Genomic DNA, 126186 nt, shown 5'->3' on the forward strand with positions numbered 1-126186 from the left:
GCTTTTTTTTTTCCCTTCTGGCTTTTGGAGAAAAGGCAGCATTTCTCTTCACAAACAAGTTCTTTGACACCTGCTTTCGCTTAGGTTAATGTTGTCTAGTTCCCCGGACCAGGAAAACTGACCCAGGACTGGTATGACATTGACCTTCTGATGGGCGGGCAGCCCAGTTGCTGTTGGTCCAGTAGATGTGAACTTTCACTGTAATGTGTGGGCCAGGTTTGTTGTTACCCTGTGCTCACACTGTAAATAGAAATGAAAAGGTGTTGTGGCTATTGAACATCATATGCTACTCTGAAGTTTGCCAGGTTCTTCATAAAAAAAAAAAAAGACAACTGGAAAGAGCTGTAGGCATGAATTAAGGATTACTCTAATGCAACAAGCTATGTGTTTCCATTAAGTTAAATGAAGAAGTGTTAAAAGGCGATGAGATCGCAGTGTGTGAATACCTGCAGAAGATGGGGGGATTTCTGTTAATAGAGTGGTCTCTAAGATGCAGGGGTATCAAGATCTAATGAGTACCATATGAAGTGAGCTATATTCAAACTGGAATTGAGAGAGAGATTTGTTACAGAGCGTTGATTGGAATAAGTGTGTGAGCTCTTTGAACGGAGACTTTCTGGACAGCTTTCTGAAAGAGGCAGCTTTGCATGATTCCAGGTCAAGATCGTGATGTAGAGGCTGCTAAATGAATTTCTGTGGCCTTTGTATACAGCCAGGAAGGCTAGATCAAGCTAAGTCCTTTCAAATTTAAGCTCTGTTAATGTATTTAGCTCTGGCTGCAGACTTATGTAGTCTTGAGCAAGACATTTGTCTGTCTCGGACTCCTGTCCATCGAATGAGATGTGGAAAGAGAGAGGAGCTGTTTTCTATCTGACAGTTTAGCTGAAAGTCCCTCAGGACAGGGACTGCCCTTTGCAGGTATTGAGTGATGTTGAGGTAGGGAGACTTGGCTTTCAGTTGAGGTTCTCTTTGATAAATGATAAATGTTGTATACAGGTTAATAAAAAAAATTGTGTATTTTCAAAAAACAGAGAAAATGAAAGGCTGATGTCCTTTGCAGGGCAAAGTTAAGACTGTCAGTGTCATAGTTAGGTGGTTCCATATTTCTTTTCACTATGTTTTATTACATTTCAATGTTTTTGTCGCTGTTTGAAGTCTTGCCTTCTGAAAGGGCTGTCACTGAAGATGACAAAGTTTCTGTGAGGCTTCCCATCCTCTCTGTATCCCCTCTCAGCCTTCACAGAACTCTCCCCTCTGCCTGGGGATATCCCCAGCGGTTGCATCTCCTTCCAAAGAGGTGGATGCTAGCGATGGAGGGTGCCGCTGGAGTTTACACAGGCATGGTGGCTGAACTGGGCTATCAACATCATGGTTGCAAGAAGCACAGTGGGATCTCTAGTGACCACAAGCGGTCGTGTCTGTGGTTTTATGTTGGATCCAAGCGGGAAAGTATGTGACAACGTACGGCCCCGTAGCTACATGCTCCAACCTTGCTCAGTAATGACTCAGAGGACAATATTCTTCCCTTCTGCAACACCCAGGATTTTTCCCTGACTTTTCCCAGCCTTAGCTCTGCCTGGTGTGCATGAGAGGCTGAAACTAGAACTTGCTGTGTTTTACAAGACTGTTTTACTTCTGCAGGCTTTTCTGTGTCCATCCAGCTGGTGCCTTTTTTTTTTTTTGCAGTGATGGAAGCAGCTTCATGGAACTACCGTAAGCTGCCTCTTAGTAATGACCTATTAGTGAAGCCAACAATAACAGCACTGTCTAGACCATCTGAACACAGCTAAATTATTCCTTTGTCCCTTCTTCATTTGCTTTCTCTCTTGACTGTGGAATTGTTTTGGGTGGTCCGTGTTGACCTTCAGGCTCATTCTTTCTCCCTTGCTTTTTTTCCTTCTGGTTCAGCATTGAGCCTGCCGTACTGAGGCTGAAACTCCAGGTTCCTCTCTCCTGCACGCATGCTGGAGCCAAAGTCATGTGCAATGCTGGAAATGTCTATCTGAAGGGCAGAGAGAAGGGTCATCTTATGGCTTTTTGATTTCACTTCGTCGTGGATTTTGCCAAGTACTGAATACCCTAGCTTCACCTTGGTAGTGCCTGGGACCTGTGAGTCTTAACGTCTTAACTGAAAACTTGATGAGAGAAGGAGATATTCTGGTTTTGATATTAGATCCTGCTGAAACGGATCAGTGTACTTTAATAACAGTATAAAACCAACCTTCCCATGTCCACTGTAGCGCCTCTGGTCATTGCTTCCTGGGAGTGCCTCTTGGCTGCTTCTGTGTGTTCCTTTTGTCTATGTGGCTATGGATATTTCCCCCTGCTTGCAAACCTTTGGGAAATGAATATCTTTGAGACCTCTATTATATTTGGTTGGAAGTTGTCCTTGGTTGGATGGGCTGGCAGCGTGATCAAATGAGTGTTGTCACTGGAAGCTGATTTTAAAAAGCACAAAATTATGGTGTGGGTGGGAAGTAGGGGAGAAAGAAATGAGTTTCCTACTAAGGGAAATAGCTGAAAATAAAGAAAGAGCTGAGGATGGAAGAAGAGACACCAGGGACAAAGGGACAGTGCTAAACACAATCTAGTTTTACATTTCACTTTTGCTGTCTGTGTAATCAGCTTTTCTTTGTCCTGGTCTTCCATCATAGAGATATTCCTGTTTACCTGTTGTGCTGGGGAGAGAGCAGGCTTCGTTGCACAATTCATCCTGTCAATCTACAGTACCTTAAGTGAGTTGGTACAACATGGTGCGAGGGTGAAGCTGGGCTAGAAGGTTGTTCAGGAACAAGAACCTGTCACGTTGTGCAAAGGCAGTGGTATCCATGAGTCCATCTGAGCTCTGTGGGTACTTCACTGGTGTTGTGCAACTTGCAGCTGGTTTGTTCTGGAGCTGTGGCAAAGCCTGGGAAGATGTTTGCTGTGTAGTCTCAAAGCTGCTTCCTCACAAGGCTGAAGCGTGCTTGTGTGCTGCCAGTGTTAGATCAGGAGAACCCGACCTTGCAATGTCCCTTGGGCGTGGGATTCCTGTTGATTCCCCAGCGTTTTCTCCTGGGGAGAGCCATCCGTCCTGCACCCTCTGCTCACTCAAACCAAGCCAAACAGAGCGAGCAGCCTGTGACGCCCCTTTCGCTGGAGAGGCTTGTGAGTGGCATTTGGATTTAATTACCCAGTAAGCTTCAGTGCTTGTTTGAATTTTGACTGAACTGGCTGAGCTGGCTGCTTGTTTCCATGGAACAGTTCTCCACCCTTCTTGGGAGTCAGCTTGGAGACCCCAAGAGCAGTAATTAGGATGGGCAAGAGGCTTAGTCTGGAAAGCATCAGTCCCTGTGCAAAGCTGTCATGGAGAGGACTGGGAAGTGTCAGTTTTGCAACCGATGATGCAAATTGTGCTCCTGCTCTGAAGTTGCTTCAGAGCATGGTGTGGGGGTTTTTTTCCCTTTGTTTTGAACAGTTGAGGCTTTGGTCATAGTCCCTCTGAAACTGCAGTTCGCTTGGACTAGAAACACACTGTTAAAAGTAGTTTAAAAGCTCCTTAAGCACACAGAAGTACATTACTTCACGGAAATAATGTATTTCTGCTTGTGCTTAAGTCATGTTCTGTCATGCTCCAGCAGCAGAAAACAACCTTTCCTGCTCGTATAAGAAGAAGTTTTCTTGTTATGTAGGAGTGCTGGCATGGGTGTGCATTTTGGGTTTTTTTGACAAGTAACACTCATTTTGTAATAATTTCTCAAATGCTCTTCAGAATGCTCTTTGGCATCAGCTTTTTAGGAGATGGTGGAACAAAGATGATGAGTTGACAGCCTAAATACAAGAAATATCTTCTGTCCTTTTTTTATTTTATTTTTTTTTATTCTAGTACCTAATTCAGGACAGCTAGAGCCCAGTTTTACACCACTGATTCTAGGGTGATTGAGTTGATGGTTGGATATTTCTGAAAACATCTGAAATTTAAGCACTTACTGGACGTGAATGGATGCTTTTTGCTTTGCTGTGTTTGTGTGGGGGAGAGAAGCAAAAAGACGCTTCTGGCAGAGATGTGTAGCCTGGCTTTCTAAGGAAATGAGGCTTTCGTAATTATGCAGGTGAGGTTGCGGCACGAGATATTTTTAAACCTATGTTTGACGGACTCAGAAGACTGTGTTGCAAAAAGTTTTGACAAAATTGATGGGTAAGTAGAGGAGGAAGTCTCAGTTACTGCTTTGAGGGCAATGTAATATAACCCCAGCTTGTCCTGGACATTGGAAACCGCTTGGTTTTTCAGGAGAAGACAGAAATCCATGGGAAATTGGCCTTCCTGGCTTTGTCAATCAGTGAACAAATTGTCTTAAGTTCATTTGAATACCCTGACTTGGTGGCCAGCATAAGCCCCATGTGCTAGGGTAGGCAGCAAGGACATCCAGGTATTCTCTACACCCTGCAGAGGTGATTTCCAACCTCAGTCTGCCTTTTGCAGGGTTACTCACTTCCAGCTTCCTTCTAGCAGGATGACTGTGACTGCTGTCCATGTGAGTGACAAAGTAACCTACGCCATAGGAATAACACTGTCACAGTGACCCTGAATACTCATCTGTAGTGGTAATAATGATAGGATCCGCTTCAGCTCAAAGATCTCTCTGTTTTGATCTCTTCAGTGGTGCCATGTGCTCGTCAGACATCCTAGCAAGAGCGTGGTTCATGCTATTGCTCTTGCTGCTTCATTAATCCTCACGCCTACCCATGGGATGTGGTCTGTGCGGGGCTTGGGCCAGCTCTCAGGGGCTGCCAGGTCTTTCTCTTGGGAGGAACAGAGGGAGCAGCTTACAGTCCCTCCAGAAAACTTTGAAGTTACTCTGTCCCTGTTTGTTGGGTTATTACTACTTTTTATTATTATTACTAGTGACCTCCAGCAAACCCTGTTGTCCCTCCTCGGAAGAGGCAGTGAAATCTTCTAAGTTCTGGAATATCCCTGCAGGTTAACCAGAGGTGCATCTCCTCGAAGATGCTGCCAGGCATGGACAAGGAGGTTGGGCGCTAGGAGAGCCACGGTGAACTCGGTGGTTTTGCTGACGAAAGCCCGGCTCTGCCACTGCCTGTGGAAGCCCTGTTCCCCTGTGACATTACGGCCTGCGTTTTGTGTCAGAGAGTTCAGGAAACTTTTGTTGTCACTCAGGTTGGAAAAAAGAAAGGGGTGAGGGGCACTGCAGAGATTATACCTTTGGTGGAAAATTCCTGGAGGGTGTTGTGGGTGGTTTTTGGTTTTGTGGGGTTTTTTTAACTTGTCCCTCCCCTCCTTTCCCTTCCCCCTCCACAAAAAAGCGCGTTTTTTTCCTTCTTTTTTGTGTTCTTTTTCCTACTACAAAACCTATCTGGAAAACTATACTTGTCCCCAGAGGTCCCTCTTAACAAAAAAAAAAAAACCCAAACCCCAAACTATGGGAACATGTGTGTTTTTTGGGGGTGGTTTTAGTTTTGGTTGGTTTGTTTGTTTTTCTTCCTGAAGTAGGACTGTGAGTTATCTTTTTCTTGACTGTTTCCTTGTAGCATTTTGTGTTATGCTCCCTGCCACCCCTCTGGAAAAACAAGTGTATGTTTTTAGTGGGTAGGGAAATGTGGAGGGGAAGAGCAATTACACTTTAATGTACTTTGATATGACTTTAAAAAAATTATTAATTAAATATTTAATATTGAGATATATATATATGTTTATATTTTATTTTAAATATATATCCACACATTGCCTACAGGAGAATGTAGGCATTTTCCTAATGCTTGGTATAGGCATTAAAGCTCATTTCTGAGCTCTGAAATAAAAGCGACACTGGATTGTAAACATTTTGCCCTATTTTTCACCTTATTTCTTTTACAAGATGGCTCTGGGTGCACAGCATGCATGAGAATTCTTTCTCCTTTCTTTTTTTTTTTTTTGGCTTTCATAACTCCAGTCCTGTTACAACCCAACAGGAGGAGTGGGAAAAGAGGAGATGATGTTGTATCTGAGCATGAGGATCCAGCACACATACCTGGGGAAAGAACCTCGCTATTTGGGTTCAGTCCTGTCTGATTCCGTACATTTTTTGTTATCTTTCACATCTTTGCTGACTTTGAGTTAAATCTGCAGGCTGGCTCGGTGTAGGGGTGGCTCTGTCCCTGGAGATGCTCAGTTTTACACAGAGGGTGGTAGCTGCTGTCATTTTTGAAAACTGTTGCTGTAAATGCTGCAGATACTTGTATTTTTACAGTAATAGCTGCATGTGCCTAATATCCGCCTGTCTTGACTGGATCACGAACACAGAGCGTGCGACAGGGTCCTGAAAGGTTTCTGTCCTGTAGGGCACCACCTTATACCTCACAAACTGGATCCAGTCCCCTGGACAGTGCATCTGGCTGATGGGTCCCTCTCCAAAGGGCCCCCACGGGCAGCAGACATGGGCTGTGAGCTGGAGGAGCAGTGGTCACCCACACTCAGCCACTGGCTTTTCTGAGGATCTGTCTCATCTCTGATGAAGAAACCTTTATTTCCAAGACACAGTGGGCTGGGAGGGACTGCGGCGTGGTCTTTGAATGCCTCACTTAACAGGAAGGCTAAGCATTGTGTCTTTTGACTCATTTGGGTTGAAAGATTGTATTTGCAATGCTGTGTTTTTACACTGCACTTCCAGGGGTGAGGTTGCCTTCCATGCTTCAGTTGTCTCTCCTTCTTTTGCAGACGAAGAAGAAGCTCTGAACTCTATTATGAAGGATTTGGCAGCGTTGGGCAAATGTGGGGGGCTGCTGGACAACAACAGGAATAAAAACAGTGTCCACTCCAGCAAACAGGTAAGGCATTGCTCGAGTCCGCCCCAAACTCCAGTAGACCAAAGAGGTGGGCGTGGTGCTTACCATGCTGGGAGAACAGTTTAGATGCGAGAACTGCATTTAACAAGTACTGCAGGAGCTCAGCACATTGGAAATAACATAATTTTACCAGGCATAAGCTTTAGGACCTCTTTTTGAAGAGCTGAAAAGAAGCTACAGGCATCCCCATGTCACAGGAGCAATGGAGGAGCAGAGGAGAGCAGCGTTACCCCAAATCTTTCACAAATACAGCAACAGAGCCTGAGACTGGCTTTAAATCTCAAATCCCACCCCAAGACACTTCTTTCTCTTGCTTAACACTGGAAGTATACAGGCTATACAGCTTTAAGATTTGGATTTGTCAAATGTTTTCTATTGACAGCGTTGATGAAATACAGTATTTGTCATGTGTGGATTTTGCTTCAGATATTTGAAAGACAGACTGCCAACTTTGAGCTGTAGACACCCAGGCTCTTTTGGGAGGAATAATGTCATTCTTATATAAAGTGTTTAGATATTAATTACTGGTGTTTATCTTTATGCTCCCAAAACCAAACATTTTGGCCCTGTTGTGCTTTCAGAGCTCATTTGGTGAGCAAAAATGTTGTCCCTTGAGCAATGTCAGAAATTATTCGCTGACATTAATATAATAGCAAAAGTGGAATAATAGCCTGTTTGTGTATGGAACAAATATCATGCAAACAGAAAAGTTGTGAAGAAAGCGTTCAGTTGTCAAAATAGCAAGAAGAAAAGGAGCAGAAAATAATTAGGAGGACCGGGAAGCTGCTGGAGAAGCATGCAAGCAAATCCACTTTGAATTCCACTTCTAGTGCTGTGGCTTAGAATAAGCTTGCGATTAACTTTGCAACTGCTGAATGCCTAGCAAGGGAGAAAACAAGTTGTCATTTACTGTCGTCATGCATATTTTAATGGCACTTGTGCTACTAACGAAGATCTCTGGATGCAGAGGGGGAAAAAATCCTTTCCCGAATCCCTCTAGACTTCCTAGACACATGCAGACAAAAACACGTGCGCACATAGCGAGTCTGTTTTAAAGTGTGTCCTGGCGGTAGCAGCTGTCCAAGTTGAATCACTGGATTTGTGTTCAGCTTATGCTGAAATAAGTCCAAGATGTTTACAAAACTGACTGGAGAAATTCAGAGCTGGCGCTCTGCAGCTGCAGGCGAAGCAGGCAATCCGGCGTGGCTTTGGATAGCTCCGAGGGCAGCATTTTCTGCAAGTTGGTGGGTGGGGACCGTACCAAGCCATCTCAGGTTCCTTTCAGGATAGCAAAGGTTTTTAGACTTCTCTTCAATAGCAGTTGTTTTCTCATAGTGGGGAAAAATCCCCTGCTGTCCTTTTTGAAAACTGTTGCTGTAAATGCTGCAGATACAGTTAACCAGATAATTAGTTGAAAATAAGGGAAAATAATAGTTTTCATTGGCTGAATTCTTATTGAGAAAGGTTTCATAAAGTTGGCATCTTGCAGTCAAATTTGTATCCACAGCCCATCCACTGTGTAATTTCAGTTACAAATCACCAATCGAGTTAATGTTGTGCTCTGATACCAGCTTTAGAATTGTTGCCTGCCACTTGCATTTAATTTTATATTAGGAATCAAACTTTTCTTCCCAGTTACAACACTGATGCTTGGAAAAACATTGCCTCCTTTATGACTTTTTTTTCTTTTTAATCCATAAGTGGACCAGCCGTAGCTGTGTGGTCATTGTTACTCAGAGTTCTCTGATGGAGGAGATGCCAGCAGTCAGCATCCCGCTCTCCTCACACATCCGGCGTTGAGGATTCAGACCAACAGGCCCCACGAGATGAAGGGCGTTGGAGTATGTTGAATTGTTGCTTCACTAAATTGGACTAGCTGGAACAAGTCTGGCTCGTGGGACAGCGAGAGTCTAGTCTGTGAGGTGGGGAGTGGCCAAAGTAGGTGGAATTAGTGGGGACTTGGTTCATTTTTTGCAGCTCAGAACTTTTAATCAACTTGTTTGGGTCACTTTTAGGTTTTTTTCATTGATTTTTTTAGCACAGAAATTGATGGGGGAGGTGGAGAGATTGCTTTGGAAATGCTGTTGTCATGTCTGTGATTTGTTGTTCCTTTGGTACTTGGTGTTCCCTCTTTTTTTTTCTTTTTTTCTTCCTTTTTTTTTTTTTTTTGTCTTCTGTGGTCAGGTTGGCTGGCTGGGCTGAAGGAGGCACTGCACAGTCTGCTTTCTGGGAGAGGGAGAGTAAGGCACGGGGCATTTAGATGTTAAGTTTTCCTCTTGGGAGTCTCATTGTAGTTGTCTCTTCCGAGGCTCTGCAGCAACATACTCGCAGTGAAACACTTGGGTCTGGATGTTCAGTTGTTAGATTAAGAAAAATAGAATTTTTTTTTTCAGTGAAAAAATGCATTTCTGAGGCATGGGAATCCTTTAGTCAGTGTTCCAAATTTCCACTGAAAAAACACTTTAAACAAGAATGTGTTGACTAACTAGCCTGTCCCTTTGTGGCTTGCAGTAGTGTTTTGGTCCACAGAGGAACACAACCAAAGAGCTATCTCAGCTCTGTCTCCTGGAGGGATTCCTTAGTGCTCTCTTGACAGAAGTTGAAATTTGGAGCCTGCCAGATAGAATTCCTGGTAGGCCTGGGCCACACAAGAAAGTGTTTTGTGCTGGCTATGCAGTATTTCTTCCCAAAAATATTGACAGTTTTGCTTCAGATGATATTATGAAATGAACAACCTTTGGCAAATCGTGTGGCTTTAGGACTGAGGCTCAGTTTCTGGATGTCTAATGCCTCATGGCAGAGCAAGCTGAAAATGAGAACAGCAATATTTGATGCATGGTGCAGGTGAGTTTCCTCCTTTAGATTGTCCAGGCAGCTGGCAGCAGATGTGATGGCTGAGCTTGAATCTCCAGAGTCCTGGTCAGGTGTGTGTCAGCCACTACGTTGCACAGCCTTTCTGCCTTGTGGGAAAATAAGGTAGGGGGATAGAGATGGACACCCTTTTCCTTCTGCATGTGAGTCACAGTCTTTAAGAGGGAGATGCTCTTTGGGAACAGAGGGATCATCCTGACTTTATTTCTAGTGCATCCTCTGCACTATTTATTCCCTTTATACTCCAGTATTCCTCGTGCATCCTCTGGCGTGACTGGAAGGAGTCCTTTCAGGCAGTCTGTTGGACTGAACAAAGGAGTTTGTTTATAGCAGTGGCTCTGAAGAGGGGAAGGAGGAAACAGCAGAGTAAAGATCTGCATTGTGATCGCTAAGGAAGATTGAGTGGGATAAGAAGGGAAGCCACAAAGAATTAGGAATCCCAAACAAAAGTGTGGAGGAGAAAGGAGCAATTATATTAACATTTCTTTTGCATCTGTCTGTTTATGTGCACATCCATTTATTTACATAAGTAGCGCTCGGCAACTCGCAGTATGAAGTTGGTTGTCAGTGCTGTGCTTTGGTCTAATGACAAGGCATTGGTGTGGGCCTCTCTCACAGCTGATGACAGCTAGCAATTCCTCTGCCACATTAGTTTTGATTGCAAGTTCTCCCACAGCAATAAAGTCCAATATTTGTGAGGAACGTTTTCCCATGCACAACAAATGTCAGACTGACCTAAAAGTTGTTCTTTTAGTAAATTGCCTCTGGATTCTCTTTTCTTTGGCAAGTTGGATGCAGGACAAGCCTTCCTTATAACTAGAATAAAATACAGCTCATGTTCTAGGGCTCTCTGTAGGTCTTTAAGCAGCCTAAAAGGAGTTTGGCTTTGGCACCTCTGTTTTACCATTGGAGAATATCATGGTGATCCATAAATATCACTTTGAAGGTGGGAGTCTATGAGAAGATCTGCAGGGATTGCCCCACCTTAGGGGCAGAGGCAAAGGACCAAGAGGAGAGCAGCACCAGCTGGGAAAGCTTTGGCTGGAGATAGCAAAGTCAGTGGAGTCCCAGGGATCTGGGGAAGAGACTTTCCCTTGTCTCTTTGTGGAGCTAACTTGGGTGCTAAGAGGGTAGTACTAAGGAGAAATGAGGCTGGAAAAAAGCAATTCACTGCCAGGTAGGTGGTTTTGGATAAACATTTCAAAGCCTGTGATTTTTCTGCTGCTGTGTAAACCAAAAATATCTATAACAGGGAGCAGTGAACCCTCTACACATCATCTTTCCACTGGCCTCTGAGCGGCTCTCATGCTGGGCTTGCCTTTTCAGAGGAAAAGAGCTGCAAGGATCCAGGGGGACCAGGATATCTTGTAGCTTCCCCTCCCTGAGAGGAGAAGGGGGCAATCCCAGACAGACCCCTTTCTGTCTGATTGCTGAATAACCCAAAGCGCGTGGGGGTTCTGTGCAGATAATTCCTAATGACGCGGATTAGTCATCTCCTATTGCGGTTTAGGGACGCGGTCCAGCTGTCTGGCTTGTAACGAACGTCCTGTTGCTAAAAGCAGGGGCGAGCGCAGGACTAATGCAAACAATGTGCACGTCGGGGAGGTGCAGAAGTCCCCTCAGCCTGGCCCGGCGGTGCTGATTTCTCTTGGCCGAAGCCAGAAGTTGAGGAGAAATCCCACCGCTTTGTGGCTTTGTACAAGGGAGTAACTAGAGCACTAAGGCTTGAACGCCGCACTGCTTAGCGGGGTTTTCTCGTTGCTTCCTAATCCAACAAGTAGAAAATGAGAAGTGAATATAATCCCTCTGCTTACCCTCCAGCGTGCAGAAATGGGTCTCCCTCACTGCCACTATTTTACCCAGGCAAAGTAAATGCCCAAGGTCTCATGGGCGTATAACAGCAAAGCTGGAATGAGCCCCTCTTGGTGCAGCACTGAAGGGAAGGGGAGGCCTCTTGTGATGATTTTTCCTGCCTTTCTTGACTTCAGAAGGGTTAACGCTGGAGTCAGAGGCTTTGTCACACGCAGGTGGCTTGTGAGGCAACCATGGATTTGGGTGGAAGGAGTGATCCAAAGGCCCTGTCCCTGTGGTGCCTCAGCATGGGCAAAGCTGCCTTCTGGGTAGGTTTGACAAGGGCAGCTTTAAAAGCAAACCACAGAGGTGGAGTCTGCCCAGAACGCTGTTTCTGACGGCGGCTAAATTTGGGAGGAAGAGAGGACGTGATGGGGGCAGTCTTTGAGCTTGGCGCTCATCGGATTTTACGGTGTGGCAGTTTTAGGTGCTTCAGCTCTCGGTGCCACGCTACTGCACGGGCAGATGTGGAGGTGCTGGGCTGTCGGGTCCCTGCCTGCAGTTAGTGGCACTGAGGCGATGCAGTGAGGGTGTCCCTGTGCCATCGGACACCCTTCTCAAAGGACATGGCATTGCTCAGCTTGGACTCGTACCCTGATTTGATTGACCCTCTTGGGTGTTCGTCAGTGAGGGTGCTCAACACCTTCTGTTCCTCCGAAGCTGCTTCCATTTTAGGCCTAACAGCATGTTTTCCTGCTCTCAATGTGTGCTTTTATTACAAACAGCAGTCAGCTCTTCAGGGATCTCTGTATAACATCATGATTCACCTCGTTTGGAAACACTTTCCATTTTTTTCCAACGTTTTCCTTAATCTAAACCAGTGCTCAGGGCTGCTTGCTCCAGCTCAGGGGGCCGAGCTTGGCCGAGTCCACCGGGGTGCATGGTCCCCAACCATGTGGGCAGAAGCGGTTGCCCCCTTCCCCCTGCCGACTCCCGTCAGCGCTTCCTCTGAAGCTCAGCCGTTGTGATCTGTTTGTGAAATTAGAAGTTTTGAGGAAGGAGCTAAAAATACCTCGAGAAAAGCCTGGAAAGATGGTGATGGGTTTGTGGCTGCTGCGGTGGCTTTGCTTTTTCCTTTTGTGAGGCGGATGGCAAGAAAGAGTAAAATACCATTTGTTAGCAGGGCTGGAGGAAATGCCGGTACAAGTATCTTGGAGAAGAAATTATTCCAGAAACGAAGGGAATTACTGTGGTATTTCCTGTCAGAGTTGTCGCTTGTTTTGTTTGTGTCGCAGCAGGGCCTAGAGGCGCCAGCCAAGATGCGGGCTCCTCCGTGCCCCATGTCACATGGAAACGCACGTGGAGAGGCAAGGTTGCTCAGTACATACAACCTAGGAGGTTAAACATCTAAATTTTGTGTTTGGCTCTGCCACTCTGCTTCACAGAATGAATCACAGAATGGTTTGGTTTGGAACGACCTTTAAAGACTAGATAGGTTGGACCTGTCTAGTCCAACCCCCTGCCATGGGCAGGGACACCTTCCATTAGACCAGGTTGCTCCCAGCCCCATCCAGCCTGGCCTTGAGCACTGCCAGGGAGGGGGCAGCCACAGCTTCTCTGGGCAACCTGTGCCAGTGTATCACCAACCTTATCATAAAAAATTTCTTCCTTATATCCAACCTAAATCTGGCCTCTTGTGGTTTAAAACTGTTGCCCCTTGTCCTGTCACTACAGGACCTGGGAAAAAGTCTCTCTCCATCTTATAAAGCCCCCTTTACATATTGAAAGGCTGCAATAAAGTTTCCCTGGAGCCTTCTCTTCCCCAGGCTGGGCTTTTGCTTCACACCGTTAGGCAAAGCACCTTGTGCCCTTGTGCCTCAGTTTCCCCTGCTTGCTCTGTTACCTGCCTCAGCTTTTACAGGGCTCCATGAAACCGCCAATGAAATCCTCTGCCAGAGCTCAGTGTTGAAGGCTGGTGCCTTGCGACATGGCCTTACCTCTCTCCTCCACCGTATTTAAGACGTCCTTCTTGGATGTTTCAGCTTGTTCTCCTACACCAACTAGTGACCTCTTGATTTTGAGGAGAACAAGGCTGCCATTAACCTCATTTGACATCTGATGGGAGGGAGGGTAAATAGCATGACTTGGATTGTGCAAGGAGTCGCTGTTCTCTTCACAAAATTGCAGAAGTGAGTAGGACCCGGCAGCCTCCACCACCCACACCTCTTCCATGACCTGCCCTTAGGCATTTGCACATTGTGTTGAGGTCCTTACGGAGAAGATGCTGATCCTGCTTTCCCCTTGGATCCTGTGTTTGAGATGCTGGGTGCAGACTTGTGTGAGATTTTTTTTTTTTGCTCCAGCACTTGGCAGTGCCCCAGGCTCCCTGTGTAATCTCAAACCAGTTGCTCCAAACCAGATTTCCATGGGTGTAAAAAATCACAGCCTGCTCCGGCATTTAGGAAGTGCTTTGCATCCCCTGGGACTTCCTAGTGCTTTGGGCACGGCCCACTTTTTTTTTTTTTTTTTGAAGGAAAAAAGTATTTGTTGCTGATAGCAGTGATGAATTCAGCTTTAGCTGTGGATCAAAAACATGAGCAAGCCAAGGGAAGACTGGAAAAATAAAACTGTAACCAACTTCTCAGACTATAAATACCTATTTATCCCTCTTTCAAATGCTCGTGAGCTTAAGATCTTAGTTTCTTTGAGAGAGGTGAGAGGTTGGTGTGTTTTATATCAGAAAAAAAAGAAAATCTAATTAACAAATGAAGTGGGTTTTCACTCCTCTGTTGCAGCTGGTGTGTTTGCTCCGCTCAGAAGCCGAGCAGAGCAGTGTGGGGCAGCTGGCTTACTTCTGTTGGCTTCGGGCCACAGCACATCAGCCCTGTTGTTGATGTAGAAGAAAAGGATGCAGCAGGGTCGTGGCTCATTTTTTTTCCCTTTTCTTCTCTCTCTAGAGCTTTATACAAGTGTTTTGACATTTTCCAGCCACAAGCTGTTTTTCAAAACTTATTTGTCTGCGAAATTTGTGTTGCTCAGCATAACCAGGCAGTGTGTGCTACGACCCAGCTCGGTGCAGCGTTCGGGTCTGTGCTGAAAGTGAAACCTCTGTTTTGAAAGGTTTCCTGCAGCGAGGCCGGAGCTGCGTGAGCTTTTCCCCTCACACGTCCTGCTCCTTTGTAAGGAGAAACCTCGAAAGTTCCTTGCTCTTTTTTTTTTTTTTTCCTTAGAGAAGGGCTTTGTAGAGCTACATGCAGTGAATCCACACCAACTGATTTACTGTCAGCATCCAGGAGAGATGAACCAGCCAGGCTCTGTTCAGAGGGGCATGCAAATAAAAATTGGCATTAAAGAGCCAATATCTTTTTTTCCTTTTCCAACAGAGATAATCCAAGGTGGCAGTCCCACCCGTATTTGCCTGTCTCTAGAATGAACTGGACTTTCAGCACTAGGTTGGTTATGGTCATCTCTTCTCCTTTTGAATTTTGGACTGTTTGGTAGTTACTTTGGTATCTTTATGAGTTGGGCCTGGTTCTAGAAGCGAACCTGGAGTTTGTCCAAATGCTGTGGGTCTGGAGAACTGGCTGTAGACATCAAGGTGATGTAAGTGCCTGTTTAGCACAGGCCTGTAACACTGCTGGAGTGCCCCATTTGGTGACTGTCCCAGCACCGGTTCTTGCCAGCCTTTCTGGAAACACAGAAAATGCCACGAGCAGAGGTAAAAAAAAAATGTGTTTTGGATCATCCAACATATTTACCCTGAATCTGATGGGGTTTTTTAAGCCTTTCAAGGAATTGCCTCCAGCCTTGACTTCCTGAACTTCAGTGGGTATTTGCAGAACTTGAGGAGCTGTCAGTTTAAAAATAAACCTAAGGATGCCCGTCCAGCTCATTTTCCTCATTAGAGACAAAGCTGTTTCACTGTGCTTCTGCTTTCCCTCTGAGAGGATGGAAAGTGTGCCTTCACGCGCTGGCAATCCAGGGTTAGAGATAAGGTGCTTGCTCAGGAAGGGCTGTCACCCACCCATTTGGGGATTATCCCTGTGAGATGCAGGCAGCGCAGGACCAAGCCCTCCCTGGTGTTACACCACAGAGGGAGGGGACAACCACTTTTTTTTTTTCTCCATGGGAAGAAAACTACTATTTGAGGAGTCTTGTGTGCACTAATGGCTGCAGAGCCCTGGTTAACTAAACTTGGTCTGAGAAGTAAAGAGGGTTTTGATCTGCTTTGGAGATGATCTGTAAGTCCTGGAATGAGCCAAGGGATGCTGGAGGGATGCTTGGTTCAGGCTCGGTCTGAGAAGCTGAATGAATGAAAAGGCTCCTTGTGGTCTTGATCGCTGCTAAATATGCACAAATAGAGGATGGGAGAAGTGGCTTTTACTAGTCCCTGCACGGTTGTGTGCCCAGTCTGCCTGTGACCCCGCTGGCTCTTCTTTGGGCAAATTTAATGATTTCTCCTGAGGTGAATAACAGGTCAGTTCAGGGCAGGCATTTACTGTGTATAGTCTAGTGATGCCTGATACACTTCGCGTACTGTAGGTCCTGAGAAAATAAGTCACCACCACCCCTGCACTATTGGCTTTTAAAATCCAAGACTGTCTTTCTACTTCCATTATAGGATGTTTGCTTTTACTACTTATTTCTGTGCCCCAAATATTCCTGTGTTGTATTAAACATACTCTGAGCTTTGCTTTTTGGGTTTCCAACAGGAAAATACTGGGGTAAAACCATGGGAAGCGCTGAAGATGGACAGACATTGGACACTTTAGCATGTTTGCCTCTGATAATAGTGCCTTGTTCCCAACTGAGTTCAGAGCATTTGTATTTTTCCACTTTTATTAATGCATTTTATTCAAACTAACAGTTATAGATGTGAGTGTCCTCTTGTTTACAGAAGACCTTGTTTTTTGACAAGCATGTTTATCAGCAACGTGGAGTTTCCCAAAGTTTGCGACCAGCAGGCAGCTTGGCCATAAGTAGAGCAGATACCCACTGGAGTTAGGGGAGCCTTCCTGAGAACTCCTGTCAGCTTTGGGTCTGTGAGTCAATCTGGGCTGCAGTTTGGGACCTAACCATATTCTGCTTTTTCTTTCAGCAGCGAAATGTCAGGATCAAGTTTGAATATGAAGGAGAGAAAAGGTATGTACCCAACCCAGTCCCCGACATGTATAAGGACAAACTGCCATTTTTGCCCAAAATCGTCCTACTGACTTCAGCCAGCTGCAGATGAGCTCACAGCAGGATTCATTCCCCTAAAATCAACTACAGTTTTATATGCAAGAGCCTTGCCTCGTCATCCTGTTTGCCACAAGTACCTCCTGGGATTTGCACGCAGGCAAAGTGGTTCCAAGCTGCAAGTCATTAAATGGCTCTTACCGAGGACATAGGGTGCACGCTTGGATCCTTTTTTTTCTTTTTTAATTCTTGAGTCCTGCTGAACCACAGCTGAGCTGCAACTCTACAGAAATGTGTCCTTTGATTAGCAGCCTATGACACTTACTTAAGATAACCAGATTTTGGGCATGGGTCCCATAAAAATAGAGCTGGGAGTTAAAGCTTGCCCGCCCTTCCCTGCTTGACATTTTCATAGAATCACCTCTGCTTCGTGCTTAGTGACTGTGGCAGGGCAGGACACAGGCCTGGAAACTCACAGGCTGATGGTCCAAGTTGCATGTTAAAGGGAAAGAAAATTTAAGTAATGCCACCGTAGGGCTAGACTGTACCTGCTGATGTGTGCCTACAGAGCTCCTGTGTGTGATGGTGCAGGAGGGTCACAGGGTGCTGAACTGCATCGTTCTCTCTTCCATCCCTCCTCCCTGTTCAGAGCCACTTGTTGAATAGGGAGATGATAAATCACTGACCAGTGCCTCATCATGGGTCTTCTCCACTGAAGGGCTGCTGGGCTTTCTTCTTTTCTACCTGTACCTCACAGTAATGGGAGGAGCAGAGGAGCTGCACTAGGGTTTTTGGTAGATATTCTTGCAGGGTAGGTCAAGTCCCCTCTTGGTCATAGCAGACGAGCAGCATTTCTATGAGTGCAAAAGCAAAGAGCAAGCTTTACGCTGCTTGATAGAAGAATACAGGTCCTTTCTTCTGAATTGTCAGTCTAATCCCAAATTCTAGTATGCTTGTACTAAACTGAGACTACTGTTGTATTTGTCTCTGTATACAGGATTATCCAGTTTCCAAGACCAGTCAAATTCAAAGAAGTGGTGCAGAAAGTCACGGATGCTTTTGGACAGACAATGGACTTAGTCTGTGTGAACAATGAGGTACTTTTCTCCTTATTGCTTAGGGGAAGTTTTAGGGTGCCTGGTGCCCACTTCAGAATTGAGTGTTTTGTTCTTAAGGCCCTAATTTATTGCTGTACAAGGATGTGAAGGAAAATAATCTTATTTTGTGGTTCCTAGCTAGTGAGCATACAAGAGCTGTTGTCCGGACACGGCTCAGTTGGATTCTCAGAGTCCAAGCCAGGCTTTTCCTTTCTCAAAATTATTTCAATTAAGGCCTATTAAATGGTGACACGGGAACAAAAAAAAATCCCCCTAACTCAGGGGGAGGAGTTAAGTAATGGAGATGGTGGAGACATTGTCAGTTCAGCTGCACGGTCAGCAGCAGTAGATGTCTTTCCATTAGCACCCTTGGGGCAATAGGACCAACTTTCAGAGTCTGGCTGGCTGGTGAGAGCACACAGGGGGCAGAGAGGAGAGTGACTGTGGCCAAATGACTTTCCTGAGAGCCACATGAAGTGACTGTAGGCTACTGCATGTTTGAATTGGATGGGAAGACTTCCTATCTTGGGGGCAGTTGCAGGAGCATGGTGAAGTCCAGAGCATGAGGGACAGTGCTGCTAACACAGCGTACTTTTATCTAGCACTGAATTTTTTTCGCCCCAAAAGCCCAGAACCATGTGCATGGTCTTGTGGTTAGGTCTGCAGTGAAATGTGCATCACTGAAGGTTCCTCTAGCAGGTTCTGTGACTGGATACAAGCAGCCAAGAAACCCTCCTTCTGCAATCCTTGCATTTTAAGGCTTGAAGACCTTTCTTCTCCAACCTTTTTCATAATATAGGCCACTGTTTTTTCCAACTTCTTTGAGCCCAGCACTATCTGAAAGGAGGGTACTGATGAGAGCCTTTGCCTAGAAGGGGGCAGTCCTTGGCATCTTGCCATGAGCTAGGCAGGCATCTGGAGCCACAGGACTCTCAAGGTGGGGTTGTCTTTGGGAAGGAGGAGAGGGCCAGGTGACAAATAGGTGGGCTTTTAAACACCAATTCTTTTGGATCTGTCCTGACATCTTGCTTGTTCAAGTATTAATTGCGGATGACTAACAGACTTTCATTAAAGTATGAATGGAGAGAGAGGTCATGAAGAGAGCTTTCTCTCTTTTTTTTTTTTAATTTCTTTTTTTAGTTCCTTCTGTTTCAATGGAGATTTAATCCACACAAAAGTTTCTATTCTTTTATAATAGGTACTTCATGATACCAAAGTGTCTGCTGGGTTTTGAATGGCTTTGAATGCGGTCAGGTTTCTAATCTTGGGCATTCTCTGACAGCCCTCCCGGGAAAAGCCTGCCATTGAATTCTCCAGGAATGACTCACTTCATTCCAGGTTTCTTTCCACTGGAAGAGGAATTTTTTCCAACAACAGCAAACAGAAGCTTAAATAATGCATTTTGTCCCATGTTAGAGACTGTCTTCCTAGGCATGTGCACAGCACATAGCAGGACCATGAAGAGGCCTTTGGGTACTTCTAACTTCTTAAGGTTGAGGATGACTTTCAGTGTTTTGTTTTTCCATATGTAAAAACTCTTCGTTGTGAGAACCCGCACCTTTGGGAAGAGGTCTGAGCAGTAGTAACTCAGGGTTGTTATTGTGGAAACACTGAAAGCGGACTTCAAGGAGGTGGCCTACGTGTCCACATGGTGACATCCCAACATCTGGCTCCTAGAGCATTCTGGGTCAGGTTTTTGAGTCTCATGGCTGCAAGTTTCAGGTAGCCTGACCACAGACTCGTTACCATTTCACCCCTTCTTCATGCTGAAAGGGAACTGTGCAGTGATTCTTTGGTGCCATCAGATGTTTCTTTTGCAGTAGCACCTTGTAGACCAAAATTACACTGAGGTCAACAGGTCCCTACAAAAGCTCAGTAAGTGGCAGTCCCTGTCCTGGTGAAGCAGGAATCCTGAAGCTGAGATGAGCATGCCAGCTGGGTGGAGCAGGGGCACACATGAATCACATCCTGGTGGGACCATGGAATCAGCAGGCTTGGGCTGGTATAGATAAGAGCAGGGCCTGGCTGTGGGTGTACGCCATGGGGCATGTCTAGCATGTTAGTACTAGGCTGGGCTCATCTTTCTGATGAGTGGGACAGCAAATCGTGGCCTGGCCATGGACAGCACGGTGTGGTATTTGTTAGACAGTTGGCTGTGTTATGGGTTGAAAGACTGGCTTCTGTGGCAAATGCTCGGTCGGAATTTGATCTGTGTGCACTGCTAAACAGCTGCTCCAGCTGTGACTAAGTGTTACCTTGTCATTTGTCACATCTCCCTGACCAACTTGCGATGTGATGTGGGGCAGAACACTGAGCCTTGGTGCACCGCCAGCTTCCTTCTGACCTCCCTTTGCTTGTCTCCTCTGAGGCTGTCCCTCCGCATCATTTTGGTAGGTTAGGGAGAGTTAAAGCCTAGGGAAGTGGTAGAAGCTTCATTAGCAGGGGGAGGAGATAAAAGTCTATTTAACAAACATTTGTCGAGAATTGTTGATGCCAGTTGGTCCTGTACTGGGCAGGAAGATGAACTAATTGACCTCTCGGATTTTTCCCCAACCCTGTTTCCTGCTATTCTTTGGCTTTCTGCAGCGTCTTACAGAGGGAGGTCTAGCAATACTCTGGTAGTTGGTGAAAACTCACCCTTTGCACTCACTTTCTTAGATGGCAGTGTATTGACTACCAAGTCCCATACTAAAACATTAGGTTCCAGGGGAGCATACAATTTAAAAGGAAGAAGAAAATCTGATAAGCTCTATTTAGTCAAACTTCTGTGTAGGTAAACTTTGCTCTTCGTCATGGCTGCTCACTCTGTCGACAGAATAAACCCAGTCACTGGAAATGCACCCTGGCAATTACTTCTGTGCTTCTGCATGAGTCTGCACTTAGTTTCACGCCTGGTAGATCTGTTCCTGATATCCCTATGTGTCACAGCCAAATGGAGCAAAAATCCACTTGTCAGGTGTGGGTAATAGGTAAAGCCAAGCTAAATACTGGCTCCAGTCCCTTCTACAGGAGGGCAATTTCTGCCTGATGTTTTTGGCTCCTCTGAAGCAGGCATGCAAACGTGTTAATGTTGTGATATTGGAGTGAGATGGAGGGACCTGCAGAACATTCTGTTCAAAGCAGCAGCTGAGGGATTGCTCTGAATGCTTGTGAGGAGCTCAGTAAAGGGATGGGTGAGCAGTGGGACTGTACTTAGAGTTCAGAGTCAAATTCTGCTTGTTGCTGAGATGAGGGGGAGCAGCTCTCCACAGTTCTCATTTCTGTTTGCGTGAGTGTAGAAGAGAAGGCTTGTCTGCTTGATGCACCTGTGGAGCCCTTGTGACCTTCAAAAGGGTTAAGCAGTACACGAAGAGAATCTCTCTTCAGCTCTACTGCTTAAAGCAGCAGACTGTCTGAGAACAGCTGCACAGCATTTGGGAGACACATTCAATACCATCTTTGTCCGATATCTGCTGTGAACATGGGTGCTTCATTCAGACCCCAAAGTTTAACCGTGAACCATGGTCTAACCACTTACTCCATGGACCTACTGGGAGCCCTGAATAGTTGATATCTACTTGGTGAGTACTTTTCCTTTCATTCATGTCCAAGACCTGTCCCAAACTGGGAATCTGTTTCCAGCCTTGCTGGTGAGGCTCAGCCCAGACAAGACTGGTGTTGGTATTCTCTGTAAACCCCCCAGCTGGTTAGGTCCCTGGCTTGGGAGGTAAGGGACAACTTCCTGAAGTTTTCCCCATGTGGTTTGGTAGCCTGTAGGATATCCTAGGGCAAGGCTTTCTCAAGAGTTCCTCTTGGAATCTTTTTCCTACACACAAATAACTGAATAGTTTTCAGACAAAGGGTGCACAGCCTGATTATCCCTCTTCCTGGGTGAATGTGCTAAATGCTTTGCTCAAGGGTCTCTTTTTCTGTCTTTTTTTGTAGAAATTTCTCAACTACATTTCCATACCTTATACCAGAAGAGCGCTCCTAGCTCAACCTGGAGTTCATTGCTTAAATATCTTTTGAGACCTGGCCTTGCCTTTCCTCAGCAATTACACCTGGCAGCTTCCTCTTCTCACCTGTTAATCCCATTTCTGGATATTTAACTTTCCCACGCAAGCTATAGAGGTCCTGGGTATCTAATTTGGGACTATCTAATTTAATTCTGTAAACTCGGCAGAACAGCAAGTTGCATTAAACTCAGCTGTTGCAGTGACCCTTTGCAGACCTGTCTTTTAGTATCTCAAAGCTGGGTGCTTAAGGTAGGCATAAGCTCGGGACTACCTGCTATCCAGAGCTGCGGGAGCTTGGCTTTCTTGGTGGGATGTTTTGGGCCCCTCACTACAAGACATCGAGGTGCTGGACCGTGTCCAAAGAAGAACAACGAAGCTGGTGGAGGGTCTAGAGCACAAGTCTCATGAGGAGCGGCTGAGGGAACCGGGGTTGCTTAGCCTGGAGAAAAGGAGGCTGAGGGGAGACCTTATCGCTCTCTACAACTACCTAAAAGGAGGTTCTAGTGAGGTGGATGTTGATCTCTTTTTCCCAAGTAACAAGTGATAGGGTGAGAGGAAACTGCCTCAAGTTGTGCCAGGGGATGTTTAGATTGAACATTAGGAAAAATTTCTTTACCAAAAGCCTTGTCAAGCATTGGAACAGGCTGTCTAGGGAACTGGTTGAGTCAGCATCTCTGGAGGTATTTAAAAGATGTAGTAGTAGTGTAGATGTGGCACTTAGGGACATGGTTTAGTGGTGGACTTGTCAGTGTTAAGTTAATGGCTGGACTTGATGATCTTAAAGGTTCTTTTCCAACCTAAATGATTCCATGATGATGATGTTAAGCCTAATGTTTATCATATGAAATAGGGGGCCTGCATATGGCTTGGTTCTCTGTCTGCAAAATGGGGATGAAAGATAACCTTCGTGTCACCCAGGAGAGGAGAAACTCAATCCAAATCTTGAGGTGCTCACACTGTAGATATGGCAGGCATGCAGACGTCTAAGATGGAGCTTGGTGGACTCAGGCTGTGATCCTTGGGTGAAGGAGGTGACTATAGCAGCTTCCAGAGGTGAAACCTCATCCCAGGGCCCACAGTTTTCCTTGACCTGGTCATCCCCAAAATCCTAGCCTCAGTGCATGCAGTCTGAGGTGTATTTGCCTACAGGCCGAGAGCCAAACCCTTGGCAACGCCCTGGGATCAAAAAGGGAGACAGAGGCGGCTTTTGAGTGTCATCTTCTGTGGCGGTTGTTCTGAGGTGTGTTTGCTGTGGCTGGTGGCATGAACCCTGATCATTCAGAGGGCTGAGCTGCCTTTTAGGAGTTCTGGGCAGCTGTGGCTCCCAGTAAGACCAGTGAGAGCCTGCTGGGAGCTGTGGCTGCTCCGTCCCTTTGGTAGGTGGAACTGCTGTGTACTTTGGCACAGGAATGAGTATAACAAGTGCTATGTTGGCTGGATTCGGTGCCAATGCCCAAGGCAACCTACAGAGGCTGAGGCCTGGTTTTTATGGGATTAGGCAGCATACCCCTGAATGAGGGGCAAAAAGTGTTTTTAATCTTAGCCCAGGGCAGCAGAAGGCCACAGAGCCCCTCTGAAGTGCAGCTGTGTTGGGTGCTGGAAGCTTTGCAAGCTGTCTGCAGGACGTGGTAGACCACACAGCAATGTCAGCAGGGTCAAATTCCCTCTGGAGATACGAGGGCAATAGTCTGGCACTCACCAGAAAAACATCAAGACCTTTAGCTGTCTGATCTACACAGCACTGTTTAGCTCTCTGTTCTATTTACCTCGTAGAGAGTTTACTTATAAAGAGCAGAAGCTGAATTTGTCCTATTAGGAGTCAAAGAAATGGTGCTTGGAGGGAGAGCAATGCATACCTTTCACATCAAAAGGGAAGAGACCCTTATTTGTGAGATGTTCCCTGATTTCACCTGATGCCCAAACACTAGGGAGACCGTGTCTGTGCGGGAACACAGGTTGCAGTAGTAGGGAAGACCGCTGAGGATCTACCAGAGCAAATCCTTGGGTGCAGCTCTCTGCTTTCTTGGAGCACCATTGCAATGATGTGTCTTCCCAGAAAGAAATGCAGGAATAATGTGTGGGGCTGTTTTGGGGCTGAGTAGCAGCAGGTCTTGCCTACACACTCCCAAGATCAGAGCAGCCCCGGAACAGCAGGCAGCAAGCCTAAGGTTTTGTCTCAACCCTCTCCTCTTCCCACTAGCTAAATTGGTGATGTCACCTTTAAGCTCTCTCCTTGCAGATGTGTTTTGTTGTGATTTTTTGCGTCTGTTCCTTGGTAGATGAGAACTTGGACGAAAATGTTAGTGCTTGTCAAGCTGAGGGGCATGGGGGCTCTTGTTTTCCATCCGCCTTCTCGGATTCCTCCCTCATCCCCTGATTCCCAAGCTGCTCGCTGCAAGGATCTGGCCTCCTCTGTGTACCCAAAAGTGTGACACTACCGTGTTCCGGTGTTTGTTCAATCCTTTCCAGCTCCTGATCCCGCTGAAATCCCAGGAAGATTTGGACAAAGCGATGGAACAGTTGGAGCTGAGCCCTTCCCTGAAGAGCCTGCGGATCCTTGTGAGTGCTCCAAAGAAAGCGAATGTGAGTCCTTCACCTTCTCTGCTCTTTTGTGTCTGGAACGAGATGCCTTGTTATTGTGTTGGGGAGTGGAAACGAGTCTCCTGACGGTGAAGAGCAGAGGGCAAGCTGGTCATGAGGGGGGTCAGCCCTGCTCTGGCTCAGCTGCTTGGAAATCCTCCTATGGTGGTGGCCCAGAGACCGAGCGCAGCTCCCTGTAGCTCCTCCTGCAACCTGTGAAGGGTTAAATGCTGTACTGATCCTCAAACGAGGTTAAACCCCAAGAGAACCCCTTGTGCTTTCTGCCTCGGGATGCTGTCACCATTCCTCTGTAGCCTCTTCTCCATGCATAGGGTGATGCCCTCACCCTTGCCGTGCTGGATGGCAGCGTGGGGACCGTTCCCTCCGTGTGGTGCTGCAGTACTAAAGGACAGGAACAGCAAACTGGAGAATCCTTCAGTGTCGTGCAGGACTGGTTTTGGGTTTTTTCCATATTTATTTATTTGCTTTTCCTGAGCTCAGTGGTTTTGCAGTTAAGCCTGTTAGCTTGACCTCGTCTGCACAGAGTGTCTTGCCAAAGCACATGTCGTGCTGCCCCAAGCACAGACTGTAAAGCAAGGGATTTGCAGATGTTGCAACTCTGTTTCTTCCTTATATTTCCTAGAAGTACTGGAGAGACTGGGAGTCTTGAAACTCACGGTGCTTGTCCTCATGCTACCACTGGAGCTCGCAGCTCCAGGAACTTCTCTGCTCCTGAGAGGCTCTGAGGAAGTGCAGGGACCAGAGCCCTGGGTTAAAGCTGAGCCGTCAGTTGGGGTTTCATAAATCCCGGGCAGAAACGGGGCGATCTGCCCTAGCAGCTGTGGGAACATTGCAAGTCAGCTTCTCAGAGCAGGGAAGCCAGGTAGATTCACACATACCTTTGAGAGTAGGTCCATCTCTTCCTGAAGCATATAACCACGCTCCTGCATTAAGAACATACAGTTCCAAGGTCATACGTAAAATGATCACAAAATCACAGTGCAGTGTAGCATCTTATCGTAGTAAGACTTGGCCACTACCATTTCAGTTACCAGCTGGATATGCATTTCTTTGCTCTCCTCCTTACCTGTCTTCCCCAGCAGACCCTGATCCCGCACTCTTGGTTCCTCTGTTCTGTTACAGAGGAACCTCTGCAGTGCCTAGGCTGCCACTGAAGTCTAGGGAGCATGGAGGAGAGGCTCTGATTTTGGAATTGCAAACTTAGCTTAAGGCCAAGGATCAGTCTCTGCGTCTCTCTGGAAATAATGCCATGCAGCAACAGTCTTGTATGTCAAATACCTGTATTTACCATTATCAACTGGAGCTTAATCTTAGTCTTATTAGACTGTTTTAATAACAGATGTGAATTGTTTGTGAATGATTTTTGGATCACTCTGGATTATGTGCATATGTCTTTTTTTTTTTTTTTTTTAATTTAGTTCTTGGGTAATATGGCCACGCGGAGCCAAATACAGGGTTTCACATGGTGTGTCCACAAGGACCCTGGCTGAATCTGATCATTCCTTTTGTCTGATTACCAGCTTCTCCAGCCAAACAACAGCAAACAGCATGAAATGAGGATCTCCAGATCCATGGGTGATATCATGGGATCCCTGTACAAAGACTCCGAGAGGACGCGGAAGTATTCAACAGGTCAGTGAAATGCAACACTCTGTGGGGTGTTCTGTGCTATTACAAGCTGGCCACCATCCCCTTTCTCTTCTCTGTCACAACCCTGTACCTTCCACAGTCTGGATGACCACCCTGATGTCTCCCACCAGTAACTCAGTGCAGTTGCTGCTTATCCTCAGTCTGAGGAAGAGACTTGGAGAGCTGCACAGGTCGGACAAGGTTGTGCTGAGAGTCATGTTGGGCATGAAAGCTAAGAACGGGGGATCTGAGGTGTAATTTGAGGGGGGAAATGCAGTGACAAAAACCTCCAGTGATTTTGATGCTACTGAGTTTTATCGAAGTGAAGAGAGGATCTATAGAAAGCCAAGGCTTTCTGTGACCTTGACATACTTATTCCTTTAACCATCTGCTGTTATTCTCTCGGCATCTGTCCCCCTTTCCCACTTAGCAGAATAATGTAGCTGAATGGGCTTGGTTAGCTGCTGAGCTGGGACCAGCTTCACCGCATGAGGACCAGATATGTGTCTCTGTGCCACCAGTCTCTTCTTGTTGATGAAGTTAAGTCTGTGGTACCTGCTTTGTGGTTTCTCAGGAGAACAGATGTGCACAGTGTTTTGCAGTGGTTGCGTTTCAGATGAAGGGGAGTATCCCTCTCCCTCAGAGGTGCTGGGAAGCAGACACCTACCTCTGAAGCCAGGCTGGCAAATGCCTCGTCTTCTTGCAGCCCTGCAGGGACTGGAGTTTGTTCATAGCCTTGTGTGGTCTTTTCTTTGTTTTCCTGTGCTGGGGTTTATGCTTTTCTTGTTTTCTAAAATACTCTGAGCTTTTTGAAATTACAAGTACTCTTGATAAGCGCTCTGCAGGACCTTTTGTGTGAAGAACCTTGTAGGATTTTGTAGAAAGCAGGGTGCCAGAAAGCACCCTATAAGACTGGATAGCAGGGATATAACTTTCATATTATAACCTGTAGGCAGGATTAATGATTTTGTCATACAGTGAGTGTTCTCTGGCATGACTGAGGGTGCTGGTTACAGGGTAATTTCTACAGATCTCTATTGTTTTTGTACAATTATTCATCAGCTGTAGAAATGACAGCATCGGAGGCCTTGAATGAAGGGGGCCCTCCTATAGAAATGTACATGAAGATACACTTCATCCTCCAAAGATCCTCTGTACTTATATGGCAGTAAACTCTTCCAAACTCTTCCCTGTGCAACAAAGGAGTATTTTTCTCCAAGGATTTGCTCTTTCTCTGTCTCATCGCCTGTGCTGCCTTGATAACATATCCTGTCGTTTGCTGCATCCCAGACAATGATATATAGGAAATGTTCTTCTAGGGTAGGTCCAATATAGCTCCTCATGCAGCCATGCCCAGCTCTTGTTGAAGCCAGGGATGGGTGGCACATGTGCAAGAGCTCTGTTTGGGCCTGGTATTTGGATGTGCTAGGGTCGTCTTTTTCTATTATGTGGGGTTTTTTCTAGCTCACGTGGCTCTTGAGAGTTTGCCCAGAGTCTGGCAGAGTCACTAGATGACCCTGAATGAAATGCACACACAAATACAGGGTAAGGCACAAAGCCTTAGCAGAAGCTGTGCTTGGGCAAAACATCTCTGCTGCTCTCTTTTTGGCACTTGTTAGGCTGTTAATGTAAGCCAGCGAAGAGCTGTGGCACCGGGAGCTGTCACTGATGTGTGAACGGAGCGTGATGGGCAGAATTGATTCCATGTGTAGCTGTGCTAGCGAGAAGATTAGTTCTTGCAAAATTAGACTTTCCTACTGACTGTTATGCCATGCTTTGGCCTTTCCTTACTGTTTTGGAGCTGCTGTAATACCAAGAGAGTAGAGTCCCCAAGCAGATCCACACCACTGACTCTGAGGTGTCACTGACTTGAAGAGCATCCTGTAGATAAGACAAGGCAGACAAAGGAAGAGATATCAGCCCAGGGTGAGAGCCTGAGGTACTCGGATGGATTTTGAGGGGATGCCCGAATAGCAGAGTGGAGGAATGGGCATAACATGCTCGTTTAATCTAGGTAATGGAGGAGGAGGACTGGGCAGCACCAGGTGCAGGATGCAGAGTGTGCTGACGGTGGGATCTTCAGGAGGGTCTGCGTGCCAATTGCTAATGCACCAAAGCCAGTGTCCTCGGCGCTGTTACGTCGTTAGGTAGCAAAGGTAACCAACCCATGCTACAGTCATCCCTCTTTTTAATTTCCATGCAGACTGTTGGTCTTGCTCTTAGTCTGAAAAGAGGTTGCAACAAACCCTCTGGGTAATAACAGCTCATCAGACCTCTCTTTGGAGTTACCTGGGCTGTGTGTGAAGCTACTGCAGCTCTGCTTAGGAGGTGTTCGCCATCCAGCAGATTTTTTTGAACTCCGAAATCAGAAGCAGGTAATCTGTCAGCGGGGCAGAAACTGGTTCAGCGAGCTGAGAGGGAGCACAGTGTTTGAAATGGAGCATGAAACTGAACGTCAAGCAACAGACAAATAGAGGTGACCCTGTGTTGTGGTTCCCTGAACTGGGGATTTCGCTGAACTTTGAGGGCAGTCAAAAAGCAGCCTAAGAGGCTGGAATTTCTGTAGGAGAACGCTTGCAGTTGCAAGGTATTTCACAGTGTTTGCTTCTGCTGTCATCAAAGTGGTTGCTGTCAAGAGAGGATCTTAACTCAGTCCCGCTTTTCTCTTGAAACCAGATTTAAAAGGAGATTTAAAGTGACTTTATAAAAAAAGGTGGTTCTGGGTCATGTTCTCAGTGTTTCTGAGATGTCTCATGTTTTTCTGCTGACTCTGCCATGTTAGCAGCAGCGAAAAATAATAAAGCTGCATGTTGTTGGCACAAGCTCATTGGAAAGGGGGGTAGATGTTCTGGGGAAGATTTGGCTATTTTTGCTTCTGCTGGACAGAAAATGTACTTCACTCTGTGTCCCCAAAAAACCTTATGCAAAGTCAGTATTTTTCTTCCCCCCCCCTAAACTTTTTCAGTGGAAATTCCACCCCCCCCTTTTTTTTTTTTTTTTTTTTTTGGCGGGGGGAGGGGAGCGTAAAATATTCCAGTTTCTTGATGACCAGCATCTGCAAATGTTCAGCTGAGTACCAGGAAACTTTGCCTAAAAATCTGTTTGGGTTTTGGATTTTCAGATAACTGAGGGTTGTTTTTATTTACTTTGAGGAAATACATGTTTCGGACCATTATCCACATATTATTCAAGAGCCCCATTCCGGAATCACCATTTCGGTGGAAACATTTGCCAAAAGCTTTCTTTTTTTCTTTCTTTTTTTTTTTTTTTCCCCACGGTGGCCAACCAGGCTGCTGAGCTGTGGCATCGTGTGCCTGCCAGTGCTCTGCAGACCAGCTGGGTCTGTGCTGTCCAACATGGACCAGCCATGGGAACATTTTGCCTCGGAGAGTTGCCACCGCAGTGATGGTGCCCAGGTTTTCATGGGTGCCTGGACGTGCATGTAGCAGCATCTAACCCCTGCTGGCACGCTGGGAGGGTTTGAACGCAGATCTTGGGAGAAAAATGGTACAAAGGCTTTGCTGGTGCACAGGCTGGCCCCATGAATGAGAAACAAAGGCCTGGAGGTGATGCCTGGTCTGTTAAATTCACAGGGCCATGACATGAGCACTGGGTGGCTGTTGAGGTTGCTTAATCGTTAGCACATCTCCCTGGCCAACCCCGTACCAATGACTGCCATCCCAGCAGTGCCCAGGTACAAATTGGGGTAGCGTGGGCTATGGACCTGTTGCAGGAGGTGGGATGGATGAGATCCCCTCTCTTTTGAGAAGGGGCTTTAGGGCTAGAAAATGGGCTCTGTCCTGCTTATTAGTGTAGAAGAACCCTAGAGTTTGCCTTAAATCAAGATGCAGGAGTCTGTCCTCAGAGGATCAGCATGGAGAGGAGGGAGCTTGTAGGGGTCCTACTGAAAAAGACAAATCAAGGGAGACTTGGTCCATCTGCTCACACCTCCCCTCGGCAGTCAGAGTGAGAAATTTCTTGCAAGTTTAACTCTTTTTCATGTGCTGCTGTGTCCTGAGCCCTGTGTTTCTGCCAGGCCTCAGAGGAACGGCACATCTTGACGTCATGTCCCTCGTTCGGCTCTGCGGCGGCGTCATCCCAGGGCTGGGCTCTCTGCGGCTGCAGCTGTGAGCGTAGGCAGCTGCCAACAAACCCTCCCCAGTTCTGACTTTTAAGGGGCTTCTCTCTTCCATCAGGACACCTGCTTGATGCTGATTGGTGTTGGATGAAGTTTTGGGAAGGACCTGTCAGGGCAGGGAAAGGGTGAAGCCAGGGAACACGGAGGCAGAGGGAAGCCAAGATTGGCACAGGGGAGCTGGCTGTACGTGCAGCACCACAAACTCTGCACATACTTCATGAAAGACACTTCTTAAATAAAAATAGCAGAAGGGAACATGAAAGACCCCAACAGATGCCAACAGTGACTGTAAGTCTCCGTGCTGGCCTGGTTCACCCTGCTCAGGACATGCTGTGCTCTAGTCTCAAATATATGGCTCTACACTAGTGCATGTAACATAGAGCAGGAATCCCATCCCAAAGCACCTTGCTCCAAAGGATAACCAAGGTCAGATGCTCAACTGGTGCCAGTCTGCAGAGTTTCTCTGAGTTCAGGAATCCTGAATAGAGCAGCTGAGATCTGGCCAGCGTTCAGCTTATAAAGTGCCTCAGAGCCTGCCCTGTCCCCGCTGGGTCTTGAGGACTGGAGCTGACATGTAATCCTGTAGACCCCAGGAGGACAGTTCCTTGGGGGTCTCCTCTTCTGCCTGGTGCTGCTGCTGTTTCTTGAGTATTAGGTCAAGTGTGAAGAGCGTCTGTGATGTGTCAAACAGGCACATCTGGGCTTGTCTGTCTTTCTTCCTCTGCCTCTGGGTGGGTGAAGCAGCATTATCTAATATATCCAATATGCCTTGTGTAGCCCCCACTGTGAATTAAGCCTGCCATTGAGCACCACAGTTGCTGTCTGTCCCTGACCCCTATTTTCCATTCCCCCACCCGCCCACCAGCAGCCCTGACATTGCCTGAGGTTTTGCTAACAGGGCAGGATAGAGCTGGAGGGGGGCGGAATCAGCCTTGGGCTCTGGGGCTCTGCTCCCACCACCTCCTGGGCAGGTGGACAGGCATGGATGCGAAGCAGCAGCAACCAGTGCTCCTGGAGATGCGAAGCTGCACAAATTACTTTGAGCAGCTCTTCTACCCAAACAGCCTGGCTGACAGGGATCTGGTTCAATCCAGCAGTTTCCAGGCGTGCAAAAGCCTAAGCATTTTGTTTAAGTTCCTTGCCTGCTGGGAAATGGCTAGTGTCTTATCCCCTTTTACAGTTTTTGGCAGGAAATGTGACTCTGGAAGGTCAAACACAACTGACCTGGGAGTAGTTGTTGCAGGCAAAGGCTTAATGTGAGATCATGCAAAGTCTTTACACTTGTGATGAATCTCGTTTAACTCCCTGGGTTCAAAATCGAACAGGGCATGTACAGTTCTTTGTAAAATCAGAGTCAAAGACTTTCTGGGCAATGAGTGAGAGATCCCAGCACGAGCAGACCCACACCTCATCCTAGCAGTAACAGAAATGCTCAACAGAGCTAAGATACAGTGGCTACACCACACCAAATCCTCTAGCAGCTTTTTGGAGCAAGAGCCACCCAAATGTCCTTATGCTGCATTCTGGATTGGCATCTGCTAAGCAAATGAGGGGCTGATAATGCAGTGATTTATCCAGGGTGCCCGGACTGTTAAATGGTTAAACGTTTGTTTATTTATCCTCAAAGAGAGGATGCCGTACTTCCCAACTGGTTTTGTTTTTAGGGCTGGTGGAAAGCCAGTTCATTATGAGCGCCGCAGCACTCGAGAGATTCTCTCCCCTTGATCTTGGCGTTACTTCAGTTGGACTTTTTTTTTTTGCTGGGTTCTTATCCTGCAGGAAATCTGTGAAGAAGAAAATAGGAAGAAGAAAAAAAAAAAGTAACTCAAAGCTATATGACTTTTATTTTTACAATCCGAGCAAGGGGTCTGGGGGAAGATGTACCATGGGACACAGATATCTACGTATTTGGTATAAATCCAGCAAGCCTGATTTAGTGGTCTTTAGTGCTGGTGTGACACTGTTAACGTTAGAAGCTCCTGATGCATTTCAGCTGAAGTGAAAGGTGGGGACTCAAATTTGTTGTGTTGATCACGCTGATGGATTTACGCCAGAGATCAATCTGGCACAGTAACTGTGACGCAGAAGAGGCAGAAGTGTTGGGTTGATTGATTGGTGCTGACTTTTCACAACGGGATAGGCCCCTTCCCGGTACCTTTCTCTTGCAATATTGTACTTAGCCTGGGCATGTTGTTACCAAATGGCAGTAATGAACCAAAGAGTTGGCAAGAGTGACACAAAAATGGATAACAAAGCGTAAGTAAGTGCATCTCCGTGTGCTTTCTGACTCTTGGAGGATGTGTGCTTTTTAGAAGTCTGCTTGAAAACAAATCGTGTTGTGTGAAGGCTCACATTGCACAATACCGACCGGTTAAAGCTCCAGCATGGAGCAGCACGGACCTCTGTCAGCAATTCCTTGCCGTGAAGTGATGACAGCCCAGGGATGGAGGGGAGGGACTGCAGAAAGACAAGCAGAGCCAAGCCTGTGCATCTGGGCCAAGTGAGGGCAACGGTCCTTGAAACCTGAAAAGGCACAAGGAATTGGTTAGGGTGGATTTGGGGGAATAAGGGGGAGGAGTGGGATGTCTGCATAAGGCAGCTGTGGAGTTCTCTCCTAGGTGCAAACCAGAAACCTGCTTCTGCTCAATGAGCCCTGTGGAGGAGCCGGCAAAAGCCTTGCTGTCTGTGCCGAGGTGCACACGATGCGCTGCAGAGCCCAGGGTTTTCCCGGTGGCTCTGCCTGGTGTGGAGGCTCTGCCAGCGGCAGGCGTGGAGCCTTTGGGGCTACAGACAGGGGAGACAACCCTCCCTTGGCAGGAGATGGGACAAGCTGATCCCGTAGGTCGTTTCCTTCCCTGTGGTTCTTGGATTTGAGGGCTGGTTTTCCTTCCCCTTTGCTTTTGTCTAGGGAAGGGGGAGAGAAGAGGGGTATTTGGGTGCAAATTGTTTTCTATATAAGAAGCGTTTAAGTGGTGTTGCACCAAGTTCACCCGGGCTGTTTCCCAGATTGCTGAACAAGGCAGTGGCGTGATCCAGGGAGGAAATGCCTGGAGGTCAAGGAGGAGAGGTGGGTTTGGAGTTTGTGTTTTGCTTTGAGATTGACTGATTGTATCACAACAAAACTCTGGAGCCGTTTTCTTTCTGCTGTTGACAGAGCACCTGGATACAGCGCACAGCTCTTAGGATCCAGGGCAGATTGCAGACCAAGTCTGCTAGATTTCGTGTGGCCCCACAGTAGCAAACTGTCCCTGTTGCAAAAGCTTTGTGGGATGCCCATATTATATCTCTAGCTCCTCCATTCCCTTCCATGCAAGTTCAAACCCAGCAGCATCTCCAGGAGGTCTGCAGTCACTGGGAAGACTTGGATGTGGCAAGTCTTCTCCTTGACCCGTGCCTTTACTGTGTCCTAGGCTCTCTGCACACTGGCCGGAGCTCTCCGCCCCCAGGGAGCGTTCCTGAAGAGCAGCAGCAGATCGCTCGCCAGGGATCCTATACCAGCATCAACAGCGAGGGCGAGTTCATCCCTGAGACCATGGATCAGAACGTAAGTGGAGCCAGGGCACGTGGGTTAAGCCAGGACAGCGTTAGGCACGAGAGAGGCTGCGCTGTGAGTGCTGTTCCCACCACGAAATCCTCAGCGGGCCCTGTGCGTGGGGCTCAGGCCCGCTGCTTCCAGGAATGGGTGCCCCCGGGCTTAACATGCTCAAGAAACAGCTGGCCCGATTTCCAGGAATCCTAAAAGCCAGCTGCAGTGGTGATGGCAACGTGCTCAGGCACCTCAGGTAGCTCTGGAGGAGCGTAGATTCTGGGACACACGTGCATACCAGCTGACGGGCCCTTGCGGCTGCAGCCTTCCTGGATCCCGGGATCACGAGGGAGCGTGCCAAGCGACCGATTGCCTGCGATTGCAACAGCCTGGGGATGTCAGCAGCTCTCGCTGCTTCCCGTGTGCTGATTCTGCCTGAGCTCTGGTTACAGTTCTTGGCTCTGCCCGCAGCCCCTCTCTGGTTTTGTCCCTCTGCCCCTCCCCCACATATGTATTTTTTTTTTCCTCTCTTGATAAAGAGTTTGTATATTCCGATCCCTCAATAATAAAAGCGCAGCTAGTTCTTGAGCACAGTGATGGGCAGTACCTCTTCCTCCAGCCAATTTGGTACCTGTGATGGGGGAAACGCTGCAGTGTCAAGGGACCGGCGGGGGGAACAGCTCGTACTTCCCTCTCCATTTGTATCTCTGCTCAAGCTATATCTCTGAAGAGCTTCACATAGTTCCTGTGAAGTCAGCTGGGCTGTCTGGGCACACAGCTCATCCTCGCAAAGCTCTTGGAAGGGCAGGGCCAGGATCCACAATTTGCGGGAGGTCTGGCCGTGCAGGAGGGACATGGGGAGACACCCAGAAGGCACTAGGCTCGCTCCAGAAGGCTGCTGTGATGGCCCCCGAGGATCTTGCCTGGGGAGACGTGCGTTTCCTACACTCAGATAGCACCCGCTAGCTCCGCTTTTGTGTGCAGGCTGTGCCAGTGTTTCCATGGCAAAGTTGTGTTTTCAGTGGTTATACAGCCATTAATAAAATAAGAAGTCACTCCGGGTGAGTCTTGGCAGCGTCAGAGTACAGATGTATCTTGTGCTCCTTGCAGCCAAAAGTTGGCTTTCTATTGTTTTCACATGCCTTCCAAACACGTTTGGTAGGATTAAGACAAAGTGCGTGTGCGTGCAGGGGGAGGGTCCCCATGAACCCCCCTTGGGTGTAAATCAGCGCAGCTCCACTGGCTGTTAACGGAGCTCTGTCTGTGCTGACTGAGCTCTGAGCCTGCTCCTGATGAAGGTTCCCAGATGGTCTCCTCGCTTTTCCCCAGCATCACGCTGTGGGTGGCCTGCTGCCCTTCTCTGGTGAACTAAATGCAGGAAAAAGGGGATTTGGGGATGGGGTGTTTGGGGTTTTTTTTCCCCCTCTTCTCATTGAGCAGCCATGCTTCTCCCCATATGGGCTTTGCCCTCAGAATATGCTTGTGCTGCAGCTTCCACACGTGCCTTGTGGAAAACCACTTACAGGCTGGTGCTTGCTGCATTTTGGGGGTGCCCCTTGTGAGGTGACTGCAGTCTTTGCCTCGAGACCAGCTTGGCAGATTGAGTCTGGAGCCTGCTTGGAGTTCCAGTTTTATGCTTTTGAGAAACGAGTCTGTTTCAGCATTGTTTTAACTGCTGGCAGACACCTGACATGGCTGGCAGAGGTAGAGAGTGGGGTCTAGCAGAAATCTTGCTCCTCTTTAGCTAGTGCATTTTGAAGGATGAGGCTTTGGGGTAAAAACTGGGAAGCGGAGAAAAATTGCACTTTCCCGTTGGGACCATCCTGCCAAAACAATGTGAGCTGTTATGACAACCAGTTGAGGAGGTTTTTAACTCAGAAACGGAGCATGGAAAGGGAGGCCATTGAGGTACACGGGGAAGGAGGAGCGATGTGGGTCCAGGAGCCAGCGAAGGGTGGCTCCACGTGGTGTTTAACCCTCGTTGCTCAGCTTTCCTGGGAACAAGCTAGGCTTGGGGCTGGCTGTGGAGTCGGGGATAGCGAGTGTCTGCTGTGGGTCTGCAGCCAGGAGGAAGCATCGTACCGACCGCAGCACAGCGTGGCCCTCAGCAAGCTCTGCTCTGCTGGAACTGCACATAGCCCCTAGGTTTGCCACTCGATACAAAACCTCTATTGTTACTAACCAGCTATTAATAACCCCGTCCAGTACAATGTTTCATCCAGGAAGCGACACAAATGCAGCTTTTGACTCACTGAGCTAGTGAGAGCCAAGCCAGTTCCTCCAGCCAAAAGCCCTGATGATGCTTCGCTTATCACCAGAGAGGAAGGCTGGTCTTGTGTGCCAGAGGGCAGCTCGGGAAAGTCCAGGGCTGCCGTCCTGGCTGTGGCACACAATATCCACTTGGCCTTGGGCACATCATTTGTGCTCTGATTATTTCTTTTCTTTTTTTTTTAAATTATTATTATTTTTTCCTGAATACTTTGAGTCTCATTGATGTCTCAGCATGGTTTGACCATCAGGGTACAAATTTTGTTTCCCTTGGTTTCCCTACTAGCAAATAGCAGTTGGAAAGAACAGTAATGCAGAGGGGGCATCGTAAATGGATTTCCACTGGGAAGAAAACTTTTGTTAGATTGGATCTCTGTCTCTGCTGGGACTGGTGTCAGCTAGTGTAAATCAGCTGGCTTTGGTGGAGCCTTGGTGACCCTGCAGAGATCTGGTAGTGCTGGAGCTTGGAGAGCTACAGTGCGTGGTTTTATTGTTTTCTCCTTTCTTTCCCTGTCAGATGCTTGAAGCTTTCATCAGCCCCGATGAGTCGCTGTCTGGGAGCTGCCAGTCGCTGGACAGATCTGTGGACAGGTGAGTTGTGCGTGTCACCATGTTCACAAGCTGAGATGCAGCCTTGGCTCCGTAGCGGGAGAGGAGCAGGGTCAGTGGCATCCCCTGAGGTTCCTGTTGGGCTGAGGATGCACCTGAGAAAAACAAATGTATCCTGGCTGCTAGACAACGGCTCCTAGCGCAGACATCTGTGTGATGGTATGATTTGAACTGCAGTAATCTGAGCTGGACGAAGTAGCTGGGGATCTGCTGACAGCCTGGCTTTGTGTGCCCTCGTTTTCTGCTTCAGTCAGATCCCTCTCTTCCCCCTCTGGCTCTCTGCAGTCACCAGGTCAATACCCTGGTAGCCTCTCCATGCCTCCTCCCCCTCCCCAGGCATGCTGTCTGCTCTCCACTGCCCGCTTGTAAATTCGGCAGCCCCTGTGCGCTGCCAGCGGCCACAGACTTGTCAGTCAAGGTGCTGAGGACACCAGATGAGCAACAACTAAGTTTAGCTTCTCGGCAGGAAGCAACTAGGACACGTTGTACTAACACGGGCTTGCAGTTCAATAGTTGGTGCGCCTGGTTGGGCCAAGCTCGCACGTGCACGGCAACTGTATGTTTGCTGCTGCGCACGGTAGGCTGTGTGTAAGACACGGTGTCCTTTTGGGAAGCGGTATATATTTTTTTTTTTTCCATCTGCATCAAAGATTTTCTTTTTTTTTTTTTTTCCTTTTCCCCCCGTTGCTTTTGCCGTACAGCATCGAGGCTGTGTTCCAGCGGGTCTGCCTTGTGTTGATCTGATTGTGTAGCGTGCTTCGGGTTTGCAGCTCTGGGCGCTTTGGATCTGTCTCAGCATCCAGGTCCATTTCCTTTTTGTGGCTTTTAATAATTTCCTGTGATGTATTTGCTCATTGTTACGGCCGTATTGAAGCTGGATTCCTTGGGCTCCCAACCTCTGTGCTGGGGCTTTGCTTTTGCATAGAGTTTGCTGGGAAGAACAGGAGAAGGAGCACAGACTGATTGTAACACTTTACTGGGAACTGAGAGAAGGGTGTTAGGCGTGTTTGCGGGACATGTAGTACGGCTTGATGTCACATACAAAGAAGCAGGCAGCTGTGTTCAGTCATGGGGTCTAGGATCTGGAAGAGGCATGAGGGGGGCTATATTCTTCAAAGACAGAAAGAGGAGTAAGGATGACTATTCCTGCAAAGGTCTGGCTGAGCCTTTGCAGCCAATTGCTTGAGATGGCATTAGCCTCCAGAGGGCAGAGCTAGTCACCAGGCATGGTGACCAGTCCAATGCTAAGAAATAACATCATAAATTTCTCTTCGCCATAGCAAACCTGCCATGATCAGCTTTGACCTGAGCAGATTTCAGAGCACTTTACAAAGCAGATTTCTACTACTATTCCCGTTTTGTTAGAAGGGAAAGTGGAAAAACAACCTGTCCAGGTCACCCTGTTGGTCCTGGCAGAGGCTGGGGTGAAATGAGGTTTGCTGAGATCCCCTTGCAGTGCTTTATCGTCCTCTCAAAGTAGTTTAAAGACCTCGAACCTTGAAGCACCAATCCTGCACTCTCTCTCCTGGTCTCCTGGGGGGGTGTGTGCACCCAGTGGTGGTATGGACCCTCCTGTGTGAGGAACGTGGGGGGTGATGTTGCAGAGAAGGGGAGACCCGCATGAATCAAGCGTGACTGAAGGGCTCCAGTGTGCACATCTGCAGCAACTAAGCAGCGTTCGTAGAAAGCAGAGCTGCACGGTTGAACACTTGACGTTAAGGGAAGAGAAGTCCACAGCCCTCCTTCGGTGCAGTCTTGTGCGCAGGAGCAAGGCGTCTTTGGCGGTTTCGTTTCAGCCTGGCGACTGTGGGTTTTGCAGCATCCCTTTTATTTGCCGCAGGAACAGGCTGTGAGCCAGCAGAAAACCCAGTTTTCATTCTTGTGCAGATTGAGGGTGGGAGCTCAGTTGGGTAGGCTGGGCTGATCGGTAATCAGTACATATCATCTGGTGGTATAGCCTGTCCTTTCTGTGTGTGACCACTTCCTAATTCATTCCATAGGCTTTCTGATGTAATAAAGTCTGTCCTCTTTTATTTATTTATTTTTCCCATCCCTTTGCAGCCCTCCCTTTACGCAAACCCCTGTTCCTGGAAGGAAGAGCCATCCCAAAGACAGTCTTGATTGCATGGGTAAGCACTCTGGGAGATTTGTGTTTTGCTTAAAAGCAGAAAAAGCATGTGCTAAAGAGACTGGATAAAGGCTATTGGAGAGATGGCGCTGCATGAAAAGTGATTCAAAACAATTAAGCAAACCAGCTCCATTGCTTAGGTTAAACTTTAGAAATGACCCTGCAATGACGAAATGTGAAAGTTCTTTAAAATCAAAAGGCCCAGAGCGTCAAACACAGGCAGGGCTGCTCTTGTCATCATTGACCCTTCTTGGCTCTGCAGCCAGCAGTGGCAGCACTGAAGAACCTTTGGGCCTGCTTTGGGAATCAGTTTACATTAACAACAGCCCAAACTGGGTGACAAGACCCCTGAAGTAAATGGGTGCAAGCAAGTAAAGCTGTTGAAAGATCAGAGATGAGTTCTGTGTGGGAAGAAGTTGGTGAAGGGGGCCTCGCTCTTGTATTTGGAGAGCACTGCGTGGTGCTGACAAGCTGGAAACAGCCTTGTGGGATCATGTTTTGTTAGTACCTGTGAGTTGTGCTTTCAGGATCCCAACTTCCTATGTAACAAAACCTGAGTCCCAAACTCTCTAGGGAGGCATACCTCTTCCACTTGCATTAATAATAATCTCTAATACTGCAAGTGCTGTTAGGGAAAGTGTATTGGTAATTTGCAAGGATCATAGGTTACTGCTTAATCACTTGTAAACATCCAGCTGGTTAAGTCATGGAAACTCTGTAATTTTGTAATGACTTCTGCTATTAAAAATGAGCAAATGGCAGTCAGCCTGTGGCATGATAACTCATCTCTGGCCCGAGGCAGGATTTCTAGATTGAACTGTAGAGATGAAGCTGCAGTCAGTCCACGTCGCTGAAGGTTTTAATACATCCCTGGTGGTAGGGGAGGCATTTTGCTTTGAGGCACCACTCGGCATCGTCGCTCACACGTGGCTCGCCGAGAACCTCTTGACCTGTCCTTGTTGCTTTTCTTGCTGACCATATTTCAGCCATTATGTGCTCCTCTCGCGCGCTGCCGTAATGGGGAAATCATGCTGCAGTGCAGCAGAGGCCAGGAACAGTCTCCAAGGAGCGGCTGCTGGCCCCAGGCTAAGACAAACAAACAATCAGAAGGACTGTGTCATTAGAGTTGGATGGAGGAAAAACAGGAGGTGAAAGATGGGGGGGGGGGGAAGTGACAGATATTTTAATCTCGAGTTATTCAGTGCTACCAGCAATGGCTTCCCGTGCTGCGTTTTTTTGTTTAAAAAAAATACATCCTTATCTCACATGTCCATCCATCTCTCTAATCTTGTGTCTAATCTAAACTCTTGATGGTCTTTAATCCCTTTTTTATATTCTAAATCCATCTTTCTAGCATTTAATCAAAGTAAATGTAAAATTTTGGAGCTCTGGGGGTATAAATTGGTCTCCGGCTTTCAGAGGTCAGGAGTTGCTGCCGAGAAGAAAGAGGGGAGAGATTGTCCAGTGTTAGCCAAGTGCTGGATTCTTGCATTTCCCTGGAAATAGCGGCTATCAGAGCAGGGGTTTTGGAGTAGATGGATCTGGGCCTGACCCTGGCTGACAGTTCTGTTTCCATGCTAGTTTTTGCATTTACCAGGTGCAAATAACATGTCTAGTGCTCTGTCTTGGAAACCAGGCACGGTCTATGTTAATCCCCTGCCTTGTGTCTGAACAGTGTGGGCCAGGGTCCATAAAGTCAGCAGTTAAACCTCTTTGCTTTAGGGGGACCAAGACCACTGTGTCTAACCCTTATTTTCCACTAAAGAGCGTGTGACTGTGGACAGATTTCAGAGTAAGCCTCAGGGAATGGATGGTCACGTAAATGAACAGCTTGTCACCTCTTCTTGCCCGTAATTCAGCATGAAGACCAGAACGCTTTCTCATGAGAAACACTCTGGGCTGATCTCAAACATGTGTCTTCTTCCCTCCTGTCAGATTTTGACATCCCGTTTTGCGAGAGGGTTGGGAAAGGTGGGACCTTCCCAAGGCAGTACCACCTCTCGCAAAGTCGCAAGGACTACAGTGACGGTAAGAAAATGATGGAGGGTCGGGGAGGGAGGTGCTCAGTCCAGGATCTCGATGGCTTGTGACGATGCCTAGGACTGGAGGGACTTGGGAGGGAGAGATTTCTAGCAAAGAGAGAACCACCAAGTAATTTGGGATTCACTTGTGTACTCTGAAGAGCACCCTCTGTGAGACCTTGCGGGTCTGCTCTTGGGAAGTGCTGAGCGTCTACAGTGTGTATGACAGTCGGTGCTCAGCTCCTCCTCTGCTGACACTTGTGTTAATTTAGCCACATGGATGATTGGCATTTCTCGTCCCTGGCAATAGCAACCTTTCTGTTCCCCTAACTTGCTTTTGAGGATGTTGGTTTGTGACCTTTAGAGCAGGTTTCTCACAGAGCTGCAGGAAATCCCCTAGCAATTTCAGGGCAGCAGTATCTGTTCACATCTCTGTTCTAAGCGGGTGAGCTCTGAGCTTTGGGGACCACTCCATCACCTTCTTGCTGCTCCTCCTTTCGCTGCATGAGATTGCAAGTGGTGGGAGGCAAAACTGAATAAGAATCGAATTCCCTTGGAAAAAAGATTCTGGGGATGTGCAGACAGCATATTGAGCCTTCCAGAATGAACTTCATCTCTCAGACACCACCTTTGTGAAAGCAGTTATCACAAGATCTGGCACTGCTTGTGTGGTCGTTTGTATTGTGCACTTAGGGGATGGCAGGAATAATTTGCAGTGTAAATCCCTGCCTGTTCAGAGTTTAATTGTGATTAACAACCAACAAAAACCCTAATGTCATTAAACTGTTGCAAACCCCTCTGGAAACATCTGCATTAGATGTAATGATTGCTGTTAACAACTCTTAAATTGAATTAAAATTGTTCACAGGGCTTTGCTTCAGTTTCAGGAAAATTTGTTTTGTTTCATTTGAAGAGGTGTTTCACTGGATCTGGGCAGTGATATGAGAAGGTGCTGACAGGTAGATCCAAGCTGGTGTGTGCATTCTTGCTGTAACTCTCCCCCTCTTCCACAGGCCGGAGGACTTTCCCCAGGAGTTACTTCCCACAGGAGAACCTGTTTCAGCTTGTCCCTTCTAGCCGAACCAAGAGCTTTAATGGGGACAGCAAGCTCAGCACCTTGCAGTACGACGAGTACAGGCCCAAATGGTGGAACAATTGTGAAAAAGGTCTGCAGGTCTTCAGCACCTCCCCTACAAAAGCTAGGAACTGTAAGTCAATCACAGCTGCTAGTGTCAGGTCTCAGCATGTCCAGGTCTCGACACAAAATTGAGTTACCATGACCTGCTGAGTTGCTGGGCGTCAGCTAAGCTAACCATGTGTGAATGCACTCTGATCCCACCCCCAACATGAGGCACGCTGCCCTAGTTTTATGTCTCAGTGAGGAAGATTTAATGTAATACACGTTGTGCTGAGAGCATGTGTGGGGTCAGCTGATGTTTGTTGCTTGCTGAGTTGCAGAAAATTGCTTCTGTGTTGGACTGTCGGTGTGCTCAGGTGGGAGAAGCTTCCAGGAGACTTGGGATGTGGGAGCAAATGCATCCAGAGGCTCTGTTCTGTGGCTTACCTTGCTATCACCCCGACACACAAAGATGGTGTGGTATTGCAAGACTGCCCATGCTGTAGACATCGGTGCATTCTGGGCCTGTTCAGTGATGGATAACAACCTAGGGATGACCAGTGAGATAAAACTCTTTACTGGTCACTGCCTGGCTTGCTGATCAGCCATGCTGTGTGCTGGTAGCCACTCCTATAGCAGAGGAGAGAAAGTCCAACATAGGCTAAGAAAGCAGTTTTTGGAGGAAGGACTGACTCTTAAAGAAATGTGACTTTTCTGGGACTTGTTTCCACTTTATGCGAATGCATCCACACACACCAGTAGCACTACTGCGATTGAAACTGGTTTGTCATGGTGCCCCCGGGAGAGGGTGGCTCACTGCCTGCCCTGATGTGAGCTCAATGTGAGCCTGACCTGTACTCTGTAGGGTCAGATGGACCCTGATGCCGATGTGTCCCTGCTGCGCTCTTCTCTCAACCCTCTCCTCTCTCCTGTAGCCCTGCAGGCACCTGTGAACTGGAGGCTGGGGAAACTGCTCGGAAGAGGAGCGTTTGGGGAAGTTTATCTCTGCTACGATGCTGACACTGGCCGGGAGCTGTCGGTGAAGCAGGTGCCTTTCGACCCTGACAGTCAAGAGACAAGTAAAGTGAGTGCGAGGGCAGGACTGCGTTCTGCAGCACGCTGGGTGGTTGTGGGCTGGAGGCTGAGGGTATAGGTGGCAGAGGGGTTCGTGTCCCTGAGAGAAGGGGGTGTGTGGAGACAGCATGTGTTGCTGTTTTCCCCTCTTTGGAGTGGTCCTGAATGTCTTGTGGCACCAGTCATCATGCTCTGGTGAATTCTGTTCCTCCTAGTTCCTTGGTCACGTTGGCCAGCTCTGTCTCAGGTATCATCTCTTGCAGGTCTATCTGCTCTTCCTAATTTTTGGCCTTCTTGCTTCCTTCACCTTCTTCCCACTCGGTGTGCTGCGTTAGCTTTGGTGTCTTCGTTCACACCTTTCCAGAAAAACTCCTCAAGCACAAGTAATAGTAATAAGTGACCCTGTCTCCAAGCCAAGCCCTTGCCTATCCCATCTGTCTTTCTCCTTACCTATTTCTTAGGGCAGTGCCCCTCATTTCTGAGCCTTATGTGGCTGATGTCCTCACAGGCAGCTTCAGAGGTGCTGTGAAAAGACTGCTCAGCCTTGAGCGATGTTTGGATAATATTCCCAAAGTAACTGTTCCGTTTTGTCACGAAGCATGTCTGTTTTGTTGCAGGAGGTGAATGCTTTAGAATGTGAGATCCAGCTGTTGAAGACTCTCCGTCATGACAGGATAGTGCAGTACTACGGGTGCTTGCGGGATCCTGAGGAGAAGAAACTGTCTATCTTTGTTGAATACATGCCAGGGGTAAGTGTGGTTCCTGCTAAAGATCATCCTGAGCGACAGAGAACAGATTTAGACTGTCTTGGAGTTTGGTGAAATTTGGATCTGGAGTTAAACTGAGCTGCTCTGTTATGTGATGAGCCACACTGAAACAGTGGGTGCATCCCCAAGGCTTGGGAAAGCTTAGGTTGTGAGTCAGATGTCACGGTGAAGCCCGTGGACATGCACTGGGTGAAATCAAAAGCCCTGAAGGCAGGTTTTAGGTCTGAATCCTGGAGCAGGGTGTGTTCACAGTCTGGAATCTGAACTTGGTGAATGTGGGACATGATCCAGATCTGGCTCCAAACACTGTGGCCTGGGCCCATCCTTAAGTATTTATTGCAAATCCCTGCAGGAAAAGCTAATGGTACAACTGTCCACCCACAGCTGTCACCAGTTATTTATGGCTTTCAGCACGTGTGTATTCAAAACAGTGTTACTCACTTGTAAGTCTTCTCCTGTCCAGGACAGAACTTTTTGTTGGTAGCATTATACTCCGTGCAGGAGTGGCTTCAATTTGTGACTTTGCTGATATAAGATGAAATAGCCCTAGGGAAAAAGAAGATCAGAAAGCTTTTGAGAGCATCTAAGCAGGGACAGGAGAACATATGCAGATGAACATCTCTTCCTCTGTGAGCCCGTGAATTACATCAGCCACGTAGACAAAGTCATCGGTTGGTATAAACCAGCACAATGCTATTTACATTGCCAGAGGACCTGTTCTCCGAAGTCCTGCCTGTCCAGCTGGATTCATTCCCCAGGGTGTGGGAGAATAAACCCACGTTTAAACAGAGGTTTTTTGTAAGGTCAGAAGGGACTATTAAGTCATCTGGTCGCAAATAATTTTGGTCGTTAGTAAACGTGCTGGAAGCTCTCCTAGTGCATCTTGCACGGGAGTAATCAGGTGGGCTTCCGCGCATTTGAGTCCCTTCCCAGCCCTGTCCTCCCCCTCTCCCTGTGGGCAGGCATCTCGCTTTCAGGCCTTACCACGAGGCGTGCACCCAGAGGAGTCTACCCTGGGAGTTTCAGCAGTCTCCTCGCTGCATATTCTGCAGCGTGCTGGTGTTTGGTGGCAGCCAGGAAGCCAACATTTGATGCTGGGGCAGTGTCCAGCAGGGCTGGAAGTTGAATGTTTGGGTTTTTTTTTTAATGATAAACCAAAGCTCTAACCAAGTTGGCTTCCGTGCTGCAACAACACCTCATTTCACAAAAGCAGCCCAGGGCTTTGGTTTCCAAGGCCAGGGGAAGTGAATGAGTTCCCAAATCTTGCAGGACAGTGACTCGGCAGCGCTGGGTCTGGCCAGGCTTCTGATTTAGCACAGCCAGTCTGGCGAAATCTTCATGGGTCCAAGCTTGGGTGCACCATTAGCCTGGCGTTCTTATGATTGCCCCCATTAGGTATCTGACTTTGTATTCTTTGTCCTGCCCTGCCCATAAACTATTTTTATGATTTATGCTTGGAAAACAGAATGATCCATTTGACCACAGGCCTTGAAGACCCTGTTTCCCCTTCTTGTTTGATGTCCCCCCCCATCAGGGTGGGGGAGGCCAGGAGAAGAAAGCTTGTTCAGCTGCGGGTGAGGGAACACACCCTGCACACAAGTTGTACAAGGGGGTAATTTCAGAGCATCTCTGATTACTTCAGCAGCACTGTGCAAGGGAAAGGAGAGCTCCATCCACAGGATCGCCACCAGCCTCAAAAGAGGGCCAAAACAGTAGCTGGGCAGAGCAGCAGCAGAGGTGGGTGGATGTGGAAAAGCTGCTACGGTTTGAGTGGCTGACTTGGAGCAGAGCAGCCCACTGTTCCCGGCACAGAAGGGCTATGGCAATCTTGGATCAACCCCAGAGCTGCAGGAGTTTCCCCTCCTGCTTTCCAGCTAACCTGAATACTGGAGGTAGAGCTGGGTGCGACCTCTCTGATTGAACCCCGAATCTGTCTCCGGTTCATCCCTGCTCAAACCCATCTCCGGCATAGTGAGGGACGTCCCTTTCCAAGTGGACAGAAAATATAGCTAAAACCAAGGGAGTCAACCTCTTGCAGATGGTAGATGGCTGCACCCCTGCTTCTTTTCCTCTCTGATCAATAAAATCAAATCAGTAGGAGCCTGCATGCCTGGGTCAGAAATTCAAGTACTTGCAAATTGTCTACCCTAGGTGGTCTTGCTGAAGCAGTCCCATGTGGGGCTGGTCATGTCCCTCATGAGTCTGTCTGCTGCACGGCAGTGGGTACTCCCTGCTGTGAGAAGTTGGAGGGGGAAGCTTCATAGAAGACTGACTCATCAGCTTGGCCCTGAAGAGCTAGTTGACTTGATCTTCTCACTTGAGTTCCAACTTCTCATAGGTTTGGTCCTTCTCCATGAGCTATTGGTGATGTCCAGCCACTAGAGGGGGAAAAAGATCTGTAGTGTTGGCAGAAGATAGCACTGACAGGCACCAGGACCATACCTTTTTCTCCACTGGGATCTGGGACATTGAGGACAAGTCTTTGCTCTGCTCAGCACTTACTGCGTTTTTTTTATCTTGCTGTTTCTACAGCAGAGTGGGGTGTTTTTGAGCTGGAAGGCAGAGAGGTCAGGAAAGTTTAAAAAGTTACTGTGACGTGATGGTTCTGCTGGTCCTTATGGTTGGCGCTTGTTGTTTCTTTGCAACAGGGCTCAATAAAGGACCAGCTGAAGGCTTACGGTGCTCTGACCGAGAACGTCACACGGAAGTACACCAGGCAGATCCTGCAGGGAGTCTTCTACTTACACAGCAATATGATTGTCCACAGGGACATTAAAGGTGAGTAGATAATACATACAGACTTCTTGCCTGCTTGGACTTGTTCAACCCCACCTCCCCCCTGCCCCAGTATAAATTCTTGTGCAAAACATAGTGCTGGGATCTGGTATTTAAAGTATTTTTGCCCCTGGCCTTCACCAACTTGAACCATGAGAAGCTTCAACAAGCAGCTGAAACCAGAACCTTGCGCTGTCGTCTTCCTTGGGAAACCCAGATCAAGTACTCCTGAGAGGGATTATTGTTAACTGCCCTTACTCATCAAAACCTGGTGTAACCTACCCAAGAATTGAGAGGTCTGGGCATTCAGAGAGACCTGAGGCTCTGTTCTGCTCTCTGTGGGTGGGGAGGGTGATCTGTTGTCTCCCGTTCACAGCTCACTTTTGGGAAACCTGCTGCCTGAGGAGATGCTGGCAGGAGTCAACCCACTCGGAGAGCAGCTGCCTTAGGAGAGGGGGATTTTATGCAATGCTGAGTCCAGCCCCTCCAAGGCCCTTTGGGCTCCCTCATGTCCCGATCTTTGCCCGTGCCCTTCCTGCTCTCCTCCCTGTAGCCACTTCAATTCAGGTTGCTGCTTCATCTCTTGCGTTTTTTGGTTTTGCTTTTCACCCCAGGTGCCAATATTTTGAGAGATTCCGCTGGAAATGTGAAACTTGGAGATTTTGGGGCCAGCAAACGCATCCAGACCATCTGCATGTCTGGAACTGGGATTAAATCTGTCACGGGAACACCATACTGGATGAGCCCAGAGGTTATCAGTGGAGAGGGCTACGGAAGGAAAGCTGATGTGTGGTAAGGAATACAGTAGAACACCTATCATTGCAGCTTAAATCAGACCATCCCTTTGGGAAGTTGTCATGGGAGCAACAGGTATAGCTAGTAGTTGGAAGATGGAGCAGTGCAAGGGAAGGAAATCGGAGCTGAATGTTAGGTTCAACTATGGAGATATCCAGAGGGAGCACCTTGTAGCTGAAAGTCCCAAAACAGGAGCACTCAGAATCACGGTTTGCTTTTGGAAGCTCTTATGTGTGAGGGTCATGTGCAGCTCGACCCTGTAGCTGCTCTTTAATTTTGGAAAGCAGGCTGATAACAAAGTTTGCTAAAAGAGCAGTTGAGGCTGATTTTGGGGTAGCTAACCCCAGCTCAGCGGGCCCAGGGGGATCTCGTGCGGCCTCTCAAAACCTGCTGCTGGATGTTTGCGTGTGGCACAGACACAAAGGCAGCCGAAATCGTTGGCTGCTTGTGAGTGCTTTGATCTGTGGAGGACGTCAGCTGGAGCCTGAAAGAGTTGAGATAACACCACTAATCCTCCCAATAAATGAGGAGGAAGCACTGTCCTCACAGGGTACTTTCTGTTGGGTGCCCAAGCAAGCAGGGCCAAAAGTAGTCCCTCCAACAGAGCCCTGCTTGGAGGGGGAAGCCTAGGGGGTCCTTAGCGGGCAGCCGTGTACCCTGCACCGCCTGCTCTGGCTGATGGGAGGGAAATGTCGTTCAGTCTCTTATGAGCAACTGTGAATGGAGGTGGCAGAAAGGGTCCCTGCTGAGATGAGGCTCCTTAGCAAGCACAGGGAAACCTTTGGGACTCTTTGCTGCTCCTCTTGTCGTGCTCCTTCTCAGATGCACATCGGAGATGAAGTTAGGTGTAACAAACAAGTTTCATTCTGGCTCAGCTTCCTGGGGAACTACATGCTATTGCTGAAACTGCGGTGTCTAAACTCGTGCCTGGGTTTCCCTTCGGGGGATGCTCCGATAAGGTCTCCCACACGCTTTTATGAAGCCTAATATCTGCCAGTTAACGTAGGCAGGAAAGCCGCCAGCTTCAGGGCAAGGCTTGCGAGTTCCCCCCTGCTAGTGGGAGCGGGAGGTCCAGAGCCAGCGAGCTTCAGGGCGCCACGTGTGCCCATCTCTCCTGCGGGTTTGCTCCCCGCACAGTCCGTTCCAGGCAGACGTAATCCTAGAGCCGATCAGACTTCGAATGCACACTGCCCCCGCGTCCCTTACCCGCCGTCTCACCCCTTGCTTGGCGTTGCAGGAGCGTGGCCTGCACCGTGGTGGAGATGTTAACGGAGAAGCCGCCGTGGGCAGAGTTCGAAGCCATGGCGGCTATTTTTAAAATCGCCACCCAGCCGACCAACCCCCAGCTCCCCGACGGCGTCTCCAACTCCTGCCGCAACTTCCTCAAGCAGATCTTCGTGGAGGAGAAGCGGAGGCCGACGGCCGAGGACCTGCTGAGGCACCCCTTCGTCAACGGCGGGCTCTGAGCAGCGGGGATGGGGAAATGCCGGCGGGAGGGGGGGCGGCCGCCAGACCCGCGGCCTTTTGTGCTCTGTGGTTCAGACCTTCGCCCTGGGCTGTCCTGGCGGTGGCCCCTGCAGGTCCCTTCTTGCTCGTCGCTGGCTCGGCACCCGTCACCTTGTCGGATTTCCAAGCTGCGCTCGGGACTGTTGACACCCGGAATTCAGAGCGAGGGATTTCCCGGACTGTGCGGGTGCTCGTCTCGGACCGAGGAACCTCCTTGCTGCCAGCAATACCGGGGTTGTCCCCCCTCGCCGTGTTCCTTACCTTTTGGGGAGAGCGCAGCAGGTGGGGTCTGTCCCCCTGCAGCACGACAGCGACGCTGGCACCATCCCCAGGACCGGCGGAGGAACGAGATGCTCAGTGGCAATCGCTGCCTTTCGCAGGGGAACAGACGGGGGCTTCAGCCAAGCCGGAGGAGATGATCCTCAGACCGCAGAGTCGGGGGGGGGACCCAGGGGTCCCCGTTCACAAGGGGACCGAACCCTCCTGGAGGCCGTGGGACCAGCCAGCGTCTCCAGCAGGGTGGCATTTCATACTGTTCTGTGCCTTAAGCGGTTACAATCAAGGAGTGATGCTTGACTCGGCACGAAGCACGGAGTCGGGTGCGGTGGTGCAGCAGCCGTGTTGACTTTGCCTTTGTGCGTGTGTGTGCGCGCGCGCGCGCGTGTGTGTGTGTGCGAGTCGTGGAAGAAGGGGGTCTTCTCCGGGTGCAGGAGGTCTCTGCGGGGTAAACCCACGGACGGATGCCTGGGACCTCTGCCACGGGCCGTGCCGAGCTGCGTTGAAATGCTGTTGGTGCCTGCGATGGGCAGGGCTGAGCACCAGCCGGTTCGTGCTGGGAACCATCCGGGTTCAGGTGGAGCTGGAGAGGATCTTGGCAAGGGCAGCGCTCCGCTCGTAGCTGTGGCCCTGCTCACCCGTCCCCACGCTGCTGCGCCGGGGCTGGAGGGGTGCCAACACATTTTGGGAGTGGAGCTGCCGCAAGAGCCCAGTGGGTCTCCGTAAAACCCAAGTGGGTGCCTAAAATTAGGCAGAGGGGAGTGGAGCCTGCGGATCTGGGCTGCCGAGGGCTGGGTGCTGCCTTCTCTGTGCCTTGTGGGACCAGCCCTGGATGCAGGGAAGGGGGACGTCACCTCCACGGTGGTGCCCAAGGGAGCAGCTGCGGGACGGTGAAGCCTCAGACCCGGGAGAGCGGAGCTGTGTCGGTGGAGGGCAGCTGGAAGCAGATTTCTTCCTGCGGCGTGTTTGAAGCCGTAGGAGAAAACGGGCCAATTGAAAGCGGAGTTGGGCTGCAGCCTCTTTGGCCAGCACTACCCTGCTGGAAAACCTGGGCGGGGAACATGCACAGAGTCTCTGGAAGCTAATTAGTTAATCAGATCTTGGTTATTTTGGACAAATTAATTGCACCATCCCACCTCCCGCTTCCCTGCTGTGTTAGCTCAGCAAAGGGTTAAATAAGCAGTTACTGGGAGGTTGCCATCTTCAGGCCAGTCTGTCAAACACAGGTTTATTTTATAAATATAAAATTTTATATTTATTTTATATTGGTTTTTAATGGAAAATGAAAAGTGTTGCTTGGACTGAAGAGGAAATCGAGAAGTTGGTGGATCGTGTGGCTTCGCACATCCTTGGATTCTTCCACGTGGAAGAGATCAAGGCTTTGCTCCGCTGGTGTGGCGGTGGGAGCATTGCCTTGTCCACAGCTCTGAAAAATGAAGCGAAAATTAGGGTTATTTCAGTTAAAGTATTAAAAATCGGTAATGTTATGGCAAAACAAAACAAATAGTTGAAAGGATTCCCTATAAATTTGCCTGCGAAGCTGCCAAGGCCAGTTATTACCCAGGCTGGGCTCCGGGGCTTGTGCCAGTCAACCAGGACAGTGATGGGCAGCTCCTGGGGTGGGGGGTTGGAGTCGCCTCCTGTCTTCGAGGGGGGGATGGAGAATTTTATTCTGTGAATAGGACCAAATCCATCAGTCTGTTCCGTGATATGGGATAGATGGGGAAAAAAAATACAAGACAAAAAGTAATAACCAGTGTTGGCTGGAAGGGTTTTGTCAGAAGAGGGTGACAAAGTGTGTTTTCACCAAAGCTGAAGAAACCAAACCATTTTTAAGCGGTTTTCTCCTCTTTTATTGAACCTGTTTGGTTTTGATTTTCTCAGCCCCTCAGTGGTGGGTGGGTGTTTTCCTTCTTTCCAAAGCCTTGAGAGCAAAACGGGGTTCCCGGCCATCCCGGGCTGGGGCTGCCCCAAAATGCTCCGGGGGCCCCCAAACCACCCCAGTCCTCCCATGAATGGACGCGGCTCGTGTGTGCGTGTGTGCACACGTGTGTGTGCGTGCGTGTGCGACTCGCTCCTCAGGTGCCTTTGCCTTTTCGGTTTTTAAAACCCTTGCAGTGTTCTGATGTACAGAGTGAAACTAGGAAAAGAGAATGTAATATTACGCCATGTAAAGTTGAGTGCTGCTGGTGGTTTGTGTTTTATTTCGTTTTACCGTGCCTCCCGGTGGCTTTCCCCGCGTGTCCCTCGAGAAATGACTTTCTTTGGGTGCAGGAGGTCTGGGTCCAGGGAGGGAGGCTGGAGCAGGACCTCGCCATCCCCTGTCCCCTGCGCACCAGCACAGACCCTTCCCGTGGGACAGGGCCCCGCAGGCAGCGGCTGTGCGGGGCGAGGAGCTGGGGTGGGGACACACACACACAGGGCGGGGAGGGGCTGGTGGTTCGTGGGGTTCGCTCCAAATAACGAATCCGTGCCTGTGTGGGACCCTGCGGCTCCAAGTGTCCCTTTGTCCTGGCGTCCCACCAGCTGCTCCAAACACAAAGGTTGGTTGCGGTTTTAATTGATTTATTTTAGTTTCTTTATTTTTATTTTAAATTTCCTTTAGTTTCCTTTTTTTTTTCCCCCTCCCCCCTCTTTTTTTTTTCCCCCTCCCCCCTCTTTTTTTTTCCCCCTCCCCCCTCTTTTTTTTTCCCCCTCCCCCCTCTTTTTTTTCCCCCTCCCCCCGTTTTTTTTCCCCTCCCCCCGTTTTTTTTCCCCTCCCCCCGTTTTTTTCCCCCCTCCCCCCTCTTTTTTTTCCCCCCTCCCCCCCGTTTTTTCCCCCCTCCCCCCTCTTTTTTTTCCCCCCTCCCCCCCGTTTTTTTCCCCCCTCCCCCCCGTTTTTTCCCCCCTCCCCCCCGTTTTTTTCCCCCCTCCCCCCTCTTTTTTTCCCCCCTCGCCCCTCTTTTTTTCCCCCCTCGCCCCTCTTTTTTTTCCCCCCTCCCCCCTTTTTTTCCCCCCTCCCCCCGTTTTTTTCCCCTCCCCCCCGTTTTTTTCCCCTCCCCCCCGTTTTTTTTCCCCTCCCCCCCGTTTTTTTTCCCCTCCCCCCTCTTTTTTTTTTCCCCCTCCCCCCTCTTTTTTTTTTCCCCCTCCCCCCTCTTTTTTTTTTCCCCCTCCCCCCTCTTTTTTTTTCCCCCTCCCCCCTCTTTTTTTTTCTCTCTTTAACCAGTTCTTTGCGTTTGTTGGAGGTTTTTCGTTTACGTCTTTATTCCCGTGGTTTATTCCCCCTCCGTGCACGAGCCACAGCCTGGGTTAAACACCGGGGGGCGGGGCTCATGCAAATGAGGCGGTGAGTCCCGCCCCCTCCCCGCCCCCCGCGAGCGGCGGTGACAAGATGGCGGCTGGGCCGGGCGTCGCGGCGACGCGGCGGGCGCAGCTGGTGCTGGGGCACCTCACCGGGTCCCCGCCCGGCACCGGCGTTCGGGCCGCGCCCTGCGGGAGCCGCGCCGGGCTCCCCCCGCGGGCCGCCGGCCCCGACGATGTGGTGGTGGTGCACGGGCGGAGGACCGCCATCGGCCGCGCCAGGCGCGGCGGCTTCAAGGTACGGCCCGCGGCGGGCCTTGCCCCCCTGCCCGCCCGCCCCCCTGGCCCCCTGCCCCGCTCCGGGGTGCCGCGGGTCCCGGCCCTGCTGCGGCCTCCCGGCCCGCCTCGGCGCTGGGGCCTCTCTCCCTTCCACACCCGCCCCCCCTCCCCGATTTCTGTGCCCCCCAGGGTGCTGGGTGGGGATCCCCCAAGCGTTGAGCTTCACCCCCGGAGCGCTGCTGAGCACCCCACGGCGGGGTGGGACCCCCCCCCCCCCCCGCCTCTCGGTGACCCCCAGGAGCGGGGCTCCGCTTTACAGCGCTCTAAAAGACAACGTTTTGTGGTGGTTTTGTTGCCGCGGGGAGCGTGGCCCAGGTGCGGCAGGACCACCGGCACCCCCAGACAAGTCTGCCAACGTACAGACGAGTTCCCCGGCTCCCCTCAGAGCCTGGGGCAGGTCTCTCGCTGCTTTTACCTGCGGTGGTCAAACGGAAAGACCACAAAACTTAGGAAAGCGGCGTCTCCCTCAGCTGCCTGGCTGGCTCGGGTACCAGTGACCCTTGGCATGGAGCTGCCACCAGTCCTGGAGCGGCCCCTTTGGCTCCCCGGGTGGCAATCGCAGCGTCCTGAGGCTCTGACCGATGCAAGAGCACAGTGCCGGGATGGCCACAAAGGATGGGTGTTGCTTGTCGACAGATCTCGTCATGCCAGCAGTGATTCCCGCCAGCCGAGGGGTCACCTTTGTTTCTTTCACAAAATAAACGGCGGGGCTCTGCTCGCTATGTCTCGTCACGTAACTCGCTGTAGCCGTTTAGGTTTTGAAGGCCCTACAGAGCACGCCAGCGTCAAGGCGAGGGAGGTGAGAGAGCAGCGTGGGCTACAGCGCTTGAAAGGTACCCGGGGTAAAAACCCTGCGGAGGAGTTCTGCTTGTGTAGGAAAACGACGACCGTCGTGAGCTGGGAAGTGGAGCGGAGCTGCCGAAGCGGCGTCCGCTCGCCCTCGGAAGCAGTCCGAGAGTGAACTGGTGAGAGGGCGTTCACTGAGTGGCGCTCGTCCTCTGTGCTTTTAGGACACTACACCCGATGAACTGCTGTCTGCCGTGATGACAGCCGTCCTTCAGGATGTCAATCTTCGTCCCGAGGCCCTGGGAGACATTTGTGTGGGTGAGCGAACAACCTCTGTCCACGCCTGAAGCTCCTGATCTGGATAGCTCTCTGGGACAGTCTCCTCCCGGTGTCCCGTGGGATACTTGCAAGTACGGTGGGGTGGGAAGGGGTTAGCGCGTAGCGTCAGGTTTACGAAGCCCGTGCGTCCTTCGTCACCGCTCTGCCAAGCGGTGGGGCCCTGATCTGGGTGCTGGAGGCTGCCGGGCCGCGGGGATGACCCCTTCAATGCCCCCAGCACGTAGCGAGGGCAATGCAACCGATATTGACTGGAACTGTATCTTTGCACCCAGGAAACGTGCTGCAGCCTGGAGCTGGGGCTTTGATGGCAAGAGTCGCTCAGTTCCTAAGGTAAACTCTCCACCAAGGTTCCTCCTCCCCTTCTCAGGCCTTGGCTGCGGAGCAGCGCTGGGTCAGAGGTTGCGGTGAGGCTCGTGTGCTCCTGGGAGGTTACGGCCGGTCACCTTCTGCCTAGAAATTAGACTGATGGTGCGTTTGGAGAGCTGTGACAGGGTTTGGAGAACCCTGCTGGCGAGGGGCAGGGGTGAGGCAGATTAATTTGGGCTGCCAGCGTTGGGCCTCTGAAGGGGAGATGTTGTTTTGTGGGCTCCCAGCTGCACCCGCCGCTCTGGACTGCGGGGCGGTGCTTCCCTCTGCTCTGCGTGGGCCTGAAACCGTGGAGCTGTCGTGGGTCTTTCTGTCCGTTTCCCGGTGTCGGTGGTCGGTGGCTCGTGTTGAGCTGGATCCCAGCTTCCAAATGGTTTAGCTGGTGTCTATTGCCAAGCGGTGTTGGCCGCTGTAAATCAGTGTACTCACTGTGGAGAGGTGCAGGCGCGGCCCAGCAGCAATTAGGAATATTGCAGAGATTTTTGGTGTTTCTGGCCCCAATCAGAGCTCGGGAACCGGCCACATGAGAGGGCCCTGCTTGGAGAGGGCCTTCGGAAGACAGACCTGTGGGGGAACGGCACTTGGAGCCGCTTGCTAATCAAGTGTGGAAATTTATCGATGAACTTTGCTTTCTCTTGGTGCAGGACCAAGTAGGTCAATGAAACTATGAAGGGATCCATCTTGAACGTGAGGGTTAAAGTTTAATCAGGTGGCTTAGTGCTCTCTTCAGAGGGTTGGTTTGTTGTGCGGTTCTTGTCACCGAGTCTTTGCCAACACTGTCGTCTTTTCTAGTGGTATTCCAGAGACGGTGCCGTGCTCGAGCGTGAACCGGCAGTGCTCCTCTGGGCTGCAGGCCATCATCAATATAGCTGGTAAGTGTCATGGGCGCTCAGGTCAGAGTCAGGGCCCGCTCCACCGCGAGTGCTCGTTTCTCCTGTCCTCCAATCTCTCTGAGCAGTAAAAATAGCGATAATGTACTTCTGCTGTTAGGAATTGTTGGTGTGGTGTTGGTTGAATGCTTTTATATCCTTGAGTGGCCGGGTCTACCCCTGGAGAAGTGACTTGGTTTTCTAAGGATGAGTTCTACCATCACTTCCACAGCAGGCAGCTTCCGGAAGGGTCCCTCCCGTCCTCTCTGGTTGCGCTCAGGTCCTGGTTAGTCTCGAGGCCCATCAGCTCCGTGACCTGGCTCACGTTCTGGCAGGCGGTAGGGCGGAGGGGATGCCCCGTTGGGCTGTCGTGGGTGCTCGAGCGTTCGTGAAAGGCAGCTGGAGTGGAAGTGCTTTTGCTCCCAGTGACGGTGTTTATGCGCTGCTGTTACAGGTGGCATCCGAAACGGAGCGTATGACATTGGCTTGGCCTGTGGGTAAGAATGTCTTTTTATGGTATTTGCTGAGGCTTCCCGAAGGCAGCGCTGTGTCCCTCTGCCATAGCTCTTGTGTGAGCGATTAGAAACCCCTTCCAGCCAGATTTGTCCTCCCCCAAAGGAAATAGGCGCCATCCTCATTTGACAACTGGGTGAATAACCTCTCAAATTAGGACGTGAATTTAAGCGGTGGCTGCAGATGCACCTTGTGTCTTTCCAGAGGCTGCTGAGTACTTTTGCAGAAGATCGAGTCACCTTAAAGGGTCTGAGGGAGGGCGCTTGAAAATCCTTTAATTCCCCTGGAAGTTTTTGGTCTTGGTGACGTGTCTGCTGGGGCTGCAGGAAGAGGCAGAGTGTCTCTTACAGGCGTGCAAAAAGCCTGTTTTATTCAGATACCTCTGGCCCTGCTGTAGGACACTACTTGTGTGCAAAGCCCTGACAGTCTGAAAGAGCCTGCCATAATTAGCTTTTTAACTGATCTCCCATCAACTAGTGTCTTAGAAGACCAGCAGCTGTCTTGGATAGAGAAATTAATGTCCTACCCATGCTAACAGCTGTTGTACAGACTGACAGGGGATGTTCTTCTGCAGCGAACAGGCATGCTGTTCTTCGCTTTAGTCCCAACGTTGTAAGAAGTGTTTATTTTTCAGAGGATTATGTAAATATTAGGTTGGCTTTGGAGAATTACTAGTGACCACGTACCCGTTGACTTCAGAAGAATGAATAAAAACCAGGAAGTATTCAGTAATCCTGAGGCTAAAGTACTGGGCTTCTCTTTTTCTTTACCTTGGTAACTCTTAAGTCGTTCTTGAATTACTACTGCGCGCAGTCATCCGGTAGTCCTTAGGGAAATGGTTATGTGTACGACTTCTCAACACCTGCACGGACCTGGTGGAGCAGGATCTGATGTTGAGAACACCCTTCCCTTCTTCCACTGCTGCGAAATAAACAGCTGAGCCAGGCGGGCACGTTCCTCTGGTGTGGGCTTGTCTCGAACACGTGATGCTTTTCACTCGTTCGCTCTAACACACTTGTTCCAGACAGTTGCTTGGCAGCGTCCACCGAAATGATACACTTAAAGATCCCGAGAGGCTCGAAGGGTTTGGGATCCAGCCTTTGGGTGTGCAAGCCGCTGGGTTCCACTGTGGGAGGTTCCCCGGCCTCTCCCCTGCAGGGTCCTCCGTGAAGACATGAAGTCCCTAAGTTACAAGTGGCTTTTGTGAGTTGGGTTTATCCCAAGTCATGCTCTTGCCCTGAGCGGACTCGCCCACTCTGTAGGTGGAGGGATACTGGGTGACCACAGAGAACGCAGTGGTTTGCTCTTACTGAAAACCTGGTTCTGTACCTTCCTTCAGCTGCAGTCGAGTAAGGCAGCGTCCCATGTTACAGTTCGTTTGAATTCCTGACAGCACTTAGTATAAGCTGCTTGGGGAAAAAAAACTTATATGTATTTGCGTTTTCCAGGAGCAGTTTCTGTGTTATTTGCTCTTCATGGGGGTATTTGTGTGGTGCGGAGTGGCGTTCAAACCCTCTTCCCGTTGTAGGCTTCATGGTCTAGACTGACTTTACAAAAGCTCACCAGTCTTAGGTGGTGGCTGTGTATTTCTGCAGTAAACTTGGATATCCTCCATCTGTTAACTCATTTGTAGGTCAAAGACTGCAGCCTCTGGGATCCACGTCCTAAATTCTTTGTGTTGTGAAATATAAATGGCGTAACTCACTGAAGTCTCCTTGCTTAACGCTTGTATTATGCTGCCAACCGGTTCTTAAGCTGTAACTGGCATTTTTTTGGCTGTTGACAATCTCACTGGCAACTCTGGTCCTAGAACCTTAGGTTTCTCTTTAGGTTTGAGGACAAAAGTGCCAGAACCGTTAGCAATTCCTTCCTGGCTGTGGAAACATGGTAAATTAACTGTGTTGATGTTGGTATCCTGGTCTTAGTGAAAGAAGGGCCAGTTTATCTGGCCATCTGTTTTCATTTCGTGATAATTCTTGTATTGATGATCGAAAAGCTTCTGCCTCAGCCAGTTCTTAATCGCTAGCTGTGTTTCTCCAGGATAATAGGAAAGCTTGTTGTCAAGATGCTGAGTTTTGATCAGTCTTAACGGAGCAGCTACCACAAACGTGGTATGAAATTGCACTGGTAGCAATTTCGCGTTTTTCTTGTGTTCAGCGTGGAAACGATGTCCCTCAGAAGTGCAAATAACCCTGGTGACATCAGTTCCAGCGTGATGGAAAACAGCAAAGCTCGAGATTGCATTATTCCTATGGGGTAAGTGTTTCCTCTTCCCAAAGCTTGAGGGCTGCCTCGATGGCCCGTCTCCTCCGTGACCATTTCAAATGAACGTGAACGCGGTGAGCTTGGACCTGTGTGTGTCGGCATCCTCCTGGGTTGGGGTAGAAGATTAATTGTGTGAAATGGGGGAAGATCAGTGACTCTGAAAGATTTCCTTGTCTCATATTTGCAGCTTAGTGGCTTAATGAGCAAGGAAATGGATTTGAACCCTGTTCTAGTCCTAGATTTGATTCCGGATTTGCTTCTGCCAAGCAGCTCTAGGTTGAGAAGGCAGCAGCTGGCTTTGAGACTGAGGCCCATGCTTGTACTTCGTGTTGTCTTAGTAGAAAGCTCCATTAGGTGTGTTGCTGGATTAACTCTGTGATGTTGTTTTCCCCAGAATAACCTCAGAAAACGTGGCAGAGAAGTTTGGAGTTTCCCGAAAGAAGCAAGATGCCTTTGCCTTGGCTTCCCAACAAAAGTAAATGTTTGGTTGTGGTTTTTTTTTTAACCTTTCAGTTGAGGAATAAATAGATAGAAAATGCGTTGCTGCTTCCCAAGGGAAGTGCTGTCTTCGTGTTGCCTCCCAAGCCTTAACAGTGAGGAAAGAAGCTCGGGACACTCAGAGTGAAGACAGTGCGTGCCCGGGGTTGTGTGGTACGGAAACGCGAGCCCAGAGCCATACCAGGGGGTGCGTGACTCTTCTGCGCCTGCATCACTGGGCTCATGCGAGCCTTGAGCAGTGGGTGCCCCTGTGGTTTTTGGCATCCAACAGGCAGAGCCTCCGTGGGGTCTCTGAGGCGAACACACGGTGCAGGATTTTCGTAGCAGCTTTGGCTCAGTATCATCTGACGCCGAACATGGGAGCGGCAGCAGGAGGAACCTTTCCCAAGAGAGGGAATGTTTAAATGTAGCTGTTCCTAGAGAACTGCTGAGCTTAGAAGAGTGGCTTGTCTTCGCTGCAGGTGTTTGGCTCCCAGTGAGTCCAATCCTACCTCTCATAACCTTCCTCTTGGGATAAACCACTGCCGAAGTCAGCAGATCCCCGGAATCCAGGGGGCTGTGCTGGCAGTCCAGGGGCAGGTGATTCAAGGCGCTGCCAACGAAGAGTTAAACCCACTCCGAGCCCTCTTTAAGCATCGCCCCCCGGTCCAGTTATTTATCTCGTACAGGAAGCCGCTGCACAGGCCTGTTAAGCTTAAAGTTCTGGCCCCGCTTCTCGGGGAACGCGGCGTGCCAGCCGCGCTCGCTGACGCGGGTACAGAGGGGCCTGTGAGCGCGATCCTCGCGTGAGGAAAGGGGCGATTTGCTGGGCTCGGTCCTGGGATGTCGGTGGAGTTGCTGATCTGCCCTTCAGCTCTTTGCTCTTAACTCTCGCTTCCCTGGGAGTATTAAGTATTTCCCTTTTATTAGTGAAAGTAAAGCCGTGAGGGGTAAAACAAGCTGTCGGTCTGCAATTCGTCTTCCCTGTAAAGGGCGCTCTGCTGCTGGAGAGTAAATCTAAATCGGCTCTGCTGTGGAGGCTTCTGAAGTACCTTGTTGATAGGAAAGGCTAAAAGGGTGTGCCCTGAGCTGATTCTAATTTAGCTAATTGCATTCTGCCTGCTCGTATCAGTCTGGTGATGTCAGTTGTTCCCTACTGCTAGTGCTGCTGTCTTGGGGACCAGACCCGACCTTCGCTGCACCTTTGCTGCTAAATTAAGGGATGCCCTTCTCCAGAGTCACACTGGACCGTGCAACAGTCATTTGGGGTTGAAAGGCTACGTTTAAGTGCCGGAAGATTATACCTGAAGTCTGTGGTCTAAAGCACAACTTGTCTGTAGTAGGGCAAAACCAGGAACGAGCGGAACTTCAGCCATTCCACATTTGTCAGAAATTACTAGCGTTATGTGGAGGCTTAGCCCCCTCACCCTGTTTAAACTCTCAGAAATAAGGATTGATGTTTGAACATCAGGATTCATTTCTTTCCTTACGCTTGTGATGTGACTGTTCCGCTGGGCAGGTATGACGTCGTGCCTTGGGCTAGTGGTGGTCAGTCAGTCACAAGGGTGTTGATGGGAACAGAACGGGGGGTCTTGTGACCGTGTGGCCCGGGTTTGGGGAGAATGCCCTTAATGTTAGCACACATAGAGATGTATTTCCTGTGACGTAGAGGTAAGAAGTTTGTCTTCCCATGAATGGAAGTATTTGCCTGACTTCCTATCCAGTATTCAGCGATGATGGACCTGTCACACCGCGGTTCATTCTCTTACTGCGTGGTTTCCTTGAAGTTAGTGCTCTTGCAGTTCACCTCCAGAATAGTTTAACCTTCCGTACTCTTCTTTAACAGAGCAGCAAAAGCTCAGCAGATGGGACTGTTTAAAACCGAGATTGTTCCAGTGAAGACCACTGTTCTAGACAATCAGGGCAACAAGAAAACAATCACGGTGCACCAGGATGAAGGTATCAGGCCCTCCACGACCCTGGAAGGCTTGGCAAAGCTGAAGCCTGCCTTCAAAGAGGATGGTAGCACCACAGCAGGTCAGCTCTGTTGCTAAATTTGTGTTGCTCCTGTGGTTTACCTGCCCTGTAACGGAACGTGCCGAGGCAAAAACGGTGTTAACATCTCTCTTCCAACAGGCAACGCCAGCCAGGTCAGTGATGGAGCAGCCGCTGTTCTCCTGGCAAAACGCTCCAAAGCGGCGCAACTGGGGCTCCCAGTCCTGGGGGTGCTCAGGTCCTTCGCTGTGGTTGGAGTCCCGCCCGATGTTATGGGCATAGGACCAGCCTACGCAATCCCCGTAGCTCTGGAGAAGGCGGGTAAGAACCGCAGGGCGTTCGTACGGCGCTCGGCACACGGCGAGTCAGACTCGGTGGGCTGACGTTTAAGGTTGTATTATTCTCGTGTGTGCAGCTCTCAGCTGTAGAAGCAGTGAACTTGAATTCAAAACCTTGCAAGAGACCCCAGCTGGGATTACTGTACCACTTGTACTCGCGTATAAACTGTCATTCACTCACCTTTGAGAAGCTCAGGATTAAATCCCTGCACGGGCTCAACATCAGTTAACGTGTGGCAAGTGGTGTAGTGTTCAGTAGTGCTGTTTTCTCTTCGTTAGTATGACCAGCGTGTGGGGGGGTGGGTTTTGTGGTTGGTTTGGGTTTTTTTTTTTACAATTTTGGTATCTGACCAGTGGAACGGGCTTTCCTCAGGGTTGTACCATATTCGTCAGGATAAATAGCTTGTATGGCTGATGACTGTTGTTGTGTCCGCCTGCCACTGCTCAGCTGTAGTTTTATTTTTCAGTCTTGACATACCCTTCAATCTTTAATCCTTCTGCAAGGAAATCACATTTCATCTAAGGAAACTTGGTAAACTCCGGCACAATACCACGAATGGTTTTGGAGTCTTCCACACATGGTTGTACATAAACATGTGTACAAGTGCAGATACCCCCCAGGGAGCCAAGGTCCCCTTCTTTTTGTCATTAGGAGAGTAGAACTAGAATTCATAAAGGGAGGCTGTGAGTGAATTATTCTCTTTGATGTAGTCATAAGGCAAAAATACCTTCTTTTAAATCCTGACTTCTGTGAACCGTAGGTCTGACTCTGAATGACATCGATATATACGAAATCAATGAGGCCTTTGCGAGCCAGGTGAGTGATCGTCCTGTTTGAGTTGCGACTTTGCTTGGTAGCTGAGTATGTTTCAGCTTGGTCTCCAAATTAAGGTTTGAACTCATTCCACTTACTACATCTTCAGCCAACTGTTCATAACATGCACAGACCATTTTCCATTTCCTTCAAATAAAAATAAGGAGGATTTTGCTTATACAGCTTCGTATTTAAAAAAAAAAACCCAAAACCAACCAAACCCAACCAGATAAATGGGTCCACTGAATAAGACTGTAACCTTTACTGTCGTATCCCCATACCAACTTGCAAAATCTGTTTCACAAGGGCTGTCGTTTGTCACGAGGTGGTGTCGCTGTGAGCGTGGCGCTCCCTCATTTGGAGGTCCTTAGCGACAGGCAGAAGCTGCGCTACTGCGTCTTCCGCAGACCTGGGACGTGCCGGTCAGCGCGTGGGCTCAGTCCGAGATGCGGCTGATGGGCTTGGCTCGCTTCTGCATGCCTGGGGTTTGTAACGTAGTTCCCCTCCTTTCCACGGGGAAAGGTGGTCTGGCTGGAGTCAGGCCTCTAAGTACGAACTGTTTAAGCTTTTGGAGCAGCTGACATGATGATGTGGAGTTTGTGTAATTACAGACGTAGTTTGAGGCAAATTAATTAAAAGCACAAACCTTTTGAGACCCCTAAAGCTGCCTAGGGTGGTTTCCTGTCCCTCTTTATGTACAGAGATCACCAGTCTTCTCTGCAGTCCTCTTCGCTCTGTGTTGCAGGAGAGCTGACAACTAACGGAGGCGAGAGCATCTCCCTGTGAAACCATTCCCTCTGTCTTTCTAGGCTGTGTACTGTGTTGAAAAGCTGGGCATTCCCATGGAGAAGGTCAACCCCCTGGGAGGAGCAATAGCACTGGGGCACCCACTGGGCTGTACTGGCGCTCGTCAAGTTGTCACTTTGCTCAATGAACTGAAGCGCAGAGGGAAAAGGTGAGCACCGAGGAACGGTATTGGCCTCAGCGCCTTGCGTGTGAGTGCGCACGTAGGCTCAGCAGTAACCGTGGGCTTGGGTTGAGCTCTCTCCATCCTGTTGATAGCTTTGAGCAGGAATTCAGGGAGAGCTGTGTAATGTCCTGCTGCCTGTGAACACGGAGTCTCTCCCGGTCCCTCGGTGGGGCCGGGCCCTGGGGCAGACGTCTCGGCTGCGCGGTGTGAGAGTAGCCGGCCTGCGGTCAGAGCTGGTGGCTCTGCAAGACTGGGCTGCATCGGGCTTTGACAGCCTGGTCCCAGCCCTCGGGCTCTTCCCGAGGCGTGAAGAAACGCGGTAGCTGCTGCTGGCTGGCTGGCTCAGCGCGCCCGTGGGTGCGGTGTCGCTGGGCTGCACTGTCGGGTGAGCTGTGCCCGGGCCTAGAGGGAGGGTAACAGTGATGGCGGGTTCTTAAACGCCAAGCACATCAGGCAGTGACGATAAACCACCTCAAACCGAAGCGGAAGAACCTGCTCTGACATCAGACGTTCCTCTCCTGTTTTTCCACGAGCCCTCCCGCGCGTCGTCTGACCATCCAAATGCCCCTCGAGCTCTGCCGTGGCCAAGCCGTGTGACGGGCAGCAGCAGGAGGCAGGCAAGGGAGAGTTTCTCCCTCAGCCCACCTGAACCGAAGCAATTCTTTTAGCTCCACCTCGCTGCCGGTATGTCTGAGGCAGGTGGCGGAGGAGCTCACTTCTGGCTCGCTGCTCCTGTCAGAAATGTGTGTGTCCGTGTGCTCTGCAAACACCCTGCAAGAGCCCCGGGGCACCAGGACCTGCTCCAGAGGTAGAATCTTCTGGTGACGCAGGAGAGCAGGGGCTGGCTCAGAGCTGTTGTGTTCTTTTTTTTCTGCAGATGATCTAAACCTGAGCTGTGTTAATTCCCTGTGTTCTTTCGTTGCAGAGCGTACGGTGTTGTGTCCATGTGCATTGGCACCGGCATGGGGGCTGCCGCAGTATTTGAGTACCCGGGGAACTAAACTCCCGTCTACTGACGAAACAACACAACAGCTCATTCCCTGCCTTCTCTCCGAATAGCAAATGAATTGCACTGGGAAATCAAGTGGATTCAGGGATTCGTTTCTAGATCTACAAATTTTAGGCACAAATTGCGAAGTAGAATAAATGGTACGGGTCTCCTGAGCAGGTGCGAAAATGCAAAACTGGCATTTGCTTCAGCGTTAAAAAGCATCCTGACATGAGAAGAGAAATCAGTTCAGCTGAAGTTCAACTACAGGCCCTTGCGTGGTGATTCTGAATGAATATTTGATTTAATCGATCCCTTTATTCTGTCAATATTACCACAGAGAAGTAGTTCACGGTGCAGTATTTTTGTGTGACAGATTGTGACACAAAGGGTCACTCAAAACAAAAACATCAGGTTTAACAAAGGCTTTTCCAGGGTTTTCTTAAAAAGATTCCACCGTCTTTCAATAAGTCCAGAACAGCTTGTTTTGAAAGCAGGGCGAAGACTTAACCTCAGCTCCTTTACACGCTGTCTGTCCCATCCAAGCCATACGTTGGCTCTGCCTTACACCTTCCCTACGCTGGAGGACATGCTATAGCTTTCTTGTGACCAAGCTGCTCTGAGGCCTCCAGTGGGGGAAGGATGAGCGTTCAGTTTACACAGGAGGTGCCTGAATAGCGAGGTTCCGCTGGCTTGCTGGCAGCCAGGCGTTTGAAAGTGGCCCTTCCACCTTTTAGAACACATTTCTGATTATCAGCTTGTGTGACTCTGCAGTTAGAGGATGAGTTATGCTTACTAATATTCCCTTACCTAACGTGACACAGACGTCAGCGTTACTCGTTCTGCAGGCCCTACCTGAACATCAGTGACACCGCAGTACTTCAGAGCTAGTACCAACGTGTATTTCCTCTTGTAAAGGTCTCCCTTATCTGCTCTCTCACGAGCAGAAAGATGGCAGGAACTCAGAGCTGACGGTTAGAAAAAGAAATGTACTCATCGTCTTCGAGGTGTTTTAGAACAGTTTAAATTTGTAACACAGACCCTGCGACAGTTCTTTGTCCTGGGTCTTGGTTTTGCACTTAATAATACAATTGGGCTCTTGCAATAGATTTGTTGTCTTTTTGTGGTGATTGTTGGTTGAAGGTCATGATCCGTCAGAGCTATTTGATGCTCTCCCTGTGCTGTGGCCTGTCTCGCTCCCCCAGCAGTCACATGGGCTGTATTTCAGAGCAAAAAGATTAAATTACTTGGAGGGGGCAGAGAGCCACTACCTCTTCGAGGCTCCATTGTTCACACTGTATAAAAGGAGTTCTCGCTGCTAGTACAGGTCTGTTTTGCACCAGGCAGAAGGCAGCTCTTGTGCATCTCCTGTTCTCCTCCCCCGTGGACTGCAGCCCCCTCGTCCCCCCACACGCTGCCTTTCACAAACCCCTTTTGTATCACAGAGTGGAAAACTTAACGGGCGCAGAAGTGGGAATTTCAGTGACCTTTAGCTAAAGTAATACTAAAAACATTTAAAGAGAAGTGAGAGTAAATGGGAACCATGTGGGGGGAAAGAATTAAAAGGAAGAAGGGTTCCTCCCTGCGCTGTAGCTGAAGGGGGTGTTCTCAATACCCAAGCACGATGAAACATGCAGGTTGGTAATTTTCCAAGGCGTCCAAGGAAAGTTGGCTCTTCCCCTTTTCATGTAAGGCACCAAGAAAACAGCCTGGGGAATGCTGGCCTGTTTGCTAATTCTTGCTTTTATTATGTGTCAATGTCCATTTTAATGTCAAACAAATAAGGCAGAACAAAAGCTGCTTTTTAAGGTACCGATGGGCTTTAGCTGTAATTTGAGGCATGCTGTGATAGGCAGAGGGGCTTGGCCTGTTGCCAGAGCTGCTTTGCCATTTAAACCCCATTATTTTGCAGAGCCTGGTCCTGCGGGTGATGGTAACCTTATCACAGCACCGAATGAGATGGTGACTGTTTTCTTGAACTTTTGTTCATCGTAACTTTTCATTCTGCTAAAATTCCAGGCCATACTAAAACAGCTGAAGTAGACAAAAATACAGGCTCAACTGATGGCACGTCTGCATCCAGCCCATTACCTTGACACATGTCCCGCATTGTCTCACTTAAATTAAATACAGGTCTTTCCATCGTGTGTTCCTCGTCCCCTGAGCCGTAGCTTGCAAGGCGTCTCTCCCAGCATTCCCATAACGGTCAGGATAGTTTCATATTCAACGTCGCTCCTGAAATGCAGAGCGGAGACAGTTCCATTACAGCTAGGTGCTGTTCTGGGTTTAAGGGTGAGATGAGTTGCTTTGTGGAGGAAAAAGGGGAGAATGGTGCCCTAAGACAGACATGAACTGCTCCCAGTCACAAGCCCTGGTCTCGCCTGTCTCCCACGGCCGCATTCAGGATGTTTGAAAAGAATGGTCTGTCTGTACCTGAAGACGTTGGGTTATTAACTTCGTGTTTGACAGATGAACTTTGGTATCTTCCTACTTGTGAAATTCTATTTTAGTTCAGTAAAATGAAGCTCTGCTGGGGGCTGGTGGTTGGGAGCAAATGCCTGCACGGCCTTGGTCTGACAGCTCAGCCCCATGACAGACAGAGGTTGAAACCGAACTTTCTCTCAGCTCCCCTAAGACAAGGGGCAGTCGATGGAGTCCAGGTTGTAAATGAACATCAGAAACCTTACAGCAAGGGTGGGTTTGTGCTCAGTGGAAGTCTTACAGCATAATTTGCCCGGGGCTAACGCTACCCAACACTCCTGAGACTGTTCCTCTGAAGGACTCCTCTGCCTCCAGGAGACAGCTGTTGTAAAGGCCCGAGGCAAGAGCCTGTTCTGCCAGACAACTTCTATTTTTCCCTTATCATTCAAAAATTCCCCTACAGGAAAACCACTGATATAGGGAGGTGAATTATTAAAATCACCTCACACCTTGCCTATAGTTATTTACTAATGCCATGCTGGTCCTGAGCTCTGCTGTGTCGGGAATTCTTTGTCTGGAGCTGAACAGAGGAGCTGGCTGCTATACAGCAGCACCTTTGCTTTCTGGTACTTTCAGCATATCTGTTGTCAGACAAAAAGAAGCCCTTCAGGCATATTCAGGAGCTCTAGAATAACTGAGGCAGTCTGCACTGCATTACAGCCCTGGGATTTGCCCTCTGTTGAAGGCATCACCCTAAAGAAAGGGGGTTTAGCCAGTGGCACGTGGTCAGTGTGTCATGTCACCTGTTGGAACAGTGTGATTTCAAGTGGATAAAGGCTGAAATTCTGGGTGCCAAATCCAAAAGAAACGGGAGCAGTGTAGGGAACATGGTTACATGGGAAAAGTACCAGCAGGAATCCCCGGATTGGCAAGTGTGAGAAGCACAACGAGCAGCCTGCTGATGCAAGAGCAAGGTGGAACTGCTCTTTGCTTTCAGTGACTGCTCACACCCCAAGTCTGGGCTTGGCAGGGGGTAACAGCAAGAGTTCAGTGCTGTTAACCGTACCTTGCAGTAAAGCTGATCTGCAAAATCTCTTTGGTAGGTGCGTCCCCTTGACGTGCCTCCAAAGTGCCGGTAGCAGGGGAGACGGAAAATACTGCCGGGTCGTTGTGCCTTTCCTGTTGGTCTGCGGTGAAAGGGGCAAATATCAACCAGAGCAACACAACACCCTTTAAGTCTGTACAGCATGTGGTGCCTGAAACAATGTGCCTCCTTGCTGGCCAACTAGTCCTGTCTGCACCATCAGAGGCTTTCTGTGCGTGTGGCCAGCTTCTGTTTTCATCCTATAATCAAGGGGGGGATGAGCAGTGGCCTCCACGTCAAAATAATACCTCCCTGATCTTCCCTTTGAAGCCCATCTGTTGTTAACAGCAGTAGGCACGAGCTCAAACCGAACTCCTGAGGAGCTACTGCTTCTTGTTGCCTCTTAGGATTGTATTGTAAAAGAGCAAAGTATGTCCACTACTTGTGAGGGTTGTGATTCAATCTTTTGGTTAAAGCTGGAGTAACTGCTGAAAGCAGGAGAGATGCAGTGGTGTCAAAAAAAAAAAAAAAAAACCCAAAAAAGAAAAGCCCATGTCAGTGAGAACAGAAGCAGACCTGCTATGTTGGCAGCCAACACTGTCATATATTGGCTATATATTGACCGAGTGCATGCAGTCTTGCTAGAGAAAACCACTGGACAGGGAATCTATTTAACAAGGAATGCCAATTGCCAAACCAGAATACCCAGCAAAGCAGTCCAGTAACTTCTACAGCCACTCCTGTTGCACAGGAAGACGTGCTCCGTCTTGGTCTGTGCAACAAAGCAGGTCTTGAAATCAACGGTGTCACAGGAGAGCTCCAGTACTGGGACAGCGAGGTATGCAGTCACTGGGACCAGCTGCAAAACAGAGGAAAGGGAAAGGAGGAAACCCCACGGGTTTTTTTGTAGAGCTTTAATAATACCTGCTCCAGCTGAATCATTCTTAACCTCAAGCACTGAATCAAGAGTAGTTATTCTGTGTTCTTGTGTAATAGAGTCAATTCCCCATTCTGCAGCTTGGAATGAATTAAGCTGTTGCTTGTTTTGGGACAGGTTTTCAAACCAGACCCTGTGGTCTTAATGAAGTAACGCGGAGCGAACACACTCATTTGTTGTTAGGGTTTTCTGTAGGGATGCAGACATTACAGCATCTCCTCGTCCCTCAGGACTGTATATGGCCCACTGAGTCATTTGATTTGTGCAGATTGCCCAAGAGTATTATTAAATTGACTGTATCATCGACGTGGTGCTCGGGTCTTACACAGATCAGTCCTCAGAAATACCTGGTACGAAAAAAACCTGCCTGCAGTCTAGAGGGACTGCTGAAGACTTAGCAGGGCTTTATAGCTTTCCATCTGGAGGAGCTTGGTCGTTAAACGTGTGTGGGCTGTGACCACAGCACACGGGTTAGCCAGACTCAGGAGACTTTCAAGAAGCGCTCGGGTACTGCAGGAGGCGATGCTTGGTGACTCAGTGCTGGCACGTTCGCTGGGAGAGTCCTGACCCCGCGTCTCAGAAGGATGTCAAGAGCCACGCTGTCACTGGGCGTGCTGCCCTTTGACTGAGCCCTGTCGTCCGGGCTGTGCAAAAGGCTGGGGTACGAGCAGGGGGGTGCTGCTGACCCCAAACTGCTCTGTCCGCCTGCGAGACACCTGCAGTCCCGGTAGCAAGCCATCTCCTTTTGCAAATCTGTGACCATTCACTTTAACTGGGCGCCCCAGCTGGCTCTGGAGGTGGCTGGTTCGAAGCTGAGTAAGTCCCAAGGCGCATTCATTCCACGTCAGATGCTGATAAAACACGGCCCTTTCTCAGGGCCCAGAGATCTTGTCCTGCTCTTACCTGAGTAGTGCTGTTACTATGTTCAATGACCAGATTTTGATTAAACTTCAGCTTTCTCTCTCCGCTCTCGAACTGGAGCACTTGGAAGCCAGGAAGCAGCTGGGTATCTGGCGACTGTTGATACGTAAGGAACTCCGGCGTTGTGCAGAACGACACTTTCACCTGCGGGAAGAGGAGTTCAGATGGCTGTCACACCAGAAGACACTGTGTGCAGGAAATCCAAAGTAAACACAGCTCAACGGCCCAGGCGCACACTTTCCCACTGGAACCCAAAGGTGTCATGCCAGCGACCAAATTCCCACTGGAACGAAGCGTTATGACTAAAGAAAAACACACAGCTATTTCCTATGAATCCAGTACACAGAGATGGGGTTTAAAGGTGAACAGCTAATCTCTGAACCACAGGGGAGAAACAGGCTCTAGCGAGACAAAGGTTCTCAATTCCCAAGGTTACAAACACCATATTCCCAAAGCTGTCTTAAACATGTGACTCTTCTTTCTTCCTGCACACACAGAATTAAGACGTGTGTGTCTCTATGTCCAAGTGAATGCTGAAAAAATGAGAAGAACACTTCAAAAACGCAACTGTTACTCGTTCTTTGCACCTTAGCTGACTCTTGACTCATAGAATCATCGGGTTGGAAAAGACCTCTTAAGATCAAGTCCAACCATCAGCCCAACACCACCCTGCCCACTAAACCAGGGCTTTGTTTCCTTTATGTCACTGTGTACACCCAAAACAAACCAAATTTTTCTACATTTGCTCTGCCTGCATCTAATTTAAGGAATCGAGGGACTGCAGCCTTTGGAATCTTTTAATTTCTTCAGCATATATATGGCCATTGATTTAGGTGAGCTCCAAAACCCACAGGGTTTTCTGCAGGAGTTTGCAGCAGGTCAGAGTTGATGAGAAAAACACATCAGGGCCACTGTAGAAAAATATTTTGTACCCTCAGTGTAGCGGGCAAAATTGCAGTAATTAGCTTTTGCTAATAGACCACTATTTCCCCTGAAACTGGGAGATTTCTGTGCTGGTTGTGTTTTTCTTGTGGTTCATCTGGGCCATGCTAACATACCAATTACTAAACTATCTATTCTGGCACAGGATTATTATTTTTGAGCCTACCAGCATGTTTTGCTGTGGATAAAGTACAAGTTGCGGTTGCTGTTCTTCTTCCTCCTTCTTGCTGTGGGATGTTTTGGTGCTCTTTTTGGGATCTGTGCTGCACAGGCTGAAGGGCGTAGACAGAAGGAGCCTGAAGTACAGGGGAACCTTATTGCAATTGATGAGTTTCAAACTCTGAGTCATGACTGAATCTGTCAAAACCTGGTGGAGAAATGATTCAAAACTGGTTAGTTTTAACTCCCTTGAGAGGTTTGTGCTGGTCTGTCTGGTCATTCAGCACCACTGGGGATCTGAATGACTTTACCCCAAAGCAACCCAGAATCTTCTACTTGTGTTTTTTTACAATTTTTTCAGTAAAAAAAAAAAAAAAAAAAAAAAATGTAATAAAGGTAAAAAGTCTTTGAATGTCAAGGGCCACAGAAACCGAGCAGGCCGCTCTAAGTGACTCATTCTGCTGTCAGACCTTTGTGTCCTCAAAATAAGCACTTTTTTTCTTCTTACCAACTCCTCTACGAAGAAAGAGAAAGACGTATAAAATAGGCACGGTCTGAGCTCAGCTTTGCTTATGCCTGGCTAACAAGCACTTGTAGTCCTTTTGTTTTACTGATCTTAAGTGCAGCACAGAAAATTGCAACATGAGGCTACTGGGGGTAAAGATGCATTTCAAACCCCACGTGCTTACAGCTCTGAATTCTTCCAGCCGCACAAATCAGCTGAATACATCGGCGCGTGGAATACTTACTCCTAACGGAGGCTGATCTGGAACGAGATCGCTTGCCCTTGAATAAAACACCAGTCCTCTGTCATGGTCCAGCTCTACTTTTAACCTGAGTGTGAAGAAGAACAGCTGGTCAGAGCCCTGCCCGCCGGGCCGGCTCGTTCTGCGAGCGCCATCGGCAGGGCGGTACTCACAGCGCGCGCCGTACGAAGGCTTGCAAGTCCACTCGTAACGGTGGAGCTTCGTAGCCGTGTCGGCGATGCACTTTGTTAGGCACTGCCTTGGCAAGCTGACAACAACATGAAAACAAGAAAGGATGTATGAAATGATTGCACTAAAACCTGAAACCCTGCTTTTAGCCCGAGAGAGGGTTCTGCTTGACAATGCATTGCCTGTACGTAAGACACGATGGCCACGTGCAAGGTGCAGCAAATGCTAAGCAGTAGTTGAACTCTGAACGGCTGTTGTTAATACAGATGCAGATGTTTCTTCCTCCAGGACTCAGGAACATTGGGGATGTTTTTATTAAATATTCTGTTATCATTCATTCGTTATACCTTGCACCTTTGCAGTGATTCATGTCAGAGAATCGCAGAGTGATTCATAAAACACTATTCAAGCCTCAAGCACTCGCGGTTATTGAAGAGGAAGTTTCCCAGAGGAGAGATGTGCTGTCCAAACTCACACAGGAAGGTGGATGCAGAGCCAGGGACAAAACTCAGCAGTCCAGAGCCTCAGTCCCATCGTTAGCTATTGTTATCGATAAAACCTGATGTTGCGGCAGCGTGTCAAACCCTGGGCTGTTGTCTGGGGTCTGCCGCACCAGACGGTGTAAGAAGAGGGTGCCATTCCCACCCCAGAGTGCTTCCAAGCTAAAGGACAGATGCAACAAGTGAACCACCCTAGTTAAGGGAGGATGTACAGGGAGCAGGAACAGGACTGTTTATACAGCCTGGTCAGGTAGCAGCAGCCTGTACATAAGTTACAGGAAGGGAAACGATTATTTTCTAGTCATCTGTTGCCTTGCTGTGGTAGTCAGTTTACCTGGTCGTCCAGGCTCATGAAACCCAGCACAAACCCTTCACACTGCACTTCAGTCACGGTCTCTGGGAGGACGCGAGGGGTGAAGGAGATGTAAACGGAGATGCTGCCACCTCCTGGAACCACCTGCAGTCGAGAGACAGTTTTCAGCAGTGCAGGGAGCTGCCTGGGATTGCACACGCGTCCTCAGCACTCAGCTGCTACAACCGAGTTGTCCAAGCAGCTGAAATCTCCTGGGGATGGGCTATGCTCAGGCTTGCACTGAGATCACATGAGACAACAAAACTGACGATTATTTCAACAGCAACTCTTTAGTGTCAACAGAGTTTAAGCACAGCCACAGACCAGCTCTCCAAGTACACAAACATATGTATGTACCTGTTTGTTTGTTTTTAAAAACACCCAGTTCTGCCCACTCCGATTCCGTGGCTAACTCAGGTGATACGCCCACAAATGACACGCTCACCGATAGAAGAAACATTTTTTTGAAGAGTTACAAGAGTGAATCGAGAGTATTTTATGTTTCAGTTTACTCTTGTCTATATTTTACATGGCAGCAGGGAACGCCATCAAATGCACTAGCCAGCTACAGTGGGTTTTCGGGGATCTACAGGTTGAATGGATTCTCCTTTCTTGAGTTGCATTATGCACGTTATGGTTAAATGCTGCTATTGCTGCAGAAACATGTGCAGGTTATGGTTAAATGCTGCTATTGCTGCAGAAGAACCTTTGCCATCTCCTTACAGAGCCAGTCCACGTCTAGCTGAGTTTATAAGCTCAGGGGCCACGGGGCTCGTACTGCTTTCAGGCTAGTGCTGTGCAGGCACGAACACCCCCCATTTCATGCGGTCACAGGGCGAGATGTTTGGTGTTGCTGGACCTACATCCCATAACAGCAAATCGAGCTCAGCTCTGTTTGCGTTCCCCTGCTCAGAGCGGTGAGGAGCATAAGAAAGCGGTGAGGAGCATAAGAAAGCTCTGCCTAAGGTCCAGCAGGGCCAGAGCAGAGCCAGTAAGCGCTGTCGTGTCCTACAACACTGCAGGGACTGTGCCCTGTGGTCATAGAGAGCTTGGCTGTTCAGACATGGACTTGAGCAGGGTCTGGCCAGCTGTGCTGCACAACTCCTGAGCTGATAGACCCTTCTGGAGCAACAGTAGCCACCCCGAGAACATTTCAGCAGAGGACTACCTGAGTGACCCTGTGGGCACCAACTCCATTCCGCACGGGCCACCTTGCTGCTGCTGGCTACACCCGGTGGAGGCTGCCTCACAATGAGCTGAACTGTCTCAGCCTCAGTCACCCCAGAGCTGGCTGTAGGCTTCAATTCTTTGAGGTGCCATTTCCATAATTATTTCTTTTATGCAATCTTTAGCTCATTCTAACTTGTAACTGACACCCTTTGGCAAAAAACTCGCTAGTGTTTAAGAATCAAAATTGACACAGCAATGTTTTGGGCAACCCTGTCACTCATAGTTAGACCTTTCCAGCGCTGCCTTTGTTTTGTTTTATTCCTAAGAAATTGTGACACTGTGGTTCCTGTTTGCACCAGTTTCTTTCGAAGTACTGTGGGGTTACAAGAGTTGATCCAAAAGAGCCATCGACAGAGCAGCCCTTTCCCAGCAGCCTTCTTTCCAGCTCTGCCACACCTACTTAGCAAATCTACCCGGGTGAAATAGCACGCTTTCAAGGCTTGAGGCTGGATGCCTCCCACCTAATGCCACACATTTCAGCAAGGCAACCCGAGTGAGGAGACCAGAGGTGCTTCTCTAGAGACCCTAGTACAACTGAGCACTTAACTCCAGTCACCAGTGAACTGCTCAAATGTAGGCAGACACTTTCTTTTTTCTGTGGACTTTGCAAACTCATGGTTATCTTCAAGATCCCAAAGCCTCCCAGCCTACTGTTTCACTGTTTCATAGTTTCTACCTCAAACCAGAGCTACCTCCTCCTCCTTCTTCTGTCTCCATCCTGCAGAAAAAGTGCGAAATCTAAGCCCAAAGAAAATGTGAAAGCTTACTATCTGTCTTGGAGTCATGGAGTAGGGGTTGTCTGCAGGAATCCCTTCATGAGGTCGTATAAGTACAGAGGCGATTTTCTGTATTTTAGGTTCTTGATTGGTGATTTCCGTCTCTTTGCTGTCAGGGTCTGGAGACTGCAGGGACACAAGGGTGGGGAATGGTTAAAGCTGTTACGCTGCGAAGGAGGAATGCGAGGGAAGTGTACAAGGAACTGCTGCACTAGTCAGTGAGCATGGCCAGCTCCGGTTTCTTTCTTTCTGGCACAAAATCTGGACATGTGGATGTGTCCTCTGCATTCATTTTTTCATGCATAGGTTTGCTCTCCTGCAACTGCTCCTGAACTCCTTGGAAAATGTGCATGCTTGGGTCCAAGAGAAGCACTCAACTGTGACATCCCTGGCCCGTTATACAAACCAGCACTCTAGGGCAATAATGTTCCCTTGTTGCACAAGAAGGGTCAGAGGTGTGTTCAAAACAACTATGCTGTCTGAGCTGAAGCAGAGAAAATGTGATTTTAATATCTTTTCTGTAAAGCTTTTGCCAGAGAAATGTACGTATCCGGCACGATACCTTCTCCCTGTCACTCCCTTCCCTTCAAGACAGTAAATCGCCATATTCTAATCAAACGTCACATGTAATAGATGTTACCCTGCTCTAACCGAGTGACAGAACCAATCTAACTTTAGCACTGCGATAAATACCTCCAGAGCATGAGCTGAAATTTGAACTTTGCAGGTTAGATTCTGCTCCCTGACTACAGCACACATTGACACCTTAAGGCACCCATGAGAGAAGCAGACCCAAATTAAGGAGTTTTAGTTATCAGAACGCTTTCACGTAAAAGTGGCGTTAGTTTTTCAATAACAGTATTTTTAAAAGTATCTCATCAGCTTCTTTCACAATTTTAAGGAAAAGAGAAGCTGAAGAGCTATTTGCTTACAGCTCATTCTGGAAACTGATTGCTGATACCAATAACCATCTACCCCTGTATTGCTTTTTTGACCGTGAGAGGAGCTGACATTTCTTTTAACGATCCAGCTCTTAGTTACAAGTTGTATCGCGTGTTATTGTTTTCAACCTTTCATGCCAAGAAACCCATCATGTATCTCAGCAGCAGTACAAAAACCAGACTAACAGCTGACCTCATCCGTGGTTTGCGAAGCTGGATGAGTGCTTCCGCAGGGAATGGCAGTTTGATCCAACTTTAACACGATCTCTGACTCTGAGGTGCTACCAACTGATACGGCCTCGTTTTCATCCGCGTCCTTCGGAGGAAAAGGGTCTCCAAAGAACATCAGCAGGTCCACCAGCTTTTTGTCATCTTGCTCTTGGTTGTAAATTTCCCAGTCCAGGCGGATGTCTGAATTGAAAAGGAGAAAGGACAATTACTTCTGGTCATTGAGAAGACTCATGGCTTAGTTAGTACCGGAGAACCGCAATATGAAGTAGTGAATTTGTGTCTAGTAACTGGACTTGTATTAAGGCATGTCTTAAGCTTTCCTTGTTTGCTGTAAACTAAAATGATTTGAGACCATGTATGCGATACTCTTATTGTAGCTTGGCCACTCTCTAGGTCCTCAACTATACTTTTAACAATATTAAAATAAATTTAAGTACTTTGTTTGTTAAGCAAATGGGTTTGGTGGGGTTCAGAAAAATTAAAAAAGGTGATTGACCTTTGCTCTGAAGAGCTCAAAATCTCACTCAAGAGACAAAAAGACTAAACACAGACGAGCCAGATGATGCCACCAAGAAGCAGGTAGCACATCTGACTGGCCAGGGTTAGCGCTCAGAGATTCACAAAACCAGGAGAGAAAATCCTCAATTCCCATCATTCCAATGAGCGAAGACCCGGACACATCAGGATAGGCTGCGCAGTCCCATAGTAACAACACATCGAGTCCGCTGCAACTACAACCCCGGCTGGAGCTCACCTGCTTTACTGTTACAGATCAGGGCAGTAATGCCGTACTGATAAAGGCTACTGTGCATATAAAGACCTGACAAACATGTATTACTGTTCTGTACTAGCTAAGTTAGAAAACAGCTCAGGCACTCTCTTATATACTATTATTATTTTTACAGAAAACATCTTGATTAGGAAACAAGGAGGCCTGTTAACTAACACGTTGATAGATTCTCCTATTTTTATTACGTGGGGAGTGCAATGCAAGCGGTGGTGTTTGCTGTACAAACGTCATTCTTACCGAACGGAGTGGGATTGTTGAGCTGGACCCTCCGAAAGACAGGAGACCCTCCAGAGACATGAGTGCCAAACCTGAGGGGGGGAACCTTGCTGTCAGTACATGCAGAAAATGGAAGTGAATGTCTGAAATCGTTAAAGATTTGTTTAAAAGTGGAAACATACCTGGCTGCACTGGCAGCCTGTTAAGAGTGGCTATCGGGTAAAGCATGGCCTATACTGGGAAGTACAATATTGCTTTATTTAATCAGTCTATTTTTTTTTGCTGTTTTCTTAGTTGTCTCAGATGTTTCAAGGTAAACATGTAAAGCCAGCTTTTGTGAAACACTCCAGCAGCGGCAGCAAGCAGCTACACAGCAGTGGAGTGACCCGTGTCACACCGATTTCCAGGTGCATAAGTGTTTTTTTACAGGGGGCAGCTAAATCCGTTTTCTACGCCCTGTGACAGAGCTGACATTGCAAATGCTCTGGCTGCAGGATGACACGCAGTGCTAACTCCTCTGAAGTCAGAAAGAAGCAGTCATGCTGCATGGCAGCTGGCCGAGCGTGTAGTGCCACAGTCCCCAAAAACCAACCCTTACCCCTTAGCCCACAACTTGCTGTATGAGAGGGCTTAAACCTTCCCCTGCCCCTATTCACCTTGGGGCTGCATTTCTTCTGGTCCAGGTGAAGGAACAGGGAGAAATGAGCTGTGGATGATGATGAGAACTGCCACCGTGTACCAGTTTCCATCGCCACAGAATCAGATGGGGCTGGGCTGGGTGAATTTCTATGGCTAAGCCCAGAACAGCGATGGCTGGCAAACCCGAGAGGGCTTGCATGCAGTTTCTTTTCCAATTATGCTGGCAGAGACAAACGTATTTGTGTTCTAGAAGCAGATACTGTACTTTGGCTGCTGACCTTCCCATTGTATCACAAAAAGATGGGAACAAGTGTGTATGTTGACTGTAGTCCAATGGTGTTGAATTCTCTGGCTCCTCTGACAGTATTTTGCGCTGTACCTGATTATGGGTTGCTCCGTTTGTGGTCCTGTCATCTGCAGGAAGATTGGACAGCCTTTCACAGTCATTCGCATAGGAATTAATTTAGGTTGTAAGTCTCCCACCTATAAAAGTGAATTTTTGCTATTAGAATCAAGATAAAACTTTAGCTCTCTGGGTTACAAAACTATGTTTTGAAAACTGACTGCGTTTTCAAATACCTTTTACTGGTTTCTTTTGACGGCATCTAATGCAGATGCTAAGGAAAGCTCTTCGCAGCGGGAGAATGCAATACCTCATACATTCATCAGCTTTCCTGTGGCTGTTCCATACAACACAATATCTTGTATTGGTACGGCAGAGCAGTGCACTGGCCAGCTACCAAACAGATTTTATAAATCAAAACTGCTCCAGTCGTTTTAAAGGCACATGAAAACCTCCCAAGGGATAAACATATTACCCCAAAACTACCTGTGAGAGCTCCTTACATGTCGCTGGGGGTAGTGGTACAGCAATATCTACCCTGATTTTTTACAGAACTCCTAACAGACTGAGAAAGTATTTTTAACAGAAAGGAATCTGGGCAATAGAATTGGTGTAAAATCTGCCATAGCAATAGTTCACTTAAAACCGAAGCCCCACCTACCTGACAGACAAGATCATCCTGGTACTCTCCCCACATGTTGTTGTAAGCTGTTATTTCTACGATTAGCTGCTGGAAGGCTTTCAGAGTTCCTGTGGAAGGTTGTATATGGAAAGCTACTCCCTTCCCATGAGACAGCACTGCTGCTGCAAACTCTGAAGGAGCACAGCAAAGAAGCATTTGATGAATTTTGAGGAAATGGAACAAAGTTAAACTTTCAAAGAATGTATAGGACCGTATTTTTAGCTGGTGTTAATCAGCCTAACCTCATTGGCTTCAAAAAAAAAAACCAAACATTTACACAACCCCCATTTATACCTCTTCACCCAAGTTCCCTTCTGCTGTGGGTCTTAATCTGTTTTTTGAGAGTTAGTTCTTGCAGAGATTATTTCATAGAAGGACTCGCTTCCAACAACCTGATCCAGGACTCTTTGGGATACATAAGGCACTAATTGGTTACATGAAAATACAGCCTCAATTTGAGAAAAATAAGCTGGAATTTGTGCTCACTAGTTATCATTCTGTTAGCAGCTGCCTGTTTACCTCCGCGTGCTCTTCAGCACAAAGAATGAATTACAAAGAGCGAAGCCTTTCCACATTCTGAGTCACCTAGCCCTCTAAATCAATAAGCTTGCATGGAATCTGTCAGAACAGCATTTTTCCAATCTTAAGTACTAATTCAACAGCTGAAAAGCTCTCTCTTTTTAACAGATACCAAACACTATGGCAAGGTACCAATATGTCCAAGTTTTATTGTGGATACAGAAGACAGATCCACACTTTATAGCATTTCTCTCCTATTTCCCCCCTCCCTGGGTCTCATGTGGCTCTAACATTAATATTTTTCAGCACAACGCATCAGAAATGCTAGCTGGGCTGGGCTGTAGCTTTCCACAGTGGGGACGGTAGATAAAAGGGCTTGAGGGAGAAAAGCCTGCCGCACTGGTATTTGAAGACTGTGTAGGAGGGAAATAGCCAAACATTATGCATGTCATCCATACTGTGTGCTGGGAGAGATCCTCAGAGTGAACTATCGCAAGAATCACCCATCTTGGTTTCAGGCGGTTGTTGTGAAGAAAAAGAAGAGGAGGGAGAGAGAGAGAGAAAGGGAGGGGGAGAGAGAAAGCAGGGAGTGGGGACGAGAGAGAAAAAGGAAACAATGGGGGGAGAGATTGACTTAATGCTTATGCAATGTGGGCTTTCAAACTCAAGAATGAACTGAGGAACTAAGTCATTTAACAGTGTAGGCTTAGCCACATCCTCCAAGAATGAAATGATGTGCCTGACTGGCACATTTAATGCTCAATATGTTAAGTTGGCTTTTGCCTTCTCTCCATGGAGGGTTTAACAGCTACTCTCATACCTGACCGCGCTCTTCTGGCTGCATGTTTTGTGACGGGACCTCTTCTTTTCACCAGGTACCTTGAGGAGCTTGGGAAAAAAAATAAAAAAAATATATATAAAAAATCACAATGACAATTCTGTGAAATGAGAAGTAACAGCTCTACCTGACTCCTAAATTAGTGGCCGCTGTACCCTAAAGAAGGACTGCCTACAAAGCACTTTTGAAAGTAACAACCTCAAGAGTGAATCAACTTGAGAGTTATGAAACTCTGTGCACAGTTCAACACAACAGAGCCTTGGCTGGTGTAAACCGGCTTATGTCCATTGGCAACAAGAGCGTTTTACCTTTTGCACCAGCTGAATCTTCCGTCCTTGCATTGCAAGCTCTGTTTCTGCACAAAACCTCACCAGCAGGTTTCATTACCACAGAGCAAGATCTTGAAAAATCCCCACCAGAGCACTGCAGAAAGTGCATCTCGTGACAGAGGCAACAGCACTCTGTCCTGATTTCAGATTTAATCCAGAGCTAAATTAGCACTGGAGTCGTTGTGCAGGAAAGCAAGACTTACGGGCAGGTTTCTTGTTCTGGAGCATGTGAAGAGCCAGTAAAATACTCAGCTTCTAGTCTGAAGGGAGCACGGATTCCTGTGCGATTGGTAAGGATTAGCTGACGCTTTACTATGTCTTTGAATGCAACTTCAGATCCAAAGTCCAAAAGAAGATCACAGGAGCTTTGTAACGTTTGTCTTTCATCACTGTCAGAAAAAGTTACATTAGTATTAAAACATCAGGCTTATTTTCTTATGCCACAGATAATTTCAGTAGATTTTAAAACGTGCACTATGCAATGTGGTTGCGATGACCAGTGCACAGCCTATGGTTTTTGTCATTAGCATTTACTGCTTTTCATTTTTCACTTCTATCCACATAAGGATTTATTTTGGGTAAAATTTTTATCATGTATAACATGCTGACCTAACAAAATCAAAGCCATTTTTACTTATATGAAAATATATAAAGATGGGCATATTCCAAGTGAGAGCAATCATGCTACATATCAGAAAAACAAAATAAAAATCAGTCAGATACACCAAGTCAAAGAGAAGTGTATTCACTTTTGTTTAATATCATGTCTCACAGCACAACAATAAAACCTATGATCCAAAATACAGGATCTTGGGTATAATTCTGTAATTCTAAGTTCACATCCAAGAGCTGAATTTGCAAAGTTTTGGCATTCCAGAAAATAGTTGTTATTCACAAACATGTGAGGGACTGCAGAGGTCCCACACTTTGGTTACTGGGGAGAAAGGTAATTTTTCCACGCTCTCCATGCACAAAAGCGTCAAGGCAACCGGCAGGTTACAAGTGCCAGGAGCACAAGGGAGAACAGACACAACACATGAACGAGAGTTTCACTAATGAGCAGTTAACCTTACAGTGATTTATTATTCATGAATTAATGAATTCACAGTTGTAAATTTAATTTGTTTCAGCTAAACAATGGCGAGAGTGGAGTAGGGCTCTTCTCCAGTCCTCTCTTGGGCTTATGAAGATGCTGAATTTGGCTAGGATGCAAACTCAGCACCTTGTCTTCACACAGGCACCTTCAGTGAATTGTCCCAGCATATTTTACTGTCCTTGCTGCCTACAGCAGGAGGAGGAATGAAGTTTACATAGATAAGTGGGCTTTTCCCCCTCTCTATTGTATTTTTGCTTAGGGAAGAAGTAATTTTTGTTTTATTTTGTTAAATTTTGATTTACCTGGCAACTCCACTGTCACAAGGTACTGAGTAGGTGACATGCAGTCCTTTCACTTCTCCAGAGATGCTCAGAAAGAGGGGTTCAATCATGTCTTCTATGCTACAGGAAAGGACAAGGTCTTTCAGCTCACCCTGAAAGGAGGAGAGTCAAGTTTCCTTGTGAATGAAGCAAACATCACAGGGGACAGGCAGCTTCATGACGAAATGTATTTAGAAAACACGTATAAACTTCACTGGACTACAACCAGAACTACAACAGAATCATGAAATGTTTTCCTGGATTGTTTTAAGCGCACTTTCCACCAGCATCAGCTTTGCTTCGAAGGCAGTCCCCAGGTAAAAATCTGTGGCTATTTCTTGGCTTTGTACCCACACCAGTCTATAAGCCTAAAACTGCTTCATGAGTGACTTTTGACACACTTCCTATACTGCAAGTGTTGAAGCTCCAAGCATTAATCACTCCTAGTCATACTTCCAAACCCAAGGTTTTATTTCCACCTGGGTTTAAAGCAGGACTTGTAGGATGGATTATGTGGCTCAGTCACACCAGCACTCTGGCTCATTCAACACTACTGTTCTTTTTTGCTTTACCAATACAAGAATTGATGCACCCTGAATAAAATTAATAGACTGAGATTCAGCTCCAGATTCAGTCTTCTAAAATTAACTCCCTAAACATGAGCCCTTGAGTTCATCCACAAAGGTGAACTCCAAATATGAGCTCTAAATCTCCATCGATTCATTAATGGTACTTCGGCATCTGGCTCACCTACAACGCAGACAACCTTTCTTGTAGGGGGCTCGGGTGGCATTCATTTCCTCAGCCACCTGCAGAAGTGCCCTTTCAGCTGCCCAGCGTGTCCTGGTGAGCTTCCAGCTTTCCATGAACAAGGCTCAAGTTTACTGGGATCCTGTGCCCCGTGTGCCAGACATACATGGTTATCTGAGGTCTGCTAGGGCATCTCTGATCGTACTGAACTCCTACTTCTAAGTGAATAAATGAAACTCAGGTCTCCAGTGACTGTAATGGGAACCAACACACTGTACTTACAGGAAGCTCCTTTATTCACTTGCATTAAATCAGTTCTTTGAATGCCCCTATGAAGTCTATGGCCGAATTCCTGAAGTTTCTAAACTCTCCAGTCTACACCCCATTTTGCAGACTCTCAGTCCCATCAGCCCCTTCTAGGTTTTCAAATATCAAAGTGTCCTGAGCCCAGTTGCATTCAGAAAACCGAATGTGTGCTATATATGCCAGTCTGCTCCGTTTCATTGGCGACAATCCGAAGTGCAGATCTGTATGCCCCAAGGAAAGTGATAAGCATTAAGAGCAACGGAATAGGCATTCAAGAAAGAAAAAACAAGAATAGTTGAGCAACAAAGAGGCAGGGTAGAAAGTTGCACATCGTGGGGACTGCTTTAATTCTTGCTTCCAACCATGGTACATTTAAAGCAAAGCAATTTCAGAGATACTGTACAGAAAATAGAGCATTATGTTTTGTATACAAAAATCATTCCTTTTGCCAGATGGGGGTGAGAGGAAAATGCCAGTATTGCTGTTTTGATAAAAACATCAGTTTTCAAACTTACCGTGATGTTAGCTGACAGCTCTACGCAGAATTCTTTTTCTTCATTTGGGCCTAAGGTGCCTCTGGCTGGGGAGACAGTGGCTGAGCAAAAAGCTGCCTGACTTCCAATGAGCTGCCAAACAGAAAGGACAGACATCCAGCTAACTCTGATTCTTTCAGATTTTCTCTTCAGGTCAAATATAAGACAGTTATTCTCAGGTTTAGGACACTTTCAGGTAGCAACACATGCAGTTTGTTGTGGCTCACTTTACAATTCCCCCATGGTTGGCAAGATCCTCACACCTACATTCATTCCAAATGACTTCAGGTGCCTAACTGAGGCATCTGGGCTGGGAGCAGAGTCACTGTCATCCCTCTCACAGTCACCAGCCTTTCCTGGGTGAAGTCAACCAGTCTGATATTGGAGCAGGATCCTAGAGGTGCCCCGTTTCTCTCCACTGACTACGAAGGCAACCCTGCAGTTGGCACCTCCCCTAAGTGACCAACTGCCCATGGCATGAATCCAGGGGTTCAGCTCGGTTGCTCACACACAAATATCAGATACCATGTAAAATGCTGTGGATATCCCTCCTAGGCTCCAGCAGTTCCAAAAGGTTTTTCTGTAGGTCCTAGGTCATCCAGGTGCTCTGTTAGGATCCCTTGGGCACCCGAGGACATCTTGGATGGCACTGAATGCTTTTAGGTAGGCAACTGAGCTGAACCCTGGATGTCAGAGTAGACCTGAATGACCAAGGCACTGACAGTAAGATTTGGGTTACAGGCCAAGTAACTCAAGTGTATGTGCCGTGGGTGTCAGCACCACCATTGCAGCCAACAGACGTCCAGTTAGTACGTGCCAGAGAACTTTCTGCAGGCCAAAGCAGGTGTCCATTTTAGGAGGAGCTGAATACTTCTCTGGACTCCACTGACTGAGCAGATGGGATAGGATTTAGTTGCCTAAACACAGGCGGTAGCCAAGCCATACATGCGTGGATGTCTGGAGTGACAGGACTTACAAGAGACCACACATCTTGAGTGACACCTGGAAGTCAGGAATAACACCCTACAGTACCCAAAATTACACTAGACATATATATTCTGGTGGATGACTTCCTGGCTCAGATTTCCATTGACTGAAAAGAGAGCTCAGACCATAGGTTACACACCGACATTAAATTTAGGGGTCCTAATCTGTAAGTTGAATCCCACCCAGAATGCAAAATCTAAGCAAAATTCAGACACAATTCAAAAGCACCATTGTTTCTTTGCTTTATTAAATTAAATGCAAACCCTAAACTGCCATGGTCCTTTGTTTAATGCTCTGGTGGCTTCAATCCTGTTTCCCCTCACAACTCTGCCCACCCATTCTCCCAGGGATGATCCACAGACAGTAAGAGTATATTGACATCAACTGGTTGTTAATCTTTTCATAAAGGCTGTTCTCAAGTTGAAGTCCTGCTTATGAGCCAGTAAACAGCAATCATTACTCAAAAGAGCCATCAAAAAGCTTTTAAGAGTAGCTATTATATGTATTTTAATAGAAATTGCAATTTCCACCCCTGCTGTAGGCTTCATCCATTAGAAGCACATTTACCTTTCCCCATAAGTATTTTGCTGGCAGCAGCGTCTGGTTAAAAAGTTTGCTGGTTGCTTTGGCAGGAACTCCAGTATAAATTTCAGTGAATACTAGATGACTAGATATCAGGCATGCTTGGGGGGTCTGAACTTCAACAAAAACAGGAAGATGACTGGAAATAAACACACAGATGGTCTATTGTTAATGAAATGTGCTAAACATACAACAGCATGCTGGAAAGAATGATGATTATGTTTATTTAGCAATATTAGCTATTGGATAGTTCATTGACAGGTTACACAACCCCACACTGAGTTCCTGCTACATATTTTTATTTTAGGAGATAAAACTATCTAAAGTGAAAAATCACATGTGAATCTCAGGAAAAAATAAAGCAGATCTCCACTTTTCCTCCTTACCTTCCTTCTCCATTTTCTACTTCTAGTTCCAATACTGTCTGGAGACGCCGGCACAGCATTGATGTGAACTGAACCGACACACTGCATACACCCAAAGGAGGTATTTCTCCAGCAGATGGTTGAATGGCAAAGGGAGATACCTAAGAGAGGAGAGAGGAAACAAATTTCTTTGACATCTGCAAAGCAAGTGCAAAATGCTGAAGCCACACAATCTAATTAGGACTTGGTTCTGTCTAGCTTTTCCTCAGACACGTCCTTTCTCTCTGCCCCTGGTGTCCCACCTGGGCTGATTTCAGTAAGCACAGCGTTAACTCTGTGAAAACCCGGCTAGACAAGAAGGCAGGACTCTGCCTCTGTGGGGACAGCTAATAAGTTGCAATGACCTAAGAGATGGGTAGCCACAGCCAAGGGCATGACAGGGATGCCTGTGCACGGAGTGAGGGGGAGCGTGAAGGAGAAGCAGTCAGCAGCAGAGTCTCCTCCCAAGCAGAGGGGCTGAGCAGCAGCTACACAAGGTGCCACAGGGTGGGGAGATTCTTGGACAGAAAGGCAAGGAAGGAGGGCTGGAGGGACTGGAAACAGAAAGAGCACCAGTGTGGTGTGGGGGCTGGAGAGGTTCAGGAAAGGAAAGGGGTAGCTCTTACACAGGAGTGGAGCACTTGATCCATGATCCTCACTGGGATATGAGCGGGGTCTGAGATGACAAATTCAAGAGATCAATTCTAAAAATCTCTCTGGGGTTCACCAAATTGTCAGGAATGGCAGGGGACAAAGGAGTAAGAGTGAAAAGTAAGGGCTCACAGACTGTGAGGACAGGGTCTCCTCCAGACCACCCCTATCCCTAATCAGGCACTTCTGATTACAATTGTTCTGGGGGAAAAGGAATACACAGACACACACAACTGTTTTGCAAGGCTGCCATAACCACCACTCATAAATCTTTTCTTTTTGCCATCAACTTTCACCCAAAGTCGGTGAGATATTTACATTATATACAGAAAAGAAAACAAAGTTCAAGAACTCATGGGGATACAGTACAACTTCTCACAGGCTTCCATCTCCTGATGGTCAATAGCAAGTCCCAGCTTAACAAGCTCCTCTCTCCGTTGCAAAACTGACAATCTGTCCAGAAAAAATAGAACATCTGAACAGCGTTTAGCCCAATTTTGCCACGAAACAAGTGAGCTCAATTCCTTGCATAGGTAATTATGTAAAGAGCCCTACAGGCAGATTTGGGCCTTTCATTACCACAAAAAGCACTTGCTCCAGAGTCCAGATTTTCTTACTTCCCTTTAATGTGTAACACTGAGGAGAAAGCTAGCTACAAAGCCCACTGTGTGCCACAAATAATCAAAGTAAGTATTTTGCCTTTTTTTTTTTTTCAGTTGTAGGAATATGTGCTGGTCTGCAGACAGCAGCTATCACTCAGTTCTTTGCCACCAGTATCACCTCCAAGCTGCTTTAGTTATTCCATATGTAATGGTGGAATGAGCTCTGAAGTCAAAGACTGGAATGGACTGCATTTGACACATCATGGTCTAGATGATACTAAACACTAATTTTAGTATTTATTGTGGTAAGAAGTTATTTTGGGACACACCCGTGTGTTTCAAAGCCAAAAGGCCCAATTCAGTAGGTGCTGAGATTCCTGTCTGAGATGCTGATGTGGGTGTGTGGGAGGAGTGTTTAGCAGGCTCAGTTCTGATAAAGTCTTACCCTCTTATTTATATCATCAGCAGGTGAAATCACTGACATACAAGAAATACTCCATGTCTCTTTGGATCAGGCTGGCAGGGTATTTGTAATTAATGGAAATAAGAGAAAAATTGCAAAGAAGGACTTGATCTCAAAAGAACTTGTGCACTTATGGAACTGTGCAGAACCAGTTTCATAAAAAGTCACAGAAATCAGAACTTTTGATATCTAGAATGAATATCACAGCTCCTAAGCATAAAGAAGAAATAGTAAAGAGGGAGCATAGCCAGCTATAGCAGTGACTTACCTCTTCATTCCTTTCAGCTAGGCAAACCTGGCTTTCTTGCATTCTCCATTGTGCTGGCAACTGACACAGATTTTTAATCTCAAAGGTTCTTAACACACTCTCACCCTGCTTAGTCAAACCTAACCAGAGTGATGGAACATCAATACAAAGAAGTGGACCCTAGGACACGAGGAAACAGAAGTCAGAACGGACATTTCTGCCAAAACCGCCCAACTAAAAAGCATACATTATCTAAGATTAACATCCAGTTTCAGAGAACAGCACAAAGCAAACACATTGCATGTAATGCAGAAAAATTCTTATTGTCATGGGAGTGTCAACATTGCCTCAACAGTTACTAGACAGCAAAAATACCTCCTGTTTGTAACAGCTTTAGATTTGTCAAACCTTTAAGAGGTAAAAAGCTTTACAGGGCCCCACAGCTAGTCATCCTGCAACACGGAGCTGTGCCTTACCTTAAAAGCAGCCTCAATATGCAGAACAACAGGCTCTGGACAGTGTTCAATGTTACACTGCAGGTTATGGCTGACGCACCCAGGTTTGCTCCCAGTAATTGCCAGTTCAAATTCACAGCATTTATTCATATCTAGAAAAGAAATATTCAGGGTCTTGTCTCACTCTTTGGCAAAGAAACCACCTGCTGCAAACCTGTTATGGAAGCTCCTTGGAACCAAGTGAAGTCTCCTGCTGGCCCCCTTGGGCTGGGGATCAGTTCTTGTTTTGCAGTTTCCATTACGGTACTCTGAGACTTTTCCACTCATACCAATTTAAGTATTTCTGTCATTAACTGATGTTTGCAACTTGCAGAAACTTTACCTATGATGCCAGTATGAGGCACAACTTCCACGATGTCACTGGGAATAATCCTCTCCCATGTGTACTTGATCGATGATTTGCTGTTATTCCACATCTAAAACAATTAAAATCAACGAGACAATTAATGCACTTTAGGTTTTCACAGCAACAAGGCCCTGTGCTGAGAGTACTGATGCACTGCAAACCAGGTATTGCAAGTCTTGCACCACATACTTTGCAAACTCTAACCACTAAACATGATGACCTACTAATATACCTTGAATCTAGCTACAACATACTGTGTCTTCACCTGAATCTTGAAATAAACGGAGCACAGTAGGAGCGGAAAGGCGCAGAACTTCATCTAAGCTCTGACTTGAACAATGGTACTAACCTGATGCCATGCACTAACTGCAGTTATTTTCATGGTAATGCCTTGTCCTCCCTTTCGTTTCTCCTCTGATGTAAAACAAGGACAAGAAAAAAGTGGTATTCACCTGACTGGATTTCAGGTAGCTGCAAAATAGATGCAAGAGCTACATATGGCCTCATCTCTTAGGACTCTCTTAACTGAAAATAAAGACAACTAGAGAGTGCTGGGAGCAATTCCTCCAACCTATTTTAGCCTATAGAAGAGATTAGTCAGCCCTGGATGCTGCCAACGAGATCTCCAAGGACTAAAAGGAAAGCTTAGATAGTAGCTCAGATGTGGAGATCTACTCTGAAAGCACTATATTTAGTTAGATTTTATAACCACTGTTTTTAACCCAGTGGCTGTCTTCACACTGGTGAAGGTGTATTCTGAAACTTGAAGAAAACCCATTAACCATTCTTTCCAAGAACATTATATTTGAGGCCTTTTAATTTTTTCCCCTATTTTTTCAAAAATGTAACAGACTTTCTCAGCTTAAACTTCAAGTCTTTCTTTTGAAAGCAGCCTTTTTTTTTTTTTTTTTTTTTTGCCAAAGGATCTGTTTGTGAGAGAGATGCAAGCTCTCAAAATCTTTGGCCTGCTCTTCAGATCTATTCAGACATTATTGCTTAATCACAGCAAGCAAATTTGTTCTCTGAAGCACAGTTATCTCCAAACACCGTTCAAATCCTCATCTTTGTAAGACTAAAAAAACCCAATTGGAAACAGCACGGAATGTCATTATATTGTCAGTACATGACTTAATTACCTATACCACACGTAGATATACTGGATTACTGGAAATTATGAGATGGCTATCTTAAGTTGAACAAGACCTTCTAGGAAGAGAAAGCATAAAACTAAACGCTGATTAGCAATATCTCTAGGAAAAAATGGGAAGACCGTTGACTGGGACATGTCTTCCTGCCTGGCTCTTGCTAACAGGAGTATTTTTCCCAAGTGAGTCTAAGATTAAAAGGATCCTGATCTACAGTGAAGAGGCTGCTGAGTGAGTGGACAATTGCAGCAGCAGTCTGTCCCATAATGGTCAAACAGAAATTATCAGAACCTGCAGGACAGAGTAAGGTCCAGTAAGCTGCAGCATGTGTGACTTCTGTAGCCCTTCTGTGCTTGCTGTAGTCCTTTGAATAACCAGTGCCTTTGTTATGAAGGAATTAAACCACCCATTGGTTATTCCTCCCACCTGGAAAACTTTTACACCACAAGAGTGGCAAAGTGATAAGCAACGGGTTAGCGAACCAGAAAAACATTTAGAAGGGTTATACTCTGTGGAATCAAACCTGAGAGACGGAAAAAGAACAAAGCCTGGAGTGTGTGGCTAAGGAGGCCTGCGAGGGGATTTCAGTACAGACCCTCCTAGAGTCACAGCCTCCTTTAAAAATATTTAAGAAAAACTAAAATATCTTCTGATATCTTCTAATACACCTATGACATCCAGTGACACAAAGCACACGATAACAATGAAGTCAAGAGCAAACAAACCTTAAATGTTTTTCTGACATTTACACCAATAAAGTTTTCTCCAGGGACGATAATGGCGTACGGTTCCAGAAGAAGATGAAATGGTTCTGTTGATCCTTTGACTTCTATTTCCAGTGCTGTTACATCCTCTGCTTTGCATTCTGGGATGTTTTGAAGCAGCCCCTCTTTTACTAAACTTTGGGAGGAAATATGGTAGAATTATTAAGCATTTTAAACTGGTGTTTAAATTGGATCCCATCTTATAATTGTTAGATCAAACCTGAAAATCATCAAAAGTTTCTCAACTACAGACTGCCAGTGTGCAGCTAGCTCAGGCTGGGGACAATTAAAAACTGTAAAAATTCCTGTGGCTCTTTAAAGTACTCTAGTCACCCCAGTCTGTTCATGAACATGTAAGTCATAGACTGCTGCGACAAACAGCAATAACAGGAAGACCTGCTGGAAATCTCAGCAGAAAGCCTGGAGAACGAACAGACAAAATGACAGTATTCTCTTTTTCCAAGAGAGTGCAGCCCTAGCTAGGGCTAAGGCATGTTTTCAGATATGAGAGAAGTTCAGAGACACTCCTTTTACCACTATTAGCTGTGCAGATAAAATCCTTTATAACTGTCAGCCCATCATCGCCACAAAGATGAAGAATCCCAATAACTTAATGTAATAGCAGAGCTAAAATGTGGCTACACATCTTACGGGGAAACACTGTTTCTCAGCTTACCAAGGTGATTCTGGGATGTCCCTCAGCACCATCTGAATCACGCTGTGATAACTCTTCAGCTACACAGATGAAGAAGGAGAGGATTTTAATGTCAAGTAATCAGTTATGTTGGGGATTATAAGAAGATGAGAAAGTAGTTTACACTTAAAGGATGAACTATCATCATCAGAGCACTAAGTTCTAATAAACAATATGCAAACTCTAGAGTTACTAAAATAAAACACGTTTGACTGCAAAATATTAAGCCAGGTTCTGATCTCATGGTATATGGTTCCAAGAAAAATACTCATTTTTGACATGCCTGTTATTATTTCCCTAGTATATTGCATACTACTTACAAGCATCTGCAACAGCTCCCCAAATTAAGCTCAGCACTGCTGTACTAACATAAAGTTTTTCCAAACTGCTTCAGGGTATTTAGCTTAATTGACCATCAATCTGATTTTAAGTAAGAAACACTACTTTCCCATCATGGGAGAAGAAGATTCCTTCTATACTCTAATGGAGGGAAAAAAAAGGTAAACAGAAGCAGGTGTTAAATCTGAAGGGCTTTGCAAAAGATGCATTTCTTTGTGGAGAGATATTCATTTAAGTGTATATGTTAATTAAATGCATTTTTCTCTTAACTAATTAAAGCATTTTAAAAACCCCGCTAGTTTCTCTTCCATACTTATCTGAGGTATTCCTATGTCTGTCAATCACCACAGCATGGGATATTCCCACTCTTGGGCTTACTTTGGATCGAGTTTCTTAAAATACAATGAGCTCATGCTCCTTATTTACACAGACAGGGGAGCAGAAACGAAGACAACAGTCACTGGCACCGCTGCATTCAAACGTGGTTGCACCCCTCCTTGCCCGCAGCTGCATGCCATCATTTCTCTGCCAAAGGCTGATACTATATCCCCTTAATTCACCACAGAGCTGTTCATAGGGCCCATTTCAGCCCCAAAAAGCTACAGCTGGAATCGGTGTAACAATCTCTGTTTGCTGACCAAACGTATTTAGGCTGCAGTAGGTACAGGGGCACATCCCCAAAGGAGCTCACCCAGCAGAAGGGGAAGGGTCAGGAGGTTGTGGAGGAGCTGGTGGAGTGGTGGTAACTTTACCAGCCAGCACCGCTGGATGTGTCCATAGTTTCAGTGTAAAATTAATTGTGTCCAGTCAGTACCAAAAATGACATATGAGATCAGAAACTATCTCGCATTTTGCAGTCAAAACATGTTTTCTTTTAGGAACTTTCTACATTTTGAACACTGTTCATCAGAGCGTAGTAGCAGTTAATTTAATTTTTAATTTAGAAAGCTGCACAGCAAGGATTTTATGACTTGCATAAAAATACACAGCTGGAGTTTGTAGATAGGAAGGAATCACAAGCCATACCTCCTGTGGAGTGTAAGTGAGAATAAACTCATGATCCGCATGGGGAAGCAAAACTCCCTGTGCAGGATTTAGAGAGAAGGCTGACTCTGTGTCTTGATTGTATTTGAGCTTTGGAAAGTCTGCACTTTCTTCTGGTATTAAGGGTTTCAGATTAGGCTTTATTATCTGCCAGTAGAAAGGAAGTTCCACGTGGCTGCAAAGAGATCAATAAACAACAAAATCTATGATTAAAAAAGAAAATCAGATATTTTTGAGTAAAATATTGGGAGAAAATTTTCAGTTCCTTTTCTCATGTAGGGAATTCCTCTCTTTAAAAATTACAGGAGTTAGACTTAGCACTCTTTGCGAGCTACAAGGCTGATGAGGCAGCATAGAGTCAGAGCATATAAATTGTACAAAGAACATGCTAATATACAGAAGTAAATTATATAAATGCGCAAGATGTGTTAACACTTTCTTGCCTTATTTAACTTGTCACGTAATGCGACTTCTAGGAAACTCTACAATTCTTCTTTCAAGAATCTGAGCTCAACAGGACCATTCCTGCTGATATCAGGATGTTTGTGTTGAAGCACTGCTGATGCTCTACGTAACAGGCTGAATTTAACCCAAATGCAAGATGTGGGTCTTTAACATGTCAACAAACACAGCGGCTCCAGCTAAGGTTATAGCTATGGCTCTGCAATCCCATTTGGAATCCAGAAAAGGTTGCTTAACTGGGCTGCTCCAGTAGAATTGTATGCTATGGAATGTCTTCGTGGGTTTTAAAACCCTTGCCTTACTAAGGGGAGGAAGGACACTGGGATTTGGAAGTGATGATCAACGGCAAAACTGTGCACATACAATTTCTTGTATCCCTTTCTATAGCAGTATAAAGTTTTCTCTTTCCTGTGGTATTCAGTCTCAGCCTGTCCAGCTTTGTTTCATACAAATGCTGACACCAGACATGCGGGGACTGCTGTCATGATTACAGCACAGAGAAAAATGTGGAAATTGGCACAGTCACATCCTTCACAAGTTTACAGTATCCAGTTCACTGAATCACACTTTCTTTACCCAAACATTATTCTGTTCTGGCATTATGCAGGTGTGGTTTCCAGGCCTCAAAATGAACTTCCAGAAATTTACTGTAGCACATAGTAATTTACTTCAATGTATCTAAAACCAGCACTGATGTCCTCACTGCTTTGATGCTCTGCAGCCCCTAACTACGGCAATCATGCACATTAGTGTACTTCTATTATTGCCTGACTGAGTTTGAGTAAAATCAGGATGCCACTATGTTCTGTACGATGTACTTGTACATAGGGACATATTCCTTGACTTCAAATAGAGTTTATATTTAAATCTATCATCAGGACTCAATAGTAGGGATTATGTGAAAGTTTTAATATGAGTTAGTTACATTGGGCTTCCGTTTTAATCAGTGGAGATCTACTGGAGTCCAGGGGGCGTTATGTGGTGGGCTTGGTAGGGTTGGGATAATGGTTGGACTTGATGATCTTAAAGGTCTTTTCCAACCAAAATAATTCTATGATTCTATATCTTGTTCTATAGGAGATGTTTACAGTCAGAACTGCATCCTTAGAAGCATCTACTTCCCTGCACTATGAAAGGAAAAGAGTATATAGGGGCTTAGCTCAGTTGCACAAATATACATTGTAGACATGTAAAGTTAGATAAATTTTATCTGGATGACCCTGTTAAATATTTCCTGAGGCCATCTGTATTTATGAATCTTTTGGAGTTGTAGTTTTATCTATACTAAAGCAAATGCATTGACCTTGGCACTGTATGAACCAAATGGTTTGGATAACCACTGCCATCATGTTTGATCTATGTGTAATGTTCCTGCTCTTACAAGCACAGCCCTGGACCTTCATTACTAAACAATGGAGCAAACAGAAGCAAGGCTTCTGCACAAAGTTTGTCAAGTGCATGAAGGTTTCTCCAGCCTGAGAAGAGTCTGGTATCACAAATGAGATCCCTACCAGTACGTTCAGACCGCAGAGCATTACTCTATTAATAATAGCTACGTACGTAGAGTTTCTTATAACCAACTTCTTCTCCTCGGTGCTGTGTGGGTTTTGGGGGTCAAATCGTATGAGATGCTGGGCTGTTACATCAGTAACTTCACCGGGTTCAGGTTTGCTTTCTCCCCCCGTGACAAACAAAAGCTCCAGAGCTACCACCTGTCCAACCCCTGGAAGAAGTAAGTAGGTATTATTGTTTACCATCCAGCTATTAACATTGTTCATATTACTCATTAACAGCAGACGCCAGCAATGGCCGTCACTGATTATACCTGGTGTTTCCTCAAGTTTCAGAATGCCAGTGTGTTGATTGTACAATATTTTCCTGATGTTCTTTGTTTATCAACATCTATCACTAGAGATCTCTTCATGAATTTAACAGATCTGGATTTCAGGGCCACAATCTCAGCTCACTTACATCAGTATCATTTCACTGAAGTGAGCAGAGTGTTTGCAACGGTTGATAATTTGGCTCCCACATGTTTTGAGCAGTATGCAGTAAATTCACTATTAAAAAAATTCCAAAGGAAATACTTGTAATCAAGTGATTAAATAGACTGCAAGTCGAGCCTAGTGTTCTAGCACTCACAATTACATTACAGGACAAGCACTAACATTTACAAGAATTCCAACTGGTTTCACTAGTTAATCTAAAGGCTGCCTCTCTCCCCTGAATACCCTAATCCAAATTTTCTTCACACCCAAATGTATTTCTGCCCTGTTAAAGCTGATGTTTTATAGTTTGTCACGTTATTGACACAAAAGTCTAAGAAACAAATTGCACCTGACAACAGGTTTTAATTTCTGCTACTTGGTGACACCTTACATTTGGATTTTTGGCTACAGTGGGTTAAGAGCTCAGTGCTTTCTGAATCCCATCTATTTCATGCACTGGGATGGAGCAGTAATAACAATAATAAAAATGCTTAGCATTTAACACCATCAGGGGATAAAGTATTTGCTTAATCCAATGACATAAAATATTACCGTCACTTCAAGCCATCAACCACCACTTACATTATCTGAATATCTAAGGTGTTAGAAGTGCGATACCTGAAAGGTGTTAGAAACAAACCTGTGACTGTAACATCATTGACTTGGCAATTGTCACAGACAATGGTGTATGTTTGCTGTGAGGCTTCTGCAAAAGAAGGGAAAAACAATACCTGAAAGAGAGAAGTGAAACAGCGACGTCTGTAACTGACCTCTCTCCAGGAAGTAATAAACTTCGATTTGTAAACGTTCACTAAAGGACAGTTCTAGTGGTTAGTAATTAAATCTTACATTTGCAAGAAACAGTGTCACATTCCCTTAACACAGACCAGAAAGAAATAAGGGTTTTCTGGGTCACTAAACTCAAATCTGTGTATCTGGACGGTCACCAGAGGCTGCCTTTGTAGTCACTGGAGACGTGGGCAGTCTACTGGGTTAGTTGTGTGAATTGCACCCTCAGAACTGGATCTGCCCTCAGTCACCACCGCTGTCTGTCAAGCTACAACAGTGTGAGCAGGGCAGCTGCTGTGGGCCCTCCCTGAGTTCTGCTGCAGCAAGAATGGTTCAGGGGCCAAAACCCTTGACTCTGTAATGTATACCGTGCTGCTTCTACCTGTTGTCCATTACCACCTGCAAACCCAACCGATGCTAAATCCAGCTCCTCTCTCTCTCCCACCTTGCTGAAGCAATGCACCTAGGGAGACAGAACGGAGGAGAAATGTTTCTCCTTTATCTCCACCTGCCTGACCCGTTCCTCTTACCAACAGGCAGGAGGTACTGGTAAAAGGAGGGGCTGGAGGCTGGTCATACTCCCCGTATCACTCTTCCTCTCCCCATAGTGATGCTCTAATAAAATGTGGCCCACATCAGGCAAAGCAGTGTTGGTAACCAATAACACACACCCACTGCGGAATATTTTTCAGGAAAGCTCACAGTATAAGCGAAGGATTTGTACCTGCTGCTCTACAATGAAAGATTTTTTTTTTTCCCCAAAATGTCTTTTTTTTTCCAAGGGAGCACAGAAAGCAAAACTTTCTTGGACTTAATGCCCCAGCTGGAGTGAGACAAGCACTCCTATGCTCTCAGATTCCTGCTTTCTCTAACAGAATTCATTGCATGAGGAAAATCTGCCTGGTCTCTGAGTGGCTAAGCAAGACTTCGAGGTTGCAATGAAAGACTCTCCAGTAAGACTCGCAATTGCAATCCTTCCAGCATAATTGCACAAAAGGATTTGAGCATTTTTGCTCACACAACCCCGAATTCACAAGGTCCAGCTAAGATCTTCTAAAATGATCTTGCTTGCTAATGTATTTGGTAAAGTACAAATACTTTCTATAGCAGTTGGTACAAACCTCTACTGTTGTACTCTGCCCCGGAGCTAGCTCAAAAACAGCAGGATGGATCCCAAAAGGATCTTGTATCACAAAATCAACTGTGGCAACAGCCTAAGATGTTTAAAAAAAAAAAAAAGAAAAGAAAAGAAAAAAAAGAAAGATGAATAAGTTAAATCGACCAGGTGGTTGTGTTTAAAATACAGGGCTACCTAAAACAGGCAGTAGCCTACAACATCACTGTTTTACCTGTTACCATAATTTTTTTTCACACAGCTCAAAAGTCTGTGGCTTAGGTATACGGCTTAATTAGAAGAAATGCTCCATGCTTTATAATTACCTTGGAGAAAGCAGGAGGGAAGGTGCTGTCTCCAGAGACAAATGATAGCCAGGAGCTCTAATATTCAGGTTCACAGAACAGCTACCCCTGAGCGCAGGAGCTCTGTCTGTTTCTCCATGCTCATGACTCACTTTGAGTTGGAACTGTAAAGCATTTCAGGAGGGACAACCTGGCACATCAGCTATCCCTTTAGCCTTTTCTCCAGCACCTAAGATGCCAGCCTACCAGTCACAACTTGTGCTCTTTGTCCATTTCACTTAGACCTTATTTTGTGAGGGAAAGTGAAAGACAGAGCAGTACAGGGTTGGACTGCTGGGGTCTACAGGTGCAGCAAGGTCAGTAAGTGATATCTTTGGTGGGGAGGGGGAGGAAATTAGCTCAAGCAATGCTAGAACTGATTGCATTTCTATTTGCTTTAAGGGTAAAGTTAAAGTTCAAGCCAGTTGTCCTTTCGCTGATCTGTGCCTGAGTTTACCTCACCACTGAGCAAGACAACTTCTTCCAGAGGCAAGCCAGAGCACAAGCAGAAGGTAGGGACGCCCAGGGAGATTGGTCTTGAGGAGAAACATGAATCCCTGAGGGAATCGCACAGTACAGATGTTCCCAGCAAGGCCTTATGACTTCTGTGCTAATACACCATGACTAGCTCAAAAGGCCTTCATGTCAGGGCACCTATACCATATCATGACCAGTATTTCCCTTCTAATCACTCACCCTGAAGTTAGGAGGTGGCCAGGCTTTCTTCGGCGTTATAGAGAACTTGCCAGTGCTAATTCCCTCATTTCTGCACAAAATCGTTGTTTCTTTTATTCCTCCAACAAGGCAGGAACCGCAGTCTATAATGTGAGGCACTGCAATGAGTAACACAGAAAATCAGACTACACAGACAGTGAAGGCTAGCAGCTGGCAAAGCCAGCTACTTCTTAAATAACTCTGTACAGACAACATTACTGCCTATGGATATGCTAGGTGCTGCAGCCCTAAAAAGCCTCAAGTTCTTTCCATTTGAAAGTTAAACAGTATGAGGTGAATATTTCTACATTCATCTTACGTTTTAGTGCTGCTTCCTACTTAAAGACTCTATCGAATGCTATAAGAAGGAGGATGATCTTTTTAAAAAGCTCAATATAAGAGGAAAGGTGAATTTATAAAGTCAAAGCAGGTTTCTGCAAAAATAACGCTTTTTGTTGCAGTTGAGGTTAGACATCTGAGAGGTGAATCCTGCAGATATGTTATAGCCATCTATAATTAATGTAACATTCCATGAATATTAATTAATAGCATTAAATATTTATAACCAAATAATGATTTCTTAATATTTAGGATTAGGAATTACAGTTAGGAGTTCAGGAATCGACAAGACATAAACCTAGAAAAGTGTCTCCTTCTCGCTCCTCTAATACAGTGAAAAAAAACGAGCTTGATGTGGCAAGAACAAGTAATAGTGGAAAAATTTGATAGGACTATGTTTTAACAACTAATAAATCTATTATGACTGAAAATGAGACAGATATCAAAATGTAGAAACTGCACTGCCAAGTTTGTCCACATTTGTTTTGTGACATAAAATTGGAGACAGTCTAGTGAAAAAAAAACCCAAGTGCGTTTAACTTCAGAGAAACTTAAGAATTGGACATTACTGACATGTTAGCACTGGAGGTAGTCTTTTAGCTTGGATCGGGATCAGAAGAGGTTCTGATACTTGAGTCTCCACTAATATACAATCTTCATAATCTCCTGGATATTCAGGAATAAATTGGACTGTATACTGGCATGTCATTCCAGGAGCAATCATTCCTCCCTTCCCTGGAAATTTTCCTTGGGAAAAAAAATGCAGGAATTAAAAAAATTTAAACCTCCTAAAGTTGGCATATGTATTTATGATACATCTCCCTCTGGAAAGGTGCCTGTAAACTCTCCCCATTTATTGCCTAAGTCAAGCTGATGAAAACGAGTGACCACAAAAGGCCTGCCAGTGTAATCTGTGTATGTGCCTGTCTTCCACTGAACTCACAGAAGATTTTTTTGTCTGAAATATGCTTCTCATAACTGCAGAAAACAGAGTGAGGAGAAACCTAGAGAAGTTACCCAGTTTTCCTCCGCCACAAGACAACAAGGCTTACATGGGGGCATCTAACTTCTTCTAAATATTCCTCCAATGTTATGACTGAGATATCACAATCTCCTTAGGCAATCTATCCTGGTGCCTGGCTATCCTACTACAGGAAAGATGTTTTTCTTAACCTTCCTCTAACGTAACCTTCGTTATGTTATTTCTTGCCCTCTGCCCCTAATGAGTCCAGTGGAAACTACATCTGTTCCTAGATGAATTATGCATAAGACTCCATCTAGATATTCCATGGATATATTTCAATCTAACTTCAAACACTTTTGTGTTAGTTGGTCTTGTTGAATTACTCATGAGACCATTTGAATCTGAGTTGCACATGGATGGTCCTAGAGACATAAGTCAACCTTCAGTTCCTAAACAACTGAGCACTATGGATGGCAGAACCAACCAAAATGTCTCTGAAAAAACTTTGTTCAAGCAGATAAATTAGATCTCGTATGTGTTAACATCTTAAAGGCAGTAAAAAGAACCCTTACCTGGCCCAATGGCAAATGCTGAAGTAGAGGGGGGGATAAGTCTCAAGCGATGACATGTTGAAGTGATGTTCTGCAGCTCTATAGTCATCTTCATTTAAAAAGAAAATAAACCACTCCATTGTATTTATCATCACTCGTTATAATGTTTGCAACTGCTTAGTATTCTGCTAGTAATAGCTAATTTATAATGACAGCCAACCTAAAAATCTGTTTATTCAATAAAGGCTGAATCAGATACTATCAAAATGAATCAGAGACTGAAAAGGGTTCCTTTTAGTTTTCACTGGTCACTGTGTCAGTGGTGTGTGTGAAAGAGTATCTTTAAGGAAACTAAAGGGTTGTTAATTCAATATTAAGAAGAAACTCAGGCTTTTGTTAAACTGCAGAAAGCCAAAAGATTGGGTGAAATCACGGCAGGACATACTGTTTCTCAGTGGTAGATTTAACTCTTTACAAAGAAGTAAGTTCTCACCTCATAAACCTGGCCAACTTCATAATCAGAAAACAAAACAGAAGGTGGATTGGCGAGAAACACAGGAACAAATGCCGTATCACTGAAGGATAAAAAGGAGACACCTTACTGCCCAGTTCTTTAAATACTGATAAACTGATAAACTGCAAAATGTATCCTTTAGCAAAACCAAAATGTCATAGAGACATACTTCGTTTCCTAAGAGACTATACAGAAATTTAGCGAAAAATATCTACATGTAAATCCACAGTAATTCCATGGTGGAGCTCTCTCTGTGCTCCAGCTCAGAATCAAGAAACTGTATATACTGCATACCCTTTATTGTCTTCTGCTTTTCTTCTGGCTATGGTTTGTTCCACCTTTTCTTGAGAAATGACGAGAGATTTGCCTCCATGAAGAGTATTTGGTGGGAAAAAGCGGGGGTTCTTCAAGTAATTCTGCTTTTTCTCAAGTTTGGCAAGGTAAGCACACTCACTTTCTCGCTCTGCTTTGCATTTACTCTCTTTCCAGGCCGGCTTCTGAGAGGCACTAGTTTTCTTTGAAAAACAAAGAGATGATGATGCAAAATTAAACACAGCAATGTTGAGGATGGTGAAAATGTTATCTGTAGATGCCTAATTAGAGCCATACTGCATTGAAAATTCATAGAGAAATACTGTATTTCTCTTTTATTAACAGCTCAAATAAAGCCCTGGAGCCAAATCAACAATGAATTGACATTCACCCTGTGTTACAGGAACAGCAATAGGCCCTACAGTTCTGACAGACCAAAACAAATAAATCTGTAAAAAGTACCTTGCTTGTCTTTTTAGTCTGGTGGCCAGAGTCTGGGGTTGAAGGCAGAGTTAATGTGCCTAAAGACACATCTGGCAGACTACCAGATCTTTTCTGTAGGTGTGCAATGGCTGCAGGCATCTGGTCCCGCGAGCCTGAAGAAACATGCTGTTTAAAACTAAATGTCTCTCTGATGTAGCCAGGTTCTGATTTTCCTGCAATTCGAAGAAAAATTTAATTCTACGAAAGAAAAACATGAACTAGAAGCAGAAGTGTATGAATTTGTTTTAGTCTTGTTGATGGCAAAAATGCCCTTTAAATCTTCTAGAATTTAATTTACATTTATAAATTATTTTGCACAAATGAAGCTTAGTGCTTTAATAAGAAAGCTTTTAGAAATACTAATTAAACTAGCTATGTACAAGGGAAGTCCTATTACTCTCAGAAAGCTATGTTAATTTTACAAGTGAGTGGGTCTTAGAATGTCCTGCTCAGTTTACAAAAGATCTATACGATGGAGTTACATCTGTCAGGAAACTCACATAAACAGGATGCACCATCTAGTCCCCTGTTCTTATAGTCAGACAACACAATTGCCACCTCAGAGAAAACTCCGGGATGTTAGATTTTTGGCTTTGCTTGGAATTATAATGGAAAAAAATCCCAAACCTTGGTATTCATGATTAAGCTACTTACTCTGAAATGCTTGACTTGACTGAAAAATTTCGTTTTAATGACACTAAAAGCTTTCACCTTGGCTCACACATCAGTAAAAGAAGTGAAGAACTCTTGACATTGCCTAAAAGATTTTTCTTACTGATCTTCATTTGCAAATTAAACTGATATATTTCCAGAAGTGGAAAATTTTAAACCCAAACTAAAGAACACAACTTTATTTTCACTGAAAATAATTTTTACTTTAATGTGACCACTTCTCTGTATACAAGACACAGTTGCAGCTTTGTGTTCATGAAATTGAATGGAGGCACAGCAGCCAAAATTAACACAGTTTTTGTGTCAGATGGAAAGAACTGCAAACAAACGTGTGACCACCATTAAATTTCCTGTCTAAGCACATTTAAACTCAGTAATTTTTAATTTATCAATTTTGTTTTGACAATGTCCCTTTAGTGGAATTTTAGGCTTGTAATACTAGAGTCCCTTCTGCTTTGACAGAAAACTGTAAAAACATACTCAGATCTGCTACATCCTCCAACACTTCAATTCTTATAGAGTGTTCTAAAAAGTCTAAATTATTCTCTTCTTTAAAAGTTACCTTTAGGTGCTCTAGTAACAGGTAATTTATCAGTGATGTAATCATCAGGGCAGGTTAAATGATTTTTTCTGAGCAGCTCATTATCCACAATCCACCTAAAAGAGGATGCCACTGCCACAGTAAAACAAACAAACAAAAAAAAATTGAAAAAAACAATGCAAAAGCTTAGCCCCTTAAGACACGCTATACTGATCAATCCAAAGGAATGTTGTCTTTATAACTCATCACTGTCAGGTAATGCTTTTGGATAGAGAAACAGTCTGGGATTTCAATCCCAAGACTTGGACGTGCATCTCCACAATTCTAAATTCAGTTCAAACACAGCTATGCAGCCATCGGAGAAACAGTTAGTCTCTGTTTGTTGCTGCTGTATATCAAGGCATGTACGCTTGTAATAGAGTTGGGTGGTGAGCCACTAATTGCTAATTTAATATCTTGAAAATGACCTGGTTGTTTAGTGTCTTACAGTGTTAAACAGGGGTTACTCTACTTGAATTTCTGCACAAAATCCTTCGAAGTTGCTCTGTTGGTGTAAAGCCAAGCCAAAAGCTCACAGAATCTATTGTCAGTCCTACCAGTGATTTAGACAAATGTTGCATTGGTCTCCAGGTACCATAAGCATGTACTGGGGAGAGACAGTTATTTCCAGAATCCTCACCTGGTGGCAATCCCATTTTGTGGAAATCTTCCCCTGCATCTGCCTTCAGCACGTTTAGGACCCTTTCTTCTTCAGCTTTTGCTCGAACCTGGGCCTGAATGATGTTCTCTTCTACTATGTCAGCTTCTGTCAGTCGGCACTTATACGCAGCAAGAAGCTGTCACGGGCACGGGTGAATGTAGAGAAATGGGTGTAATTTGAGCTGTTAAGATCTCTTAGAGAGAAATGTTTTCTGTTTGCCTTTGAGAGGTAAATAGAGATACTTTGGTAAAACATCATTACTTTACAAGCACAAACTGGCCTGCTAAAACACTGTCATTCATACCGTTTAACTTGTGCTGGGTAGGAAGCGCTACCCAAGAAAAATGTGTGAAAGATGAGGAAACTCTCTCAGGACAAAAGGAATGTCTGCCTTTTACCTTCTGTGTGACAGTAGCTACTGCACTGTGTTTTGCCTGTAAGCGTAGGAGTAAATTTAAAGTGAATGTTTCCTCCGAGTCACCAGGAAGTTTTCTAAAACTCCAAAATATCCCAATAGTGATGCTTCACTCCTCCTGGTACGTTTTGGATCACTCTGCCCAGCGTGGTAAGTGCTTTACAAGCACAACTCAAAAAGAAAAATCCTTCCTCAAAGAGGTATCAATGTAATTTAAAGAGAGAATATAGCAGAGGCAGAGACATAGAAGACCAACACCAAAAGAAACTGATAGACATCAATCTGAAGAGCATCTGCAGCCTAACTGAGCTTTTTGTAGAACTTTTATGCAATGAGCTTTAACCTTTTGGCTCATTTAATACAATTAAACAATTCTATTTATTTTTTGAAATAGGAAGGGTAGGATGCATCTCAGCTAAAATGAGTTGCTTCCTCCTCTCCCACTCATTCTGGGATCCCTGCACTGTCACTGGAATCCAGGATACAATTCCACCCCGTGCCAAAGCTGATACCTAAACTGGATCAGATGGATTGTGCCCTAAAAGTGCCATAGTGCCCCACTAAGGTCAGCATATATAAATAATATTTGCAGCATCTGGTTTGAAAATGCAGCAGATGAGAATACCGTTTTGCAAGATAGGAGGTCTAGTACACTGACCAGCAGTTACAGGGAGAAGCTGTCAGCCAGTAGAATAGGCATTTAAAGGGCTACTGATTTACTGGTTTTACTCTTGTGTCTGAAAAGCCACCCAGAGCTGAGAATACCATGAAGGAGCCTGTGGTCAATATTAACTTATATGAAAGGTTCTGTGGGAAACTGTGCTTAAGTAAATTTCTGTTAAAATGTCAGTTCTAGGATCCCCCCCTTGCCTTTTATTTTATTTTACAGAAGATCTAGAAATTAAAAAGTAGCAATGAAAGCTGAACAGAGCTCCAAACTCTGACTTGGTTTGGACTTATACCTTCTGTAGCTCCGCCATAAAACTCTCATGATAAACGTTGTTTCCTCCTCGGGACTTGATCCAATTTGTCTCCATGTCCACCCCGATAACATCTCCAGTGTACAGCTCCCCAAAGGTGCTAGCCAGCAAGTGGGAGATGTCCTGAGGAAAGAAACCCAGGATGTTAGCTCTTAAAGCCTAAGATAGGATTGGAAGAGATGCCTGGGCGCATGCAAGTGGCTGGAATTAGCAAATGGAGGAGCAAAAGTGGGGGGAAAGGTCTGGGAAAGGTACCTGGGAAGGACCCTGAAAGGGGACACACTGCGTGTGCGCACGTGAACACTGAGGTACGGAGGTGTGCATGTGTGTGTGCACACAAGGTCGTGCACGCACGGATGGTGTGTCTGCACTGCCTGGCTGTACGGGCAGGCGATGGGGTGGGAAAAGTGCCCAGCTTGCCGTGTAACAAAGATGCAGGCCAGTTAGTGTGCTTGTCTTGTACCCACCTTGGACAGAACGCAGGCTAACTGGTGCGCTTATCGTTTGAGCAGAGGAGGAAGGATGAGCATCTTGCTTATCTGGCCAAGACACAGCATAGATGTTGGGAGTTCTACGACCTGGCAATTTGGATGTTTTATGACCCAGCCCAATTACTGTGACTGCCGGCATGAGGCAAAGGTCTTATAGCCAGAGGTTGTACCAACAATAGTGGAGAAGGAGTCCACATCTGTAGTGAGTGTTGGCTTTCCTTCCCACCCACCCTGCTCAATTAATAGCACTATCAGCCTGCCAGGAGCCAATCAGCCCACAAGATATGGCTCAGTCCCACCTCATCAACAGGTATAAAATTAGTCTTTAGAATTCTCTGTTTTGGGGGGGAGAACTCCAACTGCCGGCTGGGTCGATGGGCCTGGACCTCTCTCCTTCCCAGGCAGGGACGCCTTCATGGTGAGAATCACAACAAACAATTACAGCACTTACTTAATCTATGCTTGCTTACTGTAGTGCTTACTTGTTATAGTGTATATATGGATAATGGTAGTTAACAGAGATATACATTGATATTTTGGGATGACATTTGTGTGAGACAGTGCATTTATCAATGGCAATTCCGAACTTGTTGCGTCTGTCACTTTAATAAATTACCTATATTTGCAACTCTGCGAAACTGTTTCGGTGGAAGCCCCTGCAAGGGCTCTGACAGGCAAATGTTGACTAACAAGAGGCTTGCGAAACTGTCCTAGTGAAACCCTTTGAGGATTCTGGAGTAAGATTAATCACACCAAAAAGGTTATACACCAACACCACATGCACCTTGAGTCACAAACTGTCAACCATGTCTGAGATTAATGGTGGATCTAGCCACCTAGGCTCCTGTTTGAGAAGTTTAGAGAGCAGGGTGGTCCACTCTGAACCTTGTGACAGGACGGGAGGGTCTCCCTGAAAGACATAACCAGCTCCTACCCTTAACGCAACACTCCTTTCATTTCTCTGTATTCTTAGACATAAACCATGGACCAGTTCAAAGGGAGGGCTTTCCCTAGCCCATGTCCTTTTCCTTAGACGTAAAGCATTGCCCAGTTCGACGGGAGGGCCTCCCTCAGCCACATATCAAACTCATTACCCTTTAATGTGACAGATGGTGGCAGACACGGTTCTCTGTGTGCACACAGTGTGTGCGTGTGTCACGGTTTATGCAGGGGTGTGCCTCTATGGGGCTATGTGAGTGGTGCACGTGTGTGAGGGAGATAGAAGCACTGTACAGGGTGTATCATAGAATCACAGAATGGTTTGGGTTGAAAGGGACACACAGAATCCCAGAGTGGTAGGGATTGGAAAGGATCTCTGGAGACCATCTAGTCCAACGCCCCTGCTAAAGCAGGTTTGCCTAGAGCAGGTTGCACAGGACCTTAAAGACTGTTCAGTTCCAACCCCCTGCCATGGCAGCTGTGGGAACTCCATCATAGCTGGGGAGACTGCTGAGGGCCAGTTTCCCAAACTGAATCTATAGGCTGAATTTCCACTTGAAACTCCCACCTCTACATATCCATACCTTAATTTATTTTCAAATGCAGGTTCCCCCTGTACAGACCTCTCTGTCTAGAAGGTGATCTTATCTCTTTTACAGTAGCTCCCTGTACATTTCAGATAACACAACTCCTTTAACTCATTGCAATAAATATAGAATCACAGAATGGTTTGGGTTGGAAGAGACCTTAAAGATCAGCTAGTTCCAACCCCCCTGCCACAGGCAGGGACACCTCCCACCAGACCAGGTTGCTCCCAGCCCCATCCAGCCTGGCCTTGAGCACTGTCAGGGAGGGGGCAGCCACAGCTTCTCTGGACAACCTGTTCCACTGTCTCACCACCCTCACGATGAAGAACTTCTTCCTTACATCTAACCTAAATCTCCCCTCTTTCAGTCTGAAACTGTTACCCTTCATCCTATCGCTACCCTCCCTGATCAGGAGTCCCTCCCCACCTTTCCTGTAGCCCCCCTTTAAGCACTGGAAGGCCGCTGTAAGGTCTCCCCAGAGCCTTCACTTCTCCAGGCTGAACAACCCCGACTCTCTCAGCCTGTCCTCACAGGGGAGGTGCTCCAGCCCCATGATCTTCGCGGCCCTTGTCTGCACCCGCTCGAGCAGGTCCGTGTCTTTCTTGTGCTGGAGGCCCCAGAGCTGAGCACAGCACTGCAGGGGGGGGGTGTCTCACCAGAGCAGAGGGGGAGAATCCCCTCCCTCGACTTGCTGGATGCGACTGGTTTTCTGGGCTGCGAGCGCACATTGTGTGTCTGCGTGTGCCAGTCGTTGTGCAGGGCCTGTGTCTGTGTGTGTGTGTGTGCAGGGGGGTGTGTGTGCCCGTGCAGGGGGGGGCTGTGTGTGCCCGTGCAGGGGGGTTGTGTGTGTGTCCCCGTGCGGCCCAGCCCCGCTGCGTTACCTGCGTCCCGGGGGAGAGGCTCCGCTGAGCCATGCCAAGCCCGCCGCTGGGGTCTCCCCAGCCACCCCGGCCCCCTCGGCCTCCCGCCGCAGCCCGGCCGAGCCGCCGTTGCTGAGCGACCGTGTGGGCGCGAAGGGCCCGGCCGCCGGGCGGGGCAGCCGGCCCGGGGGCGGAGTGGAGGCAGCCGGGGCTGAGCTCCGCCCGAAGCCACCCCGGAGCGGGATAAAGAGGGGCAGTCCCCCACCCCCTTCGCGGGCTTCCTCACCCCTCACCCAACCCCCGCCGCCCTCCCGCCGCCATGCCATCGTACTAGCGCGCTTGGAGGGCTGAGGGCGGCACCCCGAGCCTCTGGGAGGCTCGTACCCAGTTTCTGCCCGGCCGCTGTTGAAATAGGTACTTTTTGTGCTCTTCTAAAGCAGCGGAGCTGTACGCATTACTAACAAATGAAATAAAATGTTGACTCGAAAATTTTGAGGGGATTTGGGCTTTCCGGGAGGCCTGGCTTGCCCCTCCACTGCTGTCAGGCTTGGGTGCAAGCGTGAGTTTGACGTCTGACGGAACCATAGACTCATTAGGTTGGAAAAGACCTCTAAGACCCTCAGGTCCAACCATCAACACAGCACCACCATGCCCACTTAACCATGTCCCGAAGTGCCACATCTACACGTTTTTTGAACACCTCCAGGGGTGGTGACTCCACCACTTTCCTGGGCAGCCTGTTCCAACACTCAGTAGCCCTTTCAGTAAAGAAATTTTTCCTAATGTCCAGTCTAAACCTTCCCTGGCACAACTTGAGGCCATTTCCTCTTGTCCTATCACTTGTCACTTGGGAGAAGAGACTGACCCCCACCTCACCATAACCTCCTCTCAGGTAGCTGTAGAGAGTGATAAGGTCTCCCCTCAGCCTCCTCTTGTCCAGACTGAACAACCCCGGTTCCCTCAGCCGCTCCTCATCAGACCTATTCTCCAGACCCTTCCCCACCTTCGCTGCCCTTCTCTGGACACGCTCCAGCACCTCAATGTCCTTCTTTCAGTGAGGGGCCCAAAACTGCACCCAGCATTCGAGGGACGGCCTCACCAGTGCCCAGTACAGGGGCACAATCACCTCCCTGCTCCTGCTGGCCACACCATTGCTGATACAGGCCAGGAGGCTGTTGGCCTTCTTGGCCACCTGGGCACACTGCTGGCTCATGTTCAGCCGGCTCTTGACCAGCACCCCCAGCTCCTTTTCCTCTGGGCAGCTTTCCAACCACTTCTCCCCGAGCCCAATTCCTAAGACAAATCCCCTCCTTCTGCCCCAGCTGGCACACGTGGCACGTAGAGGCAGGGCTCATCCCTGCTGCTGCAGCCAGGCTGTGGGGGCTGGAAGATGGGGTAATTCATCATCAGCCTGAGAAACCATCCATCTTCCCCCTCTACCTGCCGGAGTGCCCTGGCTGTGTACACTGGCTGCTAACAACAGCCTCCTGCTCCTGCTGAAGTGGGTGGTATTTTCCTTAGAAACCATCCTGGCATAGCATTTTCTGCTTATCCTGCTTCATTTTTTTCTTTTTTTCCCCCCCCCCTCCCTCTTGCATCTTGCTCAGAGTGAAGGAACCAGACTGTGGGCCTGGGGTCTTCTCCGTCGTTATCACAGTCATCCGGCTCCATCGAGGTTACTGCGAAGGGGGTTTGCAGGCGTTGGAAGTGGAAGTGGGCAATGTTACTGCCTTCTGATGGTACTGCACGGAAAATAACCTTTGCAAAAATAATTAAATTCAACAATGTGTGTTGTTCCATGAGCAGATAAGCAAAAGGCCTGGGGTGCAAGGCCCACGGCAGCCGTGAGGGTGGTTGAAAAACTGGTGATTGTAAGCGTGTGGCGTGTGGGCTTGTGACTACACGGTGTCACAAGCTTTAGTTCATCAACTCATCACAGTCTCCGTTTGGAGTAAGACACCAAATTAGACTTGGAGGCACTGCTGTGTTTTTAGTTTCGCTGTGAAAAAAAGAAACTTGCCCAAGGGAAAGCTTAGCAAATATCCTGTTCCAAAGGTTAAGGCAAGTCAAAGAAATCGCTGGCATCTGACAAGGGCAGGACGAGGTACCTGTTCTTTCCAATAGAAAAGGTTCACAGCTTTGTTTCTGTACAGGCATGTAGGTGTGTCCCTGCCTTTAAAAGTAGGTTAGAGCATCTACATTTTGACACGTTTCCATATCAGAATTCCAACTTTTCTCATCATGTGCGATTACAATTGATTATACCATCTGTTTGCTAACTGGAATGTTAATAAAATCCAGAATTTTTAAAAGAATTCTTTCCCAGCCTTTAAGAAAGCCTTGGAGTAGTGGCAGTAAAGCAGATGTTTTTGTTTAAAATAGTATATAGATGTACATGAAAACTGACTGTGGAAAAAACTTTCTGCACTTTCATCTTTACAGTCTTTCAGTAAGTTGCCAAGCAGATCATCTCAGTTTAGAAGCTGGATTTTTTTTCCAACTACAGTCCAGAAACCCACCATGAAATCTGGAAGTGAAGGTGAGATCCATCTGCCCAGCAGTCAAATGCAAGATCAGAAGGGAGGGCTTAAACATTGGTCTAGAGCAATAAGCAATTTTTTCCCATATGACATTGGTATATTTTTTCGCTAGAACTCCATTTTTATGCCATCATCGTTTACCCATATAAACTTAAAAAATAAATGCCACTGTTCCGTTGTAAAGCCATTTAACTCACATATGTATTCAACATTTCCATATAAATAATATAAAAATTAAGAACAATTTGCGTATATATCATCCTATCATCCTCTTTATCACCATTCTAAGATACCCACCTTCCAAAGGCTGAAGAAAGACTCATGCATGCAGGAAATGTTAGGAACCCCCCCCCCAGTGGTGTAGTCACCATCCCTGGAGGTGTTCAAAAGACATGCAGATGCGGTGCTTAGGGACATGGTTTAGTGGTGGGCTTGGTAGTGTTAGGATAATGGCTGGACCTGATGATCTTAAAGGTCTTTTCCAACCAAAATGATTCAATGATTCTATGATTTATAGGGGTAACTTGTCCAAATGTAGACGCTTTGTCCAGCTGCCATCTATGACTCCTACCAGACATTTTACCTTGTATTTCCCCTCTGTGCCATGTAAGGTTGTATTTTATGCTGACATTTTGGTTTGGATTGGGTGTGTGGACCTGAAGAGACTCCGGAGGGCCCTGCTTTGTATGCTTGCATGTGCAGTGTGGAGCACAATGGCAATTCTCTTGGAGGAAACTAATTTGAAGCTCTCCAGGAGCTCACCTCGTGCTCTGTCAGCCAATGGACTCTCAATTTACAGCTAATCTGAAGTAAAACACCCCCAAATGCCTACAGAGTGGACATTCCCTCCCGAGCACTGACTTTTTTGCACTGCAGTTCTGCTCCAAGTGCACCAAGCTACTTACTAAGGTAGACGTAGCCTATGTCACAGACCTTAGAGGAATCAGAAGTTCTGCTGAAGTCCGGATTATTCCACTCTTAAAAGTAGCCTCTGTGTCTTGTCAGGATCATATTGCTCCTCTGTATTTAATTTATGTCTATATTTATTTATTCTATATATATTTATATGTGTGAGGACCAGGTGGGCACTACACATCCCTTGTTATCCCACGAGGACTCTTGAAATACCAACTGTTGTCAAAACCCATGCTTTCTTCTGCTAGTAACACGGTCAGAAAAGGTCCTTCCCATTATAACCTAACAAAATCACCTTACAAAATTATGGGGGTGGTTTGTTCAGGCACCCAGGTACCAAATGACATGGTGGATAAGGCAAGCCCAGCTCCTTCTTTCTGCTTGCTAGCTTTCTAAGACCAACAGTAACAGAACATATTTGTATATAGAATATTCAGCTGTGATTTGAATGCAACCAGGCAGCTCAAGTACTGAGTAAGAGGCGATGAGTACTTAGCTACAATGCAGAGTGGAACTGTATCCTATGCTTTTTACAAAAATAACAAGCTCCATAGCGGTTTTATTTACCTTGCTCCTATTTTATCAAAAGTATAGATGGATTTTATGACTTGGATCTGTAAGTCAGCCAGAATATTTCTTCATATATTTTAGAGCAACGGACAGCTGTGTTAGACTAACTATAATCTTAAATGATTGTCAACACGTATTCCTTAAGGGTGTAAATACTGGACCTATAATAGCATCCTTTCACTAAATCAAAACAGCTTGCAGAAAAGTTCATGGTGATCCCAAAATCTTCACTAATGTCAGTGGACTTTCTTACGGGGGGAGGACTCACTAAACTGATTCCACTCACTTGATACTGGAAGGCTTTCTTTGAAATTACGAAATTTAGGACAGTCTTAAAAACAAAAACCAAAGTGAAAGACTCTGCTGAACGTGCCGCTCCCATTATATTAATGCAACAATATGGATGCATTTGGGAATAGGTATCCTGTACATATCTCAAATGTAAATATAATTCAAAAATATATTTTGTCCGGCATTGGAACAGCCTGCCCAGGGAGGTCGTGGAGTCACCATCCCTGGAGGTGTTTAAGAGACAGGTGAATGTTGTGCTTAGGGACATGGTTTAGTGGTGTTGATAGAGCCAGGACAAAGGTCGGACTCAATGATCTTGAAGGTTTCTTCCAACTGAAAACTGTTCTATGATTCTCTCTATATATAAAGACATAAAAAATAGTCTTGGTTTATATATTTATTTTAAAAAACCCCACAAATCCGTAGAGTTCAGAATGCATTAAGACTCCAAATATTTTTTTGATGCTTTTAGCATCTTCTGAAAACAGGACAAGCCATGGAGGCATCAGGTGGAATTCCTGTGGTGCGGGAAAGAAAGGGAAATGATATTGCAGTACTACCTTTTGTGCCAGAAGAACTGCACTGTTTTGCATGTTTGCGTCTGGGTGGCAGAAAATGATTTGTAATTATTTCTGTTTCTTTGCTAAAGTCTTCTTGGGTTTGGGTTTTCACGAAACAATTCCAAGTACGCTGATGAATGCTTTACTTTGGCGTTGCTGCCCTCAAGTGGTCTTTTGAAGGTTTCCATGTCTTCAGGAAAGCCTTTAAAAGCAAACATTGTATTAAATCTTTGTTCTGATCAGGCAAGTGAGCAGGTAAAAATACTCCCACCGCAATATAGCATATTCTATTACCGGTGTATTAGGTAAAGTTTGTTTATTCACTACACTGGCAAAACTATGTATTATCCTGTAATTATTGCAGATGCAGCCAAACAGGTATGACTGGAACGCAGCTCTCCTTTGCACATTACCATGTGCATCTTAAAGATGAACTAAAACCAGCATCCACAGCCTGACTGTAAAACTCAAGTAAAATTTGCAGACACGGAGAAAAAGACCTTTCAGTTTCAGGTGAAAAACGCCAAACAGATCAGTTTCTGAAAGCTGGCTTCTTGCATTGCACTGCTTCCTTGTCCTGTCAAAGTTGGGTTTTTATTCAAATGCCCTAGTTAGTTTAAAGACTATCCATTTCTTAGAGATCTTTCCGCACTGGCTGTACTATCACCTCCAATTCTCTTGGAGACAGTTTGAAATAATCTGTGACTGGCAATTCCACCAGAATATTCTTTACTATTTTCTCTCTTAACACCTTGTGTGGTGTTATTTTGCGGCTGTCTCCTGACGTGACTCAACCCTTTCACTTGCTTCCAGTTTACACTTCCTGGCTTTAGGCTTCTCTTTGTTTCCCACACCTCTCTCCTGTATCTACAAGTCTGTCCCTCACTAAAACATGTCAGTGAGTATTGCTGTTCTTCTGCTGAAATACTTACGCTGTAATTTCGTTCGAGCCGCATGGGATCTTACAAACCAGACACACCCAACATGTAGGAGAAACATGTGGAAAATGCATACACAGAGAGGCCAGTCATTCCTTTCCGACTGTGTCTGGGCAGATACATCACTCTCTAATTAAGCTGGAAGTGGGTGACGCCTCCACGGAGAGATCCAGCTGGAGGGTGCAGTGCTGGTGTGACACTCTCAAGCAGAGCAGAACGAGGGACTCATAGTCCACATTCACCAACATCTTCACAGGTCCCTCAGGTCAGAGAAGGTTATTAGGCTACAGAATCTGAACTCCTTTTGTCAAAAGCTGTTACATTTAGCCCAAAACTGTTTACCCAGTAACGTGTTGTGTTAAAATGAGTCATTCTGTGCTCCATGAGCAGCTGAGGGTCCACTGATTATTTGTAAGGAGTCTATGAAAGCTAACAGGGAAAGCAGCCTCTGGTTAGAGTCACAACCCAATATTTGGCTTCTGCATCTGGATATGCCTTTGCTTAGTATTTCAGTTTAGTATTTCAGATTTTTTTTTTCCTGTGGTCATAAAGGCTGTTGTCAGTGTTATTGTTGATAAATTAATCAATTTCTTGGCACGTTATCTGCATGGTGGTGGACCACAGCCTTCAATCTTTCCAGATCCAGAAGACTTTGCAGTAACAAAAAGATTTAACTGATGTTTAATAGTGTTCTCCTACCCATCAGGGACATTGCTGGGGAGATGTCTGTACCACATACCTACACTGCAGACTCCAGGTGTGCGTAGATATATATACATGGACTAGATTTGTGTGAGCTTCCTCTATCCTGGAAGCAATCTAGCATGGCACGGCAGAACTCCACAACAGCTAATTTATGCTGTGGGAATAACCCACTGATTGACTCTTTTTGGTGGGAAATGTGGTTCTCTCTTCCCTTGACTCCCTTCTGGGTTTCAGTTTCTTTTGAAGTTCTTCTTCTCACAGCAACCAGGATTTCTATAAATGCAAAGAAATCTTGGAAGAAACTTTTGTTCTGTTCCTTCTACTTTTCTCCCTACTCTTGGGAACTCCTATCTGAGATCACCCTTCTACTTACTTTTCACCCCCTTGTGACTTACCTGGCTGGGCTCATTCAGCCAAGCCATGGCCATCGGAAACCCACGGCCTGTGCCTGTCTCGTGCTGTCCCACTGTACTGTGCTGCCTCAGTACTTTACCTTGTCTTAGACATTAAACACCTTTTTTTCTTTACCTGGTAAGTTTTTTCTCAGCCTCCTGTCAGCAAACTTTCAGACACAATATGTTTGCAGATATTCCCTTGCTCTCCTGGTTTGTGCGTTGAGTGAATTAGTTAAAGGAAAAAGCACAAATAACTCTTCCATGCTGTGCTCTACCTGTCTGTAATGTGAAGGTGTGCTGAGCAAAGCCCTCACCTGGTAAAGGATGGGGTGAGGTCTGAATCTTTGGAGCTGAAGGTGGAAAAGTCCCACCGTATGCCTCCTGTATGGTACAGTGCAATGAGGAACTGCCACTGATTTCAGAAGGAAAAGGAATCCAAACACCCCTACATTTAGGATTTTTTTTCACCTGGATTTGTCCCCAGCTCTTGGTTCTGCTTTAATAAGAGCAAGAGCAAAAATGTGTTGGAAGCAGATGCTGATCCTGACAGGCCCAGATTCAGACAGCTTACATTTGGTGTAAACTACTGAATCCAGTGTGCTCTCTTGGTCAGCATGCTGAAGGCTAGAGGCAGCTGCTTGGGGATGAAGCTTATAGGAATGTCAGGCCAGGTGAAAAGAAGTTTCTAAGATGAACTCCAGGAGAAAAGCTTTTTTGATTTTTACCTTAGCATTGGGTTATTTGCACTCAAAAATCACTGATTTAAGCCAAACGCCAGTGTATTTCCTGGCTATGTTGTTTCAGGGTGGTGAATGGGGTGGATGTAAATATATTTTTATTCCTTTATCCTCAGGAGCTTGGGCACAGACAAATGACCCAGAAGGCCAGCTGAATTAGGGCTGCATAACTGAACAAGCACATCTTGCTTTAGTCCCAAAAGATGATCTCAAGGGGACTGTTCACTTTGGAACAACATGAACATGGAGTGCTAGAGCTACCTCCAAAGCCCTTGCAAGGGTAGGATGGGACATAAGTAAATTGATCACAGGCAACACAACGTCATCTGTTGCAAAGAGCTGGAGTGCAAGAAGAGGACATAGGCCATGCTGTTGGAGAGGGGTCTCTGCCATCTTCCAGAGAAACAGAGGGCTTGTGGCTGCTACAACCTGGTCATGGTGGCAGAAATGCGAAGGAAGTAGCTTGGGTTTCCTAAGGACAGCCTGGCCTCATTTTTGATTCTTGCTGCCCAAGTTAGCTCCAAACTGTGCCCTAGCTCCTGCAGACTGGGAGGAATCTCACTGAAAATAGTGTCTGTAGGAGTATGGTCAGGGGAACTCAGTATGAAAGAAAGAAAATCTGTCCCACTGGGATGGAAGACTGAGAGGTGGTGGTGTCCTGGGGGCATGCAGACTCTGTCATCAGAAGAATGTACAGCTGTGTTATCACCTTGCTTTCCCAGCGTATTAATTCATTTTTGCAGGTAGGGAAAGATAAGGCCAGCTCAGCCAAATCAGCAGGTTTGCATATGTGTCTCCATGTGAGCCCTGCCCTGGATCAAAGAAAGCGAGGAGGCAGCTTGGTTCACCAGCCAGATGAACTGGTACCTGCCTACAAAATCAGCATCTCCTTTTCTGCCCAGTCTAGCAGAACATGTTCAGTAGAATCCTTTACTGTGCCCAGGAAATCATGAAGATTTGTTGTTTCATATTTGTATTACAACATGTCTCTGGGCAAGCTATTCTAGGGGCTAGTTACACGATCTTTTAACATTTCAGGGCTTATTTTTAACACAGGAACTTCCTTTGGGTTCTGAGCAAGGAAATGTCTCCCAAGGGAAGGTTTTGCTCTTAGGACAGTGTTGCCTACAGTTGCCTACATTTAGGTGCCTGTCGTGTAAGATGCCTCAGGATACGTAACACATTTCCCAGGGACTGGCAGACATTGATGCAGGATCTGTTTGGGACTGACAGCCTTCTGGAGCAGAAGCAGAAGGCCAGCTGGGACATCCCACAGCACTTGAAATGACATGAAGGCTTCCGTGTTTAGGCAGCCAAGTGCTGTTTTTTTAAGTCATTAAGTTCAAGGAGCAGCACTTTTCCCCTACAGGAGCACCCAGACACTGTCAGTGACAGATTAACGATCAAAGTAAGGCCCGACCCTCAGTTCTACAGTTTAGCACGAAATCCATCGCAGTGTTAATTTTAACCTGAAAACAACCAGTTTCCTAATGCAAGAAGAAATGCTTGAGCTTAAGAGGCTTAGCCACATATTTTTCATATTCAGCAGAAAGGGTGAATTCTTTTTTTAATTGCATTTGGCCTTAAAATTGTGCACCTCTGCATCTCCAAAGCGCAGCCCAGAATTATCCCTGATGCATTAGATAGTGAGCAAAACCCTTCAAAAGCTCATTTTAACCTAGGATGCAGCTGGCACCTTGGAATTAAAAGCATCAGGTCAGCATCCTCATTGGGGTTGAAGAACATGAGGCATAAAACAGTGAGCACGAGTCCCATCACGTCCTACTGGTGTGTTCTTGGGCTGAGACACCACACGGTTGCAACACTTTTAAGTGAAACTCTTCAATAAGCAGCCAAAGCTGGTTTGTTGGGTTGTCTTCTGCTTTGGCAGAGCAGCCCTTTTAACCTTTCATCTGAAGGAGATCCACCACTGATATAAGCAGGAGTGTGTCAGCTATGAGCGTAATTTCTGTAGAAAAATAGATGTCCGTGGGGATTCTCACCTCCTGCTCCACTGAGCAAGTGGCCAGAGAGAGTGGGGAGGGTGAGGTTTTCAGGATTCAAGGATCACATGGTGGACACAAGGGCAGCTGATGGTATGATTTGGACTCGGTGGATGAGGGAAGCCCTGGGGACCTCAGGGAGGTACCTGAGGTGCTATAAACTGAAGGACAAGTCTCAGACCACAGCTTCAGGGGTTTCTGCTCTGGCTCTCATACGGCCTGCAGGCTCGTAGCTGGGATCCCACTCATATATATTAATAGCAATCGGGTAGCTCTGTGCTTTAGTTTCCGGGTATTGTTCCCACAGGCATGTCTGCAGGCAGTTGCACAAACCAGGGCTCCTGCCGTTGGAGGGGGTGCAGGTCTGTGCGAAGGCTTTGCTGGTTGAGGTGCCCTACACCAGGGGCAGGAAGGAAATGAGAAATGAGTCATTTCACCTTTTTGCTTTGGCTGCACCAGGCTCGCAGATCTGATGAGGAGGCACCAAAAAAACAATAAAAGAGTTCCTCAGTGGGCAACTTTCATGGTTCTTTCTGCACCCTGTTATCCCCATGTTGTTTTCTTTTCATAAATCTAAATAAAACCACTGGCCAGAAGAGTGTGGCTGCATTTGATGCTATCAGAAGTATAAATGCATGATTTTGGAAGCAGCAGTAGCACCTTCATATATGAACTTGAGTTATACTTTGCACTTAAAGCAAAGGTTCTTTATTCCCTGTGTAATAAAGATACAGCATGTAATCTCAGACTTACAACACTACCCCTCTGAAGGGTATTTACTCTGTCTATTTTGGACAGAGTAAATACTAGATACTCTGAAGTATCTATCTAAGATATTTCAGCATCTTAATTTGGTCCTCTTCGTTCTCTTCAAAGGCTCCCCTCTCTTCAGTGACAATTCACTGAGCTGTGCTCCTAACTTTCATCTTATGGAATGAAACTAGATACTAAAAAAAGCTACATTAAAGGCTATGAATACTGTTTCTGAATACATTTGACGAGATTTTACAAGTTCATCCTTTTATTCATTTAGGAAATACGTTAATCTAAACACTAATCTAGTAATAAATTGTCACCTTCTCTGATCTTTTTTTTGGGGGGGCGGTCCTAAATGATTTTAGGATGTGTTTTTCTCTTTGTCTCATGTCTGGCTTTTCAAAGAGCACGGCTGACTATAAATTAACACCAAAAATGCTGGCCATTCATTAGGACTCTGGGAGACACACGAATTCCTTGCATACTTTCTGCATAAACATCTGCTCTGGAGATGTTAGCAATTCAAGAACACTTTTGTGCTCTGCATGAATTGTTCAGGTGGGGGTGAAGGGAAGTCCGATGTCACTGAGCTTGTGTGAAGTGTAGTTTTTAACTCTTTAGGATCAGAAATAAAAATACCTTACTTGTAACATCACCTATTACCTGTGTTGCACACTTTGGCATCACAAGATCCTCATGTGCAGTTTAAACTTGTGGGGCAATCCTATACATAACAGGATTTTCTAAAATGTAGGTGTCATTCAGACTGTGCATTTAAAATTCATGAGTTGGTTACACTGAAAAAAGCTGCAATTAGGTAATGATATGAACAATTGCATCGAATTATTGTCATTATCCCAGTTACAGAGAATTAAGCTGACAGATGAAGTATATTAAAAAGAGCTACTATGACATTAATCATCAACCCTCCTGCATACTTAACTTGCATATCCCAGTGCTATTGGCTGCAAAGAGGCAACTGTGCAAGAAAGAAGAGACAAACATTCCTGACAGCAGATGGCTCGGCCTCATGGCTGTGGTCTTTCAAGATTAGAAACGTGCTTGCTAACCTTGTGAAGCTTGGTGTCTCAGCTCTGTTGCAGCCTGGGGTCTATCAGAAGGAGCCATTGATGGATAAAAGTGGCAGACCCTGGGACCAGTCTCCTGCTGTGCTTCATTCCTATCAGTGATAACTGCTCCAAGTAACGTTTTCATACCAGTAAGTCCAGTACATTACCAGCTTCTCCAATTAGGTTGGCGTTTCTCATTCATGCAACGTTAACTTCATATTAATGGTCAGACTTACCAAACCTCTCTCACAGTTGTAAATCGTTTGTAGCTGTCTAGTATTGTGGGGCTGATTTGTGCTGTTCACTAATGGACTGAACTGAGAAGTTGATGAAATGTCTGCATGATGTTTTCTTTGAGCATCTCAGTCCCTGTTACTAGATGAGCTTTTCGTAGCTTTAAAAGAAGTCTCTGGGGTCCCCTCCCCCCAAAAGATCTTGCTAATAAGTGTTTAAGACTAAATGTACTTTTCTGTACAGCTCTCTGATAAAGACATTTTCATTATCCCAGAATCAAAATATTTGAAGCTGAGGAATTCAACATTAGAGGGCTCGCTTAAACCTAAATTTGTTAAAGCGTAGAACTGCACAAAAATGACTCTCAGACACTCATAAATCTATCCTGTAGTGACAGAAATTAGGTAAACAAATATGAAATAAAACTTTCAACACAAATTAAAATTAGTCTGAAGACAAAATTAATGAGAGGTTTACATCGTACCTAGTACTATTGGACAGAGGCCAAATTACTTAAGAGTCTCCTTTTATACTGGAATTCCTAGCATTATAATGATCTTTTTGGAATAACTAGAGAACCATAGGTCTTTTATTCCCAAATCTCATGCATAATCCTGCTTTTTCTTTCATATAATTTTTCAGCCTGAAATCAATGTGAGAGTTGTTGAGCTCATAACTCTTTAAGTCTTTAATTGTGACCAATACAGTAACAGATGACTCTTTTGATTGTTTTATTGCTTTATTTGGTGGTTAGAGCTGCTCTTGATTACTTATACTACATGGAGGGAAACCCCATCCAAATACTTAAGATATACAGAGTCAGGTAGTCATATTTATGGCTTAGAAAGTCAAATTTATCTTCTACTTAAGCAGAAATACCTCATTAATTTTAATGGAACTTGTATGGAATTATGCCAGCAGCAGGGTTAACTTTACACATCCCGGCATCTGTCAATTCTTTTTCCTGTGGCCGTGTACTACTCTCCTGAAAGGCAATAACTGTTGTTTTAAATGCAGATGTATGCGTCAACATCATTCAGACTGAAGATATTTTGGCACAGCTGTCCGTGGTGACAAACAAGGCATCTGGCTGCCCTACGTGTTCTCTGAGCTTTATGATGCTGTGCTGTGTTAATCCCATTCCAGTCTAGTTTATAAACTCCAGTGCATTACTTTCTCTGGTGAGTTGTCCACAAACCCAATAATCTCACTGTTCTTGGAGAGTCACAAATCCCATTCCTGAACTTTTTCCAATTTATCTCCTAAGGGAACCTGATTTCTAAAGGTGCTGAGCTCTGCCAGCTCCTGCTGAGCCATGAGGCTGCTCTTCCCCGCACTGCTACGTGTTTCTTGCAGGTGAAGGACCAGCAGCTCCCAGAAACCTGGCAGCGTTGGGAAAAATTGCAGATAGGTGAATGTTGGGTGGAGCAGACTCAGTGGCAGGATCAGCCCTTTGAATCCCAGATCTTGCATAGGCAGGGACCGCAAGGTGTTATCAGCAAGAACTGTGTCCACCTAATGAAAGTGCTGACAGCAAAACAGTAATGATACTTCTACAAAAGGTGAGTCATCAGGGGGACTGGAGCTGGCTTTCCAAACTGATATACAGCCTGCTTCATAAAAGCCCTCAGCAGTTCCCAAATTATAAAAAGCAACTGAGAATTTTACATTTGCTGTCCATCTATTATTGCCTTATTTACATGACAGTTGGATGTAGAGAGACCCGGTGATCGGAGGATGGTAAGGCACTCCATCTAAAACAGTAAACAGAATGGGGAAAGACATGAAAAAACATGTGAACAACCAGACCATAACAGAAGTGTCTGAAAAATTCCAGTCCCTCTTCTGCATTGACATGAACTCTATTTGATATGGCATTTTCTTTTGTGCTGGTTTCAGTAATTCTCCTGCTGACAAAAAAGTACCACATGGCCACCAAAGCTCCCTGCTGGCCATACAGCCCCCAAATGCTTCTTACACTCCTGCTGTGTCACAGCGGCAGAAATCCTGAGACCTTTTCTGCAAAGCAAACAAAGCACTTAGCTGTTATCTTTGGGAGAGGCAGTTGGGAACATTTCTGTGTGATGAGGAGGGTGTGCGTGAGAGTCTGAAAGGCAGAGGGAGCCAGGAGGCATCTTCTCCTAGGAAATACTTGGTGCATTCCTCTGAGATGAAAAGCTGCTCCTTCCACTTGAGTCATGCTTTCGGAGTGGAGACAGGTAAACAGCCTTGCTTTGGGTTTGCTGTGATTTATCGTTCACTGTTGAATTGAACCCTGTGATCATTTTTGGCTTCGAGCTCTGCAAATGCTCTTCACTGCCTGGGCTGGGCTGTGTGTGTGCAAACAAAGGAGGAGGATGTGAAGGGCTGTAGGTGTTTGAGAAAAGGGACTTCCTCTTGACTTTACACAACTCCAGCTGACCATCTTGGCACCTCTTTGTATGGACATGCTGGAGGGTGTGTCAGGCAGTCTCCTCACCCAGCCTGGCTGACATTTAACTCCTTCCAAGCTCACTTATATGTCTGGAAAGCAAATGGGTTAATCAAGGTCTGTCCTGGCTTTAGGACTTGTCCCTCAGTAAAATATCACGGCGCTGACCTTGTACTCTTTAGGTGGCAGCCGTGCCAACCCTACAGCTTGTCTCCAGGCCTAGAAATGCCCTGACTCTGCTTCTTGATGTGCTCAGAAAATGATGGTGTGGACAAGCAAAAAGCAGGGTGCCCAAAGCAGGCTTTGGGGTTTTCTATTAATTTGAAATGTAATTGTTTTTGTCTGATGGCGTGCGCTTTGGTGTTTGAGTCTCTTTGGCTGGAAGGTGGATTGGTGCAATGGAAAGGCCTGACTTAAACAGCTGCAGCAAAGAGCCGAGTGTGGCTCAGTTCTTGCTGTCTTTGCTGGGAGGTCTTTGAGCCTGAGTCTGGGCTGTGGGTGAGCCAAATTAAAGGACCTGTGGAGCAAAATGGGCTTTGTGAGGCCTTCGTGCCTCCTTTAATCAGCATCTGGGGGTACCAGAGTTGTCAGTGGCATAAGCCTGAAGCTCAGGACTGAGAAAAGGCCTTTTGTGATAGTCAGGGAGGGTGATGCATGTATTGCGATATGTCCTGTCTTCCCCTCTCCACCTCCCAGGAGCCTCATCTCCCCACCCTGAGAGCAACTTGGGAGCAGCATCTGCTTAGCTCCTGCTGCCACGGGCATGTTCGTGCAGCAAATCCATGCACACACAGTCTAAATAGAAGCCCCAAGGAGGATCTCACAGCACCTCTTACTGTTCAGAGATTCCTGCTCAAGAAATGCATCCTCCCTGCACCCTTCTCCGGTGCGACTGAGAAATGGGAGTTCTGCTCCCTCCTCCAGCCCTGAGAACTGGGAGCAGGGTGGAGGAGCTGTGCTTTCCTTCCCTCCTGGGTGCCAGAGCCTCAAGGGAGAATTTCCCATGGAGGGGAAAGACTGAGGAGAAAGGAACAAAAAATATCAGGTTGCTTGTTTCTTGCGTCATTGCTGTATCTAGGTTTCTTTCCACACTTGAGAAAATTTTGCGATGTAGACTTTGAGTGCTTTCCTGTCCTCTCCCTCCTGCACTGGCATTTCTAGCTATTCCATTTAACACATTATTCTGCATATGGATCCCATCCTATAGCTCCTACCCATGCAAACAAGGAGAAGAAACACTGTGCATCAAGGCCAAAAAGACCTACAACTGCTTTCTGCTCCCCTTGGTTTACATGCCCTTATCCTATCATTTTTCATTGGTATTCTACCTTTTCATCCCAATCTTGCCTTCCTTTTGGGAAGGTAGTGAGGAGGAGTTTAGGTCCAGGTACAGCCATGGGCAGCCAGGATCCTGAATTCAAGAGCACCAGAAAGGTGGAGAACAGGAGCTGTCTGCAACATGTGGCTGAGACACCACAGGGAATTCCTCACACTCCTCTTCAGCCTAGCAGGATGATTTGGGGATTAAAATCCATGACAACAAAGGCAGGGAAATAAAGCGGCTTCCTAAGTCTTGGGGAGCCATTAAATGTAATAACCTGCAGTATGTGAAAAGCTGGGAGACACCAAGCTGGGCTCAATGGTAGAGTCACTGCTTCTGGGTGGTACACACAGGAGTCCAGAGTGAATAAATCCAGCCCTCCTTGTAATCTACGATGTATCTGTGGAATTCGGAAAAGCAGGTTTTTCTGTTAGGTTTTGTCTACATTGCTAAAAAAGGTGTGTTCCTCCTGCAAAGCTATCAGTGCGTGTTAATTCACCTGCTGTAAAATCCTGGAGGAGGCAATTTGATCAAGGAATAAATAGAGCTAAGTCAACATGGCAGAGAGTATGCAATCACCCTGCTCGGTTACCTTGCAGTAAAAGAAAAGATTTTACAGTCCTGTTGTTATCTCGCTGTAAAAGTTAATTTTTATAGCGGAGAAGACAAACCTGCAGTGCCTAAAAGAGGTATTGAAATGCCACCTTATGGTTGCCGGAACTGATCTGCTCAGAATAGATTAGATGTGTTTAACTTCGAACCTTAGCTGCTGTGAGTAGAGACAGCGTGCACAAAGGAGTGCTGTTTAATTTTAATCATATCGAACTCTCCCCTTCAAATCCTGGCTTGGTCTCAAAGAACAATAACCACAAAACTGCTTGTAAGTTGGTGGATAGAGCTTAGGAGCTCTATTCAAAACAAGGAAAAAGCAGTCAGCTTTTGAAAAATAAGCAAAGATACAGCAACAGTCAGCTGCAGCATATCTTAACTACACGTTTTGTTATAAAATTAGTTGCCCTCTTAGAGCTTCCAGATGAACGCTGACTTTTTGCAGTTCTGTCACCAGTTTTAAACTTGCCACTCAGCTGTGCGGCTGGTTTAACTAGGCAGAGGACAATCCCCCTTCGCACCTTGCACCTTCTGGATCTGCCAAAACCCAAACCAGGAAGGAATACAATGAGTGCAGTCATCCAAAATGGGCATCGGAGACTTTATTCATATGGCATTCTTAAACTGCTATATTGTTCTTAGAATATTTCTTGGTAGGATTTCTGCGTCTCACAGGACCCCAGTAGCTCCTCGTGTCGCTTTGGTTTCATTGTTGTTCTGTTGTTGGTTTCAGCAACGCAAAGGAAAGAGAATTCAAGTGCATATGACGTGTGTGCAGAAATACAGCTAAAAGGACTGCTGCCTTCTGAAACCAGGCTCTGATGAGATCTGTGCTGTGTGATCCCGGCTTCTGGGTGTTTGCTGCAGGATATCACCAGCTCTTGTGGTGACTGCTGTGCTTTCTGATGAATGCAAGAAACACCAGGTTGCCTGTGAGCACCAGACTTCCTCTGCGCACACATACATCAAGCCCATCAAGGATTCAGGAATGGTGATGGCTTAGCTTAGGGTGGCAGAAAGGCCCCACAGTGCTCAAAGCAGCCCAAATGGTGGCGCTTCTGGACACGTACAGAAGCAGGGAGAGTAAGCGTAATGGGGAAAAGTGAAAAGTTGTCAAGGTTTTGTGAATCCTCTTGACAGGCACCGTTTCTGCTACCACTTCTGCTACCATCATGAAGGCAGCACGGCAAGAAGGAAGCACAAGAAGATACAGTGGGCTGTCATGAAGGAGTAAACGCAGAGGATCATCTTCAAATTTCAAGGGATGATGGAAGAGAAACTCAGTCTCGCTCACTTGGCAGTACTCTGTCCGGCCTGAGGCAGTCAGTGCAACCACGGTGGTGACCACAGCGGTGCAGGGGAGCGATGGTCATGTCTTGGTGCTGTCGTGCCCTACGCTGCTGTGAAGGGGTTCTATCCAGGACATGGTCCTCATCATTTCTGGGACTAACATAGCTCTCTACATCTCCCTGCTTTGCCGCAGAGAGTGTGGGGATATTGGCTGGTACGTCTTTAAGTGAGGGGCTTGGGCCAGGCAATGTGAGGGTGCAGTGGGGTGCGATATAGAGAAGAGCGAAGGAGTTATTATAGTGCCATTTCACGTCACCACTTTTAAACTGCCCTTCTCTACTTTCCCACCCTTGTGAAAACTGTAATGCCCTCAACACCTCAGCTTTACTGGAGTTTCCAGTCTGGCTGACTCATCCACCAGTCCCTTGTACACTCCCTCCAGTACTCTTCCCCATCAGCTGAAAGGGCGAGGGGTTCTGGTGGCGTTCTCAGGAAATGCCTTGAGGCTTTCAAGGCTGTACAAGGAATCTCTTGGGTGCCTCCCGCTGCTGTCCTGCCTGCCAGCAGCCGGCCTTGCTGCCAAAATTTGCCTCTGTCTGAGTCAAAGTCTCCTTGTCTGTGGGTTTGCAAAAGGGATGCTCCTTCCTGGGTCCCTTGGAAAGTGTTTGGTGGGAGATGAGCCTCCCATGCCACCCTGGTGGCTGTGAGGTAGAAGAGTGGGCTTTTGAGGAGCCATGGGGTGAAATCTCTGCTCTTTTTTTTTCTCCACCTGTTTGGTTTAGTAGTTTTATACAAGGAGTTTTGCTATATTAGGGCAATTTTCCTTGCCTGGTGGCAGCAGCCTTATATTTGTGGGCTGTAAAACTATCTGAGAACAGTGTCTGCTCTCTCAAAGGAGCAGCCCAGTTCCTGGAAGGGCAGGACAAACAGTCCTAGTCCCAAAGTATTTTTCATGATGTCTCTCCCAGACCTGTCACCATCAGAGAGGGACTTTTTCCTTCTGTTGGTGGAGCTGCTGGGTTTACAGCTGCTGAGGAGCAAGGGCTTTGAATCTGCCAACAACCCCATCAACTGTTTGCATCAAGGTGACCTAAATAACCAGAAACAGGAATAAACAACAGTAAAGCAATAACTAACCGCCCCCCCCCCCCCGCCCCCCCCCCAAACATACAAGCAGAAGGAAACTTTCTTTTCCCACAGTGGATTCCCTTTCTTTCCCCCTCCCCGTTTGCCATCATTGTCTTTCCACCCTTAAAAGGTATCTAATTCAAGAGCAGGGGACAGAGTGGAAGAAAGCAGTTCCATTCAGTTAAAGCCTCAGGACAGTGGAGTTTTTTCTGCTTTCTGTCCTGGTGTCACACATGCAAAGCTTGTGACTTTTTTTCTGCTTTAAGCTCATGCTTCTGTGAGTGTTTGTGGTTACAGATTCTATTTCTACATTGGCAATTTCTGGCCTGTTTTTTTTTTTTTCCCTGCAGAAAGAAATATGCCCCCACCAGTGTCTAAAAGCTCTTTAGACCTAGACTCTGATCACTGGCATCTGTTTAAGGCCCTTTCCTTGTTTTGGGGACCACGAAGGACAGATTTGCAGCAGTCGGTGTCTTCTGGAAACCTTGCTGGAAAGGAGTGGGGTGTGAAAATGTGCCAGCAACAGGAAAAGAGGCATCGTTGTCAAGCTGCAGCGGTAGCAAAATGCAGGAGGCTGGGCCAGCGGTGAAGACGCCAGATTTCAGCGGGGAGGAGCCAGGGCCAGCACGGTGCTGGGGCTCGGGTGCTTGGGCTCAGTCGATGCGCTGGGCAGGCGGTGGCGTGCGGATGCGGGAGAGAAATAAATGAGGAGTCATAGCGAAAGGGCATTTCCAGCCAAGGGGAAGGAGCAGGCCTCTCCGAAGGGAGCTGACGTTGGGGATTACTGGAGCGGAGAGAAGAGGGAGCCTCGTGGGTCTTGCTTCCAGCCCGGGCCAGCGCTAACATCTGGGCACAGCTGTTTCCTGGAGCCCTTGCTGCTGCTGCGTGTCGGCTTGTTTTGCAGCAATGGAATCGAATGGCACTTTCCTCGCTTGCAACAGTAAGTCTCTAGAAATGTCCTTGCATTTCAGCTCTCTGATCTTGTCCACGAGCTTTATTTTTCCTCCTCTCTTCTCCCCCCTCCTTTGCCTCCCCATTCTCTCATTTGGAAGTAATGCAGCATTTAATTGGTGTTACAGAGAGAGATGTCAGATTTTTCTCTGTTAACTGGGTTAGCTGTGTTTGTAGGAAGGGTGCCTTGGCTGGATAAGTGTCTGCAAGTCCAGAAAAGTTGATCCAAATCTCCTCCCCTTTATGGTGAAACAGAATGGGACAGATGCTCAACTGAGTAAACTCTCTGGGCTCTGGTGAAGACGGCAGAGCCAGGATAAATCACCTCAGCTCAGAGTCTGTCCCCAGGACTCTACAAATCTTAAGTACAATATATGTAATGTTTCTAAAAAAGAAGAAATCCTCTCTGCCCTTCCAGCAAATGAGATTTAAGAAGATTCTGTTGGTACCAAGACTGGGAGTCTTGTCTGATAGGCAGGGTAATCAAATATCCCTTATTCTCTCATCTGACTTTAATATATTGCTTTGATACCTCTTAATTGTATTTTACTTACTCTGATGAGCAGAAACAACTCAGGGCTGTAATAGCTACAGGTTGAAACGGGATATTGTGATCCCACAGAAGAAGTCTACAGTGCTTATTTTTATTTCATTAAATAAGTGCTTTCTGACTATAGATGAGCTGTAAACAAAAATGAGCTAGTAGAGCAATAAGTGATCGACCATAAATATAATCAGTTTAGCATTACCAGGAGAAATGTGAAAAGATTCCCCCAGGCTTAAGAAACCTTCCCTCTGATTTTCCCAGATGCTAGAAATCTAACAGGAAGGTGAAACAGAGGTTAATGTTATACTTTTCGTAGGTATCTCATTCATTATACAACCACTGGGGAAAGAAAGCTAAGAAATACATCTGGAACTATTAAAATATTTCCTATTCTGGCCTGTGGGTCATTTTTCAGTGAATATTATTTAGTTTTCTGGGATTAAGAAGCAAGAGGAATTCAGTGGCTGTTAACCTATTTTCTTGTCTCAAGCAGAAAAATATACAGCTGTTGAGTGGGCCAAGCCTTTAAAAAACTATTTAC

The 126186-nt window shown here is 46.7% G+C and overlaps 3 protein-coding genes across 3 annotated transcripts; 2 read left to right on the forward strand and 1 right to left on the reverse strand.

Annotated features, from left to right (window-relative positions):
* The first annotated feature begins 1310 nt into the window (after nucleotides 1–1310).
* Nucleotides 1311–48668, forward strand: LOC104348091 (mitogen-activated protein kinase kinase kinase 3-like). Its single transcript, XM_009953288.2, has 16 exons — nucleotides 1311–1449; nucleotides 6695–6804; nucleotides 16583–16626; nucleotides 17660–17759; nucleotides 24224–24337; nucleotides 25876–25987; nucleotides 33533–33666; nucleotides 36434–36507; nucleotides 38587–38654; nucleotides 40589–40681; nucleotides 41688–41882; nucleotides 42727–42875; nucleotides 43483–43614; nucleotides 46281–46410; nucleotides 47022–47199; nucleotides 48440–48668. Exons 1-16 carry the CDS (start codon nucleotides 1311–1313, stop codon nucleotides 48666–48668), a joined length of 2001 nt encoding a protein of 666 aa, XP_009951590.2.
* A 3686-nt stretch (nucleotides 48669–52354) lies between these two features.
* ACAA1 (acetyl-CoA acyltransferase 1) lies at nucleotides 52355–63388 on the forward strand. The gene is made up of 12 exons (XM_086467105.1): nucleotides 52355–52561; nucleotides 53613–53706; nucleotides 54000–54057; nucleotides 54886–54965; nucleotides 55417–55459; nucleotides 57633–57731; nucleotides 58135–58215; nucleotides 60064–60254; nucleotides 60354–60533; nucleotides 61312–61367; nucleotides 62174–62319; nucleotides 63260–63388. Exons 1-12 carry the CDS (start codon nucleotides 52355–52357, stop codon nucleotides 63333–63335), a joined length of 1311 nt encoding a protein of 436 aa, XP_086323231.1. The 3' UTR covers nucleotides 63336–63388.
* Nucleotides 63389–65445: 2057 nt separating this feature from the next.
* Nucleotides 65446–105980, reverse strand: DLEC1 (DLEC1 cilia and flagella associated protein). The gene is made up of 40 exons (XM_086467334.1): nucleotides 105676–105980; nucleotides 104316–104397; nucleotides 103033–103044; nucleotides 102760–102900; nucleotides 101362–101518; nucleotides 100704–100814; nucleotides 99449–99642; nucleotides 98969–99189; nucleotides 98654–98735; nucleotides 98182–98269; nucleotides 97219–97392; nucleotides 96289–96425; nucleotides 95256–95348; nucleotides 93986–94076; nucleotides 92918–93080; nucleotides 90878–91070; nucleotides 89495–89553; nucleotides 88780–88954; nucleotides 86886–86979; nucleotides 86525–86655; nucleotides 86070–86228; nucleotides 84068–84207; nucleotides 83667–83820; nucleotides 82095–82205; nucleotides 80506–80636; nucleotides 79311–79496; nucleotides 78761–78819; nucleotides 77401–77552; nucleotides 76776–76879; nucleotides 75779–75849; nucleotides 74714–74931; nucleotides 73571–73705; nucleotides 71556–71678; nucleotides 70706–70800; nucleotides 70536–70620; nucleotides 69794–69994; nucleotides 68668–68829; nucleotides 67533–67686; nucleotides 66810–66930; nucleotides 65446–65557 (listed from the first exon to the last, which is right to left on the reverse strand). Exons 1-40 carry the CDS (start codon nucleotides 105978–105980, stop codon nucleotides 65446–65448), a joined length of 5376 nt encoding a protein of 1791 aa, XP_086323460.1.
* Nucleotides 105981–126186: the final 20206 nt, after the last annotated feature.

Source organism: Leptosomus discolor, chromosome 6 (assembly GCF_034619465.1).
Source record: "Leptosomus discolor isolate bLepDis1 chromosome 6, bLepDis1.hap2, whole genome shotgun sequence".
Taxonomy (NCBI): Eukaryota; Metazoa; Chordata; class Aves; order Leptosomiformes; family Leptosomidae; genus Leptosomus; species Leptosomus discolor.

What these genes read in the sequence shown, in the direction of transcription:
- LOC104348091 (XM_009953288.2), top strand. Translation starts at nt 1,311, where the DNA reads ATGGAGGGTGCCGCTGGAGTTTACACAGGCATGGTGGCTGAACTGGGC. An exon ending in GACGCGGAAGTATTCAACAG is followed by an intron (nt 25,988 to 33,532) that starts GTCAGTGAAATG and finishes ACTGTGTCCTAG; the next exon opens with GCTCTCTGCACACTGGCCGG. An exon ending in TCGCAAGGACTACAGTGACG is followed by an intron (nt 40,682 to 41,687) that starts GTAAGAAAATGA and finishes CCTCTTCCACAG; the next exon opens with GCCGGAGGACTTTCCCCAGG.
- DLEC1 (XM_086467334.1), bottom strand. Translation starts at nt 105,980, where the DNA reads ATGGCATGGCGGCGGGAGGGCGGCGGGGGTTGGGTGAGGGGTGAGGAA. An exon ending in TCATGAGCCTGGACGACCAG is followed by an intron (nt 70,801 to 71,555) that starts GTAAACTGACTA and finishes TGTTGTTGTCAG; the next exon opens with CTTGCCAAGGCAGTGCCTAA. An exon ending in GCCTTCGTACGGCGCGCGCT is followed by an intron (nt 70,621 to 70,705) that starts GTGAGTACCGCC and finishes CTTCACACTCAG; the next exon opens with GTTAAAAGTAGAGCTGGACC.
- ACAA1 (XM_086467105.1), top strand. Translation starts at nt 52,355, where the DNA reads ATGGCGGCTGGGCCGGGCGTCGCGGCGACGCGGCGGGCGCAGCTGGTG. An exon ending in CCAGGCGCGGCGGCTTCAAG is followed by an intron (nt 52,562 to 53,612) that starts GTACGGCCCGCG and finishes CTGTGCTTTTAG; the next exon opens with GACACTACACCCGATGAACT. An exon ending in AGAGTCGCTCAGTTCCTAAG is followed by an intron (nt 54,058 to 54,885) that starts GTAAACTCTCCA and finishes CGTCTTTTCTAG; the next exon opens with TGGTATTCCAGAGACGGTGC.